The following is a 121,896-nucleotide window of genomic DNA, read 5'->3' as shown; positions in this document are numbered from 1 at the left end:
AGTGGGGTGCCATTGCCTTCTCTGAATATGTTGTACATATTCTACCACAATTCAAATTTTTCAAAGGTGCATTTTCTATTGTTAAACGCTACCTGATATTACTAAGTAATTATGCAGTTAAGAATGCCAATGTTACATCATGATCTGATTGCCCTGTGTTTGAGACCTGACTCCAACTTTTATGTCTGTAGAACCCAGAGTATATTTAAACATCAGTTTCTTATCTGTAACATGGGAATAATAAAGTACTTACCTACCCATTATAAGCTGCTGTAAACTTGAAATAATTTACATGGAACTCAGCAGAGTTCATAGCACGCAGAAAGAACTCAACAAATATTGGCTCTTACGTTTTTTTAGGTTTTCATACCAACACAATTCTACATTTTTAAAACAATTAGGACTACAAACAAGGCTCCAGTACAAAAGGGTGGGTAATTCTTTATCCCTGGTCCTTAATGTTATATAAAACTATAAAACAACTTCCCATAAAATGCACTCCATGCTGCAGTCAAAGGACATAGGAGTTCCAAGTGTTTACCACTAAGCCAATGGTTAATAAACCTCAAAGTCTCACACCCTAAGTGGGAACAATTTCACAGAAACCACAAGAACTTGAAATAACTTAACAGGTTAATATATATATTTTTATCAAGTATAACATGGTCATATAAAAGCATTTGTTACAAATATAATTCACACATACAAAAAGAGGCTATTTTATTTTTTATCCCTTTTATATCCTATTTTATGCAAAATGACAAAACCAAGAAACTAACAGAACTGAGCTAGTCTAAAAAACTGGGAAATATAAATGAAATATATCCAATCATCTACACTCCCTCTCAAATTCCAAACAATGAGGCCTATTGAACTATACTCTTAGAATCAACTTTAAATCTCTGTATGATTCACCTGAATCATACATGGTCAATAGTTATAAATCCAGGTAGAAAAAGCACATAAAATTATTCACAAGTGAAAACACTTCAAACAAAAGAAATGTTTTAAAAAAAAATCCAGATAATATTAAAAGGAAATACACTGAATTTTAAAACATTGTTTTGGACTATTATATAAAATACCAAAAGGTTCAGAACTGTTGAACAAAAGTTTATGCAGAACAAAGCCAAAAAGTGAAAAATTATTAAATGTGTACTATCTAAAACCAAATAAGACATGACTGAACTATACAATTTAGAAACATGTTTAAATGCAGTTTCTTTGTACAGTTAAACTGGCTACCACATGCAAAATTTGGCAATTAATTAAAATGGAATTAAATACAGATTTGCAAGCCTTTTGGCCATGATGTAAATATGAAAAAGTTAAGTGAATCACCAATTGGAAAATAAAAGGTTACACACTTACCATAAAAGCATAAATGGTCAAAGATACACTATAAAATTGTGTGAAAAAAATAATCATACCAAATAAAGATCTTTCAAGCACTTGCACTCAGAAACATTCCTTTTATAAATAAGCACACAGTTTCAACTTCAAAAAAATAAAGCTGATTTCCCTCAATTGCACCTATTAGTTGAGAGCTATAGCATATATTAGGGATGCACTTAAATGGACCATTTTATGGGGAATCAACTGAACTTTAAAAAAATTTTAGAGTATATTTATTCACAACTTCAAAAATACATATAATTCCAGTGAGGCACAGGTGGGCCCTATCAAAACATTCTGCCATTCAACAAAATTGACACAGGATAACACAATACAATGACAAAAAGCTAACTCCACAATTTGGCAATCCTATACAAGAGAGGCCCTGGCAAAAATTTCTTTCAGAAGACAAATACAATACCACAAAACAAAACAACAAAAAGAGAAAAAACTGAACTCTGACAATCCTACACAAACTGTGGGATTTCATCTTCAAGGTCTTCAAACTGCTGCATTCGTTTCAGCCTTGGTCTCTGACACGCCGTGGGTACGTCAGGCTGGTCTCGTTCTTCAGCCTTCTCTTCAGGGCTACTAACTGGGTGCACAGGCCCAGCCGAGGCATTTTCAGACCCTGGAACTGATTTCAGCACGTGCTCCTGGGGAGCATGCGTTGTGCCAGGGGGCACGGCTACGGAGGGTGTCACCGGTTTCTCCTCATCCCCTCTCCCACTAGCAGCAGGAGCAGGTGGTTTATAAAATGTTGTCCAGTGCTGGGGCTGCAGTGTCCTGGGTGTTCTGACAGAAGCAGGAGGGCAGGAGTCAGAGGACCGTCTCTCCGACACCTGTCTTGTTGACCTGACAGGTTCTGTGTATGGCTTACTGGGCTGGGTGATGCTGACAGGGTGGTCCCCGCTGCTCCTGATGTTCAGTGCCACACCTCTTTCCTGGAATGCACTGGGCACAATCATTCCAGTCTTTGCAGTGTGGTCATTTTGTTCATACTGTTTCTCCCTAGTTTTTTGTAGAGTCTGCTGATCAAAGCCATCAAATTTAGAACAAACAACAGTTGGGGAGTCTTTTCTATTAACTCCTTCAAAGACAGGATTCTTGCAAAGCTTGTCTGAATTTACATTTCCCATATTTCTGCCATTTCTCTCAGTAGGAGAGCTAGCAAGAAGTAGTAGTCTGTCTATAGGCAAACTTACAGGCCTAATCCTGGTCCTTGGAAGATGCCTCTCAACACCATTTATTTCCCTATCGGACTTCAGAGTAGGCAGCTTGGAGGTTTTACAAGCATCTTCTGTCTTTCTTGATGCTGACTCAAGTTCTTGGTCTACAAGCAAACGCCCTTTGTTGTCTGTAAAAGAAGAGATTCATTTAAAAATCAAACTTTATGGTACACAGTTAACAAGAGTATCAAAACGAGTTAGAGATGAACACCCTCTCAAAACACGAGTCTTCATGTATTTTCTCCATGTTATTTTTTAGTTTTCTAGGCAGAGGAGTAAAATACTCATAAAATATTAAATGTACACTTTGATTTTAAAATGTTAGAAGTCTATATTTATTTAAATAAATATAATAAATAGCTACAAAATTCATTGCAGGTTGTGGGAAAAAACACCCTTGCTGATGTATAATAGCTTATGTGCTATGTATGAACAAGTAAGTGAAGTGAAATGAAAGTCACTCAGTTGTGTGTCTGACTCTTTGTGACTGCCAGAATACTGGAGTGGGGAGCCTTTCCCTTCTCCAGGGGATCTTTCCAACCCAGGGATTGAACCCAGGTCGTCTGCATTGCCAGGTGAATTCTTTACCAGCTGAGCCACAAGGGAAGCCCATGATTAAGTAAGTGCTGGCTAAAAGGGTTGTCATGATTTCAACAGGCTGATATTGGTGTGTTACCCTCAGAAAAGTTACACCAATTTACATGCCAACCAAATATAAGTATACTCTGAATCCCAAGGCTTTTGCCAACTCCATCTGCTTTTCACAGTTATACTCAACCCACAGTGAGAACGTATTATATTAAATGCCTTAGAGGCCCTTGTATGATCAATTAATAAATGGACTATAATATTCATCCTGATTAAAATTGAATAGTTTTAAGTGGAAAATGTCATTCTCCCTATTTACTGTTCACTTCCAGATGTACTTCTCTCTCTCTTTCTATCAAGTCTGGACCCATGGTCCATGTTTTCTCAAACTAGAATCCTGAACTTTTTCAAATCCTGTCCTTTTTTTGCAGCATCTCCCCTAAAACATCCCGGTTTCTGGTAAATTCCAGCCCTCTGTTCATGCTCCTCTTCTGAGGAGTGGTTTGTAGACAGGAGCCCATCAGAATGACTTAACAATTATCACCTCATCTGACCTTCCTCCATAGCTCCTTACTGTGAACCTCTCTTCCCTGGGCTTCCAGGGCAATGGTCTCTCATTTTGATTTCCCAGGTCCTCCCCCCAGGTATATAGAACATCCTAAAGGACATTTTGCAAACCACTGCAGGCACCAAAGTGCATTCTTAAGTTCTAAGGGAAAAAACTACAGTGTAATGGATAAGAGTGCAGACTCTGAAGCCCAGCATCTGGATTTAGCTCAGCTCTCCCCCTTTTGCACTGGGCAAGGCAATCTTGCTGTCCCTCAGTGTCTTCACCTGTCAAAAGGAATCATACTTGTATCTTTGATGGTATGTGGCCTAAATGATCTAATCATGAAAAGTGTTCATTTATCTAGTATATAAATGAAGTGGTACAGGCACTAAAAACAATGACATTCCTAACTGGGAGCCCTAGATAATGGAATAGTGAAATTATCATGAACATAGGTTCAAATACTGAACAATCAATTAGGGGCATGACCTCTGGCACTATTTAACCTCTCTCAGATTATTAGGTTATGGGTTGAAAGGGGTTAATACTATCTATATTATAACACAGAACTGTTTCTGAGATCAAATTGGATAAACAGAATCAAACAATAAGAACAGTGCCTAGCACAGAGCAGGCTCCCTTGCTTTTCAGATCTTGTCAGGCTATGATCATTAATATTTAATTACAGATCAAATTTAACATATATGACTACATTTAAAAACCCTGCAAGTTCGCTTTAGTGATGTACAGAATTACAGTAATAAATGAAAGCCTTTCCACAAATGGATGCCACCAATCACTACAACTAAAATTATATACAGTGAATGACTACAGACAAGGAAATAAAAAAAAATATCATGTGTGCTCAATGTGTTAATGACAGGTGATATGAAAAGGCATTTGAAAAAATTTTTTCTGAGTTTTTTGAGTCTAAAATTTTTGAATTTGAGGAGTCTAAGTGATTCCTTACAAGTCGTAAGATCAATACAATGATCTATGGTTACAAAAGATGCTAATGAATCATCATACTACTCAAAACATTTCTGCGTTCTTGACATACATTAATGGCAAAAAAAAAAAAAAAATTCAGAAAGAGCACAAAACACACCTGTGAACTCTAAGATGTCTTTTTATAAGGATTACTGAAAAGAATGGCATTCATATAGACACAAGGTACACTAAAAGGCATTCTTAATGTCTGGGAAAGATGCACTACTAAAGAACTTTCTCCCTCTGACTTCTTTCAACTTCACTCACCTTGGCTTTTAATCATGGTTTACTGGGACAGTTTTAAGTCAGTAAGCATGCATTTTACATGGCCACTCACCAATGAGATATGCATCACATTTTTCTAATGCATTTTGCTTTCGCTCTGATTCCTCAAATGATGGAGTGGATTCAAAACTTTTGCATTCACTATCCGTAGTTTGGATATCCTGTTGATAGAATAAAGTTTTTAAACTTGAAGAAGCAAAACACACTTCAAAATAAACAGTTCAAAGATTTTCAACTTATAACATTACACTTTACAAAGTTCCAACATAATTCCATATAAGCAAAACTCACTTCTTTTGAAGAGAAAAACAATGACTTCATAGAACGTTCTGGATCTCTTTCTTCTGGTGATAACAGAGACTTTGGAAGATAGCCTGGGTCAACCTGAGGTGCGATGCCACCTGCACTACCTACAGCTGAATCCTGTGGCTGCAGGGACCCATCGAAGATCTTCTGTGAGTAGGTAATGAGGAACTCTACCAACCGTGCTTGATTTGAATAGTCAGCAAGAGAGGAGATGGTGATCGGAGCCGTTGTGGGCCTCGGCCTAAGGAGACTTGGTCCGAATATCACACCCAAGTTTCTGGAGTTCATTTTGTTTTCTTCTGAATGATCTACAACTCTGCGACGCAGAACACATAAAGCTGTATTAGATTTCCTTGATGGCAGTTTATTATGGGATGGGAAAGGTGGAGGAAAAATGGGTTGAAATCTAGGAAAAGGATCTATTTATTTGCTTAAATATTGACCACACAGCAAGTTGGGTTTCACGGTATTAGGATTAAATATAAATAAGTAGAAGGAATCAGTATAGTTTTACCAGCAGAAAAAAAAAAATACCCCTAAATGCTGCTCCTATCTTAGTAAATATGTATGACATCCTCCCAGGTACCTATGGTGGAAACTCTACCTCACTGCCCACAGTTGGTCCTCAAGCCTAGCTGACCCTAAAGATCTCTCTGCTGCTCCACTGCCATTCCCACTGCTCTGGCCTTACTTCAAGTTCTCATCACCTTTTATTTCTCTGACTATTCAAGGAGATCTGAATTGAAGTAATTAAGTACCTCCCCTCCAAGCCATTCTAGATACAGCTGCTAGAAAGACCTAACAGGCAAACTTGACCATGTTAAATTCCTGGCCCCAAATCCTTCAGTGAGTACAGAAAGAAGACAGTCAATTAATCTGCCAGGCATGTATGACTTTACCAGGACTCCACCTTGCTCACTTTGTGCTACTGCTTGCTAGACTGTGGCCGAACTGAACTTCTTTTATGTCCCCTAAAGCAAAGCGTTCTCCTGTGTCTCTGCCTGGACTGCCCTTTTGCACATCAGCAAACCGTTCTTCAAGTCTGGCTCAGGGTTACCGTCTCTGATTCACGACCCCCTCCCCCATGCTCCTCTGCATGCTAAGCGAAGTACCCTCAGAATGAGAATGACACTGCAGTGCACTTCTGTGCAGGTCTGCCGCTCAAGCTCACAGCAGGACACATGAAAGAAACCTGACATCTGCATCCTTATTTCCCCAGCCAGAGCCTGGCACAGAACAGGCATCTGACAGAAAGATGTTGGCTCCAAGAACATATATTAAGTGTCTCCCTTTCCCTCATACATATTAGAAATGAAATATTCAGTCAAAAAACAATACCACAAGAATGTGAAATGTACTTACTACTGAGCTGTACACTTAAAAATGGCTAAAAGGGTAAATTTTTGTTATGTGTATTTTACCACAATTAAAAAAATAAACCATAAAAGCAAAACCAAAAAAACTGACCCATTATCCACCCATTAACGCCTGTCTTATTCAAAGTTCTTACCGCTTAAGATGAACTATGAGGTAATGAAGGCTGTTAAAATTTGATGCTGGCAATTGTCTTAGAAGGTCCTTGCTTTTTAGGAGGATTCGGCTTATTTCTATAGATGAACTTGGCCATTTTTTGTCCTCAGGGTTATCCTTTTTCATCTCCTGTTCTTCATTTACATGTTGGATTTCTATTGCAAGGTCTATAAATTCCTTGTACAATCGAAATAAAATAAATGGTTCTGGCAGCTAAAGAGATAAAATTATATTAGAAATATCATTCTTTTCATGTTTTTCACTGTTAATAATTTACTGAATAGCTACTGAGTGGTTTAGCACATCCTTTTTAGGTAACAGGACTTAAGGTCAATCCACAGTTAGAAATGTACGTAATGTCTCATCACAAGGAAAAATACTTTTTTCTATTTCTTTAACCTTGTATTTATATATGATGGATTTCACTAAACTTATTGTGATAATCATCTCATGATGTATGTCAGTCAAACTGTTATGCTGTACAGCTTAAACTTATACAGTGCTGTATGTCAGTTATATCTCAATACAACCAGAAGAAAAAAAATTAAACTCTAGAACAAGAAAAAAAGAAATGTATGTATGTTTGCTAGGTGTGATCTATAAAGTGAATCTGACATCACCATAAGTATATCCACATTAAAAATGAGTTAACTAGTAATCAAGTAAAACTCTAAACCTAAAGCTGCATTATGGGATTTTAAAACTGATACTCTATACCAATTACATTCAAGACTGCCCCAAAGTCAGCATGATCTTCAGCTATCTTATTGAAAAAAATCCAGGATAATGTACAATATATATCAAATTAAATAGAAAAAACTTATTTTCTGTTTGTATGGGAGACAGAACAAAATGCTATAAGGTCCTTGTGTTTTACCTGGACCTGACTGAAGATTAGCAAAAGACAATATGACTTAACAAGAAGACACTGCCAACATTTTATCTAATTTTTAAATACCACTTTAACTGCCAATAAGCAGATCAAAAGAAGTTCCTCTCTCAAACTGTCCATAGGCATACCACCTTTATCCGTCTACTGGCATAACTGATTTCAAGGATTGCACTGCGTGGTGATAAAATATACAACATCTCTCTTGCTAGGTGATGTCTTACACTATCTGTGGTGAGGTTGGCACCTACTTCTCCAGCTTCCCCTGCTGGTCCCAAAGAGGGCATCAAGATCAATTTCTACCTCTACCATTTTGGGATCTGAAGAAGGTCATTCTTGGAGCTTCAGATTTCCCACATAGTACTGAGTAAAATAAAGGCTATTCTCTTAATACTGTAAGAACTGACCATGGCTTTCCACACTAAAGCTTTGGTCCCATAGTATTCCTAGCACAGAACTAGAGCTGGTATGTTGTTGCTGTTTAGCTGCCAAGTCACGTCCAACTCTTTACAACCCCCATGGACTGTAGCCTGCCAGGCTCTTCTGTCCATGGGGTTTCCCAGGCAAGAATATTGCAGTGGGTTGCCATTTCCTTCTCTAGGGGATCTTTTTGACTCAGGGATTGAATCCTTATCTCTGGCATCTTCTGCACTGGCAAATGGATTCTTTACCACTGAGCCACCCAGGAAGACCAAAAGCTGGTAGTATTTGACCCCATTTATTTCCTCTCCCTGACTGACTAGAAGAAATAAAGGATGATTCATTGTGAGATTAAGTTATTTGAAAATACTGTCTCCATTTCTCAGTTGAGAATCATATAAAATGTGGTTAAAGATATATCAATAGTTTCATGGGCTAACATGGTACATTCAACATTTGTACCTAATTTCTTTCCTTTCTACAATCCCACTGACATACAGTTAAGCCCACAGGACTGGGAGAACAGGGATGGAGACAAAAAACATTTCGCAAGCTGAAGAGGACATAAACATGTGCTGACTTAGCACTCCTAAGAAAGCTAAAATTCTAAACAGAGAATCAACATGATTTACCGGATCCTAAGGAGACTCTGCCTCTTGAGAAATCTGTATGCAGGTCAGGAAGCAACAGTTAGAACTGGACATGGAACAACAGACTGGTTCCAAATCAGGAAAGGAATATGTCAAGGCTATATATTGTCACTCTGCTTATTTAACTTATATACAGAGTACATCATGAGAAACGCTGGGCTGGATGAAGCACAAGATGGAATCAAGATTGCTGGGAGAAATATCAATAACCTCAGATGTGCAGATGACACCACCCTTATGGCAGAAAGCGAAGAACTAAAGAGCCTCTTGATGAAAGTGAAAGTGGAGAGTGAAAAAGTTGGCTTAAAATTCAGAAAACTAAGATCATGGCATCTGATCTCATCACTTCATTGCAAATAGTTGGGAAAACAGTGGAAACATTGTCAGACTATTTTTTTGGGCTCCAAAATCACTGCAGATGGTGACTGCAGCCATGAAATTAAAAGACACTTGCTCCTTGGAAGAAAAGCTATGACCAACCTAGACAGTGTATTAAAAAGCAGGGACATTACTTTGCCAACAAAGGTCCGTCTAGTTGAAGCTTTGGTTTTTCCAGTAGTCATGTATGGATGTGAAAGTTGGACTATAAAGAAAGCTGAATGCCAAAGAATTGATGCTTTTGAACTGTGGTGTTGGAGAAGACTCTTGAGAGTCCCTTGGACTGCAAGGAGATCCAACCAGTACATCCTAAAAGAAATCAGTCCTGACTATTCCTTGGAAGGACTGATGCTGAAGTTGACACTCCAATACTTTGGCCACCTGATGTGAAGAGCTGACTCATGTGAAAAGACCCTGATGCTGGGAAAGATTGAAGACGGGAGAAGAAGGGGATGACAGAGAATGAGATGGTTGGATGGCATCACCGACCCTGTGGACATGATTTTGAGTAAACTTCGGGAGTTGGTGATGGACAGGGAGGCCTGGCGTGCTGCAGTCATTGGGGTCGCAAAGAGTCAGAGATGACTGAGCTGAACTGAAGGAGATTCAGGGATTGTTAGACTAGGTCCTCTAATTTGGGGGAAGTGTGAGCTATCCAAAAAGCATTAGAATTCTAGATCTTTATCCCTAGTCCATGCTCCTAAGCAACCTCAGAAGTCTGGAAATTTCTTCTCTGGGCAGTGTAAAACAGAGGGTCTCTGGAAGGGTAATGCCAAGCATAAGGAACAGGTGGGTAACTATCTTAAATAAGGATTTAGTGACTGTATGCCTGCTGAACCCTTCTTACCTAACTAGGATCCCAGAGTTATGGAATCATACCTGTAGGCAGGGAAAGACTCTTCGCTGTGCTATTAGATTAGCCCACAAGCAGAGACCTAGACATACCAATGTCAGGTGTTTCTCAAACAGTCCTCTTAGATAACGCTACACTCACTACAGTAAAGTTCAAAATCTTCAAGTCTTCATGTATTCAAGAGTTTCCAGACAGTAGCACAGGGAACCATATCCAATATTCTGGGATAAACCATAATGGAAAAAAATATTAAAAGAATATATATATATATATATATATATATATATATATATGTAAAAAAGGAATCACTTTGCAGAAATTAATACAACACTGTAGATCAATGATAGTTCAATAAAATCTTAAAAATAGTTTACAATTAAAAAAGCTTCCAGAGAGATTTCAGTTCCCAAAGCTTTCATTTTAAGGAGAAAACTATAGAAGACAGAAATGAAAATAGGAAAAAACCAACTCGAAGGCCTACAACTCTGCTGTCAATATTGTGGCTGCTAGTCATATATGGCTACTGAGCAGTGGACATGTGGCTGTTCCAAACTGACATGTGCTCTAAGTGAAAAATACACACCAGATTTCAAAGACCCAGTAAACCCCAGAAAAGGTAAATATTTCATTAATTATTTAAAATTACTGATTAGATGCTCAGATGCTTTCCATTTGTTAAATGAAATATTAAAATTTAACTTCACTGTTTCTTTTTATGTGGCTACTAGGAAATTAAATATTATATACAAAGCTCACATTATATTTCTATAGGACAGGGCTAGAAGCTGAGACAAGAAAAAATTCTTTAAAAAAAATATGAATATTTCAGGTAGAAGAAATACAGCATTCAATAAAATAAAAAGAATGTTATAAAAGGGACAGAAAACTAGAATTCTTGGAAATTAAAACATGATCTCAGAAATGAAATAGTTTACAGTAAGAATGGAAGATAAAGCTGAGGGAATTTTTTAGACAGAATTAAAAGAAAACAAAAACGAAAGAATAGGGAAAAGGGAAGGAAGCTAGAGAACCAATACAAGTTGCATCCAAATGTAAGTTCCAGAAAAAAACACAGAGAAAACAGAGGGGAGCAATAGAGCAAGGAAATTAAAGTTCCACGAACTAAAGGACAAGTAAGCAGAATGACAGAAACTGTGGAGTGCCTGAAAGAGTGGATGAAAATACACCCACATCAAGGCATAGGCTGTGGAATTTGAAGATAGTAGATAGCAAAAGATTCTACAAGTTTTCAGAGAGAAAACAACAGGCTACATATAAATCAATAGTCAGGAATGAGAAGGATTTTAGGCTTCAAAGAAAACAATAAAAAAAAAATGCCTTCAAATTTCCAAAGAAAAATAATTTCCAGCCTAGAATATTATAACCTTCCTTACCTCCCACTCTTCCATTCTTATTCAAGGAAGCAAAGTAAAGACATTTACAGATAAAACAGTTTCAAATGTTTAGTTAGTCCACTTTGCTCCAGATGGACCTGACCAAAACAGGAGAATAAAAAACAAGAAGACATGACACAGAAGACAGGTGTTCTCACAGAAGAGAGTGGAGAAGAGAGACCCCAGGATGACAGCTCTTCCCATATGAAAAAGGACCCAGAAGAACAGAGCTCCTGAGATGGACACGTAGAGGACCAACATTACTATGCTTTCTGCAATTGTCTTCATTTTCACTCAAGGACAGAGCTTTACCCAAGGACAGAATGCAGCTGGCCCTGGCCCAGATCTTTTGAACTTGGCTTATCATGACAAAGTGCTGATTGTTCCCGCAACCCTTCCATGAGCTGCTGCCTGAGACATTATGGCCACTTAATCCACCCACAGCAGCATTTTCTTCAGACCTACTCCTAAAACATGCGAGTACAAGAGTGAGTACAGAAAAAGAAAATATAAAGCACTTCACTGCTGACCACATTCCTGCTGAACTTGCAGTACTAAGCTTATAGGAGAGCCCTGACTGATGCCCCAACCATAGTGAACTTCATCTTCCCTGAATGCATTCACACCTTGATCACTAACCTCCCCCAACAGCTATTCTAAAATACCAATGAAACTAAAGCCAAACCACTACTGAATCCTTCATATAACAGTGTGAATAGTAAACTTTCCTTAAACAGCTAGATTTATGCTTTCTACTCAGTTTTCAAGAACTTGATACATTCTGTTGTATGTATATTGTGAGGCTTCCCTCGTGGCTCAGTTGGTAAAGAATCTGCCTTCAATGCAGGAGACCTGGGTTTGATCCCTGGATTGGGAAGATGCCCCTTGGAGAAGGAAATGGCAACCCACTCCAGTATTCTTGCTTGGGAAATTCCACGGGCAGAGCAGCCTGGAGGGCTACAGTCCATGGGGTTGCAAGAGTTGGACACAACTTAGTGGCTAAACCACTATTCTTAAATATATGAACAATATTTAGGAATACACAACAGGTACTAAAACAGTTAAGAAAAGACAGGGAGGTATTAACACTGTTATGAAACACCACTGGGTAGAGCTGTGGGCTGCAACTGTGGAGTGGCATATAGGGGCCTTCAACAAAGTATAAGAATGTTCTATTATAAGGACCTAAGTGATGGAAAATGAAGATTTTTATTATTATGGGTCTTTAAATTGTACATACATTTTATACACTCTTTGATCTGTACTTTAATAATTGGAAAAATATTGATATGGTTTATATCAATGAAAAATGTTCGCAGCAAACATTATCAGCAAATTGCAAATTATATTTTTGCTCTATTTAATGGTAAGTTTCAATGGTAAAAACTTTACCTGTCGAAGGTATAATTTTAAGACATCACAGATATCATGTGAGCTAAATTCTGAAATGTCTACCAAGTGCATTCCATTTTCCAAGGCTTGACACAGTTTTTCAGTTTTGATTTTGTTCCCACATACACGATAAATTCCCTTGAGAAAAGAGAAAAAATTTTGCAAAAAATTCTGCTTCAGTACAAATGGTTAAATGCATATAGCTAAATATACTTTGATTCTTACTAATATTTTAGGGAAAAAACTAGGACCAAATGAGGTAATATTTTTCAAATAAATCTGAATAAATTCAGTTACTTAGTAAAAACTGAGAGCATTGTTCTCCTTTAGTGTATCCTTATGATTAGAACAAATCACATTTATGCTTTAAAAGTATTAACTTTAAAAATTATAATGTACCTGTAGATTCAAGGCTCTATTTTCGATCTCTGAGGCACACATTTTGAGTACAAAAGGGATGCCATCTGGTTCCTTTTTTGCAACTTGTGTGAACTCTGCTCCAAATAAGTGGATTTTCCCCATAAGTTTCTGATGACCACAAATGATGACTAAATTTTCCAAACACTTTCGGTGACAAACAAGGAGACACTACAAGAAAATGACAGTTTAAAATGGTGAACTCACCTTAAATCTGTTCACAAAAGGACAAACTACAGGTAGAGTGATAAATAACAAAAATGAGTTTAAAAGGTATTACTTGGGTTTGAAATACATTTGATAGCAAAATAAAATATAAAATTATAGAAGGAACACTGTGGTTCAATTTTTTTAAAATACATTTGCAAAAGATCTTAATTGCAAAATTAATAACAAAAAAGTATAAAGCAAAAAGGATAAAAGGGCTAATATAATTCCAGAAAGATCTTACCTCTTCACATTCAACACCATGGAATACCACAATGCCTTCACAATCCCTGCACTTGGTGGGGGATCTCAGTTTGCGAAATTTGTGAGTGAGAGCTGCCTTTGACATCAACGTTTTCTTAAATGTTCCGAGAGAATTGGGTCCTTCCAACAGAAGCAGGGTTGTATACAAGAATGGTTAGCAGGACAGAAAAAATTATACCACATGATACTACACTTTAAAAGATTTTTAAATAAGATTACAAAAAGTTATGACTTTTAGTCTGTAACATCAAAATAAGCATCCAATGTACAGATCCCTTATCAGGTACACATTCATCAAACATTTAAGCTATGAGTAAAAATCATCATCAAACCAATAACATACTTCTAAAATATCATGGCACAAGGTTTCCAGAATTATAAAATTTACAGTTTAACATGATCTTCATTTCACAGGAGCCATTACATTCTTGGAGAAGGACCTTATAAAGTTTGGAAGAAAACTAGCTCTACGAGTTTAGTGTGTCAGGATTATTTGCATTAAAGATAACGCTATTCTTGATTTATTACAAAATTACAGGTGATGGAATTCCAGTTGAGCTATTCCAAATCCTGAAAGATGATGCTGTGAAAGTGCTGCACTCAATATGCCAGCAAATTTGGAAAACTCAGCAGTGGCCACAGGACTGGAAAAGGTCAGTTTTCATTCTAATCCCAAAGAAAGGCAATGCCAAAGAATGTTCAAACTACCGCACAACTGCACTCATCTCACACGCTAGTAAAGTAATGCTCAAAATTCTCCAAGCCAGGCTTCAGCAGTATGTGAACCATGAACTTCCTGATGTTCAAGCTGGTTTTAGAAAAGGCAGAGGAACCAGAGATCAAATTGCCAACATCCGCTGGATCATGGAAAAAGCAAGAGAGTTCCAGAAAAACATCTATTTCTGCTTTATTGACTATGCCAAAGCCTTTGACTGTGTGGATCACAATAAACTGTGGAAAATTCTGAAAGAGATGGGAATACCAGACCACCTGATCTGCCTCTTGAGAAATCTGTATGCAGGTCAGGAAGCAACAGTTAGAACTGGACATGGAACAATAGACTGGTTCCAAATAGGAAAAGGAGTTCGTCAAGGCTGTATATTGTCACCCAGTTTATTTAACTTATATGCAGAGTACATCATGAGAAACGCTGGACTGTAAGAAACACAAACTGGAATCAAGATTGCTGGGAGAAATATCAATAACCTCAGATATGCAGATGACACCACCCTTATGGCAGAAAGTGAAGAGGAACTAAAAAGCCTCTTGATGAAAGTGAAAGAGGAGAGTGAAAAAGTTGGCTTAAAGCTCAACATTCAGAAAACGAAGGTCATGGCATCCGGTCCCATCACTTCATGGGAAATAGATGGGGAAACAGTGGAAACAGTGTCACACTTTATTTTTCTGGGCTCCAAAATCACTGCAGATGGTGACTGCAGCCATGAAATTAAAAGACGCTTACTCCTTGGAAGGAAAGTTATGACCAATCTAGATAGCATATTCAAAAGCAGAAACATTACTTTGCCAACAAAGGTTCGTCTAGTCAAGGCTATGGTTTTTCCTGTGGTCATGTATGGATGTGAGAGTTGGACTGTGAAGAAGGGTGAGCGCTGAAGAATTGATGCTTTTGAACTGTGGTGTTGGAGAAGACTCTTGAGAGTCCCTTGGACTGCAAGGAGATCCAACCAGTCCATTCTGAAGGAGATCAGCCCTGGGATTTCTTTGGAAGGAATGATGCTAAAGCTGAAACTCCAGTACTTTGGCCACCTCATGAGAAGAGTTGACTCACTGGAAAAGACTCTGATGCTGGGAGGGACTGGGGGCAGGAGGAGAAGGGGACAACAGAGGATGAGATGGCTGGATGGCATCACTGACTCGATGGATGTGAGTCTGAGTGAACTCCGGGAGTTGGTGCTGGACAGGGAGGCCTGGCGTGCTGCGATTCATGGGGTCGCAAAGAGTCGGACATGACTGAGTGACTGATCTGATCCGATAAATATCCTACCAGAGGTCAGATATTCTATATTGCTTTAGAAAATGATGCCAAAACAAGTATCTGGAGGTCTCAAGTGAAGCCATTAATGTAACTGACTGATCTTTTACGTCCTTCAGTATCCATAGTCTTCCCTGCCCTCAAGAAGTACATGTATTTTATTTACTTTTCCTGCCTAGCTTCTTACACTTTCTTTTGAAGAGGATTTTCTCATATAGGAATTCTCAGAATTTCTTCTGTACACTCTGAACAATTAAGTCACTATAAAGTTTCTGAAAGATAAAAATATCTAGCCTATTGGACTTCTCTGGTGGTCCAATGATTAAGAATCTGTGTTCCAATGCAGGGGACGCAGGTTTGACCCTTGGTTGGGAGAACTAAGATCCCACATGCTGTGGGGCAACTACCAAGCCCACGTACCACAACTAAGACCCAATGCAGCCAAAAATAAATAAATATATATTTAAAAAAATATCTAGCCTATTTGAGCATCACAACAATACATTTTAGCTCTAGTAGTTTTCCTTATTCTTATATTTTTATTTGTAACATTTGATTAATACACTATGAACCCATACTTATAAATAATTGGTTGGGATATATCTAGTCAATATAATGCCTTTTGTTTAATACACAGTAAAGTAATTCTTTAAACCATACTATTTCTTCCTAATATCATGCAGTGTTACTGATTCAGCTAGTTTAGTGGAAATGTGATTCAGGTGAGAGTAATACCAGCTTCTGAAGGGGAGGGTGGCTCTCTTTCATCCAGATCGTCTGCAGAAGACATGGTGCCACTGGATGGAGTTCGTGGAAGTTTTCGATGAAAGTCTCCTAAAAGAAAATTCATTGAGAGTTTAAGAAATGGGTAATGACAGCATTTTTTGAATAACACAAGTCATGCTATTTTATTAGTTACAATATCAACATTGCTTCCATTCAGACTGTGGATACACAGGATCCTAATACTTACTACTGGAAACAAAAGAGAATGAGCCAAATCTGACTTTTCCAAATAAATCTAAAATAAACTGAGGATCACACATTCCAATGAGACCTCAACTGTCAACTTCTGATAGTGTTAGAGATTATAAACTCTACAAGAATAAAGAGTATTTTCTACTCAAGCCTTATATCTAATATCTGATGGAATAGCTGGCAGAACAGTAAAGCTGTCATTACTTGCTTGTTGAATTAAGTGATAAAGAAATAAGTGTACCCTAAAGCTTTCTATAATAAAATATACAAAAATCTACAAACACAGCAATATAACAGTACCATCACATTTATGTTGCTAGTAAGACAGGAGCCTGGGAACCAGGAGCAACGATCCTGGCCAGGAGCTAAGAGTTCATGACATAAGTTGTCAGCCAAGGACTCTGTCAGTTGTCTCAAAGCATGTGTGGAAGCAGCCCAACCAGGTAATGAGGTTTATTTGCTCTGTGCTGATCCTACAAACAGGGCTGTCTCTAAGTGGAAGTTTACATTTAACTCAAGGCTTTAAGAGAGTCTTCAGTTCAGAGTTAGAAAGTACTTCACTAATTATTTAAACCACTTCCTCTCTCTCAAAAGATTCCTTCCCCTCTTCAAACTATGCTTAAAAGGTGGTCATCTAGTTTTTGTTTTGAATGTGTCCCCAAATGACTAAGAGATCATGAAGCCGTATGTTCATTTAAAAACTATTATAACTGTAAAACAAGGGCTTCCAAGGTGGCTCAGTGGTAAAGAATCCCCCTGCCAAGCAGGAGATAGAGTTTTGATGCCTGGATCGGGAAGATACCCTGAAGTAGGGAATGGCAACCCACTTCAGTATTCTTGCCTGATAAATCCCATGGACAGAGGAACCTGGTGGGAAACACACAATTCATGGGATGGCAAAGACTCCGACATGACTTAGTAACTAAGCAGCAGCAGCAATTGTAAAATGACTTCCTTTCATTACTGAGCAGAAACCTACCACTTATAAATCCCAGCCCCGGTCACATGTCTTCTTACAAAGCACTCTGACTCTCATCCCTTTCCACTACCAGTGTCTGAGGATGGCTGTCACAAGGCTATGCATCCTTGGGTCTTTACCCATTTATCATGTGACCAGGTTCTAAGTTTTCATCTTTATCACATGAAGTCTTACAGGATTCCAAATAATTTAGGAATAATTTTGCTCTAGACTGAGTCTAAATTTATGGGAATTGCTAGAACCTGTTTTTATAAAGCTAATTATAAATATTCAGTTAAATAGGCTCACATCTCCAAAGTGTTCCTGAACAGCAATAACTTTAAAGTAGGCCTCAAGCTAGTTGGCAACAACCTGCCTGTAAACCTCAGTGCTGCATGGAAGTCATTTCTAACTTTAAAGTCAAAGATATATTTACAGGAATAAAATTTCTGAATTGTGTAGAACACGAAAAGAAAAGTCATTAGTCTTTGATTTTGAGGAAGGTTAAATCCTATAACATATTTCCTGGAATGCCAAGATCCTAGGAGAAAGAAACTTAGCCAGGAAGAACAGGATTGGAGCAGTCTTTGGTAGAAGAGTGAAGGAGAAAGAACATGGAAAGAAATAATCTCAAGGGTTCAAATGACCCATTCTTCTCTTGCTAGCTGTATTACAAGTCATTCTCTTTGAAGCCATTAAGGGAGAATTCAAAACATCTACTCTGCCTCTCTAAAGAGGATGAGATTCTCTTTATCAAAGTACCTTAAAGCACATTTATAAAAAATGAGTAAGTTATCACAGGCACAAGAATTGGTATTCATTTTATGGCTCATTACCCAGTGAATAACTACAAAACAACCCAAAAGATAGATAATAAATTATGTCCACAGAATGGAAAACTATACAGCATATAGCATAAAGTAAAAGACAGTTTCTCACACATCAATAGGAATCTCAAAATTCATAAAAGAGGTCACAAAAGAACAATATGATTTCATCTGCCTAATATTCCAAAGAGGGCAAAGCTCAACTACATGAGTACTAAAATATTTAAAGTAGCCAGGGAAAGATAAACAAAATTCAGGATGATGGTTCATCTGGTGAGTGACAAGGCAAGGTTATCAAGGAAGTACACACAGGGGCCTTCTAATATAATGTTTTGTTAGGCTAGGTGTTGAATATATATGGGTTTGTTCTATGATTTTTATTTAAACTGTACATATACATGTACATACTTCTCTCTATGAGACAATTCATTATAAAAATAAGATAGTTATAAATAAGAATTTACTGTATAGCACAATGAACTATATTCAGTATCTTGTAATAAACTATAATGGAAAGGAATCCAAAAAGTATATAGATATATACCTAAATATATGTATAACCTATTCACTTTGCTGGACATTTAAAACTAATACAATATTGCAAATTAACTATACTTCAATTAAAAAAAAAGAAAAAGGAAAATAAAGTAGCTAAGATATCCCCCAAAAGGAATATATTCATCTTTCATTGAATTTTCACTCTAGACTTAATACTTATATACCTGGACTTATAGATTCAGAATCCAGAGATCTGGATTCACTGCTTCCTCCAGTGCTCTCAGAATCACTAAACATTCCAAATGTCCATGACCTTAGAAAAGATGGACCTTTAAGAAAAGAATATTTACAGTCAAACTTGGCTACAGATGAATTTCATAAGGCAAAATACTGACATTATTTAAAATGAGACAAGTCAAACTTCTCTAACAGTGTGACAGCTGACAGGCGCAGTGCTCACAACTATGAATAAAGCTTCATAAGGTTATACCTCAAGGCCTGATTTTTAACTTCCAGACCTGCAACTCATTTAATGATCACATTTAAACAATTTTAGCTGTCATGAATTAGTTCTCTTTTTAGTGTGAAAAACTACCTGTTATGTCTGCACTGTTAGAGCATCTGTCCTCTTCAATCTTATTAGAGCTGTCAGGAAGGCGTACAACGTCTTCTAAAGAGTCAGAAGGTCCGTATCCAGAAATGGGAGGACTGCTTAATTGTTTATTTACATTCCTAAGAAAACCCAAATACAACTCTTCATACAGAAAAATGACAAATAATCAGCCCACTTTATTTTCAGAAATATTTGTTAATTTAATGAACAGAGTAATTAAACTAAATATTAAGAAACATATAGTTGAACTTCTTAAAAGATATGTGAATAAAACTTATTAATCATTTTTATTTATTACAGTTGAAACTTGAAAAAGAGGAGCAAAAATATAGTGAATTATTCATAGCATGGTTAAACTTTTCAAGTATAGTGGATTTCTAAATCTCAAATAACTGAGCTCTGTGTCAAAATGGAAAGCTTTACTCTAAGTCAATTACATCTTAAATATTTTAAAAATTCAGAAAGTTTTACAGTCAATGCTGTCAGTGTTAGAAACGACACCACCTGACACAAGATAGAAAACTCGGCAATAAAGATTTTATATCTAGAAATAATTTCTTCTATATGTTCTCACCCATCAACTTTCTCCTCTTCAGCTGAATTTGTGGCCCTGACAAACTCACTGTACTCTTGGCCTGGGTCATAGAGTTTGGCACTATCACAGAGAGATTGTAAGTTGCTTGAGAGGGAGGCAGCCTGCAGCTGCTGCATCTGGAAGAGGTTAACTGTTACCTATGGTCACAAACAAAACAAAACAAAAAGGTAAAAGAGTCATGCTACAGAGAATGGTATGTACATACACATTTATTTCAAGTAACAGTACCAAGAAAAAGGCCACACAGTGAAGAATTCGACAGTGAATATCATCGTGAGCACACTATGTCACCTGACTTTGTACAAGGACTAAATTGGGGGAGGGGCATGGAAAGTAGTTTTAATGAAGTATCTAGGAGCAATCACTTCCAGCAAAGCTGGCTTTAATCTGAAAGGTTTAAAAACACAACCCATGTCCCTACAGGTTCACAATTTTAGGAGATGGATGTGTTTCTGATGATCCCAGCTCTGTACTCTGATGGTCTGACCGTAACTGTCTACACTGAAAAACATGGAGGAAAAATTCCAATCAGAGCACTATTATTTTCAGTTTCACTTCTTCAATCCTATAAAAATAGAAATACTTTATACTTATAATGTGTCCTACAGCACTCAGTTTTTATAATTAGGTACTATCTTGAATCTATTCAAAATAATTATTCCATTGAATTTCTACAAATGCCTAACATGCCTACTGTCACTACTGCCACTTACAGGAACAACAACAAAAATAAGCAGACAGAGTGTTTACAATATGCCAGGTCCATCCCGAGAACTGTACATGAATTAACTACTCTCAAGTTCATAAAAATCCAAGTTTTGGGTATATTACAGCAAATAAATAGATGAAATCCCAGTCCTCATATGAGTTTGCATTTTCCTGAGGGTGGGGGTTGAAGACAGAGGACAAATTAAGTAGGATAATTTCTGGTACTGAAAACTGCTACAAACATGATATAACATTGTCAGGTTATAGAATATGACCAGGTATGTGTTTGCAAAAGGGTACTTTTGATATGACAGTTTGGTGAAGGGACTCTCTGAGGAGATAATGTCTGAACTGAGACCTGATATAACAAAGAACCAGTGAGAAGTTCCAGGGAGAAAACCAATACAAACAGAAGAGATAGTGCAAAGACCCTAGGGCAAAAGTGAGTAAGAAAGAACCTGTCACGCGCAAGAAACAGATGAAAGGTCAGTGTGGCGTTTCAGTTTGAGATAAAGCCAAACAGGGAAGACGCCATCTAAACCAAGGTAAGGTACAACAGGAAGCGAGTGGAGGGTTCCCTGGTGACTCGGTCAGTAAAGAATCTATGCAGTGTGGGAGACCTGGGTTTGATCCCTGGGTTGGGAAGATCCCCTGGAGGAGGGTATGGCAAGCCACTCCAGTATTCTTGCCTGGAGAATCCCCAAGGTCAGAGGAGCCTGGAAGGCTGCAGTCCATGGGGTTGCAAAGAGTCAGACACGACTGAGCGACTAAGTACAACATACAGCACAGCACAGGATTTGTAACATGATCTGACTTTTCTAAATGCCACTCCCACTTCTGTGTGGGAAATGTGAATGAATGCCAAATTTCGATCAGCTTAATGTTATTTCAAAGACTGCCATGTTTCCTCTTCATCTCTTTTGATTACCAGATGATATGTTGAACTTTTGATTAGCCTAAGTCCTTTCCAAGGTAGATAGGCATTCTCCAAGGATAACTAAGAGTCAGCATAAATAGTATTTGAAAAGTGCACATAATAGAATCACTTGTTCCTCCTTCAAGTAACACAGGAAATTCAAATTGTGGATGGTAAAGTTTAAGTCCAACAATTAGCTATAATTGGGAATTCTCTGGTTAATGGTAAACTGAACTGAACTCTCTTGATCCTAAAGGTAATTGTATGTCCACTTTTAATACTTTTTAATAAACTTTATGAATCTAGTTAGAAACACTAATTAAAAAGTCAAATGAATACACAGGCATAATCAATCAACTCATCCGCTTAATGTTTGTCTATGCTGCTGCTGCTGCTGCTAAGTCGCTTCAGTCATGTCCGACTCTGTGCGACCCCATAGACGGCAGCCCACCAGGCTCCGCCATCCCTGGGATTCTCTAGGCAAGAACACTGGGGTGGGTTGCCATTTCCTTCTCCAATGCATCAAAGTGAAAAGTGAAAGTGAAGTCGCTCAGTCATGTCGGACTCTTAGCGACCCCATGGACTATACAGCCTACCAGGCTCCTCCATCCATGGGATTTTCCAGGCAAGAGTACTGGAATGGGTTGCCATTGCCTTCTCCAATGTTTGTCTACAGGTACTTATAAATAAAGCCTTATATGTACTGGAAGTCCAATCTTAAAATATCTTTCCCCTAAATTATTCAGTCTTCTCCCTCACCTAACAGACATGCTGAAGATTGAGGTCCCCATGGGGTAGATCCTGCAGGACTTGCTGGGAATCTTTACTGGGGTGGCTCATAGGTACTTCAAAAATCAACATGTCCCTAAGATCTTTTTGTCCCCCAATCCCGTCCTGGGTCTGGGACTTCATCCTTTTCTTCTAGGTCCCTAATGAATAATAGCACAGTGGCCTAAGTGCTTCATAAAGGGTCAATGACCAAATGAATAGTAGTAGCAAGTGTTATCAGTCAAGGTCATATTGAAATCCTGCATGTTTTCTGTTACTGCTCACTCAAGAACAGAGGATTTTCAACTCTATGCCCAGCTTTCATCATCTATATTTAATCTTTACTTACTCCACTGGCACACAGATTAGCACAAATTTTTCTGACAGTTGCTGAAATAGCGTATTTCATAATTTCCAATCAATGGGAAAAGTTTCTCTCATATACATTAGCAATAATCTAAAAATTTTTGTTCAATATTTCTGTCCTACATTTTTTAAAAAGATAAATTTTTCATGAATGTCCTTTCAAAGGAAAGGAAAACCTCTTGTGCTAATGTTTCCCATCCTTCAAAGTCTGTTAATTTAATTAGGCCTTTGGTAATTGGTTTGGTCATTTCTCCTTGTTCTCACTCAGTAATGCAATTTTTTTGGGCCGAGATACATGCATTCCAGGATCTTAGTTCCTAGACCAGGGATTGAACTCACTTCCCTCCTTGGTGAAAGCACGAAGTCCTAGCCACTCGACCTCCTGGAAATGCCCTAGTAATGTAATTATGATCTACATCCCATATCCTTCAATACTTCCTAATTCAATACAGAATAATTCTTGATGTTTATGATGTAACTTATAATTTTGCTGGGACTGATTTATGTATCTTCCTTAAGATAGTGAGTGAATATAACCGAGTGTCCAGCATCTTTATATTTCAGATGACTTTGTTTTCTTTTCAATGATAGACGTAATAATAACAGATCCTAGAGTGAGAACAAAATTCTTTTGAAAACAATTTGCGAGATGGTGATACAAAATAGTCACCAAAAATCCCCCAATTCTTCTTTGATAGAGAAGAAAACAAAGAAATCTGAGAAAATTATGGCTCTTACCTTGGGGGAAAAGCACCTACATTCAAGAACTGAATGCTGGATTTGCTATCTGCTTAGATCTGCATGTGAATAATGTCATAGAGAAGGAGTAAAACTGATTAAACTGGTTCAAAAGAACTCCAGCTAATAAGAAATTCTGCTCACAAATATCTATAGGGAGAAACTTCCCATAAACAGACTATACATTATATGCTGTAGTGATTTTCAAGAGTTGTGTATTTGTTCAAGTTTGGGGAACTTGTACCTCAAAGTCTACTTCATACGCAGATAAGTACTGCTCTATAATTTTTCAGATGTATTAATTCTCTCTCCCTAGATAAATGCTAAAACTCCTTGAGAGAGGGTATCTGTTGTATATTTCTTTTAAATAAACAGTAGGCAATAACAGTAGTGGTATCATCATGCATATGATACGACTCTAATGGCACAAAGTGAAGAGGAACTAAAGAGCTTCTTGATGAGGGTGAAAGAGGAAAGTGAAAAAGCTGGCTTGAAAGTCAACATTTAGAAAACTAAGAGCATGGCATTTGGTCCCAACACTTCATGGCAAATAGAAGGGAAAAAAAGTGGAAACAGTGACAGATTTTACTTTTCTTAGGCTCCAAAATCACTGCAGATGGTGACTGCAGGCATGAAATTAAAAGACGCTTGCTCCTTGGAAGAAAAGCTATGAGAAACCTAGACAGCATATTAAAAAGCAGAGACATCACTATGCTGACAAAGGTCCATATAGTCAAAGCTATGGTTTTTCCAGTAGTCAAGTATGGATGTTGAGAGTAGGACAATAAAGAAAAAAGGCTGAGTGCTGAAGAACTGATACTTTCCAAGTGTGGTGCTGGAGAAGAGACCCTACTGAGTCCCTTGGACTCCAAGGAGATCAAACCAGTCAATCCTAAAGGAAATCAACTCTGAATATTCATTGGAAGGACTGATGCTGAAGCTGAAGCTCCAAAATTCTGGCCACCTAACGCAAAGAGGTGGCTCACTGGAAAAGACCCTGATGCTGAGAAAGATTAAAGGTGAAAGAGAAGGGTGCAACAGAGGATGAGATGGTTAGACAGCATCACCGATTCAATGGACATGAATTTGAGCAAACTCCAAGAGATACTGGAGGACAGAAGAGGCTGGCATTTACAGTCAATGGGGTCACAAAGAGCTGGGCATAACTTAGCAACTGAACAACAGGCATTAACAAATACAAATGTTATATACAAAATTGTGTGCTTAGTTGCTCAGTCATGTCCAACTCTCACAACCCCATGGATTGCAGCCTGCCAGGCTCCATGGGATTCTCCAGGCAAGAACACTGGAATGGGTTGCCATTTCCTTCTCCAACAAAATTAGGTAACTTCTTGTTTATATCACATCAAATTAAAAGAAATTATAATTGTTGGATCACCAAACAGCATCACTTTTTTAGATGGAGGCAGACAAACAAGATTAAGCTCATGAGAGAACTCAAATCTGTTATATGAAGTAGTCAGATTTCAGCAGTCTGAAAAAAAATCCAGGGAGAGATATTTAAAGTACTATCTTGTGGAAGAGGGATTATATCAATATAGCACAACTTGAAAGGTCTACAATAAAACAGATTTTTTTTAAAGCTCAATATACACGTCATACTAATTCTGGAGTTGTTCAAATCCAGGCTGGGTAATCATTCACAGCAAGATAGCACAGTATTTAGAAGCACCAGCTCTGAAGTCATTCTTCAAGTCTGGCTTTCCAACTTATAGCTGGGTGACTTTGATATTAAGTTGTTTATAACTACATTAAACATTTGTTTCCAAAAAAGTTAATGTGCAATAAATCTTGTAGGGGATCCTGTTCAAAATACAGATTCTGATATCAAAAGTTTAGGCTGAAACCCAAAATTCTGCATTCCTTATAGACTTCCAAAGTAACAAGAATGTGACTGGTATAAGGAATACACTTGGAGAAGAAAGATTTTCTAAACTTTACTCCATCAGTAAAATGGAGCTTAAAACAATTATAGTTACCCAACATGATTTTGTGAAAATTAAATGAGTTAATGAAGACAAACAGCTTCATTCACAATACACTGGCAAACACACAATCTTAATTATCATTAGCTATTGTTTGAGGTAAAAGGACTTGTAAAAGGTAAAAAGTTGGCTTAAATAACTTACACAGGAATTTTGAATCTTGGGATTTTGTAATTCTTTTCAATATTTTTATTAAAATTGACTGTAAATTAACCACATATTAATTAATCAGAATTTGATAAATAAATGAGATACAATTTTAAACACCCAGAAATATTTTAAGGAAGGTTTGTGATTCAAATGGAATAAGCTCACTTCCAAAGTCTCTCACTCAATTTCCCTAAAAACCCTGGACAGAATGCACGGATTAGCTATCTGAAGGCTCTGAAAAGTAAATGGTAGCAAGTAGATTGTGGAAATAAACTACAAATTAAGTTATGACCAATCCGTGGCATGCTTCCTGTTATTTTTTTCCTGCTCATATTTCCCAGTCAGTACACTACTCCTACTCAAATATATGTGACTGAAAGAGTTGGGGAAATTCTCTTGTTTCTTTTGTATGTTTGTTTTCTCTCTTGCCCCAAGCCCTAAGATGAAGTCCTCTGGCAGTGTGAGTGATGGCAGTAGCAGCAGAACACACGTCTAAAACTGAGGGGAATTCTTTTCTATAACTGTAGTCTGAGGAATGAGGAGTCTGAAATTCCTGTTGTTTCTTTCTCTTTATCCTTCCCCAACTCAGCTCTCAAAGCAGCAGACTAGGTTAACTTCAGTTTCCCAGCCAGAAGGCCTAGAAGGGAGTCCTTAGTTGAAGAGTGAACCTAGCTGGATCAAAAGCCTGCTAAATTTTTAAAGAATCAACATCCAATACAGGTTATAAAGAAAACCCAGAGTCATATAAGGTAATACTGAAAATGCCTAAGATATCATCCAAAATAACTTGTCACACAAAGAACTGGGACAATCTCAACAACTCATAAGAAAAAAGACAAACAGATACCAACACCGAGATGACTCAGCTATTTGAATTATCATAGACTTTAAAGCAGATATTATTAGATTTCAAGAAATAAGGGCCAACAATATTAAAATGTGGAAAGACTGAAGTCTCAGCAGAGAATTTGAAGATATAAAAAAGAAACAAAAGGAGATTTTACTACTAAAAAAATATCCAAAACAAAAAAATCAGTGGATTGACTGTACGGAAAATGGAGATAACAACAAAAAAAAGTCAGTGAGCTTGAAAAAAGATCAGTAGAACAACATAAACAATCAGGAGAAAAAAAGATTGGGGGAAAAAAGGTCCTACATTCTTGTGGAATAATAACAAAAGATCTGTCATTTGAGTCTTTAGGGTCTTAGAGGAAGATGAGGGACTGTTACAAAAAAAATCTGAAGGAAAAATAGCCAAATACTTCTTACACATTGAAAGAGTTAAATCTGTAGATCCAAGAACAGGAGAAACTCAACAAAAGTTACATCCAAATACACTGTAATCAAACTGCTGAAGCCCAAAGACCAAGAAAAATTTTTGCAAGCAGCCAGAGAAAAACAACACGCTTCATATTAGGGAAACAATGATTCAAATGACTATGCATAGAAACTCTGGATGCCAGAGGCAGTGGAATAACATTTTTATAAATAAAGTGTTAAAAGAACTGAATTCTAAATTCAGTGAAAATATCCTTCATGCATGAAGATGAAATAGACATTCTAAGATGAAAGACAACCAAGAGAATTCATCACCAGTAGACCAACTATAAAAGAAATGGTAAAAGAAGTTCTTTGGACAAAAGAAATTATATGGGAGAGAAGATGGAAACTCAGAGTGAAAGAATAATAACAGAAATGGTAAATATCTGGGTACATTTAAAGACTAGTTTTATTCTCTTAAACTCTCTAAAATATGAGACTTTCGAAAACCAAAACTGTAAGTTTGTCTGGTGAAGTTTTCAATGTATGCAGATGTAAGATACATATCAACTACAACTAAAAATGAATAAAGGAACTTATATGGTGGTATAGTTCTTACATTCCATTTGAACTTGGTAAAATATTAGTTCAAAGTAAACTGAAAAATGCAGCCATTATAGTCTTAGTGCAGCCATTTAAACACTATACAAATGAACAGACATAATCAAAGACCCAATAGATATATTAAAATATATACAATAAATTAAACTTTAGACAATCATTTTAGATAAACTAAAATATAATTCTAATATATAAATAAAACATTAAGTCTTTAATAAATAAATAGATCAATTAAAATGTAATTCTAAAAAATTATCGATTTATACAAAAAAGGCATCAAAAGAGAAACAGATGAAGGGAAACATAAGGTACGAACAGAAAACAAAAAGTAGTAGGCCTAAATTTGCACATATATTTTCATTAAATATAAATGGTCTAACCATTCCACTCAAAAGATGGAGATTATCAAAATAGATTAAAAAAAACAACACTGAACACTATGCTATATAATAACTTCACTTAAAATACATGATTAAGTTAAAAGTAAAAGAATGGAAAAAGATATACCATGCTAAAAATGCTCAAAAGAAACCTTAACTACTTCTATTAATATTAAATAATGTAGAGTAAAAGGCAAGGAAAATTACCAGGATAAAAAGACACATTTCATAAAGATAAAAGGATCAATTCACCAAGAATATATAATAATCATTAATGTATATAAGCAATTGAGACATTCAAAATATATAAAGGAAAAACTGACAGAATTAAAAATATATAGTATGCTAAAAATGTCAAAATTGCTTTCTCAGTAATTGACAGAAACAAAAAGTAAATCGTCAAGGATATGGAAGAAATAAATATCATAAACCAAGAGGAACTAGTCTACATTTATATGTTACTCCAGCCAGCCACAGCAGAATATACATTCTTTCAAGTGAACACATGAACAGTACCAAGATAAACCATATCCTGAGTCATAAAGCAAATCATAACAAATATAGGAAAATTAAAATCATATAAAGTATTTGTTTCACTATAACAGAATTAAACTAGAAATCAGTATCAGGAAAATGTCCAGAAAATCCTCAAATAATTAGAAATTAAACAAGCCTCTACAATATCCACAGGTAAAATCAAAGTGTTGAGGAAAATTAGAAAATATTTTGAATTGTATAAAAATGAAAATCCAAATTCAAAATTTGTGGGATGTAGATAAGCAGTGCTTAGAGAGAAATTAAAATCATCAACTATTCATATTAAAAAAGTAGAGAGGTCTTGATGAACAATCTAAGTTTCTACCTTTAAGAAACTAAAAGGAAAAGCAAAATAAACCTAAAGTAAGCAGAAAGGAACAATAAAAAGCAGAAAAAAAATTTAAAAAGAAAAGTAGAGAAAAACCAATGAAATCAAAAGCTATCTCTCAGAAAAGATCAACAAAATTTATAAACCTCTAGCCAGACTAACCAAAGAGAAAGGAAGTGAAAGAGAAGGCACAAATTACCAACATCAGGGAGGAAAGAGAGGATATCACTACAGCTCAATGAGACACTGAGAGGTTAAGAGTTATAAACAACACTATGCACATAAACACAATAACTTAGATGAAAGGGTGGAACTAATTCCGCAAACTACCAAAGTTCACATAAAAAGAACTAATTCAAACAGGCCTATATCAAAAGAAACTGAATACACAGGGAAAGATTTTCCAAAAAAATGAAAACTCCAAGCCAACTGCTTTCACCAGGAAATGCCACAAAACATTTAAAGAAACAATACCAATTCTATACAATCTCTTCCAGAAAATAAAATAGGAAGCAACACTTCCCAACTTATTTTACGAGGTCAGAATTACCCTGATTCCAAAATCAGATAAAGGCAGTATAAGAACATGAAAAGTAAACAAAAACATAATACCAATATCTTTCATAAACAGAGAAGAAAAAAATATTCAACAAAATATCAGCAAATTGAATCCAGCAATTTATAAAAGGAACAATGTGTCACAAACAAGAGTGGCTTATCCCAAGAATGCAAGGGTGGATCAACACTTAAATATCAATGTTAGTATTATGAAGCAACTCATCATATTAACAGACTGAAGAAGAAAAACTCTATTATCACATCTAGTGATGCAAAAAAACAAAAATCATATGACAAAAACCCAATATTTTTATGACAAAATTCTCAACAATTAGAAAAAACTAGAAATTCTTTAACATGATAAAATATATCTTCAAAAAATAACAAACCTTACAGGGACTTCTCTGGTGGCCCAGTGGCTAAGACTCTGCATTGCCAATGCAGGGGGCCTGGGTCTGCTCCCTGGTCGGGGAACCATTTCCCACCTGCCGCAACTAAGAGTTCACATGCCACAGCTAAAGATACCTCATGACTGAAGGCATAAGGAGAAGAGGGCGGCAGAAGATGAGATGGTTAGACAGCCTCACTGACTTAATGGACATGAATTTGAACAAACTGTGGGAGACAGTGAAAGACAGGGAAGCCTGGCGTGCTGCAGTCCATGGGGTCACAGTCAGACATGACTTAGCAACTGAACAACACCACACCACAACAAAGACTGAGGATCCCTCATGCTGCAACTAGGACCCTGCGCAGCCAAATAAATTAATTAAAAACAAATATTTTTAAAAACCCTACAGCTATCATGTTTAATGGTGAGAGACTAAGTGCTTTCTTCCTAAGATTAAGACAAAGATGTCTTATCTCACCACTTCTATTCAACAATCAATTTTAATATCTAGCCAGTGTAATAAGAAAAAAAAAAAAGGAACAGAGTTTGGAAAGAAAGAAAACTGTCCCTATTTGCAGAAAATGTGATTTTTTATGTAAGAAAACCCTATGATTCTGCTAAAAAAAAAGCTCCTAAAAGTAATAAGTGAGTTTAGCATGGTTGCAAAATACAAGATCAAGATATGAAAATAACTCGTATTTTTCAACATTAACAATGAACTTAATTTGAAATTAAATAAGCATGTGTGTATGCATAGATACATATACACATGTACACAAATATCGTGTATGTATTTATTTATATCAGATTCACAATGAACCCCCCAAATAAATACATACATACATACAGAGGTTTAAATTTAACAAAACATGGGAAAGAAATGTTAAAAACTACAAAGTGCTGATTAAAAGAAACATAGCCCTAAATAAATGAAGACACATACTGTGTTCATGGATTGGAGAACTCTATTTATAGTTAGGATGATACCTACATAGTCAATTCTCCCTAAGCTGAATTTAATGTAATTCCAATTCAAATGTTAGCAAGATTTTTTTTTTTGTAGACACAGACACACTGATTCTAACATTTTTATAAATGTTAAAGGATCTTAAATACTCAAAACAATTCTGAAAAGAATAAAATTGGAAGACTTATAGTACCTGATTTTAAGACTTTGCTAGACAATACCAGTAATCAATATAGTAGTGTTCTGACAAAAGGATAGATACATATGTATTATATATCCACAGAACAAAATAAAGAATCTAGAAACAGAACTATAAAAATATGGTCAATTGAGTTTTGACAAAGATGCAAAGGCAATTCAATGGTGATGATTCAATGGTGATGCTACAATGTCTTCAACAAATGGTATCAGAACAAGCAAACAAGTATTAATCACCCTTTTTTATTTTCTGTATTTTATGATGATTTAATATCTTTAAAAACTTGCTGACTGGGGACTTCTGTTCCTCTGAATGCTAGCCAATTCTTAGCTGGGGGACACACATGTCTTTTACATGCAACTCCAACCATCTCTAACTCTCACACATCAAGCCAGTATTTTCCCCTGCCCTAAAATCATCCCAGGTCAGGTACCAATTCCTATTCCCTGTTTCAGGCCATCCTTATTCCCCAAAGCCCAAACTAGACAATCCTATATTGCTTATCCTGTCCTACCTAGATTTTCCCTCAGAAACCCCAATAAAGGTTTCATATTTGCCTCTCCTCTCCCTCATGCTTCTGCTTCACCAATCCTGGTACCTTCTCTCAGGAAATCTAGGTAATTCATTTTTCAATGACACTGACCTCTCCATGCCAACATTCAGTCACCACTATAACATAAAGTTCCATGAGTATAATTTTCACGTAACATCCATATGCAAAAAATGAACTTCAAGTTATACTTCACTTTATAAAAAATTAACTCAAAATCGATCATTTCTCAATATCAAACTATAAATTTTTTATAGAAAACCAAAGAAGTCTTTGAGATCTTGGGTTAGATGAAGCACTCTTAGGTATCATCCAAGAGCATGACTCATAAAGCAGAAATTGTTAAGTAAGATTCCATCAAAATTAAAACTTTTGTTCCCTGACTCTGCTAAAAGAATAAAGAGAAGCTTCAAACTGGTAAACAATATATGCAAGCTCAACAATAAGAAAATATCTCAATCCAAAAGAACAGGCAAAACGGAGATTGCAAACTTACCCTTTAAAAGATGCTCTATATCATAAGTCATTCTCAAAACAAAATCACTACCACTACATACCTAAGAACAGCTAAAATATAAAAACCAACAACTGACAAGTGTTGTGAAGGATGCAGAACAACTGGAACTCTCACACATTGCTAATAACAATGAAAAAACTCTAAAAAACTGTTTGGCAATTTCTTACAAAATTAAACATCTACCATACCACCCAGTAATCTCACTCCTAGGCGTTTACCCCAGAAATGTAAAACTTATATTCACACAAAAACTGTAAATGAATATTCATAGTAACTCTATTCTTTATTACCCCAAACTGCAATTGTCCAAGTGGTGAATGGACAAACACTGTGGTATATTCACACAGTGGAATACTAATCAGCAATACAAAGAAATGAATTATTGATACATGCATAACATTGATGAATCGCAAAAGCATTATGCTGAGTAAAAGAAGCCAGTCTTCAAAACATACATATTATAATTCAATTTATGTGACACTGTGGAAAAGATCAAACTACAGAGATGGAGTACAGATCAATACTTGCCAGGGATAAGGGATAGGTGGAGAGTGTGACTATAAATGGGTACCATGAGGAAATTTTATTGGAGTGATACAATTATTTCGAGTCCTAACTGTGATGGTAGTGATTACAGAAATTTATATATGCTTTAAAATTTGTGAAACGTACGCCAAAAACAAGTGCAGTCATCCCTCAGTATCTAAGAGAACTGTTTCCAGGACCACTCATGGATACCAAAAACCCATGGATGCATAAGTCCTTTATATAAAATGGCACTGTATTTGCATGTAAATTAGGCATAACCTTCTATAGACTTTAAATCATCTCTCGATTATTTATAATACCTAATGCTATGTAAACAGCTATTAAATATAATTAAATGCTATGTAAATAGTTACCAATGCAGACAAATTCAAGTTTTGCTTTTTTGGAAGTTTCTGGAAATCTTTTTTCCCCTGAATACTCTCAAGCCACAGTTGGTTGAATCCACTAATGTAGAACCCGTGAATATGGAAAGTTCACTGTATTTTGCACATAAATTTTTAATAAAAACCATTTTAAAGAGATACATGAATGCCTTGTCTTCAAATAAACCATTGGGTTCAATTTCAATATTTAGTTTTCTCAAATTCTGGAGAACAGATCTCATTGTACTGATAGAAGTTTCAGGGATTAAATCCATTTTGTTAGTCAACCCAAGAAAGAGTGGCTTAGAGGCAATTTCAAACACTCACCCTTCAATTTTAACCAAACAAATCATCAATCCATGGAGAAGAGAATAGATAAAAAGCTCAAATCACATACTAGAATTAAAAACTGAGAGTCAACTTTCAAACTCTGCTGCTGCTGCTAAGTCGCTTCAGTCATGTCCAACTCTGTGCAATCTCACAGACTGCAGCCCACTAGGCTCCCCAATCCCTGGGATTCTCCAGGCAAGAATACCGGAGTGGGCTGCCATTTCCTTTTCCAATTTTCAAACTCTAAACTTTCCTATAAGCTCAGAAATTAAATCCTGTAAGAATTGCAACTCATCAAGCATTCTAGAGGTTATACAGTCTGTATATCTACAGATGTACAGACTTTTTCTCTTTAAAATACTGAAGAAATTACTTACAGCTTTAAGGGTAAGATCACACTGGAAAACAAGTTTACGGAGTTGTGTTAAAATTTCTCTTTTGGTATTTTCTAGATCATTTCGTCTTTCTTCAACATTTGTCACACACACTTTGTAGAGTTCATTTGCTTCTTCTACCTTTAGGAGTTATCAGAGAAAAAAGTGATGCTGGTTCACTGAATCTATATTTTAAAATAAATATACTTATTCTAGTAAAGCTCAGTTTAAATGATTGAAATGGCTTATGCATGAAAGTTCTGAAACATTCTATGTTTTAGATAGAATATTCCTAAAGATAAATATTGTTTTGGTCAGCAATTCAAGGACACCTGACTTCTATGAATAGTTAAGTATAATTTACAATTAGTACATTGTCTATAAAATAAATGTCCATTAATAGACTTTTCTATTTATATTTACCATTTCCTATAATCTTCTTACAGAATTTATCAATTATATTTCATAAATATTAATAATACAAAGCTTCTGCCTAGTCTTGCTAGCAGGTACTAGAATAAGTACACATATACACCCAGTTGCCTAAATGGTGAACCTCCTGAACAATCAAGCAGAAAATATTAAACGATTGACCTAAGATACTTCCTTCACAAATAAAGCCCAAAATTCAAAATATAAGCAAAAATCTCTTAGCACAATGGTTCTCAAAGTGTGGATCCCCAGCAGCAACAGCAGCAGTAGTCCTGGGCACTTGTTTGAGATCCAAGTTGTCTGGGGCCAACTCCAGACCTTACTAAATCAGAAATTCTGAGGATACAGCCCAGCAGTTTGTTTTGACAAGCCTTCCAGGTGGTCCTGATGCAGGTTAAAATAAGAGAACTGAAGCCTTAGCAGATTATTGCTAATTCAATAGTAATAAATAACAAAAAAGATGATTACTTTTTGAAGAGCCTCCTCTTCCAGCCTTCGCTTCTTTTCTAGCTGCCTATTGAGATTTTTTACTAATCCACTACTTGAGCTCAGATGTTCTTCTTCTGCACGAAACATGGAAGATTTTGCTTTTTCATATTCATCTTGACGTTGCATACACAACAATTTTGCCTTTTTAAGAGCAGTCTCTGTTTCAAGCTACACAGAATAAAAAGAGTATGAAATACAAAATAAGAAAAATCCTAATGTACAAATCTCTTTAGCATATTCAGCAAGACAGTTATGACTGCATTTTAGATAAACTATAGGATAAGATATGCATCTTTCCAGGGTATATATGCCAACAGATTGCTCATGATTTTTAGATGTTCACAAATAGATGAAACTATTATAATACTAACCATTTTATTTTGCTCCTGCTTCCAAAGTTCTTTTATTTCTTTCCTTTGTTTTTCCATTTCATTTTTCCTCCCAAGTAGAGGCTGCCAAGGGCATTTTAAAACAACAACAACAACAAAAAAAAAACAGAAAAGAGAGAAAAAAGCTGTTTTCTAAAGGTACACTGCTGTTTAAAAAAATAAAAAGTATAGTGTATATATAAATTTTTACCTGCACAAATTTGTTGGCTTGGAGAGCTGCAATTGTTTGCTGTAAAAGGTGACTACTCTCTATATCATTAAGAAGGGCATTGGTAAATAAAGACTGCAGTGGCATAAACTCCTAGAATTTAAAATTGAAAAGAAAATTTTCCAATAGAAATGTACTAGAGTTCTAGATAACCCCCCCATTATTTTTCTTCAAAAAAAGAAATTTTTAAGTTTAAATTTTTTTCAGAAAAATGACTATTCATAAGTATGACCATATGAAAAAATACTGAAGAACATTAATAAGTAATTCTTAGTCAGCAAAATTAGTAGCTAACAAGATAATTAATATTCATATATATATAAAACTGTAAATTTCCTAGCTTCTTCATAATGAATATCTTTGTAAGTTTAAAAAGATCTTATCTTGTCAATAAAAAGGTTATTTAGCATTCAAGTTCTTTCCTATATTAAGTACAAAATTTTCTGATTTTACATGGTATTATCAGGAGCTGAGTAATCACTTGGCATAGAACCCTAGCAGTTCACTGACCACTTACCTGTAATCCAATGTTAGTTCTAGTTGCCTCTGCCAACTTAACAATATTTCTAGTGGACTCCAATTCTGAAAAGGTCAAAGAAGGCATCAGAAGGTAAGTCCAACTTACTTTTTCTCCTCCATACTCTAGAATTATCTGTAATCCCCCAATTAAAAAGTGATCACAAATACTAGCCTGCATCATGGTATGAAGCTATGATTCTTAATTGAAATTACTCATCAAAATCAACTGGGAACTTTCAAAATACACTTGCATAGATCTCACCTCTTTAGGGGACTGGGACCTAGGAGTGATTATTATCTGTTTCTAAGGCCTTATTTAGGTGAATCTGATGGGCATCCCATATTAAAGGCAAATAATGTAATAGAAAGAGCACAAGTTTTGGGTAAATTCTGTATTTTGCCAGTTACTAATATGATCTTAGGCAAATCTGCTGACCTTAGGCAAATTCCCTGTCTCATTCACCTCCTCTGTTAAACAGGAATAAGAATTTTGTCTTGCCTACTTCCCAGGGTTTTGGTAAGGATTAAATCAGAAAATGGATGTGAAAGCACTTTGTTAACTGTAAAACACTGGGAAAATATTAGCTATCAAGAAGTTCCTTATATATGTTTCCATTGCCTTCTGATCTGATAGCTAGATTTTATCTGATAGTTGTTTTTTATCTCCTTTAACTATATTAGCTGATTGCATTTCTTTTCGCTCATTAGAGCATAACTTTTTTTAAAGGCAAAGACCACTGTCGTGGTGTCCCCAGATCTAATGATAGGTCCACAGTTCAATGTTCAATAAGTGTATTTATTTTAAGGAGAGCCTTCCCTATTTCAAGAAGAGAAAATGGACAATGATTTTATTCACTACAATGAAAGCACTACTAATGTGAAATCATTATTTACAGTCTGTAGAAAATGAATCACAAAGAATTTAGTTCTTATGTTCCAGAGTTAATCAGATGCCTCAAAGGGCAACTCACCCAAGTTCAGCTTCTTTTCAACCCATGAGACTATGTTCTTGGTATATTTTGACCATGTTTTAGCATATGACAAAGCCAGTTCTACAGAATTAGTGTTTTTTAACAGCATGCTGTCTAATTCTATAGGAGAAAAACTTTCTGAAAATAAAAAAATGTCAAGGTAAGTACACATTAAATATGAACTCATAACATGAAACCTTTAAAGAAGCATTAAAATCCTAAGATGTTTTTCAATGAAAACTGGTTGAAAAAAATGTGACAAATTCAAAAACAAAGGGTCATGGCTTGAGTTGAAAATAATTTCAAATTACATTTTAAAATCTTAATACATATTTCTATCATTCATCAAGTTACAAACCCTATATAATTGTTGATCAGTCTCTATCATCACACTATCTACTCTAGTAGGTTTTTTCCCCTTAAGTTTTATATGTAAAACTTTACATATTATTCATCTTATGTCTAAAATAAATACTTTCGGTTACTAAGCAAGGAGATTAAGTAATCCAAAACATTTATCAAAAGTAACTGCAAAATGTCTGATTAAAGTTTTAGGTACCTCAAGCATTACCTTTTTCATTGGATGAGTCCACTGATTCCACAGAAACGCTTTCAAAAGACTTTAAAAAAGGAAGAAAGCAAATTTAAGATTACAGCAGAAGATAACAGATCTTTGCTTCAAAATTTTTCACTCTAACTTGTTACTCTGAGATAATTCCTACTAAAGAATTTCAAGCATTTAGAACTCAAAGAGCCTGAGAAGCCTGTTTAAATGCCAGAACATTTAATAAGAACTATATAGCTTTTTACAACAGCAGTTCTCAAGGTCCAAAATGAATAAACCTCTTTGTTTACTAACAGCATTAATGAATCCATTCAAAATTTTAAATCCTAAAGATCTCAAAAATATTAGTCAGCAAGTTTTGGAAGCAATCTAAATAGACTTCTATCTAAACAGAAGACAAAGACACTCTCAGCCATCCTTTACCATTTTATTATATGATAAGCATGTTGTGCAAAGTCCTTTGGACAGCTTAGTGTGGAATTTTCTATGATGATGGAAATGTTCCACAGCTGCACTGTCCAATAAGGTAGCTACTAGCTACCTTTGAAAAGTGGCATTTGAAAAGTGGCTAATGTAAATGAGAATTAAAATTTTAATTTAATGCACTGCATGTGACATGCGGCTACCTTAATAGACAGTGCAGGAAAATGTTATCTACCAAAATTGTGAGAGCTTATTATTCAATGCAAAAGGAATCATGTAAAACCTACATTTGAAGTCAAGCTCTATCACTTAGTAGTTATACAACACTGAGCTACATATTTATACTCACTTAAGTTTTCTTGCCCCTTCATAAAATGAGGATAAGAACACCACTTCATAAGTCTATTTTAAAGATTAAGATGATGTAGGTTTGGGGCTTCCTTGGTGGCTCAGTGGTAAATAATCCACCTGCCAATGCAGAAGACATGGGTTCGATTCCTAATCCAGGAGGATCCCACACGCCATGTGGAACAAATAAGCCTGTGTACCACAGCTACTGTAGCCTGCATGCCCTAGAGCCTGTGCTCTGAAGTAAGAGAAGCCACTGCAATGAGACACTCACGCACAGCAACATGGGCCACAACAGGAGCACATGAATAGGACATGTGATTCACACCTAAAATTTAAATTGTTTAGACCCCTGTTACACTGATAGAGTGTTTTATTACACTTCCTAAATTAGCAGCAAGCTTGAAACATATAATTGAGGAAAAATCATAAATAACAGCATAATATTTTAAAGATCTAGAAATACTTCATAATTCTGATATGGTTTCTACACTGTCCTCCTTCAGTCATCAAATGGATGACTTCAGAATGTCACATTTTTTTTTTCTAAATACTGTAGTACATATAACAAATGGCCTTTAAGTAGTCATTCACATTTTGTATTATTTAAGAAAGACCTGTAGTTCTTATGTTATTTTGACATAATAACAAGTACTTGACACATTTCCAAATATGTGTTGAAATCCTTTTGGATCTGAATTCCAATACTTTTTGGAAATCCTTAACAGGAAATGATCAACATATGTCCCTAATGCAGTCTGTTTAAATATCTTGCATTTGGTGAAAAAATATTACTCAAATGAAAATATTACTACTACAATTACTATAAATCTTTAAAGCAATATTCTGCGTACATTCCTAATGTTTTATTATTTTATAGGTGTTTTTCTTCAACTAGGAATCAGAACTCTAATTCTCTGACATACTTATAAGGATGCTCTTAGGGAGAATTAAGACCTACAGTTTTGTTAATTAGGTGTTTCATGGTAACAAACAAACTATAGAGCATGTGAAAAGATTAACACCTTCTTCACTTCTTGTATCATTTTTCTAAGTTCCCACCAGTCTTCAAGACCTGTGGCACCATCAGGAAGGAAAAACGGCTAAGAACTACCGATTAAAATTTTGGATCATACGACATATAGATTCATTACATAAGACACTATAAAATTATCAGATATGTTCTTTTAAAATGATAGTTCCATTTAAAAAGTACAACTAAATTTCCAGCCCCCAAACTGGCCATAAATTATCATACTTCAAATGAACCGAGCTATTTTTCTCGCTACACTAAAAAACTATCAAAGACTAATGCTGAGATTAAGATTAAGATATTATTAAAACAGGAAGTTAAAAATATTAAAGTCTTTGCTTTCATACAAACTTGGCCTACCTTACTTTCCTGAGAAACAGGCAGTCGCAATAATGAATCATTGCCTACATCTCCCATAAGGAAGTTTGTCAAGCTATCCAGGGGAAGTTTAAAAAAAAAGAAATAGAAATTAAAAACACAAAGACAAAACACAAGTCATTACATTGCTCTGTCACAAGCTGTACATTCAACATGTCATCTAGATTAAAAGAGCCTTAGATATAAACTCCTAAGAATCTATCCACATAAACTAAGTGGTCACTCACAAATGGATGCTGCTTCTGAACGGCTATGCCGCTGCTGCTGCTGCTAAGTCGCTTTAGTGGTGTCCAACTCTGTGCAACCCCCTAGACGGCAGCCCACCAGGCTCCCCAGTCCCTGGGATTCTCCAGGCAAGAACACTGGAGTGGGTTGCCATTTCCTTCTCCAGTGCATGAAAGTGAAAAGTGAAAGTGAAGTCGCTCAGTCGTGTTCGACTCTTCGTGACCCCATGGACTGCAGCTCACCAGGCTCCTCCGTCCATGGGATTTTCCAAGCAAGAGTGCTGGAGTGGGGTGACATTGCCTTCTCTGTCTGAATGGCTATAAACACCTCCAAATACAGCAATAAAGCAACACAGGATATAGCTTTTCCAAAGCTGTGATAATATTTTATGTTGGTTAATACTTTACTTTGCTTTACATACTGAATTATCATGACACATACTCTCATTGAGACTTAGGCCCTAAATTCTTGAAATGACAGTCCTCTACTTACATATTTCCAAAGGTAAAGGCCAAGGTTTCAATAGAAGAAAACACTTCTCTGAAGAGATCATTTTTGTTTTCTTCATTTACTTCTGTGAAGTTCACAGCTGAGGGAAAAGGGATTACAATAAATGAGGGGGAAAATAAACTAGATTTATACAAAAAAATTTAATCCCATAGAAATCCACCATTACTTTCTAGAAGCATTAGAAAATTCAGAAACTAAAAAACCTAATACACAAAATAATATGATGTTCAAGTCCTTCATTAAAGAAATCACACAAAAGAATCACCTTGCATAAAAGTAGCTGGCATTCCAAACTGACTCCTCCACACACACTGCATTATTTGGCACATCCAAAAAGTGACTCAATGTGAAATCAATCGATCTTGAGTCATAGAGACCACGTTACATCAGCCCTCTCTCAGTTAAGAGAGCTCTGTGCTATTTTCTCTTGCTTATTGCTTCATGGCATTTTTAAAGAACAATTAAATGCACTGTGGCCCACCTAAGTCAATATGAAGTACATTTTCCACTACAAATAACCAATATCTAAAGTCATATATACATCTAACGTAGCATAAAACCTATACATGAAGCATATCATATTAACAACACCCAATACTTAAAAAACTTTTAATTCCTAATTTCTGCCTTTTTAAAGCCTTATTTCTTGTAAGGTCCTTAGGCGCTGAGGTCCATTTAAATTGATATATAGCTGTCTTTTACCATCGTGATTTTTTAACATTTTGCATTTTGTTAAAGAAACTTATGAAATATAATTGGAAAAAGTTTCTTATTATAACTTTATCTTTACACACCTTTGTTAAAAGCCCAGATACAGTTTACAGAGACAAAAAAACGTGAGGGTTGAATAAATTGTTCCAAGCATCACGTTCTACTCAGACTGAGTTTAAGGAGCAACTGGCTCCTTGTATCCCACCCTCCCTAGGATCCCTGCCAATAACTGGAAGAAGAGAAACCAAGTGGAGAGGAAGCTATACTTTGTTTTAAAACGGAGTTGTTCTTAAGCTTGGTTGTACATCAGACTTACTTTAGGAGCTTTAAAAACAAAATCTGAGGCCCACCACCCAAGATTCAGATTTTAAAAGCCTGAAGCACAGATACTTGTTCAAAATTTCTCCCAGGTGAATCTAATGTGCAATAAGAATTGAAAATGCTTTCTAGAAAGCCAGGATTCCTAAGAAGGGATGAATTAAAACCTCAAACCTGGAAGCCTCAGGAAATTACAACCAAAATTTTATAGATACGAGGGGCTAAGGTCCACAACTTTCATCATATTCCTCTAAATATTCCTGATACAAAGATGAAGAAAAACTTAAGAACCACCACAAATAATTTTTTAAATATCTCAAAATTTAGGTTGTAGCTTATATAACCTAGACAGCTGAAAGAAATCCATACAAAATATATGAAACAACAGTTTTCAAGACACTAGCTATCAAGCAACAAAGAACAAGAATCCTAACATACAAGAAACAAACGTGGTAAGCTCTACAACTGTCCTAAACTTACTGTCTCATAACACACACAGATTTCTGAGCAAAGGAAACTAACAGAGATAAAGAAGGCCATTTTATAATGATGGAGTCAGTTCATCAGGAGGACATAATTTTATACATTTATGTACCTAATTAACAGCTTCAAAATGTATGAAACAAAAACTAATAGAATTGAAATGAGAAATAGACAAATTCACAACTATAGTCAGAAATTTCAAAAATCCTATCTCAGTAATTGACAGAACCCGTAGACAGAAAATCAGTAGAGGATATGAAAGCCTTCAACCATACTATCAGCCACATGGATGAGACGGACATTTAAGGAACCTCTACCCAATGACAGCAAAACACACATTCTTTTCAAGCATACATTGTAAATTTATGAAGATGGACTATATTATGGGCCATAAAACCAGTCTCTGGGTTTAAAAGGATTCAAGTCAAGCAAAATATGTTCTGTGGCTAGATGGGATTAAACAATAAAAATCTCTGTAAAAATCCTCAAATATTAGGAAACTAACACACTTCTAAATAACCCCATGGATCAAAGAAGAAAAAGGGAAATTAGATTAGAAAGTATTTTGAACACAATGAAAATACACTGTATCAATCTTGGTGCAGGTGGGGGCAAAGAGGTGCAAAACAGAGGGATTACCAAGGGGCATGCATCACCTGGACTGTGATGGTTTCACAAGAGTATGAATATCAAAATTGACCAGATTGTACCCTTAATTTAAATATGTGCAGTTTATTATAAGTCAATTATACCTCAATAATGCTGTCTTAAAAACTGCACTAAAAAGTAGACTTCAAACATAATTTAAAATGGAATACCAGAAAAAAATGTAAAGCCTACTTCTATTTCCTAATTTTAACATGTTAGACTTTAAAGAAAAGAAAAAAAATGCTTTATAACACTTGGCAGAATTCTGTAATTTGTCCTTCCTTTCCTATAAATATATTTTTCAAAGCACTAAACAGGACTGGGGAACTTCAAAAAATAATTGTAAGTAGTGAAAAGACAATTATTTGAACCATCTTCAGCCCTTAACTTCATCCCTACTCAAATGAGGTTATAGCCATCTATTGAAAATTCCTCTTACTGCCTTTGCCTCCACTTCAAAACAGCTCTATATCTCTAATATCCTTTCACTTCTTTTGCTCCTGCCCAGGGTTTCAAAGAATAATCTTCAGCTCCTTTCCAATAATAAGTCTTCCCATTCCCTCCTGCATTCTCCAAAACCCTGTACCACCACCGCTTGCGCTTGTGCTCAGTCATGTCTGACTCGCTGCAACCCCATGGACCGTCGTCCACCAGGCTCCTCTGCCCTCCTCTGCTCCCCTAGGTCCCACTAGCTGACATTTCTTATGATACTAACAACATACCCAAATCTTTCCTATGGTAAAAAATTAAATTTACCATATTTCTCCTTAAAGCTATCATCCTAATTTAGCATTTCTTTACTGCCAAACCTCTATAAATACATAATGACTGAATTCACTAGGATTTGACTTTTCATCCAGTTTAATGGTTAGCAGGGGTTGGAAAACTTTTTCTGTAAGGGGCTAGATAGTAAATATTTTAGACTTTTCAGGTCATACAATCTGTTACAACTATATTCAACTCTGTATAAAGGAGTCAAACATAAATAAAAAAAAAATGTCTCTAAAGTTTTTTCCTTCCATCCCATTCCCATTGACACTGACTTAGTTCAAAGACGACATTTTACTTCTAGTCTGGACTATTTAACAACCTGCTAATTAATTAGCCTGTCTCCACTCTCTCCTCTCTATTAGCTGACCTTCAAAATCAAATTTAAAAAATTTTGCGCAAAGTTTAAATATCTCCCTTGGGTTCCCTATTAAGTCACAACAATGAGCACTAAAACACATTTAATATCTCTTTAAGAAAACACGTGAATAGTTTTCATACATATACTCTACAAGAACAGCAACTTTCAAACAATTTTACAATAACCAATCTTTGGTAAGAAAAGAGGGATGGTATGAGGGAGGTTCAGGATGGGGAACACGTGTACACCCGTGGCGGATGCATGTTGATGTATGGCAAAACCAATACAATATTGTAAAGTAAAAAAAATAATAATAAAAAAAATTAAAAAAAAAAAAAAGAAATACACATCACATCATGACCAAGTATACCATAAACATATAATAGATAACTATATATACAGTTATATAACATCTTTAAAGTTTCTGAAACATCCTTAAGTCTTAAACTTCTTTTCTATTCACTTTCATATTTTAAAAATGCTGGCTACAATTCATTAATGTGATGTCATAAATCAGAGGCCAAAGTTTGAAAACTGCTGAATTAAAAGATACAATGGAAGAAAATTTTCACTATATGCATGGGGAAAATTGCAAAAACACAAACCAAAAGCTTTAGGATTTATAAAATGAAAACTTCACATTGCTTCTGAGAAACAAAAAAGACAACCTGAAGAACTTACATGCATCCTATATTCTCAGAAATGCTGAATATACAAATTGCTCCTTAATTTAATTTATAAACTTAATTATAAATTAACTATAATCTATGTTTATAGATTTAATTATAAATTAATTTAAATTTAATTCAAATCACCTTCAAAATACTAGCACATATTTTTTGGAACTAGGAAAAATCAATTGAAAAGTGCTTATGGAAAAATAAAATCCTGAACAAAAAGAATATTGGAAAGAGGAGCTATCCCTATCAGACATTAAAACACTATAAAACAATGGAGACAATAAGGTATTGACACATAACTAAACAAATCAAGGGGAGAGAATAACCTCTGATGCTGCTGCTGCTAAGTCGCTTCAGTCGTGTCTGACTCTCTGCGACCCCACAGACGGCAGCCCACCAGACTCCCCCATCCCTGGGATTCTCCAGGCAAGAACACTGGAGTGGGTTGCCATTTCCTTCCCCAATCCATGAAAGTGAAAAGTGAAAGTGATGTCGCTCAGTCGTGTCCGACCCTCAGCAACCCCATGGACTGCAGCCTACCAGGCTCCTCCGTCCATGGGATTTTCCAGCCAAGAGTACTGGAGTGGGGTGCCATTGCCTTCTCCTGAATAAACTCTAGAAACAGATATTAAATATGTGACAATGTAGTATATTTATGATAAAGATGGCATCTTAAACCAATGGGGAAAATAGGAATTATTCAATAAACTAGCCAGAAACATAGATACTCTAGAATGTACCAAAGATTTAAATTTAATAAATAACACCATGAAAACATTAGAAGAAAAAACAATGGCGAATGCTATTATAATCTCCAAGCAGGGAAATCCTTCCCTTATACTCAAAAAACATACAAAAGATTGAGATATAGATGCAAAATAAAATAAAATAAGCAACTCAAAAGATAAAAACAAACTAAAGAAAACCTGCAACTTATATCAAAGATTAAGGACTAATTTCACTTATACAGAGTTTCTATAAATCAGTACTAAAAAAAGACCACCAAGAAAAAAATTTGAATCAACAGTCAAGTCACATAAAATGATGTGCAAATGGCTCTGAAACATATGAAAAGATACTCAACTATACCCAAAATGAGGGAAATGCAAATCAAATCTATACTGAGATACCATTTTTTTGCTACCAGACTGGATAACGAAGTCTGGTCACCAGCTCTGTTGGCAAAGGTGTATGAAATGAGCTTCTTCAGCAAGATGATCAGAAGGACAGAAAAGCTATGGAGGATGTTAGCAATATAGAAAACATAGATGTACGTGTGCTCTGTTCTAGTAACTACCCACCTAGGAATATACACAAGATATTCATTGAAGCATTGTTTGTAATAAAAAAATTAGAAACAATCCAAACATCTATTAGTAGTGAACTAGTTAAATTAATTATAGTACATCAATATAACAGAATATCACGCAGCTTTGAAAAAACAAATAACAGCAAAAGAAGACCTTTTATATACAGTTAACTCAGAACAATGAGCAAAGAGCAGACTGTTAACCTTTGCATAAGAAAGAGAACGTATTGTTATTTGCTTTTGTATATGTAATGTCTCCAGAAAGATACATAAAAAACCAGTAATAGTTGTTGCTTATCTAGGGAAAGGAATGGGTAGCTAAGGTCTGATTGAATACCTTTTTATACTGTTTGCACTATGAATCATGTGAATGAACTGCCTATTAAAAAATTAAGTTTCAATACAAAGAAAACATGTGAGGCTTCTACAATTTTGGATACTTATTTTTCTTGTTTGCCAATTTTTAAATATAGGGCAAAATACAGATCATGAAAAACCTTAAAAATGGTCCTTTTATATTACAAATGAGGTTTACCAAAATGCTTGTAAATGATGAAAACACAACTACTACATACACAATAAATTACTGAGTGCTATGGTGTCTTCATCTACTTCACAAATAAGCTGTATCTCTCTTACCATACTGCAAATATTTTGTCAGACTGAGCTTCCGGCTTGGAAACAAGACACAGGAAATACAAATCACTATTAGAATGAATGGGGAAAAGCTAAGGATTTTTCTTGTAAGGTTATTAAAAGGTAAATCCCACATTTAAAATAAAAAAATAAGAGAAGTTAAAAGGATTTCAATTTTATTCCAATGCAACTGTTATGACTATGCATAGGAAGTGCATAGATTTCATGCATTCACACCCTGAGCAGCACAAACAAAATTATACCTCCCTGATCTAACTGTCTTTAGGGCTTCCCAGGTGGCTCAAACGTAAAGAATCCTTAGGAGACTGAGGTTCTATCCCTGGATCAGGAAGATCCCCTGGAGGAGGAAATGGCAACCCACTCCAGTATTCTTGCCTGGGAAATTCCATGAACAGAGGAGCCTGGCATACTACAGTTGATGGGGTCACAAAGAAGTCAGATACCACTGAACAACTAAACAACAACGATATTCAAAAATGGTTTCTACACTTCAAATCCTGGCCTTTCCATGGTTTGAAAACTAAATTAAGATTAAATGAAAGAATTAAATAAGCTCTAATTTGACATCAGTTTTCTAGGTTACTGAATATTTTTCATTTGAGGTATCAATAACATTTTTAGATGGCCTCAACAATAAGATAAGGGGGGTCATTTAGAAACTTAAAACTTACACCAAAGAAAACATAATTTTTAGTTTTCTAGCGTCATGGAGTCCTACTGAAACAGAGCAAGTGGAGTCCTACTGAAACAATAAATTCCCCAACAACAAAGTAATCTTCTAAATTTCATCCAACACAAAAGTAAGACTGTAACAATAATTCCAAAGGTAAAGACACTCTTAGTGGGAAATAATACTCAAAAAATTGCTTTACCTCAAAGAAAAAAGATCTGTAAAGCAGTGGAGAGGTCACTTTCTTGCAGTCTGTTTCTGGAATGTGGACATCAACCATACACAGACACCCTCCTTCCCCAGGACATCCTGACTACACACAATAGCTACTGACAACAATTGAATGAACCGTGGTCCTTATTTGCAAGCATGGAAATTTTACTATCTATAGACACTAATTACTCTAACTTACATTAAATTGCGCTTATAGACAATCTATTTTAAAACAAATTTGGTTACTGAGCATTTTTAAGAGTCACAACAGAAGCTATCCACTTTGAAACCATCTATATTTTTCCAGTGCTTGAAATACAGAAAAAAAGAGAACCACGCAAACAGAATAAATCTACATAAAAAGGGAAGGCAGTTCTTAAGTACATGGACTATATTGTATTGACAAGGTTTTTATTTTCCCTTCCTGCCTAATTCCTTGACACTGCCCTTTGCCCTCTCTATATCAATCACATCATGTTCTTCACATCCAGAGTTCGACAAGCATCCAGAATTGCAGTTCCAATCCCTGCCCTAGCCCAGTTAATGTTCACCTGACCTTTGAGACTCTGGACAGGTAATCCCTCTCCCCAAAAAAGCCTCTCATTTCATTACTCAAGCCATGGTGACTCACTTTTAGTGAGTTAAACTATTGTTAAACTAAATTGTTAAACTATTTGAATTCACATTACCTATCAGGTTAACATTTAACACTGACAATCACTTCTTAGAACCTAACATTTTTAAAATTCCATAACATCTTTCTCCAGATAATCTACCTACTTTCATGTTTCTCACCTTCTCTCTGTCCCTGGGAGCTCACACTCAGTCCTCTAATCAGTCTGCACACTCTGAGTTGGTGTCATCCTCTTCCATTAACACTCACAGGTCAACAATAATCCAAGTCCACTACATCTTCAACTTCAAACTTCAGCTTAATCCCTAACACTCAACCTGTCCTACGTTCCATCAAATCAACAGCCATCTCCTCTTCTGTAATAGCCACACTCTACTTCTACCATACCCCAGCTTCTGTCTTAGCTCAGACATTCAACCCTCATCTAGCCCATTATTTCCAATAATCTCCTAACTGAACTCCTTTGTCTCTAGTCTCATTTTTCTCAATCTTTATATAACGCAGCCTAGAATAATAGATTTTAACAATTTTTGGTTCAAATTATTTCATCAAAGGATAATGTCCTAATTCTTATTTCTTTTAGCACATGTAATATATATACACATTTATATACACATATATGATAAACTTATTCTACAATTTTAGTTTCATTTATCCACATTTTAAAATAAGGTACCAATTAAGTCTACTTTTTCCATTTGTTTCCCCCCTTTAAGTGGAGTCACTACAAATGGCCATTTTCCAGTATCAATTGTCCTCAGATAACAAAGACTTTTTGTGCGCCAGTAACTTATTTCAAAAGAGCATACATACTTTCAAAAAACTCAAAAATTTTAAACGTCAGTTGTTTAGTTAATTTCACTTAGTATTTTTAGAGTGTTTCCTGCCAAATAAAGTTTAATTTTTAAGACAAAGAGACTTTTAGGTGTGACTTAGTGTGTTAGTTGCTTAGACATGTCCGACTCTTTGCAACTCCATGGACTGTAGCCCACCAGGCTCCTCTGTCCATGGAATTCTCCAGGCAAGAATACTGGAGTGGATTGCCATTCCCTTCTCCAGGGTGACTTAGGAATATTTAAATATCAAAGTGTGTATGACTCCTACTGATACACATCATACATGCGCCATGAGAGATGGCTCCACAGACATTATGAACCAAAATATATCACGTGGATCCTTTTTGCTCATGCCAACCCATGGTTAATAGTGTCTTTCTTACCTTTCACTTTTGCGATAAGCATTTCTGCAGCATTTTGAAGATCGACAGAATTGAGGTTCTGATGTTTATTCATTACAGACTTTAAAACACGAAGAAGTTCATCAAGACGTATATGAATGACTTCTTTAAAACACTCTTAAAGGAAAAAAAAATTTTTTAATTTGTTTCCCAAACACATTACAAGAGTCTAAATAAACCATGAAAGATCATTTGGGAGCACATTTTAAACAGAAGCAGTGGCTCCAAAATTTTTGCCTACAGTATGTTCACTTTTATTTTCACCACTGCAATTACATGTAACTCATTTAGCCTTCAAAAAATCCATAATCATTTTAATTCACTAAAGATTTCAAAAGCACTCATAGAGTCAACTTAGGCACTAACCTTTTGCAGTTTTCTCAGTCTAAATGTGCTTTCCAGATTTCCCTTGAGGCAACTTTATAAGTTTTTCCTGTCTTTCAGTTTTTATTAATATACTTTTAAATACATATTGTATCAGTTAAAGCCCTATAAATGTCTGAAATATTAACTCATATGAAATGGCACTTACATGTTAAGTTACCACGTAAGAATTGACTCTTCATTAAGCTACTATCAGATATCAGAAATGAGCAACTCACAGGCATATATGTAAGTACCTCCATTTCGCCTATATATTTTAAAAACTGATATAATTTACATACAATAAAATGCATAGATCTTTATATGGTTCAATGAAATTTTATACTTTTAGAAAAATTGAGTTAACTGCCAATGATGAAAAACTGGGGGATCATTACAAGAACTCCAGATTTATGCCTACTCTTGAAAAATCAAAATGTGGTTAATACCAGGCCCATATCCTCCTTGGCCATAAGCAGCTGAAACAGAGCAGCACTGTGCTCTTTTAGGCATGCTTCCTTCCCAGTGCACACCTGCCTGCTTAGACATTTATACTTCAGTTCAGTTCAGTCGCTCAGTCATTCTGACTCTTTGCGACCCCATGAATTGCAGCACGCCAGGCCTCCCTGTCCATCACCAACTCCTGGAGTTCACTGAGACTCACGTTCAGTGAGTCAGTGATGCCATCCAGGCATCTCATCCTCTGTCGTCCCCTTCTCCTCCCGCCCCCAATCCCTCCCAGCATCAGAGTCTTTTCCAATGAGTCAACTCTTCGCATGAGGTGGCCAAAATACTGGAGTTTCAGCCTTAGTATCATTCCTTCCAAAGAAATCCCAGGGCTGATCTCCTTCAGAATGAACTGGTTGGATCTCCTTGCAGTCCAAGGGACTCTTAAGAGTCTTCTCCAACACCACAGTTCAAAAGCATCAATTCTTCGGCGCTCAGCCTTCTTCACAGTCCAACTCTCACATCCATACATGACCACAGGAAAAACCATAGCCTGGACTAGACGAACCTTTGTTGGCAAAATAATGTCTCTGCTTTTGAATATGCTATCTAGGTAGGTCATAACTTTCCTTCCAAGGAGTAAGCGTCTTTTAATTTCATGGCTGCAGTCACCATCTGTAGTGATTTTGGAGCCCAGAAAAATAAAGTCTGACACTGTTTCCCCATCTATTTCCCATGAAGTGATGGGACCAGATGCCATGATCTTCGTTTTATGAATGTGGAGCTTTAAGCCAACTTTTTCACTCTCCTCTTTCACTTTCATCAAGAGGCTTTTGAGTTCCTCTTCACTTTCTGCCATAAGGGTGGTGTCATCTGCATATCTGAGGTTACTGATATTTCCCCAGCAATCTTAATTCCAGCTTGTGCTTCTTCCAGTCCAGCATTTCTCATGATGTACTCTGCATAGAAGTTAAATAAGCAGGGTGACAATATACAGCCTTGACGTACTCCTTTTCCTATTTGGAACCAGTCTGTTGTTCCATGTCCAGTTCTAACTGTTGCTTCCTGACCTGCATACAGATTTCTCAAGAGGCAGATCAGGTGGTCTGGTATTCCCATCTCTTTCAGAATTTTCCACAGTTTACTGTGATCCACAGAGTCAAAGGCTTTGGCATAGTCAATAAAGCAGAAATAGATGTTTTTCTGGAACTCTCTTGCTTTTTCCATGATCCAGTGGATGTTGGCAATTTGATCTCTGGTTCCTCTGCCTTTTCTAAAACCAGCTTGAACATCAGGAAGTTCACAGTTCACATATTGCTGAAGCCTGGCTTGGAGAATTTTGAGCATTATAGTATCCCTGGTCAAAGACATACAGACAATCTTTTATAACCCCTGGAAATAAGGTGACCATATAATTTATCTTTCAAACCAAAATACTCTAGTAAGTGAAAAGGGGGGCACTTCCCACTAAACAGGCGTGTTTCTGGATCACCATGCCTGGCAAACCAGAAAGTATAGTCACTTTAACCTTTAAAATCCCTTAAGTAATCCTCAAAACTTTGAAAAGACAACCACCTAAAATACAATACTCTGATGTAATGTTCATTTCTATAACCTTATATATAGCACTGGTGTTTAATAATGGCACATTTGTTAAATGCTTCCTTATGTGCTGCTGCTGCTGCTAAGTCGCTTCAGTTGTGTCCGACTCTGTGCGACCCCATAGATGGTAGCCCACCAGGCTCCCCCGTCCCTGGGATTCTCCAGGCAAGAACACTGGAGTGGGTTGCCATTTCGTTATGTGCTAGGCACTGTTAAAAGCACTTAAAGCCTATCACCTCATTTAGTTTTCATATCAATTCTATTAGGTAGATAATTTGAAAAATTTCCATTGTATATATGAGAGAACTGAGGCACATCTAGGTTCACCAAGTCAGAATGTGAACCCGGGTTGTATAATTCTAAAAGCTAAGCTCTTAACATTATACGGTCTCCCTACTGAAATATTAAAAGCTTTAAAAAACACTTTTAAAGACGTGTTTTATAATTATGCAAATATTTAAAGAAATATTAAAAGACAGCCACTAGAAAGAAAATCTACAGGATGAAAAAAACAAAAGAAAATTCTACTATTATCTGTCAAACAATCTGTTCATTAACAGTATTATCAAGAGCAAGAAATAACGAGTATAAAAGGAGCAGGCAAGGTGGGGAGCTGGGTATATTAGGGCAAAAAGTATCCCAGGTAGAGGTAAAGAAGAATAGTTCAGGTAGTGATGGGAGGAGAGAGAATAGAGTGCCTTCAGTAAAAATTCCACTCATTCATCCAAAAATTTTAATAATAGATAAACCCAAGAGATTAGATGTGGCTTAAGCAGCTTTGGAAATGAGTGGAGAGTATAACGTTAAAGGCAAAGGAAATGCACATAAGCACTGGACTCCAGTTGATAAAGTTTTCAGTGACACTTCAGGTTAACAATGCTGATATTGCTCTACACGTACCCTGAAAGTGAACAACTGCATAACTGGATGGTGGATGGTGGGAGCCAGCATGGCACTCCCCCGACCCCAGAAAAAAAGAGAGAAAGGAAAGCCAGTCATTTCTATCCCCTACTGTGCTGTTTCAGATTAATTTCTACAGATATTAACATACTTAGGAAACAGTAGGTAAAAATAATTTGTCTTATTTTGAGGTCTCAGGAAAAAGAGCTTGATCTTTGTGGGTCAGCAAGAATCCTCTGTTCAAGCTGGTTTTAGAAAAGGCAGAGGAACCAGAGATCAAATTGCCAACATCCACTGGATCATGGAAAAAGCAAGAGAGTTCCAGAAAAACATCTATTTCTGCTTTATTGACTATGCCAAAGCCTTTGACTCTGTGGATCACAATAAACTGTGGAAAATTCTGAAAGAGATGGGAATACCAGACCACCTGATCTGCCTCTTGAGAAATCTGTATGCAGGTCAGGAAGCAACAGTTAGAACTGGACATGAAACAACAGACTGGTTCCAAATAGGAAAAGGAGTACGTCAAGGCTGTATATTGTCACCCTGTTTATTTAACTTCTATGCAGAGTACATCATGAGAAATGCTGGACTGGAAGAAGCACAAGCTGGAATCAAGATTGCCGGGAGAAATATCAATAACCTCAGATATGCAGATGACACCACCCTTATGGCAGAAAGTGAAGAGGAACTCAAAAGCCTCTTGATGAAAGTGAAAGTGGAGAGTGAAAAAGTTGGCTTAAAGCTCAACATTCAGAAAACGAAGATCATGGCATCCGGTCCCACCACTTCATGGGAAATAGATGGAGAAACAGTGGAAACAGTGTCAGACTTTATTTTTCTGGGCTCCAAAATCACTACAGATGGTGACTGCAGCCATGAAATTAAAAGACGCTTACTCCTTGGAAGGAAAGTTATGACCTACCTAGATAGCATATTCAAAAGCAGAGACATTATTTTGCCAACAAAGGTTCGTCTAGTCCAGGCTATGGTTTTTCCTGTGGTCATGTATGGATGTGAGAGTTGGACTGTGAAGAAGGCTGAGCGCCGAAGAATTGATGCTTTTGAACTGTGGTGTTGGAGAAGACTCTTGAGAGTCCCTTGGACTGCAAGGAGATCCAACCAGTCCATTCTGAAGGAGATCAGCCCTGGGATTTCTTTGGAAGGAATGATGCTAAAGCTGAAACTCCAGTACTTTGGCCACCTCATGCGAAGAGCTGACTTACTGGAAAAGACTCTGATGCTGGGAGGGATCGGGAGCAGGAAGAGAAGGGGACGACAGAGGATGAGATGGCTGGATGGCATCACTGACTCGATGAACGTGAGTCTCAGTGAACTCCGGGAGTTGGTGATGGACAGGGAGGCCTGGCGTGCTGCAATTCATGGGGTCGCAAAGAGTGAGACACGACTGCGCGACTGATCTGATCTGATCTGAAGAATGGTCAATATTCAAAATGAATATTGGATATTAAACAAGAAGGTTTCCCAGGTGACGCTAGTGGTAAAGAACTTGCTCCAAATGCAGGAGATCCGAATTCAGTCCCTAAGTCAGGAAGATCCCCAGGGAAGGAAATGGCAACCCACTCCAGTATTCTTGCTAGGAAAGTCCATGGACAGAGGAGCCTGGTGGGCTACAGTCCATAGGGTCACAAAGAGTCGGATACAACTGAGGCGACTTAGCACGTATGCACAAAATACTAATGGTTTAAATGCCTAAATAAACCAAGGTAATAAATTCTGGCTTTCTCAGAGTCAAGGAAATTAACTATGTGGAAATAAATATATTTCAAAATTATTATGTTTATTAATATATTTAAAAATTATTATTAGTGTTTCATATGTTTTAAAAACATATTATTATATATTTTTCAATGTTCTTAGTTTACAGTATATAGTAACAGATACAGCCCACAGAAACAAAAACTCTTCAGGATTCTTAATAATTTTTAACAGCATAGAGGGGCCTGAGAATGACTACTATAATTTTTCTTAAAAACCAGTGCAGAACATTCCTATAAGTGTCAACATAGATGTTCTACCAATTTGAAATCCCTTTTTTCCTACATGGAAGCCCTTATAAACATATACTGAAGTTGTTTTAAAGCAAAATACTGAAAGACAGTAACTGAGTTATTCGGTATTCATTTCCTTCTCTTTAACAAGTGGTGCTGGGAAATCTGGTCAACCACTTGTAAAAGAATGAAACTAGAACACTTTCTAACACCATATACAAAAATAAACTCAAAATGGATTAAAGATCTCAACGTAAGACCAGAAACTATAAAACTCCTAGAGGAGAACATAGGCAAAACACTCTCTGACATACATCACAGCAGGATCCTCTATGACCCACCTCCCAGAATATTGGAAATAAAAGCAAAAATAAACAAATGGGACCTAATTAAACTTAAAAGCTTCTGCACATCAAAGGAAACTATTAGCAAGGTGAAAAGACAGCCTTCAGAATGGGAGAAAATAATAGCAAATGAAGCAACCGACAAACAACTAATCTCAAAAATATACAAGCAACTCCTACAGCTCAACTCCAGAAAAATAAATGACCCAATCAAAAAATGGGCCAAAGATCTAAATAGACATTTCTCCAAAGAAGACAGATGGCTAACAAACACATGAAAAGATGCTCAACATCACTCATTATCAGAGAAATGCAAATCAAAACCACTATGAGGTACCATTTCACACCAGTCAGAATGGCTGCAATCCAAAAGTCTACAAATAATAAATACTGGAGAGGGTGTGGAGAAAAGGGAACCCTCTTACACTGTTGGTGGGAATGCAAACTAGTACAGCCACTATGGAGAACAGTGTGGAGATTCCTTAAAAAACTGGAAATAGAACTGCCTTATGATCCAGCAATCCCACTGCTGGGCATACACACTGAGGAAACCAGAAGGGAAAGAGACACGTGTACCCCAATGTTCATCGCAGCACTGTTTATAATAGCCAGGACATGGAAGCAACCTAGATGTCCATCAGCAGATGAATGGATAAGAAAGCTATGGTACATATACACAATGGAGTATTACTCAGCCATTAAAAAGAATACATTTGAATCAGTTCTAATGAGGTGGATGAAACTGGAGCCTATTATACAGAGTGAAGTAAGCCAGAAGGAAAAACACCAATACAGTATACTAACGCATATATATGGAATTTAGAAAGATGGTAACGATAACCCTGTATACGAGATAGCAAAAGAGACACTGACGTATAGAACAGTCTTATGGACTCTGTGGGAGAGGGAGAGGGTGGGAAGATTTGGGAGAATGGCATTGAAACATGTAAAATATCATGTATGAAACGAGATGCCAGTCCAGGTTCAATGCACGATACTGGATGCTTGGGGCTGGTGCACTGGGACGACCCAAAGGGATGGTATGGGGAGGGAGGAGGGAGGAGGGTTCAGGATGGGGAACACATGTATACCTGTGGTGGATTCATTTTGATATTTGGCAAAACTAATACAATTATGTAAAGTTTAAAAATAAAATAAAATTAATTAAAAAAAAAAGAAATTTCAGAAATATCTCAAATTACTCTATAAATAATTCCTATTTTCTGTGACTGAACACATCTCTGAAGTATAATAATCAATGGAAATGAACATGATAATTTAAAAAGCCTTACGTACAAAGATTCATAAACTCCCCTATGTATTTGAGTAGATGAGTTTAACTATAACTACTAGGACATGAGAATATTCTGATAATATTTCAGCTGGAACGTTATAAAATAGCAAGCCCTTAATTATGTTTTATAATTTTAAAAAATGTTCCAATGTTCTTTTTCATTATAGGAGAATAAAGCTATCTCAAGTTATTTTTATGAAGCAAAAGCTTCTTGAACTTTTATTTTTTCAGAAAGTTTTACGTTTAGGCAGCTCCTTCACCAACGCTAAATATCTCCAAACCATCAAAAGCAGTAATAATGAGCTAAGCAAAAAAAGACAGTAACTGTTCTTCCCCAGTGGCTTCCCTGGTGGCTCAGACGGTAAAGAATCTGCCTGCAATGCGGGAGACCTGAGTTCGATCTCTGGGTTGGGAGGATTCCCCTGGAGAGGGGAATAGCAACCAACTCCAGTATTTTTGCCTGGAGAATTTCATCGACAGAAGAGCCTGGCAGACTACAGTCCAGGGGTAGTCCATGGCAAAGAGCTGGACACAGCTGAACTACTTTTACTTTTTTTTCAATACAGAAGAAAGGTATGCGGCTGATTGGTGTGGTAGAAAACAATAGATTTAAATCAAACTTCCATTACAATGCTTAATCTGCCACTTCCCTGAAATGACCATATACAAAACTCAGTTTCTCTAACCTCAGATTCATCATTATTTCATTCAAGTTACCTTATAAGTTTGTTGTGAATATCAAATAAATTGACAGAAACAAAAGTGTTTTATAGTCTTAATATATGCAAACTATCATTACTATTAAATCTGAAAGCCATTCAAACTAAATACCTTTGAAAACAGATTTGTCCCACACAGAATTACACTCAGTAACAAATTATAGTATGGTTCCACAATATTTTAATGAAAAAGAGATATTACAGTTAAATTTTAATTTAATTTTATATGTAAAATCTAAATTAGCAAACCACTTAGAAATAAAATAATTAAGAATATATTTTATAAAAGTATTTCTATACCTACCAAGTAAATTACAGTATTTAATTTAGTCATATAAGATAATTTTTAAGTTTTATAGTGGCCATATTATAAATGTAATAAAATTTAAATTATAGTACAAAGGTATTAAATATGCAAATATTATAAGGTTCAATCAGTTTTAATACCAGCTATATAAAAGAGTAAAACTCCTATATCCCAACATTTGCTTATCTACCATCCCTATATGGTAACGTGAATTTTAATTTATTGTTTCTTTCATTTGTGCCGTTTATTTTCTGCTTCACTCCGCTTATCAAGTGAGAACAGATTAGCCAGTCCCACTTTTTGGTTCTCATGCATTAACACAATAGCACAGTGTTTATAATGCAAACACTTCATGGAAATACTTAGGTAAATAAATAAGTGAAAAGGCCATGGTGTTTTCCTTGATTTAAAAAAATAAAAACTGACAATAATTTTTTAACTCAGTCTTATTAATTCAGTTTAACCTCTCTGGGAAAGCAATGAAAACAAGGAGGAGGGGAAAAGTTTTCAGAACTTATCACAAGGAAACTCACTTTTGTGTTTTCTGAAATGACTTCTGAATTTACAGGATAAAAGTGAAGCCTTAACAGCAACTTTCATTATCCAATCACTTGGGGATTGTAAAAATAGTTACAGTTGACATTTTAAAAGACTTATTCTATGAGCCTTACATATATGAAGTATGAACTCATTTAATTTTCACAATGACCCAATAATGTAGTTACTACTATCTTATTTTAGGAGATGTGAAACTGAGGAAGAGAATACTGGTAACTTGCCCAGGGTTATATACAAATAGTGGCAGAATGAGAATTCCACCTCAGGGCTCTGGCTCTAGAATTTATGTTCTTAGTCACCACGACAATCAACATGGTTAAAAAAGTTATAGCTTAATGACAGGTATACTCTGCAATCTGATTTAACAGGCTTCAACTTCCAGTTGAATATGCCAGTTACTATTACAAATGAGGTTCAATTATGTAAGCCATACTAGGTAAGTGCAGAAGAGGAAAGCAATCTCCTAAAGCTGGCACATGTGTAATAAATGAGCTACCTGTATTTCATACTTCATTCCCCAAAGATTCATTTTGTACCTTCTAGACACTAAGCCTGAACCTATTAACATCCGTATTAGCTTTTCCTAAACGATAACGATTAGAAATCACTTCTAGAGAGGTTTACTTCTGACAAACACAATAGGAGGACTAGCAACTTATGTTGCCACTATTTCACAAAATTTCTTGCACACTATAAAGGTTGAAAGTAAAATACTAGCCAACAATGGTTAAATTAATACTCACTGTAAGTTGCCTAAATAAATTTACACACCCTCCTGTGTAAAAAATGGGGTAATCCACAAGATTTCAATTCAGATTTTGAAAGTTTATACAGAACTTCCCTCTCACAACAGAACATAGTATTTAATGACATTAAAATTTTTACTTAATTCCTTCTTTCAGTAAAGTTTGCTTTAGAATGTTCACATACCACTTCTGACTACAGTTCTGTTAAATTTGGGACTCAGAATTCATCAAAAGCTGTCACTTATGAGACCAGTTATATTTTTACAAATTAAAAGTGATAAAAACACTCTTAACTAGAAATCATTTTTAACAATTAGAGAACTTCATCTGAAACTGATGATGAAGTTTTATCTTCCTTCCTAACCTATTTAAAAAACAAACAGAAAAACAGGGCACCATTGTCACAATAGTAAAATTTTATTAAAATCCATTTTTTAAAGTTACATAATCAAAAAATCTATAACTATTAGATTAACTGCCCATTTTTTTTCTTCAAATGTATGTTATAATGGCAATGGACACTTCCAAGCACTGAGTACTAGACAAAGTAAGCAATGTGCACTATTCTTTCTAGCCCAATTAAAAGCCTTGTGCTTCTTCAAATTTCCAAATTTCGAACTTCCACACATGGTGCTCACTTGGGAATGGAGAAGGTGTATCACAAAGGGAGAGTTTAAGGTTACTGTATAAACTAGAAGAGCATTTATCTTTGAAATTCAGAATACACTATTTCTCAGTGGGGCAACATAAACCTCAATTGGTACTGCACATACGTTAATCTGCAGTGCTATATTTAAACACAGGGGATATACGTATAACAGCGTGCCTTCAGCATTTTAACATAAGATGCAAATTTTGTCCTGTAATTATTCATAATGTACCATAATGACACTGGAGAGAGATCTAAAACTTCAAATTTCACATCTGCTATTTACATAAGACTAAGGGGGCTTCCCTGATGGCTCAGTGGTAAAGAATTTGCCTGCCAATGCAGGAAACATGGGTTCGATCCCTGATCCAGGGAGATCCCACATACATGGAGCAACTAAGCCCCTGTGCCACAACCATTGAGCCTGTGCTCTAGAGCCCTCGAGCCACAACTTCTGAAGCCTGAGCACCCTAAAGCCCACGCTCTGCAACGAGAAGCCACAGCAATGAGAAGCCTGTGCACCACAGCTAGAGAGTAGCCTCCACTCGCGTCAACTAGATGAAAGCTTGTGTAGCAACAAAGATCCTGCACAGCCCCCCACGCCCCCAAAAAAGCTCACAGGGTAACCTCCTCTAGGAAATACGTAGTGGACAGAGAACCAATAATCTATCACTTACCCTATATCAAAAGCAACTGTGTTCACAGTCCTATGACCTCCCACATTAAGCTCTCTGCTTTCGTTTGTAAATAAAAACAGTAGAGACAAAGTGCACACACATCTTAACTCTGTTAAGGGGCAAAGAGTCCTTTGGCAGACATTACATGAACTTGGTCAAACTCCAAGAAATGGTGAGGGACAGGGAAGCCTAGTGTACTGCAGTCCACGCGGCTATGAAGAGGCAGACACAACCTGGCGACTGAACAACAACAATTTTCTGTAATCAGTTCAACACCTACTGCAATATGAGCGTAACATCCTCACTTGGGAAATTTTCATTAACGTCACATTTAAGAAAGTTATCATAAAATTCACATTAAAAAACCCAATAAATTGGTGGGAGCCAGATGTCCTCTAAAATGTGTTATATAGTTTGAATACAAATACTTAGCTGTCTTCTTCAGCTCTGAACTGTCAATATTCTGAACAATGTAGAATTTCCAACTCCAATCAATTTTTAAATCAGAATTATAATATCAATAGCATCTGGTGTAAGCACCTCATTTTTAACAAAGTATTAGATGACTTAAGCCATATTCCAAAACTAGTCAATAGCAGAACTGGGTCTAGAACCTAGATTGTGTGATTCTCTTTCCTGAGCTCTTTCTGCCATCCCTTATTACGAATCACACCAACTTGTATAAACTGCTTAGAAAGTGATCTGCTGGTTCAAATCAAATAACTGCATGAAAGCTACACATCCCAAAGGCAATTTAAGGAAGGGGAATTCAAATGAATTCCAAGAATTCCTATTTCTAGGTAAAATTTTGCTAAAATAACAACTTTTTCTAGGTTTTCTTTTTAGGCTATAAAAATATAAAATACTTAATAGCTCAAAAATTCATCTCAATATTCCAGAGATTGATGAAAACCAAATGTCAATACCATCACTGTCTGACAGAAATCTCTGTGAAGAAGAAGTGAAGAAGTGAAGTTGCTCAGTCATGTCCGACACTTTGCGACCCCATGGACTGTAGCCCACCAAGCTCCTCCGTCCATGGGATTCTCCAGGCAAGAGTACTGGAGTGGGTTGCCATTTCCTTCTCCAGGGGATCTTCCCGACCCAGGGATCGAACCCAGGTCTCCCGCATTGCAGGCAGACACTTTAACATCTGAGCCACCAGAGAAATCTCTGTAATGATGGTAATTTTTATATCTTCACCATTCAAAATGGTAGCAACTAAGCAGAGATGGGTAATAAGCACTTGAAGCAGTTACTGCAACTGAGGAGCTGAATTTTAAATTCTAATTAAATTTAAACAGCCATATGTCTAGAGGCTACCATACTGGGTAAGTCAATATAAATACCACATGAAATAGAATGAAATGAAAACTGAGCAGTGTCTTTATAGCATCATGCTGCTGCTGCTAAGTCGTTTCAGTCGTGTCCAACCCTGTGCGACCCCACAGACGGCAGCCCACCAGGCTCCCCCGTCCCTGGGATTCTCAAGGCAAGAACACTGGAGTGGGTTGCCATTTCCTTCTACAATGCGTGAAAGTGAAGTCACTCAGTCGTGTCTGACTCTTAGCGACCCCATGGACTGCAGCCTACCAGGCTCCTCCATCCATGGAATTCTCCAGGCAAGAGTACTGGAGTGGGGTGCCATTGCCTTCTCCGTTATAGTATCATACTGCCATGTAAAACAGCTAATAAAGCATGAGCAAAGGTCACACCATTCTACATTCATGACCTCTAGGTTCCAAATGAAATAGTAGTTATTTATCAGCAATCAGAGGTTGATGAAATCACATAATTTAAATTATACATACAACTCGTCTATGAAACGGGCTAAACCCTGCCTTTGTGGGGACTGTGTGATTACTGTTTGCATGTGAAACTACTCTGTAAAATGTAAAGCATCATATACAATTATAATAATCTCTATAACTAGTTCAAGGAAAGGGAAATGTAGATACAAAACCTATCACAAAGCTATTACTTTACACCTAGCCTTAACAATGACTGAACACCTGAAGCAGTAGTTACATGATTTTGTACACCACTGCTTCATGACAGGTAAAGTACATAAAGAAAATGGTATGCAGATAACACCAAAGGTGATTTGCATACCCACAGCTACATTCTTAAAAGACAACTTTTTAGCTTTTTCATAGCCAACCAACATGAACTGAAAGGTAATAAACAATATCAAAAATCTGGCATCCCTCCTCTTGAGGAGGCAAAAGACAAAACAGTGGCAAAGCCACCAATCAAATACTGACAATGGTCTCTTCACTCCAAAAGAAAAATATGAAACAGCTCTTTGCTGTCTGGCCAGTTTACAACTATACAGAACAGCAGGAGTCCAGGGAAATTTCTCAATGCTCAGAGACAAAAGCATGACCTATGTCTATGTCCACTAACATATGTATATTAAACCACCTTAGACAGCTACAGAATTTAAACTTTTTACCTGCTTTCCTGAAGATTATATCTCATGTGATTTTTGCAATAATTCTATTAAATAAATAGCATGACATTCTAACAAGCTGAAAATCATGATCAAAATTAAACATTTTATTACATGGCATTTGTCATTTATGAGGTTGATTTATACTGTTTATACATACTCCTTTAAGGAAAACAACAAACAAAAAGGTTCTATCAATTCAAATAAACTAAAGAATGTATTTCCAGATTTGGATAACAACAACACAAAGACAGAGAAAATAAATTCTTGCTAAATCCAAAATTTATTTTGAGATGGCATACATAAATCCTTTTAACTCTAACTAAAGAATCAAGCATTAACATCAATCCAAAGATAAACTAATGGAAATTCTCTGGCCACTGCTCACTAATGAGAGCTGGTTACCCAAAAGATGGTATTTTGCATTAATTTACCAACCATAAATGGAAAACTTTTTTACTATTAGCAATACACTCAAGTTCTAAATTTTGAAGTACTAGTTTTCTTATTTAAAGAACATCCTTACAGATTTTTAACATTACATTTATGTAAAAAATATATTTCCGTATACATCTTTTTACCTCAAAAGGTAGTTTCCTTTTCCTATCTTATTACCAATTTCCTCTTTTCTTCTTACTTAGGATCAACTTTCAATCCTCTTCCTTTCTAATGAACTGTCTATTCACAAATTTAAAACTCATTAAAAAAAGTATGGATATAAGGAGTGGGTCCAACTTGTTTTAAATTACCATCATTTAAAATCTGTGAAACAAGGGATAAACATGTGAGATAAAGATTCCAAATGATGTAAAATTTCCTACAGAAAACAAAAACAAATAGATACTCTAACTAAAACTCTTATTTATATTAGTGAAACCTATTTTAATTGATACATTAAATAAAATCAGATTTTACCTTAAATGATTTGCCAATTAATATAAATTTTGAGTTAAAAGTTAACCCAGTTACATCAAAAAGATAAAATTTTACTATATGTAAATTTTTTAAAAACCCAGTTAAGAACAAACCTTTATTACATAGCTATGCTTTTTTAAATAAATGGCAGATGCGTCATTTTAATAATGAATCTGTTACTGGTATAATGCTTAATGTATTTAGAATATCTTTCCACAATAACAAAGTAACTTTATTATCATTTAATTATCCAAAGTTAGACTTCAAAATCAAGCTATTTTTTTTCAAAATCAAGCTATTAAAATGAACAGAAATGTAGGTAAATTCTTTTCTAAAAACATATATCTAGTCTCAAAAGAATGACTTACATGATTGTCATTTAAGGGTAAGTCCAATACTAAAATTTTGAGGCTACAATTCAAGTCCAGGTATTTGGGGCATTTCAAATGGAAAATTACAGGTAGGTTAGAAATAAACTCTTAAAAGCAGTATTTATGACAAAAGGCATGGTTTTTTAGTTTCTATTTTTCAGAATGCATATCAGAAAATGAGTATCTAACTTATATTCACAGAAAATATTTACTGAAATCTTATGTCTATGAAACCCCAGAAGGTGTCATATAAATAACCAGGAAACTTCATTTTCTACATCCAGACATACCTTTATGAATATGGACTGAACTGCTATTTATTACAAAAGAATATCAGTTGTATGATTATTAATTGCCATCAAAATTAGATATAAAAGAGGCACAGAAAGTTGAAAGACAAGTACTAAGATCAAGTCAGGGAGTACAGATGTATATAGCTCTTTCTTTCAGGACAATCAAGTCTCAGGTTCTAGTATCCATTTCTAACTAGACAAAAAGTAAATTCTGTGACTCTCTTTTGAGGAAGAGAACAGCAAAACAGAATTAAGTTTGACTTCTGAGGAAAAAATTCACTCAAATCAGTGATTTTAGACTGTTTCAAGAACAATATAGAAAACTGAATCTGCTGAGTCGCTTCAGTCGTGTCCAACTCTGTGTGACCCCATAGACGGCAGCCCACCAGGCTCCCCCGTCCCTGGGATTCTCCAGGCAAGAACACTGGAGTGGGTTGCCATTTCCTTCTCCAATGCATGGAAGTGAAAAGTGAAAGTGAAGTTGCTCAGTCGTGTCCGACTCTAGCGACCCCATGGACTGCAGCCTACCAGGCTCCTCTGTCCATGGGATTTTCCAGGCAAGAGTACTGGAGTAGGGTGCCATTGCCTTCTCCGAACTGAATCTAGGCAGATGTATTAACAATGTAAATTAAAAATATTAGTGTGCTTATTACAGACCAAACAGTGCATTGCTACCATTAACAAGAGGGTTAAAATTCCAAATATCTAAAAATCTCCCATATCAAATGGGTCTTGTTCCCTCACTTCCCAAGCTTTCTACTACGTATTGCACTGTATCTGATTATAACATAGTTTACACTGGAAACATCAAACATTTGGCAAAACATATATAAAACAGCTAAAGCAGAATACTCTGCTTCTACTACTGTGTACATTCTTATATGCAAGCGAGGCTGGCATTTACGATATTACAAACCATCCAGTAAGAAGGCTAAGGGAAACAGAGTCAACAAACCTGAAAGAATAGCTTCCTTCAAATACAGTAACATATGGGAGAACTTCCTGATGTCATTCACCAACTCCTTGATGTAATCAGGATCCAAAATGGCGTTGGAATTTATGGACTTGAGCCCCATCTCAGAAGTTGTAACATCAGTTGAGAGCTGGCCTGTTGACAAAACACGTTTTTTCTTTGTCTTTTTCTGTTTGTAAGCAATCATCCTTTCACATAACAGTCAAAAAAATGGAATTCCTTAAGTGGGAGAGAAAAAAAGAGAGAAATGCAAATATTTCATTAACCAAGGTACCAGGTTTTCACGAATAGCTCAAAGCCCACCTCAATATTCTATTTAAAAAAAAAACAACAAACTCTGTATTACTAATATAGCAACTTCCATTTATTAAGTGCCAATAATCTTGACAAGTCTATGATATGCAGATTCCCAATTCCCAAGTTAGGAAAGTGATTTGGAGGTTAAATGATTTGTCTAAGCTCTCAGCTGATAAATGATGAATTGGTACTTAAAACCACATCTGCCTTGTGACCAAAATCTATGCTCTTAATAAACTTCCTCTTAATTCCTAGGGCACAGAATTTTTTAAGCTATAAAAGTTGTTCTGAAATGTCACTTAGTAGAAGAACATATTCTCCCACTATGACCTCACCTTCAAAAATAAAGGTGAAATATGAGCTTTGAAAATAGAAAGGCCTGTTTTCAAAGTCTCCCTTCCATCATTCCTATGTTTGACCTGACAAACCGTTAATCATCTCTTCTGGGCTTCCCTAGTGGCTCAGATGGTAAAGCATCTGTCTGCAATGCAGGAGACCCAGGTTCAATCCCTGGGTTGGGAAGATCTCCTGGAGAAGGAAATGGCAGCCCACTGCAGGACTCTTGCCTGGAAAATCCCATGGATGCAGAAGCCTGGTAGGCTACAGTCCATGGGGTCGCAAAGAGTCAGACACAACTGACAACTTTGGTGAAGTGCTAGGCGCTCAAGCATGTCTGACTCTTTGTGACCCCATGAACTAAACAACAATACACACACACACTCTGGATTATCACTTTTCATCAAGAATACTTCTCTGTTGAAATTAAGTTCTAAGCATGTCCACAAATCTGACACACTGTTGTTATTCAGTCACTCAGTCGTGTCCGCCTCTTTGCTACCCCATGGACTGCAGCACACAGGCTCCCCTGTCCTTTACCATCTCCCAGAGCTTATTCAAACTCATGTCCTTTGAGTCAATGACGACACACTTGGACTGAACAAATAAATATATGATCACTGGAGCAATATTTTTGGTAATTTCATGGTGATATAATAAAAACACAATCTTTGTTATGACAAAGACTGAGATTTGAATCCTAGCTGAATACTTAGTAACCTGCACAATTTGGTTATAGGCTGTGTGAAGATTAAAAGGGAACATAAAAATTAAAATACTTCATTTAAAACACCTAAACCGGGTACACAGTTGGAACTCAAGGAAAACCTTACTATGTTTCTGCTTCATCCTTACATTTTATCTTCCTGGAATTAAAAGTCCTAACTTTGTTTATATCTCTTGAAATCAAAAGAGAAATGACTCGAGGAATTAAATTAGCTCAAGCATTATCATTGAAATATTTACCAAATGTTTTGTCTTGGATATTTGGATACTTTGAAAATGGTAGAGTGACTAAGGACTTCTGTGAAATTTACAGTAGAAAGTTTTATGGAATATTCATTTCTGGGTTACATGTAAGATATAAAATTGTATCATTTACTCTTTACTATACATTGCCCAACTCCATAGATTACCGCACCCCACCCCCGCCCCAGCCATCCACAGTTTTTTACTCTCTAATTCTATCTCTACTACCACACTAGCTGAATAACCATGATTTCTTGTCTGAGCTACTGCTACTAATTTCCTAATGATTTCTCCACATTCATTCTTGTTCATTCCATAGGTAGTGTCTCATTACAAAGGCATTCATTTTCAAAACATGAATCTCATCATGTTATTTCTCTGTTCAAAACTCTTCCAAAGGACAATGAGAAGCTATCGTGCATCACAAGGTTCAACATGAGATCTGCCTCCTATCTATTTCTGCAATGTCATCTGAAGTCAAATTCCTACTCAACACTCTCAGCATTCTGGCCACCCACACACCTCTTTCTCATTTTTTCAATAATATTTGTTTACCATGACTTGTAGAGAAAATAATTTTATATCAGGAGCTAGTATACATATTAAGTATGTTTGTGTGTGGTGTATGCATGCAGGAATGCATAAACATAAAACAGATACTGGCTAAGGAGCCAGGTGATGTTTTCTTACTCAGATGTTTTCTTTCCTGTTCCATTTCGTTTTTTAAAATGCCAGTTGTAACCCATCAAATTGCTCTGAGACTTACTATGGATTTTGTCCCTACAACCTGAAAAACACCAACTGTTGGACTCAACAGGGTCTTGTCTATATACAGTTCTATTTGCCTGGACTATTCTTCCTCTTTGTTTACTCATTCTGATCTCAGTTCAAAGAAGCCTTCCTGGACCTCCCCTGCCTCATAACCACCACCGCCACCAAACTAGAACAGAATTTCCTGTTGGATGCTTTATAGCATCTTATCCTTTCCATCACTGCACTTATCCAAGTTCCCATAGATGATTCATGTTTCCCTATCCAGACTATAATCTCAAGGCAATCATGATCAATGTTTGCTAACCATGTGTTTGTTCTCTGCTTATAGCAGAATGAGGGATGAAAAACTCAAAACTGTCTGAATAAGTAATGATTTTCCAGGATGAATAATGAACAATAATGAATAAGCAATTTATAATGAATTTATAAACTTTATAATTTTACAAAATTTTAATTAATTTTTATAGAAATAAAATGGTTAACTCTGGTTTGTTTCAGTGTCTTGAATGGAAAATAGAAATTGTTTTTAAAAATCTGTCTCTAAAATAGTATCTTTCAAAAAAAGAACGGCATATAAAGTTGAGTAAAGGCAAGGGTATATAAGACTGAAATCAAAGGTGGATTTCTATTACTGTTCCTCTACTTCCGATTATTAAATAAGGTGTCCTGACACTTCTTTAATAACATTTAAAAGTCCTTTATTCAATATTGTTATCCTCAAATCATTTCTGGAAATGCAATTTCTACATTTACTCTAGTTTCAAACCTATCTAACATTAATTCTTAAACGTGTAAATAACTTCTAAAATGAACTTAGGACAATTTAGGGGGCACTATTATACCTAAGTCTCCCCTCCAACAAAAACAAAATAACACTCAAGTGTCTTGTTTGGGCAGCTCTTTTACAAACCATTAATTTAGAAGACTATTTGCCTAAGTTATCACTTTTTCAGCTTACTTAGTAAAGCCACTGTGATTAATTTTGATGGCTTTTAGTTTAGTAAATTAGAAAAGTGGTCATTGTCACTGGTAAAAAGATGGTTATAAGTTTTAAAGCGTGTATCACAAGCTTCAAATAAAACAAATCACCCACCTCAGTAAAACTATTTTACTTCAATTGTCAAATTAGTAACTCAAAGTTATAGAGTGTTTCAAAAATGCTTGAACATTTTTAGTCAAGACTATCTGTAAACAAACAAAAATGATGGGGATGTGAGGAGTCAGCATTATGGTGAGTAATGTACTACACTTTATTTTTACTATATACACTTTACTACTTTTCATATTTCAAACTAAAAAAAGGAAACAATACAGTTGAAAAAATGTTAACATAAAGTTAATCCATACTTTCACAAAACTGAACTATGATGAAGCGACTTAGCAAGCAAGCAAGCAGTGAGAAAGTTTGGAGGATATACACTTTCCAAGATCACCCACATTACTTTCTCATGTCCCAAAATGAACCTCTAGCTGGTGGGAACATAAAATGTAGTTACCAGATACTGTAACTGTAAATTTAATTACATGAGATAATAATACGGAAAGCACACTTAGCACAACACTTGGTTCATCATGAAGGTGCAATAACTATTAGCCATTATCATTAGCAGTGCTTTACTGCAGGAGACTGTAGACATACGTAAGTAATGAACAACATGTGGCTTCATTACAATATATCTGTAAATTGTGACCATGAAATATAGGACTGGAAACAATTCCAGAAACGTCACTGACTTTGTGGAAGCCTACTAAATATGACTTCCAAGTGAAGTTTGAACTGTGCAAACAGATTGTTGAGCAAAATATTTGTGAAACTCTTCTAATTCTCTTGCATTTCTTCCAACTCCAAGTCATCAATATAAAAAAAACACATATTATCCACTTCACAAAGAGCTGTGTAGCAAAGAGAAAACTACTGTGCAAAACTATTTTCTCTGTATGTTCCAAATTCTAAGTAATATGTGCATCAGAAATGTGAACACTAACTTCTGGTACCCTGGAATGTGTCTTTTCCAAGACTTCAGTAGACTGCGTTTATCAAATGTTCTTGCCTCACGTTCCTCCACCCCAAATGTCTCCTTACAAAAGTATTTTCATTTTAGGCACCGGGCTGCCTAATTGAAAACTGAAACAACCTCAAATATCTGTATTTAATTCCCAATCTTACCATTTCTACCTCAGGAAAAATTGCTATATATTTTAGAAATCTGCTATTTCGACACAATTTCTGATTGGTAAGAATCTTAGAGATGTTAAAAAAAAAAATCAGGAAAATTCACCCTGGAGGTCTTTTTAAATGCACTTCTCACTAAAAGAGAAGAGGGGAATGTTGAAAACTTTTATCAGTAATATGCAAATAATTAATTTCTAAAGGAAGGCATGCAATACTCGTACACTTCATTCCAGTGCAGTCAAAACTCAGCACGTTTAAAGAAGATGAAGCTGCCCAACCTCCCACGCCTCCAGAATGTCTAGCATTCCTGACGGGCAGGGCTCTCCCTTGACCAGCCAAAACTACCCAAAGCCAAAGACCACGTTCCCCATTTCAGCGTTTAAACAGAGTGGGAAAATGGAGCAACCAAAAAGTGTGTCCGGCTTTGATAGCGATGGACAAGAGATACCGTCTAGGAGACGCCTGGAGAAGGTGCACTCAGCTCCCGCCTTTAGCAACTAACAATCCTGCTCTCCGAAAAGTTATAAGCCCAATTCCGTCTTGAGGAAGACAGTCAAGAAAGATGAACATGGAGACAAGAGGTTCGTGAGTTACTAACAGCTGCAGTATGAAACGTCTCAGGCTTGAAAATTCAGCCGTCAAAAAGGAAAAAAAAAAAAAAAAGTCCAGCCCTTAAAACGTCCACAGCAGACCTGGGAAAGACCATTGAGGCTTACGCGGCCTCGGAACGAAAAACCCCTCACTCAGCCCAAAAGACAGAGACGAAAACAACGCAACCACGGAAATCCTAAAATCGGGAATGAGACCCAGCTGAAGAGACGACTGCTGTCAGGGCAGGTGGGGTAGGACGGGGTCAGATCAACTCTGTAGCGACAGAGAGCACAGATTCTGGAGCAAACCTGCCTGAGTTGAAGTCACACTGCCAATTACTAGCCTGTGTGTTCTGACACGTTTTTCCCATCTGAAAAATTAGTTAAATAATCGTGGAACTCTCAGGAGGTTAAAATGTGTAGCGCACTTAGGAAACAGCATGCCGAACGTGGGACACGCTAAGTGTTTGCTTTTATTATCTTCTTCATCCGCTCAGGGCCACCGCTCGTGCCCTCCCGGCTCCCCCTCCGCTGCCGCGCCCCTCGTCCCGTCCGACCCTCCCGGAGGACCAGGAGTCCTGGGCACACCGAACCGGCCCACCGCCGCCGGTCATCAGCGCACCCGCAGTGGCCTCCACTTCCCGCCGCCGCCTGGGCCGCCCGGACCCTAGACGTCAACTCGCCGGTGACCCCAATGCCCTGCCTCGGCCGCGGCAGCTGGAGCGAGCGCCGCCATCCGACACTCACCGCGGCGCTCCATCCCGCGTCCCGGGCGCGGACGCCCGCCCGACACTCACGGCCATCACGGCCGCCGCCGCCGGCCCCATCCCCCACGGCTTTCGGACGCCCGGCCAAAGCCGCCGCCGCCGCTGCGGCCCCTGCAGCTACCGCCACGACCGCGCCAACCCCGGCCGCCCCGCCCCCGGCCTCGCGCCTCCCGCCCCCCGGAGCCCAGCCCATTGGTCCGCGCGCCCGGGTGGGGGCGGCCTCTGGTTCACGCGCCTGGGGTTCCGACGGTCAGCTGCACCTTGGCCGGCTGGCGGTCCTGAGCGCTGCAGGACGTGTTAGCAGCCCCGTGTGGCTTGTGGCAGAACGGGCGGAGGAACCTTAGGAATAGGTCACCTGATGACTACATCTGACAAACGAAAATTTCTTGGATGAACAATCTACATTTTTTTATGAGGTACTTCTTTTGACGACCTCGTCCCTCTCTCTCCAACTCTTAAGAAAACAAAAACACGATCCAAAGCAGGTAAAAGTGTAACACAAGCCTGACTCCTTTTCAGAAAAATAAACTTCCTCAAAACCAACTAACTACTCTACCCTCTGTACAGGGTCCTATTTCCCACTTAGACCTATATTATTACTTCAATTGCACTTGCAGACTCGCTCGGAATGAGAAAAAATGTCTGCGAAAGATGGAATAACTAAAGAAAGCAGCAGGGGCCGAAAGCACATAGGTTTCCACATCATTCTACTCAGGAAAACAAGCCTTATCAGTTATCTTCATGCTGGAACATTCAGAAAGAACTGAAGAACTGATGGAGAAACAGGGCTCATGGGGAGGGTAGGGTGGCTAAGCCTAGTGTTGGAGGCAGAGGAAAAAAATGGTCACACGGGGAGAATGCAGAAAAAGACAAGTGTGAGGAAGAAGAGTAAGCGGAAACTGCGGAGAGAGGCAAAACCAAGGAAGACAGAAACAAGTGAGGGCAGAAAGAAGATAACGAGAAAAAAAAGAGAAAAGAGCAGCCACCTACTTCCAGAAACAGAAAAAGGAAGTGAGCACGATAGAGCCAACAAATGAGGTAGCAAGACAGGGAGAAAATACTCACTGGCAAAGAGAAGAGGAACACCTCTCGTATCTTTGAACTCTTTTACTAAAAACAATGTTGGGGAAATAAAGCAAATTTGGCCCTTCAGGTGCTACTTTATAAAAGATAAATCTGAAAACGCTCAGCTCCTTGGTTACTTTAGCTCCACATTGGAATTTTCAGATTCAACTTACACAAATTTACCCTTCAAACTTCAAAAACAACAGTATCAAGGACATGCCATAGATACTAAGGAAACCCTAAATCCAAACTCTCCTAACCACACTTAAAAAGAACAACGCGCCATGGACTCTCACCATGGAAACTGATGATGCCCTGAACTGAAACAAACTAATGAGAGGTCAGGGATCCCAGTCCAAAAGGCGGCTGGAGCACTGCAACCCTAATTAAATCCTAAGAAAAGGTTTGGGGAAGAAATATAAGAAAGTTACTCAATCTCAAACACTCTTTTATATCTATTTTAAAATACCTGTATATTAGCATAGAGAAGGAAATGGCAACCCACTCCAATATTCTTACCTGGGAAAGGCTAGAGTCTGGAGGGCTAGTCTATGGAGTCACAAAAAGTCAGACACAACTTAGGGACTAAACAATAATACATGGTTGCAAAATATGGATCATACTTAATATAATGCTTTTTACTTAAAAAATAAAATACCTGTATATTAATAATTTTGTACTCTTACTCCATTAATCACCACTCCCTTAATAAAGAGGATTGTGTTCCTTATTAAAGTTAAACTGACAATGTTGTGCACGAGGTCCTCATGTGTGAGGTAGAAGCGGTGGTGTGAAAAGACAGAAAGGAGCACATGGGAGGGAGGGAGAGGAAAAACACCATGAGAGATATGGGAGGGTGAGAAACAATCCTGGAGAGGAGAGAAAGAAGACCAAGAAAGATTCAGGGACAAGTTAAGGCAGAGAAAATAAGATGGAGACAGAACAGGGAAGACAGAAAGAGAAAGAGAAATAGGGGGACTACCCACTAACAAGAAAAGGAAGACAGACACTTCTCACACCCAAACAATTCTGGGCAAGTGATCCTAATTAAGCCCCTAGGTTGTTACTGGAAAAGAAAAATATGAGAACCTCAGGCTCCTCAATTACTTGGGCTCTACTATCATTTTGCAGATTTAATTTTTGAAAACTTACCCATTAAACTTTAAACATAACTGTGTCAAGATAAAAAGAACTAACAATGCTAGGGACATCTAACAATCAAATGCTCCTTCAAATCCTACTGGAAGAGAATGATGCACCAGAGACACTCATCATGGAAACCACTGAGGACTAAACTGAAAGACACCAATGGGGAAGGGAGGAAAGCATTCTAAAGCCATGGAAGGTAGAGGAAGGGTAACCCTCAGAGCTCAACAGAGGGAAGTCCGCCCGCTGGATCTGCTCTGGGTTAACCTCAAGACCCTTCCCACTGATCTACCTTTAAACCATATCAAAACAGCCAACTATTGTGCACAGAACCAACAGAGTGGCTCCTTGAAGAATACTGGACGATTAACTTATAAGTACTGTTATCTTAGGGAAATTTTGAGAAGTCTCTCAATCCCAATCCTCCTCTTAAATCTTTTTTAAAAATGTATTATCTGTCATCTTTTCTACTCTTTTTCCTTAGTAAGGAGGAACAGGGTATTTGGAAACAGTGAAAACTATAGTTCACTTTTAAATTAAAGGGTTATTTTATTAATTCTCCCTAATTTACATTTTGTTTAAAGAAATTTTACATCACACAAGTGAGTTTCTAGTATGAAAAAGTACACTATTAAAACAAAACCTTTCTGCAACTCTAAAATTTTTGGTTTATAATTAAATCATAAACCATTTTAAAAAAAGAAAAAGTAAAACCATCTGTATATCTATCAAAGAAGTCCAATATCTTAAAATTGTTTTTACCATTTTACATTATTATTGTCTCAAGTATTTTTCCCTTCTAAAACAGAAATTCTTATCCTCTGTGATGTTACTTTTCTGTCACTCTGAGAAACTTCAACTTCCATACTGTTAAAATCTTTTCCATGTGTTCTCTTCAGTGTTAACATTTATAATAAGTATTCCTATTTTTGCTGGGTAGGGATCTTCATATTCCTGAAATTGATTCTGTAGCTACCTAGCATACTTTTCATAACAGAACATTGTTCCAAAAACATTTTACAGTGTCTGTAGACACCTTTGGTTCTCACAGCTGGGAAGGAATCGTACTGACATCTAGTAAATAGAGGCCAAGGATGCCGCTACACATCCCACCTGCACAAGAGAGCACCCCTCAACCCTACGTCCACCCCAGCAGAGAACTACCTAGCCCCAAATGGCCAAAAACTGCCAAGATTGAGAAACTCTGCTCTAGATCCAATTACCACTTTATAAGTAATACAGAAGACAAGAGAATATGTTAAATTACATCACAGGATGCACTCAGTAAAGTCTAGACTGTGCACCATTTTATAGAGCAAACAACAGTTTCTTAAATAAACTGTACTAAAATGATGAAAAAAATTTCCAGATTTTAAAAAAGTCTTAAAATTTTGACTACATCAATGCAGGAATAACTGAGATTTGCCCTTCCACTATATTATTTTCATACATCAGACTATAAACAGCACAGGACCATGATCCTGGAGAGATGGAATCACAAACAAATGAGGTGATCCCTACAAGTCACCCCAACTTTCTGCCTGGAGGCACATTCTAGACCATGGAACAGAAGGAGGAAGCCAAACAGAGTGTGGTGCTCTTGTTGAGGAAAGAGCAATCATAGCTCTGGGATCAGTACAACAGAGTACCAGAGAGGAAGAAGGTAGGCAGAGAAAGAGCTCCAGAAATCTGCATAGGCAACTCCTTAATTTTCTTGCTGAATTGAAAGCTGTATATGTATAGGGTGAATCCCCACAAGGATGGACAAAGAATTTCCAAGGAGCTGTAGCTGAACAATTTCCAGGGCTCTCACAAGGCTAGGAAACCTCTGAGTTTTCATCAGCCAGAGCAGAGAGATCTATGGAATACTTAAGGAGAGATCCCAGAAGGACATGTGTTAGTAGTACATGGAGACCAGCCCTAATAAAATAATATTCTAGACTCACCTCAAATGAAGCTTCAACACAAGCCTCATTTTGTAAATTTCTTTTAAAAAAAAATACTGACATTTAAAACAAATATAATAGCAATCTGTGTGGCATTTACAACATATGTAGAATAGGAAAAAGTATCACAATAACAAAAACTAAGGAAGGAGGGAAATGCAAGTAAGGTTCTTACACTATATGTGAAATATCATATTATTATTTGAAAGCATATTATAATAAATTTAAAATGTATATTAAATCTTCAGAGGTACAGTTAATAAGCCAACAGTAGTTAGGAAATGGCAACCCACTCCAGTGTTCTTGCCTGGAGAATCCCAGGGACGGGGAGCCTGGTGGGCTGCCGTCTATGGGGTCGCACAGAGTCGGATACAACTGAAGTGACTTAGCAGCAGTTATAAATAGAATTTCAAAAAATTGGTCAATCCAAAAGGAGGCAGAACAAGAGGAAAAGAAACAAAGAACAGATGAGAAAAATTAAAGACAAACAGCAAGACGATAGGCTTAAACCCAATCATATCAATAATTACATTAAATATAAATTATCTGAACACCCCTATAAAAAGGCAGCACTGGTCAAATTGGACAACTGGACAATCTCCAAAAAAGTTAGATTCAATTACATACTGATTTCCCAGGTGGCACTAGTGGGAAAGAACCTGCCTGAAAATGTAGGAGACATAACAGACATGGGTTCCATCCCTGGGTGAGGAAGATCCCTTAGAGAAGGGCATGGCAACCTGCCTGAAGAATACCAGAGAGGAGTCTGGCAGGCTACAATCCATAGGATTGCAAAGAGTCAGACATGACTGAAGTAACTTAGTACACACAATTACAAACTGCCTGTAAGAAAGAGACATAAAATACAAAAGACACAAGTAGGTTGAAAGTAAAACATCACAAAAAGATACACCAAGTAAATACTAATCTTAAGAAAGCAGAAGCAGTTTTTAATCTGACAAGGATAAAGAGTAACATTTTATAACAGTAAGAGTCAATTCATCTTAAAGACATGATCTTAAAGTGTATGCACCTAAAAATAGACCTTCAGAATATATAAGACAAAACTTGATAGAAATGTAAGGAAAAATAGATAAATCCCAATGATGGTTAAGATTTCAATTATCTTCTCTCATTAACTGATAGGATAATAAGAGAAAATCTGTAAGGATATAGAAAATTTAAACAATACTATCAATCAACTTGACTTGCCTGACACACATTTATAGAAAATTCTACCCAATGACAGAATACACAGTCTTTTCAAATACACAAAATATTCACTAAGATATATGTAGGACCATACAGCAAGTCCCAATAAATTTAAGAGAACTGAAATCATACAGTGTATGTTCTCTGACCCAAACAAAATTAAATATAGACTAAATAACAGTAGGAAAATCACCAAATATTTGGAAATTATAAAATATATTTTTAAATAATCCATGGGTCACATTTTCCCAAGGCAAATTTGAAAATAGTTTGAACTGAATAAAAATGAAAACACAATATTTCAAAATGGGTAAGTTACACAGTAAAAGCAGTAGTTAGAGAAATACACTGTTTTAGATACCTTATTAAAAAGAAAGGAGGGTCCATATGCAGCAACATGGATGGATCTAGAGATTGTCAGACTGAGTAAAGTCAGACAGAGGAGAATTATCCTATGGCATCCCCTACATGCAGAATCTAAAAAGAAATGATACAAATGAACTTATTTACAAAACAAAATCAGACTCACAGAGAACAAACTTATGGTTGCCAAGGGGGAAGGATGGCGGGGAAGAGATAGGGAGCTTGGGATCCACATGTGCACACTGCTATATTTAAAATGGATACCAACAAGGTCCTACTGTATAGCACATGGCACTCTGCTCAATGTTATGTGGCAGGCTAGGTGGGAGGAGAGTCTGGGGGAGAATGGATACATGTATTTGTATGCCTAAGTCTCTCTGCTGTCCACCTGAAACTATCACAACATTGTTAACTGGCTATATGCCAATATAAAATAAAAAGATTTCTAAAAATAAATAAAATACTTGAACAATGAAAAAGAAAGGAGGATCTAAAATCAATGGTTTAAGCTTTTACTTCAAGCTATAAAGCAAAGAGCAAATTGAACAGCAAGTAAGTAAAATGAAGGAAATAATGGTAAGAGTAGAAATCAGTGATTTCTTTATTTTCTTGTGCTCCAAAATCACTGTGGATGGCGACTGCAGCCATGAAATTAAAAGACGCTTGCTCCTTGGAAGAAAAGCAATGACAAACCTAGACAGCACATTAAAAAACAGAGACATTACTTTGCCAACAAAGGCCTGAACAGTCAAAGCTAGGGTCACAAAGAGTCGGACACGACAGAGCAACTGAACAACGACAACAAAGAAATCAGTGATATGGAAGACAGGTAACAGAGAAAAACCAATGTAACTGAAAGTCGGTTCTTTGAAAAGATAGATTAAATAGATATATATCTTGCTGAACTGATTAAAAAATAAAGTGAGAAAACACAAATTACTAATATCATGAATGAAATAAGGAGCATCAGTACAGACCCTACAGATGTTAAAAGGGAAACGAGACTATTATAAACTTTGCCAAGAAATTCAAATCTGATAAAATGGAAAAATTTCTTGAAAGACACAAATAACCAGATCTAACACACAAAATAGAAAATCTGGGGTAACTTTATATGTACTTAAAGAAATGGATTCATAATTTAAAATACCTCACAAAGAAAACTGCAGACCCAGATGGCCTCACTAATGAAATCTATTGAACTAGATAAAATAGTCCTACAGAAACTCTCAAAAAATAGAAGAGTTGGGAAACCTCCCAACTCATTTTATAAGGTCAGTATTACTCTGATACTGAAAGCAGACAAATATATTACAAGAAAACTACAGATCAAATTTCCTAACACAGTATTAGCAAGTCAAACCCAACAATATTTAAAAGAAATAACACATTAGAACCAAGAAAGGTTTGTCTCAAGAATCAAGCTTAGTTTAATAGTCAATAGACGAAAAAAACATGTGATGATCTTAATAAATGCAGAAAGAGCATCTGACAAAATTTTGCAAACTTTCATAATTAAAGCAGTCAGCAAAGTAGGAATAGAAAGGAATTTTTTCAACCTTTTAAGAGGCATCTACAAAAAATCTACAGCTAACATCTTGGTCAATAATGAAAGACTACCTATGTTTTCCACTTTAAGATTAGGATCAATATTGTTACTGGGCTTCCCTGATGGCTCAGATGGTAAAGAATCTGAGTCTGCAATGCAGGAGACCTGGGTTCAATGTCTGGGTCAGGAAGATGCCCTGGAGATGGGAATGGCTACCCACTCCAGTGTTCTTGCCTGGAGAATTCCATGGACAAAGGAGCCTGGCAGGCTACATACAGTCCATGGAGTCGCAAAGGGTTGGACATGACTGAGGAACTAACACACACTATTGTTACTGATGGTCTTAGACAGTACAAGAGAACAAGAGAAAAAAATAAAACACATTCAGATTGAAAAGGAAGAAGTAAAACACTTCATTAAAAATTGACATGTTTGCATATCTCAAAAACTCTAAGAAACCTACAAATGAGTTACTGCAACTAATAAATGAATTTAGCAAGGCTACAGAATATAGGGTCAACATATTACAATTTTATTTCTAAATACTAGCAACAAACAATTGGACAGTGACGTCTTAGAAACAAATACCAATTATAATAACATCAAAAAATCAGATATTTTTAGGAATAAATTTAACAAAATATGTCTAAGATCCTAAATTTAAAACTATAAAACTTTAGTGGCAAGAAATTAAAGAAGTAAATCAATCAGTAGATATGCCATGCTCATAGACTGGAAGACTCAAAACTGCTGAAGACTTTCGTTTCCCTCAAAGTGATGTGTCATTTCAAGCAATCCCAAACAAAATCTCTCCTAGGTTTTTGCAGAAATTGATAGGCTGACTCTGAAATGTATATAATATGTAAAAAATCTAAGCAGCCAAAAAATTTTTGAAAAAAGAACAGATTTGGAAGATCCATGTCTGATTTTAAGATTTACTATAGAGTTACAGTTGTCAAAACAATATGATATTATTATAGAGAGTGAAACAGATCAACAGAATAGTCTACAAATAGACCTACATATTTTCAAAAGGTGCTAAAGTAATTCAATAGGGGGAAAGGTGTTCTTTTCAATAAATGGTACTGAAATAACTTGATAGCCATATGAGAAAAAAATGATCCTTACTTCAGAGCATACCCTAAAGTTAACTCAACATGTATCATAGACCTAAATGTATTATCTAAAACTATCAATCTTTTAAATACTGGAGCTGGAAGAGGCAACTGCATATTTTTATTTAAAAAAATTATGGGGGGACACAGCCATGCCCAGCTGTTTATGTACAGTCGTTAGCTTCTTTTGCCCTACAACAGCAAAGTTGAGTGGTTGAGGTACTGTAGCCTGTAAGCCTAAAATATTTATGATCTGGTCCTTTAAGAATATGTTTGAGGATCTCTATTCTAAGAAAACTTGGATAGAAAACCTAGGGAACAATTTCTTAGACACAAAAAGCAAGAACCATTAAACAAACAAACAAACAACTGGTTAACTAAACTTCATTGAAATGTAAAGCTTCTGCTATTTGAAAGACAACTGTTAAGCCCACAAATCGGGAGGAAATACATGACAAAGGACTTGTATCCAAATTACATCAATAACTCTTAGCTCAATAATAAAACAAACAGCACAAGAAATTAATTAGTAAAAGATCTGAACAGATACTTCAAAAAAGAAGATACACAACTGGGCAGTAAGCACATGAAATAGTGCTCAACATCATTAGTATCAGGGAAACACAAATTTAAGCCACAATGAGATACCACCAGATGTCTACTGGAATTCTCAATTTCAGCTAGAGTGAAATCTGGGATAGGAAGAATGTACAGCAACTAAAACTCCCACACACTGGTGCTATACAAGGTACACACCACTTTGGAAAACAGCCTGGCAGTTCCTTATACACATGAACATACATTTACCATAAAAGCCAGCAACTCTACTCCCTTATCTAACTCCCCAAAATGAAAAATACATTCATCCAAAAACTATACACAAATGTACACAGCAACTTTTTTCATGATAGTCAAAAACTGGAAACAATCCGAGTGCCAACAGATAAATGCCAACAGCCTTACAAGGGAATACTACTCAACAATAAAATATCTATAACAGCAAAAAACCATGGGTGAATCTCAAAAACATCGTGCTAAATGAAAGTCAGGCACAAAGAAAAGATGAACCAAATTCTTAGTAACAAAAAAGCAGGAATGGCTGCCTGGTGACTGGGCTTGTAGTGTGGAAAGTGGGGGGAGTTCTGCATGTGAGACTTTTTTGAAATAATGGAAATGTTCTATATCTTGATTATGGGGATTACATGAGTGTATACAATTGTCAAAACTCACTCATACTGTATAAAAATCTCTTATTATTTTAGTACTCAGGGAATATTAGGTAAATTAAAAGTAAAATTGTAAGGTTGCTATTCCCTCCTCCAGAGGATCTTCCTAACCCAGGGATGGAACCCACGTCTCTTACATCTTCTGCATTGGCAGGCATTCTTTTCCACTAGCGCCACCTGGGAAGCCCACAAAATTCCAGGAAGTTCTACTGAAATAATCCCTGAATTCAACTTTTTCTCTCCCTTAATATTTTTCAAAATATTTTCCATCTTCTTCCTTAGAAAGAAAGTCTATGATATTTGAAAACTTTCTCAGGGATAAATACTGGAGCATTTTTTGAGAAAAAGAAAAAACCTTATCCCAGGGAGGCAGTATCATCAAAGGGCTCTTGCTTATCAGAGTAAAAGATAAAGACAAAGCAGAAAGTACAAACCGTCCACAAAAATCCTCATCATATCCAAACGTGTTGTTAACCCTCCTTTTAAACCTCCTTATTTCTTTACACAGGGATGTATCTTTCTGTGTTGTGGCTCATCATTATACTGGAGATAGGTGGGAAATCAAAAACAAAGTAGCCATCAAAGCAGAATCATAGAAGCTGACTGATGATACTCTTGTATGTGTGCATTACGATAACCAGCAACTCTGCAAAGAAGGATCATTTGGCCTTCTGTGCTTATTAAAATCATTCTCTTAATTGACTTCAATCTCACAAAAAAATCACTTCTTCCAAAAAGCCTTTTCATTTCCTCTACTGAAAATAAGTCATTCCTTTACTTTCCCATAGGACATTCAACATACTTTTCTCAGGTAACCCAAGATATTATGCCTTGGGCCCTATTTATTTGAAATTACCTGCTTCTACCCAATAGACTGAAAGTTTCTCTAACATAAAGTGGTGTCAAACTAAATTTTCTGAGTGAATGCTGAATCAATCACCAATGGTACAGGAATGAAAATCTTTCCAGGGAACCTTTTGGTCATGAGCTTTGTTCAAGCAGTACTAACGACTGAGACCAACAGCAGTGGCTGAAGCAGCGCACATTCCTAGATCAAGGGCTTTTACCACTGGGAAGAGAAGGTGCTGATAATTTAGCGGATATTCTATTTTAGGGAGGTGGGTAGAGCAGGAATGACCAGCCACCATCGATTCCATGAACAGTGCTTTCTTCATCTCAGCCAGAGTTTTACTTCCTGCCAATTTAGGAACTGAAAAATTTTCAACTCAGACCTATCTTACTTCTCTTCAAATCCACTCTAGACTTTTTCTCAGAATCAGGAGACTAAGGCTATTTGAACCATAAAGCTAATGAAGCTTAAGTGTCCGGGTTCCTCACTTGCTTAGTTCCTACAATCAGGAAGCATTTCCAAGTATACATTCCTGGCAAACTGCCTGAAGAAATCTCTGAAGAAAGGGATTTAAATCTCCAAGACCCATAATTTGTTGCGATTTCTTTACTCATTCTAAATACTCACTTTCGTACTTAATTATGAATTATTTTTCTTGAACAGGAAACTACCCCCCCACACACACTTCCTCAAACCGAACAAGGAGGCGAAGCTAATTCCCAAAAAGAAGAGAAAAGTAAAAGGTAAATGTCAAACAAATAGTTCTTTGGTTATTTTGGCTCCAGTGCCGTGTTGCAGCTTTCACCTCCTAACAGAGAGATCCACCATTAGAGGTGGATAGGGGATGTCAACGACCAAAAACAAAACAACAGTCCATGAGGGTAGTTGGTAAACAAACCTCACCCTCCCCTCTAAAGAGGAGTGGAGATGAAAAAGCGAGATGGACCCTGGAAATGTCAGAGGGGGCTCAAAGACAAGGAGACTCCCTGGCTACTTTGTTCAAGGCAAAGGAAGGCCTTCCCTCGGGCCAAGGTTTGGACTGTGGGACCTGGGACAGCCCGGGAAACAAGCTCACAGGGATACCCTCTCCTGCTCTCCTCCTGGGAGCTGCAATCCTCCGCCTGTCAATTTCTATTCTGCAAAGCACAGGGCTTACCCGAGGACCAGGCTGGGATAGCGGGTGCGTGTGTGCGCGTGCGAAGGAACAGCTACAGGGGTGTGACAGAAGGGTCGGAGTGGTGGGAGAGAGAGGGAGTGTGAAGACCGACAGAGACGCACCGGAGCGGGGCACTTGGGTAGAACCGGAACTGAGTGTTTTTCTACTTTTCATTACCGCTCCCCCCGCCAAATAAATAAATAAACAAACAGTCGGGCCTAGGTGAGGCGAAATGTGATAAGAAAAGGAAGACAGGCAACATGAAATGTCTTGTTATTTCACCTCAGCTTTCGCATTTGTCAGACAAAAATTTGAGAAAATGGCACTAAACTTCCAAAAAGATCCCAAGTAAGGAACACCAAAGTGAAGACCCGGTTAAGGAAACCAAAAGCGGGGGCTGCGGCGGGGGGGTAAGAGTGCGGGGCAGGGAGGGTGAAGAAGCCCCTTCCAGAATTCCGCTTAAAGGCGGATGAGCGAACATGGTTAGAAAAGGGAGAGGGGCTGCAGGACACTCGAGGGGAACTGGAAAGGGAGGAAAGTCCACCCCGAGACTCTCTTCCCCAGATACCGGGACGGCGTCGCCTAACTGGGGGCACCGGGGTCCGCGGATACCTGCGACGCCCTCTCTAGCTCTCCCCGCTCTCCCTCCCCTGCCGCTCCCCTCATCCGCTAGGACCCCTCCCGGAGGACCAGGAGTCCTGGGGGCACCGGCCCGGCCCGCCGCCGACCCTCAGCGCAGCCCGCAGGCGCTTCCAGTTCTGGCCGCCTTCTGGGCCGCCCGGACCCTGGACGGCAATTCGCCGGTGACCCCAGACCCCTGCCTCAGCCGCCACGGTTGGTGCGAGCGCCGCCACCCGACACTCACCGCGGCGCTCCATCCCGCGTCCCGAACGCGGACGCCCGCCCAACACTCACGGCCGCCGCCGCCGCCGCCGAGGGCTGGAGATCGCCGCCCCCATCCCCCACGGCCCGCGGACGCCCGGCCAAGCCGCCGCCGTCGCCGCCGCCGCCCCTGCAGCTACCGCAACGACCGCCCAGGCCCCGACCGCCCAGGCCCCGGCCTCGCGCCTCCCCCGGGGCCCAGCCCATTGGCCTGCGCGCCCAGGGGGCGGGGCCGGACGCGGGCGGCAGGTGGGGGCGGCCTCTGGCTCTCGCGCGCGGGGCTCCGACGGTCAGTTGCGCTTTGGCCTGCTGGCGGTCCTAATACCTGCAGGACGTGTTAGCAGCTCTGTGCGGCTTGTGGCAAGACGGACGGAGGAACCTCAGGAATCAGTCACCTTTTACACCCTCCAGCAGGGAGCAGGTCCTTGTTGGTTAAGTGCACATTTCTCAGGTGGACACACAGTCAGAAATTTGGTGTTCAATTTGTTTGATCCTACTCCTTGCCACATCCTCCTTACCCGTTTAGGAACAAAAATACATTTTATGTTTACCTTTAAAATTGCCACACTCTTTTCTTTGTTGACTGTCATTTTCAGAAAACTAAATTACACAAAACATCAACCATTATGTAGAATACCTGACTCGTGGGAGTTGCTCAATGAATGCTGCTGCTGCTAAGTCGCTTCAGTCGTTTCCGACTCTGTGCGACCCCATAGACGGCAGCCCACCAGGCTCCCTGAATGCATGATTCCCTAAGCATTCTATTTGGCTCTTACCATTAAATGCTCCTTTACTAATGGGACTCATCAACACTTGTAGGGAAAATGAACAACCAGAATTAAACCACTTATCTAGATTTGGATCACACACCATAATGAAAAAATACAGGGTTTCTATTGAATAGTTCAAGTACTTAGTAACACTTAACTACCAAGAATACCCTTCCTGTCATCTATGCCAAGACATAGCAGACATTCTGTGAATATTAACTGAATAAATAAGTAAAATTATGGGAAAGGAATTTGGAAAAGCTCCTCAAATCTTCTCCCATTAAATCTTTTTCAAAATACATTAAGCATCTGCCATAATCTCCACTCTTTTTCGTTAGTTGGGAGTAATATATTCCAAAACATTCTCAGAGAATGGTAATTCACTTTCATAATAAAATAAATACAACCATTAACTGAGAAAGAATGAACATCAAAAATCTGTTATCTGCTGTAAATCAACTATTTTTTCATAAATTTTTTAAAAAAGAAAAAATCTGTTATCTGGGATAAGTAGTTCATGTGTTTGGTAAAGAAAATAAGAAACAAATACCTCCACCAAATTTGATAACAGTATCCCAGCACTTGCTATTATAAAGCCAACCGGTTTTTACCTCTAAATGTTTCTTGGTTAAAGCGGCTCAGGGTCACGGCTTTGGACCATAAGGAGTCAGAGACAAACAAACACAAGTCAGAGGCATAATAGGATGCTGGATCAATAATGTAACATACATGACAGATGATGTAGTATTGCTATTTATAATTATAGTATTTATCAATAACACATGACTACTCTGCCAACTGAAGTGTTCTTCATTCTTTCTATGATACACAGGATACAACCTCTACTCTGAAGCTTTCCTGTTCTCACTCAAAATCAGTCATCTTATTTAACATAATATGGTGCATGGAACCCTATACTTAGGGCACTTGTGATTCTCATGCCCTCTTTTATTGGATACTAGTACCAATGTTTACTTATACTAATTAGATTGTAGAGGTCTCTAGTGTTATGTTACCTAAGTCTGTGTCCAGTACACAATGGGTCTGTACTAAGTATTTTCTGGAGGACTTGAGGGACTGACCGATGGGCCCCTAGAATAAAAATTCTAGGATCCATTGTTTGTTTGTTTGTTCTTACTGTAAATTCTATTCAACCTGATGTGACTAGTGAAATTAAGTGTAATGGCCACAAAAACCTCATGTCTAAAGCAAAGACAGTCCCAGTTACCCTGTGGCCAGAAGTGAAGGGGCTGACAATGAAAGCAGCTGTTCCAGGTACGGATAGAGATGGGAGCCCAGCCCAAAGGAGAGTCCAGTGCACAGGTGCTTTTCCTGCCAGTCATGCTTCAGTGACAGCCTGTTTAGGGGAGCACAACATCACCCACAGACAATACTGAGTACTTCCACTGTGCTAGGCATTGTTCTAAGCACAGGGATTATTATGTTAGTGAACTTACAACCCACTTTCAGACTCTCCTCAATCATAGCTAAACGCCTGGGAGAGGGAAGGAGATAGTGGAAGCAGGCAGGGTGGCCCAAAGGCAGGCAGATTCCCAGTCACTGTGGCTGTCTTTGCCCCTCACTGCTGGGAGCCCTCAGAAAGAACCATGGAGAGCCCGCCAGGCCACGGTGAGTACAAAGGCCCCAGATTCCAAAGTGGACAAAACTCACCAAGCAGGTTATTAATCTTGATTCTGTGATGGTTGTAATTGAGAAACAAGGAATCAATTCAGACCACATGCTGGAGATGAATGTGAAAGACATTGCAAAGATCCAAGAATTCTGTGTTGTTGTGAGGAGAGGGAACTGAGTAAGAGTGCCTGAAAAAAAATAAAAATAAAAAAAACTTAAGTACATGAACATGGTACCATACTCGTTTTATGTCTAGATTAAGGTATTAAATTTCAAGCCCCAATTTGTTTATGTCATTTAAAGCTCTTTGTAAGACATTTGATGATATAAACCTCTGTGCTTGAGTCACCACGTACCATGACCCTACCTAATATCCTAATACAGGTAAGGAAACTCTCCAGATAATTAATGGTTGGTGCAAAATTATACTATTGGCCTAAAAAGTTGAATTATTGATATAGTTGTAGATAAGAGATAACGATGATGATAATAGTAATAAGTAGCTCTCCATGGTTCAGTGGTAGAGAATCTCCCTGCCAATGTCAGAGACACAGGAGATGTGGGTTTGACCCCTGGGTGGAGAAGATCCCCTGGAGTAGGAACTGGCAATCCCAATCCCCATGGGATTCCTGGAGAATCCCATGGACACAGGAGTCTGGTGGGCTACAGCCCATGGGATCACAAAGAGTCGGACACAACTTGGAGACTGAGCACGCAGGATTTACTCTGTGCTAGACAGTGTCTTAATTATTCTTTATATTTAGTAACTCATTTAGTCCTCACAACAATCATCCCTATTTTTCAAATTAAAAATTGAGGCACAGAACAAAAGAGATTACATAAAGGATTCGTATTGGATTTTATGAAAATTGATCTTAGGATGAAGATAAATTTGACCATACTTTTCTTAGAAAAAGATGGTGGGGAATCACTCCTCCTATTCTTCCTCTGACGTTTTTGTTGTTCCCCTGATACCCCAAGCTCCTCTTGCCTCTGCGGTTCCCTTTGCCTGGAATGGCTCCCCTGCCCCATATACCTGACTTTTGGTCCTTTCAGTCTCCCCTCAAATGTTTCATGATATTGACATGTTCCCTGACCATTCCATAGAAAAGAGTATCCCCGTCTTTGACACTCCCTATCTTCCTTACCCTGCTTTATTTATTTACTTATTTATTACTACAATAGTTAACTTTATTTGTTCAGGGACTCACCTTGCAAGCATTAAACCAAGCATGGGCTGTAATTCTGGGAGCCAAGATTCACATGCTTCGGAAGATACAAGCAAACTGCGCTCCATGTACATGGATGAAAACTAAAGGTTCATGGTTAATCACATTGTAGTTTTTAAGTTTCTATAGCCTAGCAGCCAGAAGTCACAAGTCCTTCAGGTCCTTCTGGATGTTGCACAGGGTGTCTGTACCTCATCACTTACCCTGCTTTAAATGCTAGGAAATGCGATAGCACATCTCTACTGAGTTGGTAAATTTTATTAGCTTATTTGTATATTTTTCATTTCCTCTCACTAGTGTGGAAATGTCAGCACCATGATGAAAGGGACACTGTTTTGTTCACCATTGTATCCCCTGACCTTGGAAAAGTACTTGGAATTAATCAATAAATAAATAGTTTAAAGAACAGTACAGTCCATCGGGTCACAAAGAGTCAGACACGACTGAATGACTGAACTGAGCTGAACAGGGCAAACACTAGATTTATCTTTCAAAAAGGTAAGTTTAACATTTTGAAAGTTTTAATCAGGTAAGAAGACCTTATTACTTTGTTTGACAAAGATTTTACATTTGCTGCTTATATCCAACATACTAATACATGCCAAGTTTAATTACTTTAACTAGTCTTTGTCTGAAAGAACCATAAATAACTCTAGAATCTTAAATTATTTCCTTCCTTCTTTAAAGTGGAAAGGTGAACATTTTCTGCTGTTGTTTTTCTTTCATCTATTCCCCCAAATGCTTACTAGATAAGAAAACAAATACAGCTACTCCTCATCTACATATTCTACTCAATGGATGATGCTGTGCTTTGGAGTAATCATGTCATCCAATTCTCAAAAACCTTTATGAGATGGAAAGATGAGATTTGTTTTCCCTGAAAGAATATTGCAATTTTCAGAGCCAGAGGATGTTAGAGCTCTACTCCATTGTCCTTAATTTTATTTGTTTTTTTAAAAAAAGCTCGGCTCAGTTTTCCCAGAGATCACAGGGTTAGTCATTGGCCTGATTAGACTGGAACTAAGACCAGGACTCTTTCTACACTAATTGACAAATTAAGGTTTTAAAATGTCCATAAGTCTATGAAATTAGATCAGAGCCCCTACCTGAATCGTTCTTAGTTTATGTGTAAATATTTAAGCTATACTCACATGTTTAAATATTAAATTTGTTCTGCAAATTTACTCCTATTATTTTAGAGGTCTGACTTATTAAGTTACTAAAAAATTATGTCCCTTGAAAAAGTGGGTGGCTTAGCATGGAGCCAATGAGGAGCTCAGTTTGCTTTTGAAGTAGAAAGTTGTCCTGAGGCATTCTGAAACACATGCACAGATTACTGCCTTTCTCCTGGAGAGAAGGCTGGCTGGCTGGCTTCAGGAAGGAGTAGAGCCCAGTGGAAACATTGCTAATCTCTTTCTTTATCTACACACTGAATAAATATTGCGGAACCCTGAGAAACAATGCAACCACTAGGGACTTTAATGAGTGTTTATCTTTCTAACTGCGTATTTATAGAGGGGTGACTGCCTGTGGCACGCTTGCCAGAGGATTCAGACGGGACTGCTTGTAAAAGCTGAAAACAGGTTAGTTACACTATCACATTCTATAGCATGAGAAGAATTATTATTATCCCATCATGTAGATACCTGGGTTTAAATTATTTTATTTTGAAACTATCTCAATAGCTGACAATGTAGGACTTAAATTAGAAGAAATAAAATATGAGAAAAATAGTACTATATGACTCACTAACCCTATAATATTTATATCTCGAAATGTCTGTAAACTTTTGTGTCAAAAACCTTGAAAAACAGTGCTTGAGTATCACTGATGGATTGGCATCCTTTGCCACTGATAAATATGTCAAATAATAAGATTTGACATACTTATTATGCTCAATGACATATTCAGTTTAGGATGTTCATCAGTATAATTAAATTTTCCTAGGAGCTACATGGTATTAGACTACATGAGGTCATAAGCATAACATATATCCTACTAACCAAAAAGCTGATGAAATATCTGTTATGTAACATAACTGAAACCATTAGCTTAGCACACACAGGGTGGAGAACAAATGGGATGACAAACAAGCATCAAGACAGCCAGTTGCCTTGCTTCAGAGTTAGCCCGAGCTGGGTTGCAAGGTGAAACATGGTTTGTATCTCTCTTATAAATAGATGAAGACAATCCTCTTGGTTGGAATGAACAATATCAAGCTGATGTCTAATATCTTCCATCTGGATTATAACTAAGAATCAGTGGGGGTTGGGGGGGGTGCGGGAAGAGTTCCATTATGGAAAAAAAGTTATTGAAAAGATAAAACAAGTTTACCAAGAGACCGGAATCTAAGGAAGTGAATAGACCAGTAGACAAGAGGTCTTGATATAAACCTTGGAGTTACTTGGGGAATTAGAAGCATAGAATGTGGATTCTAAGGAACAGTGGATTCTAGAAGGACTCTCTGAACGTGTTTCACAGAGAACTGGTATTTCAATTTACACAAGCTTTCTTGAGCACCAACAAATCTGTGAAATGGAGCTGCCAATGGCAATGGCAGTGTTGTATTGGTGACGCAATGTTTGAAGCACAGTGAAAACTCAAGGGGCTTTGCATTGTTTTGTAGGTGATAGCTGGCTCTGGTAGTGGGAGTGAGGCAGGACTATGCCAAGGAGGCAAAAATAAAGGACATAGAGATATTACTGGGGAAATTTCTTGAGAACAAAGTAGATCACTGATTTATCAGACAAAGTGTTGTAGGCTGAAGTTTATCCCTTCAAAATTCATATGTTGGAGTCCTAACCCCTAGTACTTCAGAAAGTGACTGTGTCGGGAGATAGCGTCTTCAAAGATCTATGTAAATAACAATGAAGCCATTAGCCTAGGCCCTAATCCAATATGACTGCATCCTTATAAGAGATTAGAACACAGACCATGTGAAGACGAAGGGAGACCAGGTCTAGACCATGCAAAAACACAGAGAAGACGGTAATTTTCAAGTTAAGAGGCATCTCTAAAGAAACCAGTCATACCAACACCTTGCTCTCAGACTTTTAGTTTCCATAATTGTGAGAAAATATACTTCTGTTAAGCCACTCTGTCTGGGGTACTTGGTTATGGCAGCCACAACAAGCATGTGAGACAACACAAAGTTCTAGAAATTAATTAATTAACTAATTATTCCATTAATGAATTCTAGCTGGACTCAAGACCATTTCTTTCTTTTACTCCATAGAAATATCAAGTCCAAGTCTGGCTGAAAGTTGCCATTATCCGACTCTTTTAGTGGCCCATTTCTTCTTTGTAATATGTAAGAGATGCAATGAGTCCATATCACTCCTACGCTGGGGTGTAGACCAGGATGCAGCATCCTATCCATTGTAATATTATCATTAAAATCAGAAAGCAGGATGTTTACAAGCCCGGTGTTTTGTGAGTATTTTCAGTGGGAGGAGGCTGATTGGTTTCTGCTCAGAGTGGAAGGGTTGCCCTGGTCTCTTCATGTGTATACAGTAGGAAAAGATTTGAGAGTGACAATTTTAAGGATACTATTTCTGCCACTGTAGGTAGTGTTAGTCGCTAGTTAGTTAATACTAGTAATTTCATCACAGTGCTCGGTTCATAATAAGAGCTTGATCAGTGTTCATTTACTTTTCTATTGTTTTTGGTTCTACAGTATTTCACAGTGTACAAAGCTACATTATCTCAATTTATCTTCAAAATAAGTTGGTGAAATATGAGTTACTCTTGTCATTCTTATTCAGATTTCTCATAAAAAAGCTATATCTTAATAAAGTTAAGCTGTTTACCCAAAATTGCACAAGCTAAGAGCAGAGACTGAACTCAAAGCAACGTCATCTGTCTCCTCAAGCAGGACTCTTTCCAATACCCCTACCAGCTCTAAATAGACCTATTCTACACTACAAGCTTCAAATGATCCACTTTGATTTTAAAAAATGACATATTCTGTATTCATCAAGTGTTCTAGGTAATAAAGAGCTTTGATATTTCTTACACAAATTGTACCTCTCCTACAAATCTACATAACTAAATTACATGCCACATGTAAGTGGGCATAAGAGGAGACTGTCACCAAAACTTCCTATGTTACCTCTCACACCATTGGCCTTGATTCAGAATTTCTAAAGCATGAGCACTTTTTAAAAGAATATTTATTTATTTATTTTTTGGCTGTGTTCAGGTCTCACTTGTGGCACATGGGATATCCCTTGTGGCGGTGGGCTTAGTTGCCCTATGGCATGTGGGATCTTAATCCCAACCAGGGATTGAACCCATGTCCCCTGCATGAAAAGGTGGATTCTTAACCACTGGACCACCAGGGGAGTCCAAGAATAAATACTTTAAAAAAAGAAGATACTTTTTCTTATTTAATTACAGAGATCCAGCTACTAATACCCAGGGATGATTAGGGTACAGTACACAACTGAGTGACTAAGCACAGCACACAGCACTAATCTTCAGATATTCTATGGTCTATTTACTTTATAATACATATAGTATATTTTATTTTGGGCATGTATATGTGTGTGAGGGCTTCCCAGGCAGTGCTAGTGGTAAAGAACCTTCCTGTCAATGTAGGAGACATAAGAGACGTGGGTTCCATCCCTAGGTCTGGAAGATCCCCTGGAGAAGGGAATGGTAGCCCACTCCAGTATTCTTGCTTGGAGAATCCCAGGGACAGAGGAGCCTGGTGGGCTACAGTCTATAGTGTCACAAAGAGTGGGACATGACTGAAGTGACTTAGCACACACACATGCATATGTGTGTGAGGTGGGGGGCAACAACATTGTTTCTATAGGATGTGCCTTTTGATTCTTTATGCTAGATGTACAAGCAAACTTTGGGAATGCAATCCATTCCTTAGATGGGAGCTCCTTGAAAGTTAAGAATTTCCTTATATGATTCAGAAGACATTTCAAGAATCTCACAATGTCTACAAATGATTATTGTGACACACGTGCCACACCCCAATGATAAACGCTCTATAGATGCAGAGAAGGACTGACTAATAAGACTTCCGATGATGGTAAGACATAAATGAGGTTACACAGATGTTGCTATGCTACTGGAAATTCTTTCAGAATCCATGATAGCACCTGAATGAAGTCCAGCGTATACAGTGACTGATGGCTCACTCTACACTCTTTCCTTCAAAGAGAAGGAAGATGATAGGAGCCCACGTCAGAGATATTGGACCAATTATTAGGTGTGATATACAAAGGTTAGTTAAAATAAAACTTTAAAACTCAAAGCCCTAGAAGTAGGGGCAACCGAGAGAGACAGATCCCCTACAGAGGCATTCACTCTTAGCTCCAGATCACTGAGGTCCTGCATGAGTAGGGTAACCAACCACATATTTTGATTTGCCTTGACGGTTTAGTGGCTAAGTCATGTCTGACTCTTGCAACCCCATGGGCTGTAGCCCACCAAGCTTCTTTGTCCATGGGATTTCCCAGGCAAGAATACTGGAATGGGTTGCCATTTTCTTCTCCAGGAGATCTTCCTGACCCAGGGATCAAACCCGGGTCTCCTGCAGGCAGTCTCCTGCACTGCAGGCAGATTCTTTACCAACTGAGCCACCAGGGACGCCTCAGGCAGATTCAATTAATATCTGTTATCCAGCTGTAATTATTAAAAGAGCCTCTTCTCACTCTCAGAAATGTGCCAATTCGTGCAATACAGTATATGGGCAGTCTGGTCATAGGAAAATTTAGGTGAAGTTTTGCCTGGTCTTCTGATTTTTCAAGCCAAAAATTTACGTTTTAAAGAACATCTTTGGATTTTTTTTTTTTTTTTAAGTGGCCAACAAATTCCACAAGTTTAAACACTTTGTTCAGACCAAAGAAAACTTAGGAGCAGAATCTGGCCTGGGAGCTGCCAGTTTGCAGCCTCTAGATTAAAACCTCGGACTGATACGACAGTGTTCTTTGGTTTGCCTGTTTGGAGAACATGTCTCTCTTGTAGCTGGTGACAAAGGGTCTTAGGTTGCTTCCCACAGGAGAGGGCCTTCTTGCTCTAGGAAGGGCCATAGAAATCAGTGTGGGATCAGGAAATCTGACACGAACACCTTAAATCCATTGTTCTAGGCCTTGCAATGATTGTAACTAGCATTTCCCCTGTACTACAGGCATTACATGCATGCTTAGTCGCTCAGTTGTGTTTGACGCTTTGCGACACCATGGACTTCAGCCCACCAGGTTCCTTTGTCCATGGGGATTCTCCAGGCCAGAATACTGGAGCAGGTTGCCATGCCCTACTCCAGGGGATCTTCCCAACCCAGGCAAAGAACTCAGGTTTCCCATATTGAAAGTGGCTTCTTTACCATTTGAGCCACCAGGGAAGCCCAAGAATACTGGAGTGGGTAGCCTATCCCTTCTCCAGGGGATCTTCCTGACCCAGGAATCAAACTGGGGTCTCCTGCATTGCAGGCAGATTCTTTGCCAACTGAGCTACCAAGGAAGCATGGCATGCATTACTCATTTACTCTTTACTTTAAGTCTGTAAGGAAGATGCTACTATCTCCATTGTTCTAATGAAGAAACTGAGACTTAAGTGACTAATTAGTCTGAACGAGATCACTCAACTAGTAAGTGGTGAAACCAGGATCTGAACTTCTAACAAACTTAACACTGAAGCTCCAAAGGCCATGCCTTTTTTCTGTGTCTGCTGCTTTCCCAAGGTGGAAAGATCAACTTTCTCTTTCCCTTGGGACATTTTTCATTTGAATAAATCCTTTTTGACCTCTTGTCACTATGGAAAATTATACTCTTGACTGGGTCTGTAAGAAGACAATTTCTTGCTTTTATTTAGTGCTTTAGGTCAGAGGTCCAGTGGTTCAGTCAAAATCTCTGGGAATGGGGGACCCCAAGGGAGTTTAGAGCCAAAGTCCCACTTAGTCATAAGCACTGTTCATTTACCAGGTGGCCCTTCTACTCAGACCCTTCAAGAATCTATAGTGGTGCCAGGCAGCTGGTCAAAGATTTAAGGTTGCATAACCCCAGTCATGGAGAAGGCAATGGCACCCCACTCCAGTACTCTTGCCTGGAAAATCCCATGGACAGAGGAGCCTGGAAGGCTGCAGTCCATGGGGTCGCTGAGGGTCGGACACGACTGAGCAACTTCACTTTCACTTTTCACTTTCATGCATTGGAGAAGGAAATGGCAACCCACTCCAGTGTTCTTGCCTGGAGAATCCCAGGGACGGGGGAGCCTAGTGGGGTGCCGTCTATGGGGTCACACAGAGTCGGACACGACTGAAGCGACTTAGCAGCAACCCCAGTCATGTCTGTATTTGGTATCCATTTCAGAGATACAAGTAACAAACAGATCTCATCTAATGGGGGCTAAGAAAAGCATAGGATTTTCTTTCCATTATTAATTTGGCCAGAGGTTGGGAAATGTTTAATATGTTATATTGGGTTGAATAACCACCTCCCCCAAATTCGTTTCTGCTTGGAACTTCTGAAGTTCTGAAAGTCACATTCTGAATGTGACCTTATTTTGAAATAAGGTATTTGCAGATCTAATTAGTTAAAATGAGGTCATACTGGATTAGGGAGAACCCTGATCTGATGACTAGAATCCACATGAGAAGAGAAAGAGACACACAGACCAATACATAGTGAAGGTGGCTGTATAAAGATAAGTAGAAATCAGAGCAATGCAGCTGTCAGCCATGGAACACCAAGGACTTCAGGCAATCATCAGACCCTGGAAAAGGCTAATAAGAATTATTCTCTAGAGCTTTCAGAGGGAGCATGTTCCCACCAGTGCCTTGATTTTGGGCTTCTGGCCTCCACAGCTGTGAGAGAATACATTTCTATTGTTTTAAACCATCCAAGTTTGTGGTCATTTGTTAGAACAGCCACAGGAAACTAATACACATAAAGAAAACTATTTGAATACTGTAATTCCCTTTCAGGATGCAACAGAGCAATCTGTGTTGAATATTTAAATTCAGAGTTCATAAGTCAAAAGTTCAAGAAATATTTCATGACTCACTGTTAGTTAAAGAACAAACTATTCAGGGAGTAAAAGTTCTCTCCCTATATGATGCAAAAGCATCTGTGGAATTTCTACAGAGGACCAGAGGCATCCAGTATGTTGACTCAAAATGGCTCAATTCTGAGCTAATCCTGACCAAGACTAGCTGTAATAGGGAATCCCTTTACCAATCTGATACCATTAATCATACTGTGCTAGCCTGAAATCTGATATGGCTGAGGTGAGTCACAGGCATTGGCATGTGCATTATGTAGCAGTCTCTTCCCATTCTTTGCCACGTGTACCCTATTTATCTGATTGGTGTCTGACTCAGTTTCTCTCCTGGGATTCTGACATCACCAGCTTTCATTTCTCCAAGGGTAAATCCCTGCCTTACTCTAACCTCTGGCTGGAATCTGCCTCAAATTGGATGGACTCTCTGCATTGGGAAGAAATCTCTTATACTCTGAGTACTGAAATGTCCATTGCTCCCTTCAGAGGAAAGCTAGTCACAGCTCCTACATCCTGATCTCAGCTGATTCAGCCAAATGTGGATGTCTCATTCAAGACCAGCCCATCCATAGGCCTATCGGTGTTCTATTAAGCAATCTGGCAAGTGAGCTCTACCCAGTGAGGGAAAGGGTTAAGCAACAGCAGCAAGAAGACCTGTATTGTATAGTTTCAATAGGAGGTCATTGTAGAGCCCCTGCTGTTGGTAGTATGGACAGAAGTTGAAAAGACACACAGAAAGCAGAAACCATGAGGTAGCAGATGCCATTAGTGAGCAGAAACCAAGAGATAAAGAAAAGAGAACAGGAATGTGACAGGAGTAGTAAAAACAGAGACCGAGAGTAGCTGCATCACTGTAAAGCTTACAGAGCATTAGAGTCAGGCTGAGAGATTTGCAGGCACACAGGATAACCCAAACTGCATTATATTCTAAAGTGGCTTTGAGTTCTTAGATGACGGTCTGGCCCCTGAAGCACAGCGGTGCAGCTGTTAAGAGTGTTCCCTTTCTCACATTCTATAACCCTAGAAGACACCATCTTTATATCCCCACCCTCAGACTCCCCATTAACTAAAGTAAGTGGGTCTCTGTTCTCGAAACTTACGACTTTCTACTTCTGTTTACTTATTTCGTTTTTGCTTTTTCCACTTAAAATATTACAATATACACATTTTCCCATGCCATTTTGGATTCGTCAGAAGCATGATGTAGTGTGGCTACATAATAGTGTGTTTTCCAGAAGTTCTTTACTTTTGCCAGATAAGTTCTCTATCTTTGAACGTTTGTATTTCTTCCAATTTTCCTTGAGTATGAATGACACAATGGTGAACCTCCTTGCATGTAAAGCTGAGCCCACATCAGCTTTTCCTTAAATCCCCAGAAGTGGAGTTTTGGGTCAAAGGGTGGGCCTATTTTTATGAATCTTTCTACATATCATCAAATGGGCTTCAGAAAGAATATACCTGTTCATAATCTTGGCAGTAGCATATCAGAATTGCCATCTCACCACAGCAGTCTTTGAGTTCTTTCTCCCGTGTGTTACCATTAGTTGCTTTGAACCTCAGGAATTCTTGCTGGCTCCTCTCTGAGTCTTTCTTTGTTAGGTTCTATCCTCATCCTCATCTCATCTCCACCATTTGTAATTGGTACCCAGACATCCAAAGCTACCCCTTCCATCTCAAGACTGAGAAGGCCCCATTTGGGAAGAACATTAATGGCCCTTGCTGGACTAGTCTGTGGAGGTCTGGAATGATCTTTGGCTTTCTGGCTGAAACATGAGATGCAGGGGTTTCAGGGGTTTGGGGAAGTGATTCTCCCTAATGTCCTTCTGTAGTTCCTTCCACTTGCTTCCCGTGGGCTTTTGAGTTCATTCAAGGGAGTCCCACCCTGTCCCCACCATCAGGCTGGTATCCGCTCCTCCTACATTACATTTTGCCTGTCCCATTTCCTGAGGCTGGGCCACTCACTCTTCTCTACCTCTATTGGATAGACTTCCCTAGAAGCTTTAGCTTTACATCTCACAATCCTCCATCCTAATCCTTTATCCCCACCCCCACGCCCACACCCAGCACACACACATACTCCTGATCTCAGCCAGGAGCCTGTAAGGCCATTCCCTTAAGCTGCTCTTCTGTGTTGGTTGGCCCTTTGACTTCAACTTCTAGGAAGCAGGGCAATATTTTCTATACTGTCTTGGCCTCTTATTGCCATCATCTTCTCTGAATTGCCACCTCTCCCCTACTTTTGCCCCTGACTCTGGCAACTTTCTATCACTGTGGCTCAGGGCTTCTTCTCTGTTTCCAGCAAGCTCTGGCCCTTGCACTACAAGTCTAGTGAGAAACTGACACTTCAAGGCCTTGCTCCAGAATATTAAGGGAGTGTACTAAACGTGCATTGAAGGGCTGTGGCAGTTTGCCAGTTTCATCTTAATAATCCCTATTTCACTCCCCAGTCTTATCCCCTCCCTGTTCAACTTCCATGTGGTCCTTCCTGCCTCCCATTTGTTAAGGGTCTGTCTCTGGCATCAGCATCTTGGTTAACCTTCCCTCTGGCCCCTGGCCCACCATAGGATATCCTTGTTCCCTCCTTGGCTCTCCCCTCCTGCCTTGGCATTACCGGCCTGGTCTGGCTTCCCCATGGGCTGTATTCACAAGGTGCCTGGGCAGGGCTGACCTGGCATTCTTGAGGGCCCTGCCTTCTTCCTGGCTCTGACCCTGCTCTAGAAGTTATGTAGATAGGCTATTTTAACCCCTTCAGTTTCCTCCCTAAAAGTTAAGGGCTAATACTTGACCATGGGCAGCTCAGGCTCAGACCAGCTTTTTATAGAAAACCCTTTCCAGGGACATGACTTGGAAAGAAATGTGGAAAACAGTGGCAGCCCCTCAGATCTAAAGAAATTCTAAGAAAGAAACCATCAGTAATTGTCTAGAATGCCCTGATCATCCTCCTGTGGGATAGTCTTACCCAAGTCCACATCATCAATTACTGGGAGCTACCACAGCACTTTCAGCATACAGCTGGCATCTCCTCTCCTTGCTGTTGCTGCCTGTTCCCCAAGTCCCAGTGACTTTTTCCTTAGACTTGTGGCTGACTGAGTTCCACTGCTTCAGGGGTAGAATGGCTGATGTCCTTAGTAAGTGCAACAAGGCTGGGGCTATTTCACCAGAGGTGATGGGGAACACCTCAACCAAGAGGTTGGGGTGATATCTCTTGGTTTGTGAGACCAAATCCAAATCCACGGGGAGAGTCTGGATTGAGAGTCCTCTCTATCCATGCTAGCAGCTGTTACAGACTTGGCACTGAACCAGGAATGTGGATGTAGGGATTTTAGGGAGAATCACTGTTCTTGTTTCTGGCCTATTTTATGAGCCACCAGCCTCAAGTCATTAAAGAATCCACGTGCCATGTGGGAAACCTGGGTTCGATCCGTGGTTGGGAAGATCCCCTGGAGGAGGACATGGCAACCCACTCCAGTATTCTTGCCTGGAGAAACCCCATGGACAAAGGAGCCTGGCGGGCTGCAGTCTGTGGGGTTGTAAAGAGTCGGACACGACTGATCTACCAAACACAGCACAGCCCAGGAAAGGTGCATGGTGGCATTCTCTCTGATCAAGCTGCTTTTGATGAAAAGAAACCAAGACCTACTCTGAGTTTAGGCAAATGGAATAAGAGGAGGGGTTGGCCCTTCTAAGGTGAACTAGCAGACCAGTGGGTTTCACGGGCAAATTAACTGACACATCCAGAGGAGCGAGTCAGCCAGGCTCAAAGGCCAGGCTAAATGGACACTGGTCATTGTCATTCTCCTCCTTCTCCAGCAGGCTTATTCCTGGGCTCCCTCCTGCCCATACAGAGACGAGGAACTTCCGAAGCTCATGCTACTCTAGAAACTGCTCTCCACAGAGTCTATATTCTTTCCCCTCCAAACTATGGTGAGGAATTTTCAGAGCTTCAAATAGGATTCTGAGTCTCTCTCCCTTTCTGCTAGAGAGGGACTAAATTTTCCTGAATATTGTGCTTACTGTGCCCACCTAAGAGCTAATGACATCTCCTTGCCGCTCTTCTCTTTCTCCTCCACTTTTCTCTCCTCCACACTTCATGGACTGAGTGCCCTTCAGTGCTGTGGACTTTGCTTCTTTTCATCTACATTATGGTGGGGTTCAGGGTATAGAACCAACTCATTCCCATAAAATAAATCTGGTTCTAAAGAGGACTCTTGGAGGCAATGGAGTATCTGTTAGCCATTTAGTTACTAAGTTCATAATAACTTATTCTTAGTACTCATAACCTCCCATGCTGTGAAGTTTCCCATTCTAAGCTTTTTGAATCAAACTTTGTGGTTCCAGAGACACATGTACAAATAAATTATTTGTGACAGTCATTAGCTCTTGGAGGAAGTGCATTCATCAGCCTCCTTTAGGCTTTACAGCACTGGGCACCCAATGTATGAGGAAACCAAGGCTCATAAATGTGATGTGACATGCCCAAGGTTGCATGAGTTAATGGTAGAACTAGGACAAGAACTCAGATCTTCTGTCTTCAGTCCAGGAAATCTTTCCATTTCACTGTCATGCCTTCCTTAAAACTTTGTTCATCTTTGGCTGACACAACCCTCTCTTGAGCTGAAATTACTTCCATAGCTTAGAAATAGGTCAGTTGCCTGTTTAGCATTTTCTTTCTGGCTTTCTGCAATGGGGTCTCAAAATAAAGCCTGCTAAAGTCTGCAACTGGATCTTAGATCCTGAAAGGTTGTGCTAATAATCCCAAAACGGTAAAGTGTGTTTTGGTGTGTTCCCACTTATGCTGTAGCTCTACAGCCTTGGTTACCATGGCCGTCATGTCACAGTGCTTGAATGTGGACTATGGTTACAATGTACCTTGAGTAACCCTTTCTTAAATTCTTGGGCAAGGTAAAAGTACAGTATGATTATCAAATCCTGTGTACATTTCTTCTTCTTGTGAATATTTAACTCACCTACATTTTATCTCCCATCATAGACACGAATGTAACAGTAAAATGTAGAAGAGAGGCAGTTCAGCGTTGAAATGGTGGATTCTGAAGTCAAACAAATCTGGAATTATATCTTGACTTGGCCACTTGCTCAATGTGTGACCTTGGGTAAATTATACAATCTCTCCAGGATCTGATTTTCTTCTTCATAAAATAAGTGTTATTTGAAATAATTATAAAAATAATCCATGAAAAGGGATTAACCCTGGGTATGGCCAATAGCAAACGTATTCCTTCAAACTACCTCAATTCATGATATAATAAGAGCCTGAATAGTCAAGTTATTAGATAAAACCATTGCATATCTTTGGCATATTGGCAATGTTAATATTTGTCCTGTTACTTTGTCCCTCTTTCTCCAGCTCTTTTAATTATTTTTACACTGTATAAGCTTCAATAAAACATAGGCTTCTTCTGACAAATGGAAAAGAATGATTAGTAAACTTCACAAATTATAGTTTTGTTTAATACTTTGATTTTTTAATTAGTTATGTCTGTCAATTCAGATATTCATTTTGAATATAACATTCAAACTCTCAGTTTAATTAAAAATATTTGTATTAAATGGCAAGACCTGTAGGCAACATTTGATATGTTAATTTCAAAAATATCCACTTTACTAATTCCCCTCCCTTCTTTAAATTTTTGGTCAAATCTCACCTTATGAACAGGGCTTACTCTGATCATCCCATTTAATTCTGCAAGCTTTTCACCTTCACTCAATCCTGCCACACACACACACCCACCTCCCACCAACACACACACTGGCTACCCCACACCACTTTATCTTGCTTGATTATTTTTCCGTAGCACTTATCATCTAACATACTACTTAACTATGTTTATTGTATGTTTCCCCACTCCAGTACTCTTGCCTGGAAAATCCCATGGACGGAGGAGCCTGGTGGGCCACAGTCCATGGGGTCTCGAAGAGTCGGACATGACTTAGCAACTTCACTTTCCCTTTTCACTTTCATGTATTGGAGAAGGAAATGGCAACCCACTCCAGTGTTCTTGCCTGGAGAATCCCAGGGATGGGGGAGCCTGGTGGGCTGCCGTCTCTGGGGTCCCACAGAGTCGGACACGACTGAAGCGACTTAGCAGCAGCAGCAGCAGCAGCAGCATTGTATGTTTCCACATGGATAGGAGTTTCCCTCTTTCTCTCTCTGTCTTCATTAATATATCCCAAGTGCCTATAACAGTGCCTGGGATATAGTAAATGATCAGCAAATACAGGCAATATCAGTTGAATGTTTGTTAAATAAATATACTGGCATATTTAGTTAAAGTAGGTCTACTTAAACTACCAAATGGTTTTCTTCTATAGTCGGAATATAGAAAAATCCCTGAGTCATTAACTTCTGTTTGTCTTTTCGTGTGCACGTGTGCTCAGTCATGCCCAGCTCATTGAGACCCCATGGGCTGTAGCCTGCCAGGCTCCTCTGTCCATGGGATTTCCCAGGCAAGAATACTGGAGTGGGTTGCTGGTTCCTACTCCAGGGGATCTTCCCAAGCCAGGGAAGCAGATTCTTTACCACTAGCGCCACCTGGGAAACCCATATATATATGCATGGGTGATACGCATAAATGCACACATATCCACATACACAAGAAGATAATTTTTGTTGCAGTAACTATTAAGTCTGTCAACAGAGTATATTTGGTTTTTTTTTTTCTTTTTCTATTTTGAGACAATGTTTATTTCAAAAGACAGATATTTCTTCAAATATCCTACAGAGCAATGAATACCCTGGGGTGAAAGTCCAGAAAAAGTTCCTTTTCAAAACTCCCAGGATTGAGTCCAGTTTTGGCCATGATCCGGTCAGACAACTGAATCGTTTACCACGTTGGTGCTTGAGTACGGAGCATCATTTTAGAGCAAAGCTCAGAAGGAATATATTTTTACCTAAATAAATCTGCTTCTTGCTGCTTAGTAAACTGACTTGATTCATTTATTCATGAACATTCATTTAATTAACTTATTCATTCTTGCCATTTGTGCTAGCACATTCTTGCATTGTGCTAGCTCCTGGTTATATATGATGTAATACATGATAAAAGGAGAAAGTTCATTCCTTTAAGGAATATAATGTACGCAAAGTAATGGGCAAGTAAAAAGGCAGTTATAATGAAGCATAAGTGCCTCTGTACAGCTGACAACAGGATGCTAAAGGAACACAAAAGTTAGGATACATTCACAGTCTCTAATAACCCAGATTGCTGCCCAGTCCACCTTTAGACAATCAAATTTTTGAGATTAGATCAGCCCTTTTGTCTGCTCGGAAATGGCAGTTGCTTGTGGCCAGGACTAGAGGGGGGAAAACTTTATTATTATCATTATTACTATTACTAGTAATATTACATTTTTAATGATAATGATAATTATGTAGAAAAGGCAGTTTACAGAACAAGAAATAAAATCTTACTATAATTAAAGCAACACAAATTAAAATAATAATTCAATAGATTTAGTCAATTACTGAATACTTACTGTGTGTCAGGCATGTTAAAGTTGCTGCAGATACCGCAGAGACTAAAGCCTGCAAAGTCATGGCTCTCAAAGAGCTCATATTCTTTGCAGAATAAACAAGAGATACAGCAGAGAAATAAACAAAGGAACAAATAATAGGTAGATAACTGTAATTAAAGTCCCAGCTGAAGCCCAGTTTACAGTGGGTCCATTGGATCCATGGATCTAAGTGGGGTCATTTCTCTTGTCCTCAAGTGTATGATTGATGTTGACAAACACGGAAGTTGGAGATAAAGAAAGTCAAGGGGATGAACAATAATGTTACAGTTCTGCTCCAGCATTTTGTTAACTACCCTGCTTGTCATAATATGGTCTGAAAAAGAGAGCTGGACTTCTCTCAGTACATAATTACCTTGATAACATCATTTTGATCAGGCAAAAAAAAAAAGCAACAAAGAGAGATGGTTAGTATGCTGGAGATCTTGTTCAGATATATACACACCAGAGGGTGGGAAATAAAACCTACAAAGGTTCAGAAATCTGCCATATCAATAAAGTTTTCAAGGTCCAGTGGTCAAGAGTGTGCTAGAATGTGCCTCCAAAGTAAGAAACATTACTGCATCTTACATTCTCTACTACAAAGAAAGAAGCCTTTGGGGTTCTGGAAGCAACATATTCTCCACCTAGGAATATTGTGCCAAGCCATATACTGGTGTCAGAAAAGATTGCCAGCTTTGAATGTAAAGGGACTCTGCAGTAGGTCCACTGCAAGCAGCTTCGTCACTTGGGCCATACACTCCAGCAAACCCATGCTGGTCAAGTTGTCAGTGGTGAAAAAGGAGTTTATAGTTAAGTCCCAGTAAGTGAATCACAGTGCAGACCCCTGGAGTTCTGGAGATGGCCATGCCATCTGGAGCCACACATTATACACCTTTTGAAAATTGGAAAAATAGTTCTTGATATGTTGCTGAGCTCTGGTGGACAGAATGCTTGACCCTGGGTACCAGGTACCAGACTATCCATGAGTTGGGTTATTTGTTGTTGCTGTTGTTCAGTCACTCAGTTGTGTCTGACTCTTTGTGACCTGATGGACTGCGGCATGCCAGGCTTCCCTGTCCTTCGCCACTTCCCAGAGCTTGCTTAAACTCATGTCCGTTGAGTCAGTGATGCCATCCAACCAATTCGTCCTCTGTCATTCTCTTTCCTCCTGCCTTCAATCTTTCCCAGCATCAGGGTCTTTTCTGAGTCTGTTCTTTGCATCAGGTGGCCAAATTATTGGAGCTTCAGCTTCAGCATTAGTTCTTCCAGTGAATATTCAAGACTGATTTCCTTTCGGATTGACTGATTTGATCTTCTTGCAGTCCAAGGGACTCTCAAGAGTCTTCTCCAACACCACAGTTCAAAACATCAATTTTTCAACATTCAGCATTCCTTATGGTCTAACTCTCACATTCATACATGACTACTGGAAAAACCATAGCTTTGACTATACCAACTTTATGACTTGGGGCCCACCAAGTCACAAAGTCAGATAAAACTGGGAGTAGTCCATTAAAAGAAAGGGCTGGTTCATCCAGGATTAAGGCCAAGCAGGCCCACAAGACAAGTAAGCTTCCTGAGCGGATAGTCCAGAGTCCCATGTCACCAGCCACAGTTGTACTAGCGTCTCTTCCTCCAGCTGCTCCTACCTATGCCTTAAGAGGGGAGGGGGACCCTCTATGACTAGCTTAAATAGAGGGGAAATCTTGAGCTTGAGTTATGGATGAGTTCACTTTGCTGATGGAAGCAAGATGAAAATGGGCAGCAACTACGTTACAACCACCCTCAGGAAGAGACTTGAAAGAGAATGAAGAAAGAAAACCTTCCCAATAGGCAGAGTTGCAAACAACACACCTGAATTGTCTACTTTGTGAAGAAGAAATGGCCCAAGATAGGAAAGTGTATTTGTTATCTATTGCTACATTACAAATTACTTTACAACTTAGCAACTTAAAACATATCTCTCACAGTTTCTGTGGGTTAGAAATGGGATGTGGTTTGGCTGGATCCTCTGCCTTTGGGTCTCCCTCATGGTGCCAACCAACATTTCAGCCAAGCTGGAGTCTCTCCAAGCTCGACTGAGGAAGGATCTACAACCAAGATCACTCATGTGGTTGTTCAGAGGACTCAGTTTCTCACAGGATGTTAGACAGAGGGCCTCGAGTCCTGGTCACCGGTTGGCCAGAAGATTCCCTCAGTTCCTTGCCACATGGGCCTCTCTGCAAGATAACTCACAACACAGCAGCTGGCTTCTATAAGGGTGAGCAAGTGAGAGAGTAAGAGAAGGCTGCTGCTGCTAAGTTGCTTCAGTTGTGTCTGACTCTGTGAGACCCCATAGACAGCAGCCCACCAGGCTTCCCCGTCCCTGGGATTCTCCAGGCAAGAACACTGGAGTGAGTTGCCATTTCCTTCTCCAATGCATGAAAATGAAAAGTGAAAGTGAAGTCACTCAGTCATGTCCGACTCTTCGAGACCCCGTGGACTGCAGCCCACCAGGCTCCTTTGTCCATGGGATTTTCTAGGCAAAAGTACTGGAGTGGGGTGCCATTGCCTTCTCCGAAGAGAAGGCTAGCAACGTGGAAACTAGCATTTTTGAAATTTGTTTTAGAAATGATACCACATTTTTGCTGTGTTCTACGTGTTAAAAGCAAATCACTATGTCCTGGTGGTGGTGATTTAGTCGCTAAGTCGTGTCCAACTTTTGCAATCTCATGGACTGTAGCCCACCCACCAGGCTCCTCTGTCCATGAGATTTCCCTGGCAAGAATACTGGAGTGGGTTGCCATTTCCTTCTCCGTGGGATCTTCCCGACCCAAGGATAAAACCCAGGTCTTCTGCACTGCAGGCAGATTCTTTACTGACTGGGCTACCAGGGAAGCCCCACTATGTCCTACGCATACTATGTCCTACCCACACTCAAAAGGAGATTATATAAGGGCATGAATACCACAGGTGGAGATCATCAGGAACCTTCTTAGAAATTGCTTTCCACAATAGATTCCTGGACAACTACCCATTAGAGCATTAGAATGGCTTACAGATGGAGTGGAGTGCCTATTTGGTGTCAATACCCTACAGGAGGGAGTGCCATTCTTCAGGACACAGTAGCTTTTAGAGACCTCTTTATGAGATTATATCCCCTCTACAAAGAATACAAAGAGTAGAGGCAGGCATAGTCTCACTAACCATTACTCCCAAGGACTCATCCTAGTAATTCTAGGCTCTGTAGGGTTAGAAGTACTGGTCCTTAAAGGAAATGTTCTCTTGCCAGGGGACAGAGCAAAGAGTCCCATTGAATTACAAGCTATAAATCCCACCTGGACACTTAGAAACCCTTATAGCCAGAGACCAACAGACAAAAAGTAAAATCAGGAATAATTGACTCTGATCAGCAAGAAGATAGGGCTGCTTTTACACAAAGGGGGCAGGGATGAACAGATGTGGTAACTAACACTATGCACTTGGGCACCTCTTGGTAATCTGTTACCTGATATAATCTGCGAACAGTCACATAGAGCAGCCCTGGCACAGGAAGAACATGAACACCCCTCAAGGATGGGGATTTGGATTCAACCAATGCAATAGCCATCAGTACCAAGTGAAGGCTGAGGATGAGGGAGATTCAGAATGCATAGTAGAAATGGGAAAGGATGGGTACCAGTTTTGACTCTAAGACTGACTTCAGAGATGGGACTACAGTTTGCCCCACTAGCCCCCTCTTCTAAGTTTTTCCTCAGAAAGAGAGGACTATGGGAACCATGGTGGAGCTATTCTTCAACCTGGTGTGGAGAAGTGCGTCTGTGAGGCATGAGGGTGACTGTGGTTACCATGGAAGTGGGTGGCTCAGACCTTCCTTCAAGAGAACCGGGTGCTTGGTGTGTAGTGCAGGCTGCAGCCTTTGGAAACACGCCAGTGTTCACTCTGAGGCCACAGTCCCCCACCAGTGACTGAGATGACAGGGCACTGGAGCTGGGCTGTTTCTTCCCAACATGAGACTCCTCCAACGAGCAGTCTCAGCTCTTGAGCTCTCCACTGGCCTGGCTGAGACTTCCTCAGAGTTGTGTTGCAGTTGGAGGTTCCTTCCACCCAATTCTCTTTCTTCTCTTCGCCTTACACCTATGTTAGACCTACATCCTGGTCTGGAGGCTCTTCCTGCCTATTCCTTCTTTCTTGCCCCTTGTATCCTTCATGGGCTTTGCCCTCAGGAGATTGTGAACATGACTGCTTCCCTCTCAGTGACTGTTTCTTCTACGTCCTCACCAGGACTGACACAAAGCAGTGATTTTATCCCTTGGTGTGAAAGTCACTCAGTCGCGTCCAACTCTTTGAGACCCCATGGAATTCTCCAGGCCAGAATACTGGAGTGGGTAGCCTTACCCTTCTCCAGAGGATCTTCCCAACCAAGGGATCGAACCCAGGTCTCCTGCATTGCAGGCAGATTCTTTACCAGCTGAACTACAAGGGAAACCCTTATCCCTTCAGGTTCTGGGTAAAATTCTAAAAAATAAGTTTCTTAATCTAGATAAGTTTTAATCCAATGAGTGAGTGTCCCAAATACAAGTCCAATTTTCAGAGCTTAGATTTGTACATTAACAAAAACTATAAAATTCCTATTGCTATGGGGGTTTAGACACAGTGCCCAAGCAGGTAACTCCTCAGACAGGTAGATGACTAGGTAACTCCTCAGACAGGTAGATGACTACCGACTGGAGTCAAGAGAGGAGTGTCCAGCTGTTGTCAGTTCCCGTAAAGCAGAGTTTTGGTCAATGCCAAGACTTTGGAAATCTTGAATGCTAATTGAAAAACTGAAATTCCATTCAAGCTTCATGATCAGAAAGAGAAACTAATAAATAAGTTGTTGGTTGAGTCAGAGAGCTGTCCTCCTTTGCATGAGCTATAATCCACTCTGCAGGACATCTGTCTGATTAAAGGACTTAAGCAATTTATTTTAACAAGAGTGGTCAGCAGGTTTTCCAGCAGTGATGGTTACAAGTTAAATAAAAGATGCCTTTGGGGATTCTTGGCTTGGTCTTTTATTTATCATTCTTGCAAACATTTCTTGCTGCAAAAGAAAAAAAAAACTTTCGTAATGTTTAGTGCTCACCCCCACCTCCACACTTTTTGAAGAAATTTAATAGAAAGCCTGTGAGTGTTTGGTTTTAGAGGCAATGGAAAAATATGTTGGACAGATCCCAAATTAGGGAATAGACAAGACCCATCTCTGTCTATTATGTTTGAAAGTTATTCAAAACAAATCTCTCATATCAAAACATGTTTATTGAACAGCCAATGATTTTGCCTTGGATTTTTTTTTAAATAGAATTAATAAATATTTTAGTCTTTGTTCTCAGGAGCTGAGTAATTTATCACTAAAAAAGTAGTTGAACCCAAACTTCTTTCAAATGGCAATGCCTCTGTTATAGCTAGAGAATGGTCTGGCTTTATTTTTATTAAAAACTTTTAAAAGCAGATGAGGAATACCAGAAAAAGGACAAGAGTGAATATAGGCAAGTTTTTTAAGGTTGTAAAAATAACAACTAATATTTACTGAATACCTATTATGTGCAGGTTTATAAGCATTGTCCCTTTTATTCCAAACAAGAACCCTGTAAGGTAGAATGCCATGATAAACCCCAGTACCCAGATGAGAGCGAAATTAAGAAAGATTAAGCAGTGTGTCCAATCAGGTCTATACCACTCTAGAGCAGGAGTTGGCACACCTTTCTGTAAAGGGCCAGATGGTAAATATTTGGGGCTTTGTGGGCCACACAGTCTCTGTCTCTCTGTTGCAACTACTCAGCTCTGTTATTGCTTCATGAAAGTGGCTATAAATGACAATGTGAATGAATGGGCATGTCTGTGTTTCAGTAGGACTTTACAGAAAAAGGTCATCTGGATTTGACAGGTGGGCCTAATCTCTGTGAATGTTGCTTCTTTTTCTCAGGTGAAACAGTGTTTTAAATGTGAGGCACAATTGTTGTTTTTAAAAATAAATGTATTTGGAGTCCTGCAGAGAAAATTCTAACCAAGTTAAAGCTATCTAAAATACAAATCCACTTATTCAGCAAATACCTGGTGAGTGGCTACTGTTGGGTCATTAGTAATACAGTGATATCTTAGATGGAGTGTACAGGGGGAAAAAGACAAGTAAATAGACAACTATTGTTTTAATAGACTGTGACAAGTGCTACATGATAGGGGCACTGATTAGGGTTCCAAGGGAACGTAGAAGAAGGGCAACTAACCTGGCCTGGGGAATTGGGGTCTTCTGGCAAAATGGTCCAATAATAGAGCGCCAACTCTATGCTCCCACCACTCAGCTCCACTCTCCAGGAGTGAAGGTTATTTGAGTAAAACAGCTGGAGCACAGCTTTAGCTTGCTGTGTTCTCAGGCTCTTCAGAGTATAAATGTTCCATGCATTAGGGCTTGACATTATCACCTGAAGGTAAAAGGAATCACCAGGTAGTTTTTAAGGATCTTAGTTTTCTCTAATGTTGCCTTGAACCCTGACCCTAAGAAGCCTTTGTGCTCACTCTCAGTTGTTGTTCACTTCCCCAGAGAACAGCACATAAGCCAAATGGGTAGCTGTGGATTGGCCTGCCAGTGGTTCCTGACAGTCTATGAGATGTGTGTGTGTGTGAGAGAGAGAGAGAGAGAGGGAGGGAGAGAGAGCTCAGTCATGTCCAACTCTTTGTAGTCCGCCAGGCTCCTCTGTCTATGGAATTTTCCAGGCAAGAATACTGATTGGGTTGCCATTTCCTTCTCCAGGTGATCTTCCTGACCTAGGGATGGAACCACATTTCTTGAGTCTCCTGCGTTGGCAGGCAGATTCTTTACCACTGCGCCACCTGGGAAGCCCATCTAAGAGATATTAATACTCGCTTGAAATAAACTTCAAGGGCCCTAAAGACTGTGACTGAGAAGTTCTTGGTTCAGTGTCTGAGAATCCAGTCTTTGAATAAGCGCCACAAGTGATTCTGATGTGCATGAACTATGTTTGGAAACTGCTGGTCAGGCGGATTTCTAAAGTTTCTCTTAACCTTTCCAGCCAGCTAGTCTGTGTTTATTGCCATGACTACACTTACAAACATCCTACCAAGAAGGAAGGAAAATTCTAACTGGTTTTGGGGGTGTTTACCACCGTTTCTACCTTCCCATCACTGCCATATAGGGACAATGGTTTGCGTGATAGGTTGTTGTGTGGGAGTCAACTTTGTTGCCCTAATATGCTGAAGAATGGCCAGGAGCTCCTCTTTGTTAGGTTACAGAGAAAATGTGAATCTTGGATGTATCATGCCTGCATGCTTATTTCAGGCATGCTTTACATAGTGAATGAGAAGCACCTATGTATTAATCAAACCCAGCAAGGCACAAGAAAGGTTCTTCCTGCCTCCAGGTTCTAGACAGGTCCAGATTGGAGGTCTTCTTGTTAATAGCATCCAGATTGGTTTAATGTTCCACAGGGTCAATGAGTGCCAGTTGGCAAAAGTTAAAAGCAGGGGAACGAAAAGGGTAAAGGAGAAGGAACGCACAAGAAAGGCAGTGTTAGAAGGCAGTGAGAAAGAAAAATAATGTTGGAGTGGCAGAAAGTCTTTTATTTCCTGATTCTGCTTTAAACATTAGTCCAGATATTGAGTTTGGGGTTTTCAGGTACTCCAAAGACTTGGGATTCTGAGCTTCTATTTTAAATTAGAGCATTTGAGTAGAAGCAAAGCCACAAGCCCAGCAGGAGGGTTTTCAACCTAAAAAAATTTCTAGAAGACATCCTGGATATTAAATACTTAACATTGGTCTCTTCAGAGCGTATAGGGAAGAGATCATCTTGTTAGACTGTTTACATAGTGAATGTATAATCTCATAGGGACAAGCTTATAAAGACGTCAAATGATCACATTGAGCTCTAACTGTTCATGTATAGAGTTAATTTTAGATATTTTTAAACATAAAAGTATTAGAAATTCATGAGTCCGAATTCTACATTGTCATTGTAGTTCCTATTAGGGATGTATTGGAAAAAACCTGTATGCTTTTCAGCTTCTTTTTTGTAATATTTGTCAAGCTGCTCCTGGACATTGTAAAAAGCCAACTAACTTCAGTGAATAATTGTCCTAAGAGTCTTAGCTACGGCCCCCAAATTATTGTTACTGAGGCCTTTTTGAATACGAAAAATGAAAACAGACTTGCTTTCATCCGGTTTTGACACAGCAGGAACTTTCCCAAATAGTCAACTCTTAACTTTCCATGCTTTGGAGCAGACTGCAGTTTTTCATCTCACTCTGGAATGTGTTTTTATTCTAACATTTGAATAGGGATGTTTCTAGAATTCTGGGAATTCACTGGACTTTAAGTAAAATAATGTTGCCCTTCTGGGAAGATCCAACTCGGAAGAAACCAGAGAGCAAGCCAACTTCTCATGCTTAAAGATGAGTTAAATACGCAGGGGAGGGAGTAATGTCACAATGAAACTGAAAGGCAGATTTGTCATGGATTTAGGGCATCAACATTTGGCTGTACTGAATGAGACTATTCAGACCCTGTTTTTCCTCAGATCATGCTAAATTACTGCTCAAAGTGGAAGAAAATGCTAATTTTGACTATCATTTTAAACAATTAATAGTTATTTTTTTAAGTACCAATTATTTATATAGGCACTAGGTAGATAAAATTCAGCATTTGATTTTGTCTCGTGGGGGCAGAGGGGCTTCCCCGAGGGCTCACAGGTAAAGAATCTGTCTGAAATGCAAGAGCCACAGATGGCACAGTTCGATCCCTGGATTCTGAAGATCCCCTGGAGGAGGGCATGGCAACCCACTCCAGTATTCTTGCCTGGAGAATTTTATGGACAGAGGAGCCTGGTGGGCTACAGTCCATACCGTCGTAAAGAGTCAGACATGACTAAGCAACTGAGTACATGTGTGTGAGAGAGTGTGTGTGTGTGTGTTGCTTCAGAATGGAAGAGAAAAAAATAAGGGATTGTACTTCCCAACCTGGGAAGAAGGACAATTCCACTGTAGCAATGAGGCAGTTAATATTTTAATTTTCTTCTTCCTTTTTCTCTGAAATTCTCTCCTCCTTCCCTGATTAAGGTAAATATTGCAGTGTGTGAGCTGCCTGACATGGTGACAGGGAAAAGAAAGGGAAAGGATAGTCTGGTGATTTGTTTTTAGTATCAGATCCCTACTAGAGGGAGACAAGTTGATTAGAGTTTTTCTTCTCCATCAATTCCTGCCAGGTCTTCCTCCAGGATATAGCTCCTAGAAGGAAAGCAATTCAAACCCTCAGGAGTGGAAAGATTAAGTAGTTTGGGGACAATAAATATATCTTGGTAAGTCCAGATTGTCTCCAAATTTTATTTGTACATCAACCAGTTAATAAAATATTTCAAGAAATCTTTCTGCATACTGAAAATATAACCAGTCCTAATTCTACTTGCACAAAGCCATCAGATTATTTGATATTCATTGAAGCATGCATGAGCAAACACACACACACACACACACATACACACACACACAGTATATCTTGTACCATTTAGGACCCTCTGCCTCCCTAAAGGGTAAGTCCTGAGAACAGGCATTCAACTGTTGTCTTAATAAAAGGTAGATTATTAATTTCCTTGCCTAGTCAAGAACTTTGAATACCTTGTCCTAACCTTTTTCTCTCTATATAAGGAAAAGCAGCCCAGAGAGGTTCAGTGATTCTTTCCAAGGTTACACAGCTAGTACCTGGTACATCAAAGGCTAAAATCCACCACGCCTGGCACATGTGCGTGCATGTGTTTCTCACCACATCCAGGGGAGAAATGTTCTGAGAGACATTCTGAAACCCATTAAAAAATTAACCTCATGGAGGTTGAAATTAAGGGTGTCTTAATTAGTCATTAAATTTATTAAACCAAACCCTTTGCTGAGGACCCTGCGGGCACAGTCAAATTAAAATATTTTAAGTCATATAAAAACCTCACTTTAATTGCTAAGTAGACATACCAGCCTGGAAAGATGGGTTTTGAACCAACCTGACTGTTAATAAACAGAAGCAAATGCTTAGCAGCTCCACAGCAGGAAGCTGCCTGCCTGGAAGAACCTCTGGCTGCCTGGGTTTGTTACAGGCCTCAGAGGAAGGGAAGTGATGAGGACAGTAGTCTTACTGGATAAATGCACACAGGAGCATTAGGAGAAATACTAACCTCCAACTGGTAGGAGAATAAGATGGCAGTGATGTTTGTTAAAGAGGCAAAGAAGACTGATTACAATGTGCGTTTATTTGTAAGAAATCGAGGTCATGAATCTAGCTACATTCTTATGAGTGTCAGACTATAGTGTCCTAATTTCTAGCTTCTTTGATTGTTTTGGCCAGGTTTGCTGTTTCTCATGGTTCCCTTTTGTCTGGTAACATTGTTGCTCTCAAAGAGCAGCTGTGAGGGTCCCCCAGATGGCTAATCTCCAGCAGTCTTAGTATTTCTTCAAAGATTAGTGGGCAGCTGCTTATGGTATGCAACAATGCTTTGCTTGCCATACAATTTCATGCCCCCTTTTGACTGTGTTGTACCCTCTGCCTGGAGAGCCCTAACCCTCTTGTCTAACTGATAAGCTTCTACATTGTACTTCAAAGACTAGGGTTGAATGTCACCTGTCCAGGAAGTTTTTCTGAACTTCAGGAGTGGCACAGACTTCTCCTTCCTCTCTACATCATTTCTTTCAACATATAACCTTTTCATAGCACCTTTCAGAACTTACACAATCACTAACCTTCCTATCTTTAAAAGTTGAATGGAGGCCTTGGAGTCAGTGACTATCTTCTTTTGTGTCCACAGGGCCCTGTGCCTTTAGTCCATGCTTGTTAAATGCTTGCCAGTGACTCACTCAATAAATGTGTTCATGGAATTTCTTCTCTGGTCTAAATTTCTCTCTTAACTGTTGGGTCCCACCTCCACCTGTTGAAGCTGAAACTCCAATACTTTGGCCACCTGATGCGAAGAGCTGACTCCTCTGAAAAGACCCTGATACTGGGAAAGATTGAAGGCAGGAGGAGAAGAGGACGACAGAGGATGAAATGGTCGGATGGCATCAGTGACTCAATGGAGATGACTTTGACTAAACTCTGGGAGTTGGTACTGGACAGGGAGGCCTGGCGTGCTGTGGTCCATGGGAAGAGTCGGACATGACTGAGCGACTGAACTGAACTAAACTGAACCTCCACCCTCATTCTTACCCCAGTGTCCTGAGAGCACGCTAAAGGATAGTGTTGACCTGAACTTTCACTATACTTATAGTCTTTCCCTTGGGGTCTTTCTTTCCATTTATTCTGATGGACATCTCATGAGAATTACTCTTTTGGTCAAGATTCCCCTAATATGATTCTAACTTTGTCTCATAGTGTTTTGATACCACCTTCTACCACATATCTTGACCACATCCAGCTATTACACACCATCCATCAAAGTTCCCTTACAGTTTCACAGTTTCCAGGCTTGGTTCAGATTTAGACCTTATTCACTCACATTCATTTACATAGATTTGCATCTCATTTATTCATTCAGAAAGAGCACTTACCATATGCCAAACACTGTTGCTTACTGTATTCAACCAAGACCACCATTCTCCTTTAGGAATTTTGTTCATCCCGATTGCCCCTCAGATCAGATCAGATCAGATCAGTCACTCAGTCGTGTCCGACTCTTTGCGACCCCATGAATCGCAGCACGCCAGGCCTCCCTGTCCATCACCAACTCCCGGAGTTCACTCAGACTCGTCCATCGAGTCAGTGATGCCGTCCAGCCATCTCATCCTCTGTCGTACCCTTCTCCTCCTGCCCCCAATCCCTCCCAGCATCAGAGTCTTTTCCAGTGAGTCAGCTCTTCACATGAGGTGGCCAAAGTACTGGAGTTTCAGCTTTAGCATCATTCCTTCCAAAGAAATCCCAGGGCTGATCTCCTTCAGAATGGACTGGTTGGAGCTCCTTGCAGTCCAGGGGACTCTCAAGAGTCTTCTCCAACACCACAGTTCAAAAGCATCAATTCTTCGGCGCTCAGCCTTCTTCACAGTCCAACTCTCACATCCATACGTGACCACAGGAAAAACCATAGCCTTGACTAGACGGACCTTTTTCAGCAAAGTAATGTCTCTGTTTTTGAATATGCTATCTAGGTTGGTCATAACTTTCCTTCCAAGGAGTAAGCGTCTTTTAATTTCATGGCTGCAGTCTTCCTTCTTCTCCCTCTTAGCACTTGTTTTTCTGGGGGTCTTTTTTGTTTGTTTGGTTTTAATTGTATTTGGTTTGATGGTTAGTTTTTTGGTTTGACTTTCTTCAGCAAATGAGGACAGGAGATGGTCTACAAAGTTATATTTCTGACTTAACTTGGCATTGTCTTCTATAGGTAATTTTCCCACAGTAAAAAAGAAATCTTTTGATTTGAAAAGTGAAGAAACCATTAACGAATCTGTAGAGGAAGATGGGAAGGCTGAAGGCTTCCATGGTTCTTGCATATACACTCTTGCTAACCTCTCCCACGGGTCATATAAACTCATCACAATGAGCAAGCCTGACTCAGGTAATTCACCATTAAGTACAGAAGTTTAACGCCCCTGAATTTATATACTTACAAATGGTTACAATGAGAAATATTATATTTGTATTTTATCCCCTAAATGTTTTGCCCTGAAGTTAGGGAATTAAAGAATAAAAGAAGACAACTTGTGGCGGCGGTGATGGAGGGTCGGGGGCGGGGGCGGCAGGCAGGCCCTAGCCGGAAGGAGAGTTGTTTTGGAAAGGAGAGAAAGAAAGCGTAGAGCTTATCTTGACTCTTTTCTGTAAACTGCAATCCAGTCTCCAGCAGTTACATTACCCATTCCTCTTCCCTAACTGGGAGGATGGGATGGTTTTGTCAAATTACCTAAAAGATGGAATAATGGTAGGATAAGCAGAGAACACTGATGTCCTCCCTTTCCATCTCCTGTGTCATATCCTCCATCAATCCTGAACTTTTGGGCATCACTTCCCAACTTTGAATAATGACTTCCAGTGACATAGAAATATTTCAACTCCCTTCAAGGGTTAATCATATTTCCACAGCTGACAGTTGTACTCTGCCATGAGTATTAGATATAGAGATGGTCGTAGTATTGCTCTCCGAGAGACAAAAAAGCAGAAAATTTGAATCTTACATGAGTATACACACGCACCATGTAGCACACATTCACACACCCATATGCACGTGTATCCAAACATACATTCACAAAATATTCATGTAGCCATATATGCATACACATTTAAACACTTTCTAAAGCAAGGGTTTATAATTTTCCAAAGTTACCCTAAATCCTTATGTTTGCCAAATATGACAGCATGATAGGGAAGGAACTGAGGCCCCTGTGGTATCATATCTCTCTGGGCGGGAGGTGCGTTAAAGGCTGCTCTTTCTGGAAACAGCCTAGCACTTAAAGCTAACCCTGAGATCAACACCATCAGTGAGATGAGTTACAGGACTTCATGGCAGTGCATCACAGAAATTCAGGAATGTATCAAAGCATTCATCACTCTGGTGGCAGGAAATCAGCTGGAAGGATTTAGAGAACTGCAATCACACATAATAGTGTTATCACTGGGAACGTAGAATCTGAATTATGCACACGCAGGCTTTCCTTTTAAATGGGTTTCTGCCGCAGGTTCTGCTTATAAGCACTCAAGGAAAAAGAGGGGTTCTGGATAAAATCAACTAGTGACTAGCTGCCTACTCTTCGACAAATGCTATACAGAGCAGTTAAGGTTGGTGAAAATCAGTTCTGAGCTATGTATGCAGTGTTGGCAGCATTACTGGGGGATTTTTTCCCCCCTGGGATATCATGCCTGAGGACTGCTGTGTTGGTGGACATGCAATTACTAAAGCCCCTCCAAGGAATATTCTTTGGTCCATAGGTTTGCACTCCTCAGCAACTAGGACAGCATGGCATATGTGAGGGACGGGCCTGAGGGTGGTGAGGAGAGGCATGGATCTGACTAGGTCTCTCTATTGCCGAAATAATCTAAGGGCCAGCTGCAGTTCTTTTACCAAAAGCAGACATCATAGTGACCCACAGCCTGGCAAGCCTCTTATTACTTCCTAAAGTTGGCAGATAATCACAATCACTAAGAAACTCTTTAAAAACACAGACTTTTAGCCCCTACCACCCCAAAAGTCTGATTTAGATCTGTGCTGGAGTCTTCTAAAAAGGTTCCATGGGTCTTTCTGTGATCCAACAGGTTTGGGAACCATTGGTTTAAGTGATGATCCAATTTTGCTAATTCTTGGTAAAGAATGAAAGAGAAAGATGGCAGAATAGGATTTGAACACTCTTCAGGGTCTTCAACACTCTTCTATGCTAGTGGGAGAAACAGATTTGAAAACAATAAGTGAGTGAAGTCGCTCAGTCGTGTTTGACTCTTTGCAACCCCGTGGACTGTAGCCTGCCGGGCTCCTCCATCCATGGGATTTTCCAGGCAAGAATACTGGAGTGGGTTGCTATTTCCTTCTCTGGGAGATCTTCCCTACCCAAGGATCGAACCCAGGTCTTCTGCACTGCAGACAGACACTTTACTGTCTGAGCCACCAGGGAAGAAAACAATAAGGGCTGTGATAAAGTTAAGCTCAGGAAGTATATAGAGGAGGAAAATGGAATCAGTTTGAAAGAATCAAAGAAGTCTTTCTGCAGGAAGTGATCCTTAAGTTGATTCCTAACAGATGACTGAGTATTGCAAGATGAAGAAGGAAAGCGATGTACTGGTAGAGAGAAGGAGAAATTAATTCAAACTCCAGTGAACGGTAGGTGAAAAGCTGGGCAGGTCACAAGGACAGGATAGTCTTAAAGAACATGATTTGTTCCAGGAGACAACAAGTAGTACACTGTCTTAGCTCAGGCCAGGTGGCTTCCACAGCAGTGATTTATTTTCTGACAATCTCCTTCGGGTTAAGGTTTCGACATATGAATTTTGAGAAGGCACAACCATTCAGTCCACAACACACACCATGGCTGGGAAAATAAGGTACAATTTGAAGAACAGTGGAGAAAGAAAATTGACAGGTAAGAAACACAGAGTATTACAGACACCCATTAGATATTCTCTTAGCTCACAGTGATTCTCAGTCCTTTGTGAATGCCTTATACGTAGGCGGGAACCCCCAAGAGTCATACCTGTGCTGTGTACTCCTTCTCAGAGTACAGAGATTAGCTGATGTATCCATACTGGGCTAATCAGAATATTATTAGTGGGAATTTTAAAACTAGAAGCAAGGGACACAGAGGCTGGGAATCTTTAAGCTGAGTCATGTTAATGGCAATTCCATAGAGAGCAGGGCTAGCATAAACAGTGCACAAATATGAGTTGTAGCTCTGGTTAAGGTTTTCAAACTTCTGCTGCTGACATCCTCAGAGCATCCCTGGTTCAGGTTCTTCTAGGCACTTGGTTGTTCAGTTCCTCCCATTCCACAAGCTTCTCCAATATTGCTTCGACAAAGGAGCCCCTTTTTTGTTGACTTAACAGAAATTAAAAAAAAAATTCCTTTCAGCCAAAGGAATTTGTACTATTAAAGATTATTATATCATGATATTGTGTCTGGATTTTACTCTCAATACAATGAATAACCACTGAAGCTTTCTGAGAAGGGAAGTAACTTAATAAGTCTTTTGTTTTGGAATGACCATTCTTTTGGCGGTATGGAAAATGGGTAAATTAGAATTATAGAGATTGGCTAGAAGATTGTTGTAACATTCTCAGTGAGAAATAATGAGGTCAGAAGGAATAGAGAGGATGAATGGATTTCAGAACTATTGAGAAAGAAAGATCTACCAGGGTTTGGTGATCAAATGAATGAGTAAGGATTGGTGCATTAGGAGTCAAAGATGATTACAGAAAGCTGACTTCCAGTGACCGGGAAAATGGAAAGTGGTGCCATTCAATAAAGGAGGGCTTGAGCACTGTAACATGGAGATAAATATTAATCATTTAATTTGTACTATATTAAGTTCTGGGTACTGGTCAGATATACAGTCAAAATCCTCAGCAATTAGATCTAGAATTTAGGAGCAAAATTTGATTTCTAGACTTAGGAACCATCAGTGTACAGAGTGCTGTGCTAGTGACACTGGCAGTGGCTAAGGATACTTGGAGAGATGAGAAGAGGGAAAAAGAACCCCAGGAAAATGTCAACATTTAAGAAAAAGAGGTGAGCAGGAGATAATATTTTCCTAGAAGGCAAGACTGAGGAGAGTTTCAAGAAGGAAACTGAAAATAAGGTCAACTTTCTTCAAGAAGCCAAATAAAGCAAAGAGTGAAAATTCAATTGTGTTGAGAAATTAGGAATTGCATTGTTGACCATGCAAAAGCAACATCAGTGGACAGGGTAAGACTGAAAGATATTGGAGAGAAGAGGAGTGAGAAAGTTAAAATGGCAAGCATAGGTCCCTCCTTTCAGTTTAAGAAGATTTGAAATTACATTTTATGGGGAGAAAAGAGAAGATATTAAGTATGGACAGCTGGAAGGGTCAGAAATGAAGTTGGAGATCATAAAATAATGCTGCTGCCGCTGCTAAGTCGCTTCAGTCATGCCCGACTCTGTGCAACCCCAGAGACGGCAGCCCACCAGGCTCCCCCGTCCCCGGGATTCTCCGGGCAAGAACACTGGAGTGGGTTGCCATTTCCTTCTCCAATGCATGAAAGTGAAAAGTGAAAGTGAAAAGTGAAAGTGAAGTCGCTCAGTCGTGTCCGACTCCTAGCAACCCCATGGACTACAGCCCACCAGGCCCCTCGGTCCATGGGATTTTCCAGGCAAGAGTACTGGAGTGGGTTGCCATTGCCTTCTCCTGCCTAGAGAAGGAAGTGAGAACAAATCGAGACTGAGAAATCGCAGGCGGGATGGAGGAGTCAAGGGGCTTAGTGCTTTTGATACAATTTAGAAATATGCATTGATAAGGTTAGAAGATGGTTCTCAGATAATGGGAGTTTAAGACCTCAGAGACAGAACAATTCCGATTGTTGAGACCTGGGGTGTAATCAAGAAAGTAGGATAGAAAAAGTATATAACAGTAATGATTAAGGATCTGTTAGGCTAAGATACTTAAACATGTTTCTACATTGACGAGAAGAATTCATTAGAGAGAAAGAGTGTGTCAGTCAGTAGGAAATAGATGACACGCTCACATTAGTTTAATCCAAGGAAGGGATCCCTTACAATGGGGTAGTTATTAATACATTACAGGAATCTAATGGGATTGTAGAGTACCCTGGGGCAAAAAAACAGTGGAACAATCCGTTCAGTTAAGTCGCTCAGTCGTGTCCGACTCTTCGAGACCCCATGAATCACAGCATGCCAGGCCTCCCTGTCCATCACCAACTCCCGGAGTTCACCCAAACCCATGTCCATCGAGTCAGTGATGCCGTCCAGCCATCTCATCTTCTGTCGTCCCCTTCTCCTCCTGCCCCCAATCCCTCCCAGCATCAGGGTCTTTTCCAATGAGTCAACTCTTTGCATGAGGTGGCCAAAGTACTGGAGTTTCAGCTTTAGCAGCATTCCTTCCAAAGAAATCCCAGGGCTGATCTCCTTCAGAATGGACTGGTTGGAGCTCCTTGCAGTCCAAGGGACTCTCAAGAGTGTTCTCCAACACCACAGTTCAAAAGCATCAATTCTTCGGCGCTCACCCTTCTTCACAGTCCAACTCTCATATCCATACATGACCACAGGAAAAACCATAGCCTTGACTAGACGGACCTTTGTCGGCAAAGTAATGTCTCTGCTTTTGAATATGCTATCTAGGTTGGTCATAACTTTCCTTCTGAGGAGTAAGCATCTTTTAATTTCATGTCTGCAGTCACCATCTGCAGTGATTTTGGAGCCCAGAAAAATAAAGTCTGACACTGTTTCCACTGTTTCCCCTTCTATTTCCCCTTCTATTTGCCATGATCTTCGTTTTCTGAATGTTGAGCTTTAAGCCAACTTTTTCACTCTCCTCTTTCACTTTCATCAAGAGGCTTTTTAGTTCCTCTTCACTTTCTACCATAAGGGTGGTGTCATCTGCATATCTGAGGTTATTGGTATTTCTCCCCACAATCTTGATTCCAGCTTGTGCTTCTTCCAGTCCAGCGTTTCTCATGATGTACTCTGCATATAAGTTAAATAAGCAGGGTGACAACATACAGCCTTGACGTACTCCTTTTCCTATTTGGAACCAGTCTGTTGTTTCATATCCAGTTCTAACTGTTGCTTCCTGACCTGCATACAGATTTCTCAAGAGGCAGATCAGGTGGTCTGGTATTCCCATCTCTTTCAGAATTTTCCACAGTGTCTTGTGATCCACACAGTCAAAGGCTTTGGCAGAGTCAATAAAGCAGAAATAGATGTTTTTCTGGAACTCTATTGCTTTTTCCATGATCCAGCGAATGTTGGCAATTTGATCTCTGGTTCCTCTGCCTTTTCTAAAACTAGCTTGGACATCGGGAAGTTCACGATTCACGTATTGCTGAAGCCTGGCTTGAAGAATTTTGAGCATTGCTTTACTAGCATGTAAGATGAGTGCAATTGTGCGGTAGTTTGAGCATTCTTTGGCATTGCCTTTCTTTGGGATTGGAATTGGAATCTGCCACTCTGACAGAATGTGGTCCACTGGAGAAGGGAATGGCAAACCACTTCAGTGTTCTTGCCTTGAGAACCCCATGAACAGTATGAAAAGGCAAAATGATAGGATACTGAAAGAGGAACTCCCCAGGTCAGTAGGTGCCCAATATGCTACTGGAGATCAGTGGAGAAATAACTCCAGAAAGAATGAAGGGATGGAGCCAAAGCAAAAACAATACCCAGCTGTGGATGTGACTGGTGATAGAAGCAAGGTTCGATGCTGTAAAGAGCAATATTGCATAGGAACCTGGAATGTCAGGTCCTTGAATCAAGACAAATTGGAAGTGGTCAAACAAGAGATGGCAAGAGTGAATGTAGACATTCTAGGAATCAATGAACTTAAAATGGACTGGAATGGGTGGATTTAACTCAGATGACCATTATATCTACTACTGCGGGCAGGAATCCCTCAGAAGAAATGGAGTAGCCATCATGGTCAACAAAAGAGACCAAAATGCAATTGGATGCAGTCTCAAAAATGACAGAATGATCTCTGTTCATTTCCAAGGCAAACCATTCAATATCACAGTAATCCAAGTCTATGCCCCAACCAGTAATGCTGAAGAAGCTGAAGTTGAAAGGTTCTATGAAGACGTACAAGACCTTTTAGAACTAACACCCAAGAAAGATGTCTTTTTCATTATAGGGGACTGGAATGCAAAAGTAGGAATCAAGAAACACCTGCAGTAACAGGCAAATTTGGCTTTGGAATATGGAATGAAGCAGGGCAAAGACTGATAGAGTTTTGCCAAGAGAATGCACTGGTCATAGCAAACACCCTCTTCCAACAACACAAAAGAAGACTCTACACATGGACATCAGCAGATGGTCAACACTGAAATCACATTGATTATATTCTTTGCAGCCAAAGATGGAGAAGCTCTATACAGTCAATAAAAACAAGACCAGGAGCTGACTGTGGCTCAGATCATGAACTCCTTATTGGCAAATTCAGACTGAAATTGAAGAAAGTAGGGAAAACCACTAGACCATTCAGGTATGACCTAAATCAAATCCCTTATGATTATACAGTGGAAGTGAGAAATAGATTTAAGGGCCTAGATCTGATAGATAGAGTGTCTGATGAACTATGGAATGAGGT

The 121,896-nt window shown here is 38.5% G+C and overlaps 1 protein-coding gene across 4 annotated transcripts; it reads right to left on the bottom strand.

Annotated features, from left to right (window-relative positions):
• Window positions 1-621: 621 nt before the first annotated feature.
• Window positions 622-83,065, bottom strand: ARHGAP29 (Rho GTPase activating protein 29). 4 transcript variants are annotated; one of them, XM_061411145.1, is made up of 24 exons: window positions 82,975-83,061; window positions 68,045-68,136; window positions 64,558-64,794; window positions 48,936-49,070; window positions 40,247-40,343; window positions 39,512-39,584; window positions 37,354-37,402; window positions 36,783-36,920; window positions 35,810-35,874; window positions 35,275-35,385; window positions 35,067-35,147; window positions 34,675-34,863; window positions 33,778-33,915; window positions 20,179-20,336; window positions 19,587-19,723; window positions 19,216-19,320; window positions 16,466-16,564; window positions 13,718-13,857; window positions 13,249-13,437; window positions 12,850-12,987; window positions 6,854-7,086; window positions 5,329-5,659; window positions 5,090-5,198; window positions 622-2,752 (listed from the first exon to the last, which is right to left on the bottom strand). In XM_061411145.1, the coding sequence occupies exons 3-24, from the start codon at window positions 64,760-64,762 to the stop codon at window positions 1,863-1,865; spliced, it is 3,810 nt and encodes a 1,269-aa protein (XP_061267129.1). In that variant the 5' UTR covers window positions 64,763-64,794; window positions 68,045-68,136; window positions 82,975-83,061; the 3' UTR covers window positions 622-1,862. The 4 variants fall into 4 exon arrangements, with proteins under 4 accessions (XP_061267129.1, XP_061267127.1, XP_061267128.1 ...); XM_061411143.1 differs by lacking the exon at window positions 68,045-68,136 and having other exon boundaries at window positions 82,975-83,065; XM_061411144.1 differs by lacking the exons at window positions 68,045-68,136; window positions 82,975-83,061 and adding an exon at window positions 70,462-70,547.
• Window positions 83,066-121,896: the final 38,831 nt, after the last annotated feature.

The sequence above is a fragment of the Bos javanicus genome, chromosome 3 (assembly GCF_032452875.1).
Source record: "Bos javanicus breed banteng chromosome 3, ARS-OSU_banteng_1.0, whole genome shotgun sequence".
Taxonomy (NCBI): Eukaryota; Metazoa; Chordata; class Mammalia; order Artiodactyla; family Bovidae; genus Bos; species Bos javanicus.
The sequence above is the reverse complement of the archived record's forward strand: the minus strand, read 5'-3'. Positions and strand labels throughout refer to the sequence as shown.

Excerpts from the sequence above, each read along its gene's own strand:
- ARHGAP29 (XM_061411143.1), bottom strand. The coding sequence starts at position 64,762 with ATGATTGCTTACAAACAGAAAAAGACAAAGAAAAAACGTGTTTTGTCA. Across the intron at positions 39,585-40,246 it reads GCCTTTACCTTTGGAAATAT|CTTGACAAACTTCCTTATGG; the intron begins GTAAGTAGAGGA and ends TCCCCTGGATAG. Across the intron at positions 36,921-37,353 it reads GGACTCATCCAATGAAAAAG|AAAGTTTTTCTCCTATAGAA; the intron begins GTAATGCTTGAG and ends TTTTATTTTCAG.